At 38.6% G+C, this 143,669-nt stretch overlaps 1 protein-coding gene, 1 non-coding gene and 2 pseudogenes across 4 annotated transcripts; 1 reads left to right on the top strand and 3 right to left on the bottom strand.

Annotated features, from left to right (window-relative positions):
- Nucleotides 1-10,036: 10,036 nt before the first annotated feature.
- CLINT1 (clathrin interactor 1) lies at nucleotides 10,037-66,571 on the bottom strand. Of its 3 annotated transcripts, XM_035013294.1 has the most exons (13): nucleotides 66,336-66,417; nucleotides 44,175-44,234; nucleotides 38,583-38,687; nucleotides 37,945-38,041; nucleotides 36,409-36,517; nucleotides 35,294-35,458; nucleotides 32,288-32,465; nucleotides 28,146-28,392; nucleotides 26,090-26,159; nucleotides 18,400-18,474; nucleotides 14,790-15,064; nucleotides 12,970-13,174; nucleotides 10,398-11,788 (listed from the first exon to the last, which is right to left on the bottom strand). In XM_035013294.1, the coding sequence occupies exons 3-13, from the start codon at nucleotides 38,672-38,674 to the stop codon at nucleotides 11,442-11,444; spliced, it is 1,860 nt and encodes a 619-aa protein (XP_034869185.1). In that variant the 5' UTR covers nucleotides 38,675-38,687; nucleotides 44,175-44,234; nucleotides 66,336-66,417; the 3' UTR covers nucleotides 10,398-11,441. The 3 variants fall into 3 exon arrangements, with proteins under 3 accessions (XP_034869177.1, XP_034869185.1, XP_034869193.1); XM_035013286.1 differs by lacking the exon at nucleotides 44,175-44,234 and having other exon boundaries at nucleotides 10,037-11,788; nucleotides 66,336-66,571; XM_035013302.1 differs by lacking the exon at nucleotides 44,175-44,234 and having other exon boundaries at nucleotides 12,970-13,120; nucleotides 66,336-66,571.
- On the top strand, nucleotides 31,750-31,856 carry LOC118017671. The gene has a single exon (XR_004681206.1). It is a non-coding gene; the product is annotated as a U6 spliceosomal RNA (small nuclear RNA).
- A 44,762-nt stretch (nucleotides 66,572-111,333) lies between the features above and the next one.
- On the bottom strand, nucleotides 111,334-124,064 carry LOC118015375 (annotated as a pseudogene).
- A 12,122-nt stretch (nucleotides 124,065-136,186) lies between these two features.
- LOC118015386 overlaps nucleotides 136,187-143,669 on the bottom strand; it is a 66,656-nt pseudogene continuing 59,173 nt past the window's right edge.

The following is a 143,669-nucleotide window of genomic DNA, read 5'->3' on the forward strand; positions in this document are numbered from 1 at the left end:
CTCCACGCCGTCAGCAGGTCGGTCGGCAGCAGGCAGTTAGAGGGACCTGATGCAATTGCGGGGGCCGCCGGGACCTCGAGCCGGTCCCTTCCCCCGCGCCGAGCCCCTGTTTGCTCCTACACGGTGGATTGCTGTGTCATTTCAGTAGCGGCTGAAAATCATGTAGGCGCTGCTGTGGCCCCTTCTTCATGTTCATCTGGCCCCGAGGAGATGATGGGCGGCCCGAGTCTGCGGTTTCCTCCAGCGGTTCAATTCCATCGGCGTCTCACAATGTGACCTTGGCGCGCGTCCCAGTGTTTACAGCCTCAGTGCCACACGGTTATACTGCACGCAGATCTATTTTATTGTATGTTGTGCATAACGCTGTGTGTTTATGCATATATATTGTTGCGTAGGTTTCTGTACATAACACCTTGTGCAATTTAGAAGATTTTCAAGAGCGATTCTGACCTTACCCAGTATCTGCCATCTTCCTGCTTCTACAATCAAACCCCCAGGGAAGCTGTAACTTCACTGTAATATCAGCTCACAGGCCATCATGAGAATACACCGGGAGCATGGATGTAAACCTCTCAGCCTAGTGCAGGGTGAGGTGCCAGTAATGAAAGTTAACATAACTATGATCATTAGGTTCCTATTGTTTTCCATCCAGGGAGGGAACTATCAGCTATAAGCACCTAGTCTATGGTTATTATGAATATAATCATCCAAGGAAAGAGACAGAGGGAGATCACTCTCTCCTAGCATTGCTCACTCTTCTAGAGAAGAATGGGTATGTCCGCTGCCAGACCCTGGGTCTGGGTGAAGGCCTCCAGGGTCCTGGGGCTGGGACTGGCCTGTACCAGAGTCAGGGGAGGAGAAACAGGCACATGGGACAGGAGCCAGGCATGAAAGTCTGAAAAGGTGGCCCGTGGGTAGACCGCCCCGGATGTCTGCACTTGATTGGACTGGGAATGGGGAGCCATCCGTGGTGTATGAGCTGAGGAGACATGAACAAGACACTGGAAGTGAAGGAGGGGCTAGAAACACAGAAACCAAGGAGGAGGCTGTTACATTTGTGAGAAGTCATTCTGAGCTTAAGAGTGGTGGCCAGGGAATGGAAAAGATACTAGCTGATTTAGAGCAGTGTTAATCGTGTATATTTTTGGAGCAGATCTCAGATACTTTTTTGCTCTTTTTTGCTATAAAGAGTTATTTATTCCATCTTCTTAAAGGTTTTTACCTTTTCAAGTATAAAATATGGAATTCTGAGGCTACAACTTACGGATTTGAATGAAGACTGAACATTATTGAAGGATTTTATGAACCACAGCATTGATGGCTGAGTCCTGAGAATGCTATTGTTATGGGAAGCCCATGGAAAAATCCCCAGTGTGGGGTCTGGGACTCACCTACACATGTTTTAGAACAATAAAAATATAACATACAACCTTGACAGAGAAAAATACCATCACCCCAGTCCCAACTGAAAGGAACTGAACCTATCATCTGCTCCAAATAGCTTTGAAATGTGGTGAGGTAAAGGGAAAGAAGAAGAACTGAATAATAAAAGGAAGTTGTCTTGCAAATAGGTCATGAGGGGTGAATAAATAATATTATTTACATCTCCTGAGTTTAAGCCATTTATTGGCTGGCATCTAAGATAGGCACGTCTATGTATGTACAGGAGGCACCACGAGTTTTTAAAGGAATTTTTTTTCTTAAAAAAGAAAAATTTATTTTTTCATCATACTTGGACCGAAAATGATACAGTATTGTATCTGCCTGAGTATGGCACTGGGATTCCCTCAAATGTCTCCTCACCTGCTCGGGGTTAGAGACTATTATTGCATATCCAGAAATGACTTCCTACTGGATTGTGGTAGAGAATATTGTCATATTTACATGAACAGTACAAACTGTCCTTCCCTACCAAACCACTTTCCTGTCACTGAGGAACCCATCATGTGAAGTTTGGGATGTTTGGCTTTGCACTTGTAATATGAGCATATTAGATGAGTGGTAGTTATGGTGGTAACTTTTATATAGTTTTTGGGGGAAGTGGATCTTACATCCCCATGAATAAGGTGATCATCTCTGGGTAGGAATTCAGGATGATGCTTTGTTTGATAAGGAGCCACTCCCACAACTGAGAGATTACACGGGTTTACATATGTATTTGATGCTATGGGGTTTTTCAAAAACAATCATAATTCTCAGCTTTTAATAGAACATCAGTCTGTGGTGTTGTAGGGAGTGGGTGGGCCTTAATTCCTCCCTGCCCCTTATTAAAAAACTTATTCCCCATGGTGTGCATTTTCATTTATTTTCCAGGCATGAAATTAGAACATAAATAAATAAATAAATAAATAAACTCTGAGGTTGTATTGGGTTTTTCCTCAAAGGGACCAAGGAGGAGAAAATGAAATCTGATCAAAGGCCCTATGTCAAGGAAAAAACTGAAATCCAAAATGAGCCAAATGACACTTCTCAAAAATTAAACATAGGATTACCTCACAATCCAGCAATGCCACTTCCAGATATATGCCCCAAAGAATTGAAAGCAGGGATTTGAATTCATAACAGCATTATACATAATGACCAAAAGGCAGAAACAATGTAGGCGTCCAACAGATGAGTGGATAAACCAAATGTGGTATGGACATACAATGGAATATTTTTCAGCCTTAAAAGGAATGAAATTCTGACGTATTCTATGATATGAATGAACCTGAAACATACTAACTGGAAAAAGCCAGACACAAAAGGACAAATACCGTGTGATTGCACTTTATGAGGTATTGAGAGTAATCAAACTCAATGGACAGAAGAAGAATTGTTGCAGCCAGGGGCTGAGGGGAGTGGGGGTGGGGGGGTTAGTGCTTACTGGGTCCCAGAGGTTCAGATGGGGAAGATGAAAAGTTCTAGAAATAGGTGGTGGTGATGGTTGCACAACAATGTGAAGGTACCTAATACCACTGAACAATACACTTAAAATGGTTAAAATGGTAAATTTTATGTTATTTACCACAATTGTACACATAAATTTACATTATACACATAAAATAGGTGTATTTTACCACAACTTAAAGAGATCATCAAAATGAAATAGAAAAGCTAGTTGGATTTACAAGAAACGTCCAGCTTTCCTCCTTGCCCTTAATAGTCCTCCAAAACATATTATCTGAGCACTTGGATGAGACTAGAGTGATGGGTACATTTTAGCTAAGAAAATGTAAGCTCTTCTAGGTATAATCTTTGTTTAACCAGGATAATAATCTCAAGCAAGGCTTCTATGAATATGGCCCTCAAGAAGTCTCAGCCAATAAAAGGGGCAGGGGTCGTCCTAATCACACGACTATTAGGTGGGGTCTCACTGAGACCAGTTATCAAGGTCTGAATTGCTACCTGCACAAGGGGTGAGGGCTTCCCTCAGGAGGACCCGGCAGTTCCCAGGTTACCTGCAGACACATAGAAGTTTTGTTCTAAATATTTTCCAATTCACCGGAAGCCCATCGATGGCCGTACCAATTTGATCCTGATATTTCCTGCCTTTCTGATCCGGAAATGACTTCTTTGTTTTAAAGTGTCTTGGCAAATGTGTGGTTTAGTGGAACAAAATGGAAGGGATTTTTGAAACACAGACGTCATAAGCCTCAAATCAGGCAATCGGGAGCAAGAAGTCGTACATCCGAAACGTGGCCACCAGTTTGGGAAGGGTGTTAGCGCCAGCATGGAGCTACAAAGACACGATTGTTAACCTCCCAAACTCGATTCAATGTGACAGTGACACTTCACAGCACATTGCATCCAATCTCATTTGAAGCTGACAAAGATTGTTTCTGCTTTACATCTATTGGTTTATTAATGGTCTACAGCCTCTTAAGCAGATGCATATTCATTAGGTAGCCAGCTGTTAGGAGGTTCCCAGATGTCGAATGTAACTCTGTCTTGGAACACTTTTTTTTTTCCTTATCATGAAACAAAGTAATTGAGGACTTATTAAAGAACCAGTTAATTACTAAAGCAGTACCTTATGGCACCCTTTTTATCATTCAAATCTGTGAACTCTTGGGACATCTAAAAAATTTGGTGAAGAGACAGCATTTAAGAGCCAACCTTTATTATATATTTATATAGAGAGACAGATACTGTTATGTGTGGAGACTTACACACACACATTTCCATGTTGGAGGGATTAAAAAGTACGTGAAAAGTTCTTAATGACTGAAAAAATTTCAGCTACAGTATCTTTTCCTTGGTTCATTATAGGCATTAGGTCCAAAAGACAACACTGATAAAGCTAGTATATTAACTAAGATTAAAGGTAGTTTAACATTTCTTTTACTTAATCTTATCACTTTCCTGTAAAAGATGACTTGAAAAATGGTTTTTCAACCATTCAATCATCTCAACTTTGTGTACCTTATGTCTCACACTTCATTTGATATTTTCCATTAAAGTTAGTATTATTTCTATATAAAAAATAATTCAACTATCGGCAATCAAACTAGTTTCCAAATTGCCACACATTTCTAAATGCCCTTAAAAAAATGTCACGTTTCTAAATGCCCTTTAAAACATATTAAAAACAAATAAATAAAAACTTACTCTAAAGATGTCAATTCAAATATTCCCTTAAGAACACCTTAAATCTAGAAATCCCATTTCTACTTTCATTTGGTAGCTGGGCATCTCAATTCTATTTCTCAAATGCAAGAATCACAGGAGCAAATAAAAAATTGCCAAGAGCACACAATCTTTAAAAAACATTGCTGTGCACTTTTTGAAATGGATTCCTTAAACAAGCAATCCAAGGCCATCCACCTTTCCTGCAGCTTGCCCTTAACATACTTTCTGATCCCTTGAGGGACCTTTGTGTTATACCACTCCAAACCTGCTGGAATTTTCTGCGCCTGATTTGGCTAATGTCTTATGCTAAGTTATATCACCATTTCTACAAAACAAACAAAAGGTTTACTCTTCAGAGGAGATCAGTTTTTATTTGCTCTGTGGCTCATCTCCTGCTGGTGACCTTTAGAAAATGCAAATAGATTTCATAAACATTCAGTGCTTACTTAAAAAAACGTATCATTTAACAACCATTTCCTAGCTGTCTACCCTATGTGGAGCTTTACATGGCACCTGGGACAACATAGAGATCAATGATATGCAAGAAAAACCTGACAATCTGAATGGCAGGTACAATCTTTAAATTAAGAGGTCTGATATATTCATAGAGGAGTAAAAATAAGGATAGTGGAATAACTGGATTTGGATTCCAAAGACCTGTCCTAGGAGACCTGGCTTCACTAACTACTCTGCTTTCCTGGGGCCAGTTTCCTCAACAACACAGGGCTAATGACCATCTTACCTTCTTAGCTTAGGGTGATTGTGAAAATCAGGGAGGAAATGAGTGTGACTCCACTCTGTAAACTATAATATGCAAATGCATGTCATTACTACTCGAAATAGTCAATTCGTATTTATAAATGGCCCCTTTGTATCGTTCACATATATATCAACCATTGATGTATTTCAGGTTGGACAGTAAACATCAAACTATTGCCATACAATTTTCCACTCGGGTTTTTCAAAGTGAGCCCTGTGACAACCATGGATATGAAAGCACCTGGGGCCTTCAGAATATACCATCTTTGATGGGCATAATCCCCCTGAGGAACTTTTGAGGAGCGTGAAGTAATTACTTACCTCCGCATCCTAAACACCGACGATTCCCATGTCCTTGCCTATATCCTCAATTTTTCTTTTATATCGACCTCCAGCCACGCCCACTAGGCTTCTGATGGTTCTTTTTCCACTCGGAGTCTTCACATGTGCGGTTCAAGCTCTGCTGATCTCTGTGTAAAAGCTCCCTTCTCAGAGAGGCCTTCCTGAGCTACCCTCCCTAAGTTAGGCCTCTCTCTTTTTGTGTAAGAGCCACTAGAGGGTCTCCTTCAGGACGCTCACACATGCACACACTTCTGTGGTGACCTGATGGGCAGGTTTCTGTAGCGGAGAACTTGAGGCAGTGCTGGCAGCAGGTGCCTGAGGGGTATGAGCCGGGGCGCCTGGGGCGCTCAGTCAGTTAAGCGTCTGACTCTTGGTTTCGGCTCAGGCCCTGATCTCAGGGACCCAGGCTACTGCCTAATATTTTAGAAAACGGTTTAATAAAACCGGTTTATGACTCACCAGACACAAAAGATCACATTTTCAACACTTCATTAACAGAAGTTGATTCTGTGCCCATTTTATACTAATCTCCAAAATGAAGCTCTTCCAAGAGGGAGTTCTGCCTAGGATTTCCTTCCTCTTTGTGTGACAAAAACTCTGCCAAACCTACTGAAGGCTGACTTTGCTGATCAGTTACTGAAAATTGACAGTCTCCATTTTGGGCACTCTGCATAACAATCTTTTCAAAGCTACTTTTGACTAGTTCTGGACATCCCTGTTCTGTATCGATCAGAGGGAGGTCATTGTTCTATAGGTTATGAGAGTGAAGGGAGTTGATGTATATAAGGCGAAGGTAACCAGTACAGAGCTTGCTCTTACCATTGCATGAATGGATGAAAACCTCACTAGATTCCTTCAGTTTGGGGGATCAGATTTATCTAGGTTCATAAGGAACACTGTCACTGTGGATGCGCTATTTCTATAGTCTTATGCTTGTGTGAAATATTTGGCAGAGAACACAGTATACAAAGTTGCCAGGTCCCCTTGCAAACAAGCCAGAGGTCTTCAGGTTTGACCCATCTTACTCCTTCTCAGAGGACAGAAAGGGAAACGTGAAAGGTTTACAACTCACCAAGCACTCAACACCCAGTCGCTCAGTCTAAGCTTTTCTAAAAAACCCCAAATGGGTAAGAAATTTACTTCTTCATATTATAAAGACTAGGAAATATGCACTGTGTATAAGAAGAAATAATCTCGAAAACTGAGCACTGATGTCACAAAGTTCTAGTATTCAGTATCCAGAGAGCAATTTCATGTGACAGTCATTCTGCCTGTGACTGAAGTGAAAAGCAAAACTGAATTCTTTGTACCTCAAGCAGATCACCTTAGAATAAATCAAGCAAATGGATAGTTACTATGAAATAATCTTACCTATTAATTCTCAATAGATAGCAATGTGGTCTGAGGACCACTGGGGAGCCCTGAGCAAGTTCCCACCCTTTCCAACCTCACATCCTGAGGCCAGACTTCTTTCATGTATTTCCACCAAAACAACATAGCACAGTGGACTGAATGCAGAAGCAGATAAGAGACTTCAGCTGTATTCTATTAAGCCAGGTAATAAAAAGATTTTCAAAAATGTAAAAAAAAAAAAATGCCACTCTTCTCACAAATTTTTATTTTGGGCGTTTTTTATAAAATTGTAATTTGACAGGGCTGCCTGGGTGGCTCAGTCTTAGGTTAAGCATCTCTTGATTTCAACTCAGGTCATGATCTCAGGGTCATGGGATCCAGCCCTGCATAGGCGTGCTGCACTTGGGAGCCTGCTTCAGATTCTCTCTCTCAGTCTCCCTCAACGTGCCCCCCCCACCACCCCTGCTCATACTCTCTTAAAAAAAATTATAATTTGATGGGTAATGGGGTTACTGTAAAATCAGTATTTTTAAAGTTGCTCAGTTTTTATTTCAAATATAGTAAATATCGATATGACCCACATAAACATAAAAGTTCTCTGGGGCTATCAATTTTTAGGGTGTAAAGGGGGTTCTGAGACCAAACTGCTACATATACCAACTCTAAGCACTCATAATAGAATGGCAGAGTGTTTGGAGCACTGAAAGAACACAGCTCCAAGATGTACAGTTAAAAAAAATCAAATGGAAAAAAAAATGCAGGGTTTTACAGTCCAGGACTCAGTTATTTACAGTAATGACATTTATTTTAAAGAGTAACAAATAAAACCCATGTTTGCCCATCAGGACTTTCAAATCCCTCCCAAATCCCTGGGAAGCTAAGCGTCTGAACTGGCTGGATGCTGATTCCTCACCCGTTGGGCTAAGCAAGTGCAGTGTGAAGGGGCGCCGGGGCCTACTTACTATGCCTGCGAGGAACAATGCATTAGCAAGGCTGCCGTTATTAAGCAGAAACACACATACACACACCCACACACAGAAGAAGACACGCAAGAATTAAAGTCATAATGAGTAAAAGTAAAAAACCAACGAACACTCTTTCATGGATAGATTTTTTTTTTTTCTCCAGTCTTTATATCTGATTGCTTATCTGGATATAAGAATAGGAAGATCTTAGTCAACCAAACTCCAGAAGTCAATAGAAAAATTGAGATCTCTACTGCTTCTAAAAGCTGGGAACATTCTAATGAGGGTTATTTGTGTGGCAAATCCCATACCACTTTCATAGTTTTCTGCCTCACATCTGCACTAATGTGGTTAAGTAGAAGTGAGTCAATACGTTCACAAAATAGCTCATTTACAATTTCCTTGTCTGTTACAAGAAATTGGAATTAAACTCAGGCAGATAGGAAAATCCTCAGAAATCAACTTAGTATCAGTCTCTAAGGCTTTCTTAACTACACACGGCTTTTGAGAATACAACCGGAGCGGGTTTGTTGCATAAATGGCGTGCATGTGACGTGTTGAGCAGTGACTGATGCTGAGTCTTGGTATGTAAGCACGTTTACCAAAAATAAAAATGGGAGGCAGAGAAATAGTGTGCTATGTCCATGCCAGGAGGTCTGACACATCATTATGTATCCACTACTTCCAGATTTTAAGTTCATTTTAGGAAAGATGTATTCGGGCCCAGAGAAGTCAGGTAAATTGATCAGTGTCACATAGTGTGCATGGTTGAAATGGGCGTAGATCTGCTTCCAAGTCCATGCTCGTTCCACTATGCAATGCTGTCTCCCAGGAAAGTTGACACACAAAGCCAATTTACTTCATAAACCTACTTACTGGGTGTGCTCTGTGCTTAGGACAATTAGCTTTATTTTACTAATGTGCTTCATAAATATTTGAGAAAGTAACTATAGGCCTCAACTTATTGACTACCCCAAACCCAACATAATGGCTATCGTTCAATTTATTATAAACAAAAAAGGGAAACACCCGAAGTTCCATACGAGAACATTTGTGGTTCCTGAAGATTTTATCGGAGAGGTTAAAAAAAAAAATACAGTAGGCAGAAGCTGGTGAAAAGGTGAAGGGGTACAGGACCGGCAGAAGGGAGCCCAGCAGACTATTTAGAGTATTTCTTGCCAACTCCAAAATATTTGGGGGTATTTAGACCTTTCTTTGAAGTATCCCTTAGTAACCCTTTCAGAAATAAATCATTACATTGGATGGATTTCTTACTGAGGCAATTCTTTCCTTTCAGGGGCTCTGAAACAAAAATACTGACAAGATAGCAAACTGTAGGTTGAGGTGCCATCATACATGAGCTGGGGCTGGCTCCCTTCTGCCTTCAGAGACATAATATAGGAAGGAGGCATAGTACGGAAAATGCTTTACAGATAAATCTTATTAGAAAAGAATTTTTAAACACAAAAGTTTAGAAAGAAAATATTTATTTCCTCTGAGAATCGTATGTATTTGAAAAGGTGATGCTATACCTCTCAGTTTAATGAAAAAATTCACTTAAGATTATGCGTTTCAAGTATCAGTGAAGATCTTCTCCACGCTGCCACCGGAGCCTGGCTTGATTGCTCTGAAGTAACAACACTTGAAAGCTCCTATTCTTTGAAACTAATTTAAACACATTGAATTGTTGAAAGATTAAAAACCACAGTCAGCTAATTACACTCTCTCTCATCTCTTATTCAGCAAATGAATCACTTTTCATTACCACTTAGCTGAAGTACATGAATTTCTGCCTAATTAGAAATGTTGTAGATGGAACATTAGCAAGAATGGAGCGGGTCAGGATATCTTTGCTGCTTCATTTTTAATTCCTAATAGTAGAGTCTGAGAGGAAAGAATAGAGAAGTCATTAAATAATTTTAAATTATTTATAAAAATTACTTTGCCCAAATTATAATTATTTTTTCCCCAAACGGTCTCAAATGTCTAACAGAATGAAAGAAAAAGCAGTTCAACATTGATTTTAATGAACATTTTAATGTTATGTATAACAGAACATTATGAATACAATGGAAACAAAGTTTTGTCAATTTAATAAAAAAAATTTCAACACAAAGTGGGAAAGTAATAATTTGATACCTATATTATAGTATTTATTTTTAAAAATATTCCCAGCTTGAGGGTGAAACAATTTTGCATTCCAAACTCTAGAATCATGATTTTCATGTGAGCTTAATGCAGAATTACAGCAGGAAAATGAAAACATTTTAATTAATTTCCTTTATTTGCCATTAAATCAATAAAATCTCTGACTGCTACAGGTCTCCTTTAATAATATATATTTAACTCCTCTCTATTGGAACCATATTGCTAATGCCATATTATATACACTCAAAACCAAAACAAAACGAATACTGTATAAAATCTAAAAGCCAACATTGTTGAGTTCTAACATTTATATTTAACTTAAAATTTTAATGAATTTTTACCTTTTCAATTTTTTGAAAAGACACCAAAAAAATAAAAATAAATATTTTTCTCTTTTGACTGTTCCTGACTGGTTAAGTGGTGGCTACAGGGATAAACACAGAAGGAAGCCTTGCCAAGTTAACCACTGCAAATTGTAAATAATGACTGCTAAAAACAAACAAAAATACTGGAGGGTTTTTTTTTTTTTTTCTTTTAAAGGAAACCATAGAGCAGTCCTGAAAAAAAATATTTTTCCTAGTTCTGCAAAGGATAATTATAGCAGAAGATATGGGAAAAGTACCATAGCTATCATCAATTGCTTGAAGAGGTTTCGTTACAATAAAAATTTGGATAGTATAATAGTAATAGCAGTGTTGCTGGAACATTAGCAAAAGTATATACATTCCAGTTACCTTTGATTTAGCCATAATCACATATGTATGCCTTTTTTGGACAAAAATATATATTTTTATAAAAAACTGATCATCCAACTTTAATGATTTCATTTATGGACTCAAGAGTGGTAGTAAAAGGAACAGACCCAATTATGACAAGGCGATTCAGGGACAGAAAAATCAAGTTCCTCAGGAAAAGAAAAGTATAAAATTAGAGATTCAAACACATTTATTCAGCCCTATTCCAGTCTTCCCACAAATCATGATGTTAAAATGGGCTCTTCAATCTATAAAGGCTTTCAAGGTCTCACTACCCCACTTGTGGTCTATTCTCACTGGGAAAAATGATTTTGACTGCCTCATCTGAAGTGCCCTTGCCTGGCCATCTGAAATACTAGATACTTCACTTTTATAAAACAGCCTTTTTGGTTCTTTATGTAGGTTTATTTTAATTAATTGATAAAAGGGGAGTTGATTAGCATTTTCCATCCCAACATCACCTATCTTCATTAAAAATCCTTCATTCAATCTGCTCCTTTACAATCTCTCATTTGCTAAAGTTGGCGAAATTTGCAAAGGCATCTTGCTTGGGTTGTACAGTTCCAGAAGTCATGGCTAAGTTAGGCATGCCCATTCCCATTGTGCCTGTGAGGCCCATCCCAGCAGTGGACATCCCCATGTTCATGTTCATGCCCATCATGCTCTGGTTCATCATTGGAGTACTTCCAAGAGGGGCCATTCCCATGGTGCCAGTCATCACACTGGGCATGCTCATAGGCATGGGTCCCCCCATCAAAGGGTTAGTTTGGGGCCGGACAGGAATTATATTTGATGGAGAACTGAGGTTCACAGCTCCAAAACTTTGGGTCATCACATTCATAGGCTGTTGCATACCTACCAGAAGAGACAAACAACTTTACATTAGATTCAACAAGCAGAATAATAATACAATCTTCTGACCATCAACACTTGTAAGCCCTAATAAAATTCTTTACAGTGGTTTTACAAGAAAAGTCAATTAACTCGCATTATTTGCTCTAGAACAATACTCTGTGGTTGTTAACTCTGGTTTCCCAAAGATGTAGAAACAGTTAAGAGTGGGCTGGGGGAAAACATGAGGCACTTTACTTCATTTTTTTTAAAGATTTTATTTATTCATTTGAGAGAGACTGAGAGAGTGAGCGAGAGCATGAGCAGGGGAGGGGTCAGAGGGAGAGGGAGAAGCAGACTCCCTGCTGTGCATGGTGACCAACGTGGGGCTCCATCCCAGGACCCCGGGATCATGACCTGAGCCGAAGTCAGATGCTTAACTGACTGAGCCACCCAGGCACTCATTTTTTTTTTCATGAGGCACTTTAAAATCATTCTGACGAACTTTATTGTTGAATTCAACCTAACGAGTTGTCAGGAGCTACTATGTATCAAAAGCCTTGAAAAGCTTTATACTCTTTGATTCACTCTATTTTTAGAACATTACATTAAGGAAAAAAATCACAAGTACAAATATTTATATAAAATCATGGAGTTATTTATAATAGCAAAGAGCTGGAAACAACGGAAATAACCAACGATAAACTGTACACTGATATAATGGATAACTATAAATATCTAAAAAATCATTTTTTCCCTAAGAATATTAAATACAGGAAAAATGCTAATTTAATGCAGAATGACAACTGCAAGAAACAAAACAATATAAACAGAATAATGTCAAGTATTAAAAACATGGTTAGAAAAGACAGAAAGAAATATTAATGGTAATTATCCCTGGATTATGGAGTTAAGATGATCCTTGTTTCCTGGTCATATTTACCTAGATATAAAACATTTTCTACAACAAATATTTTCATTTTAGTGATTAGATTCCCCAAACTCACCAAAATACAATCAATGTTATCACGCCAAGAGCAGAATGAATACAAAGTAACCCAATAGGAAAAAAATCCTAAGCAATCACACAGTTGCCTTCAGTACGGTCTGCATCATGTATTCTTATTTCATGGCTTGAACTAGTCCTGGCATAAGGGTAAAGATTACAAGTGCACAAAGAAGCAAGATGTCTTGGGGCAACTTACTCTGCTGTTGAATCATTGTATTGAGCGATGGCTGCTGGGGTTTGGAAGGCTGCATTCCAGGTAGTAAGTTGTCTAGGCTGATGTTTACACTGGGGTCAGACCAAGTAGAGGGCAGGGTTTTGCTGACTGGTTTCTGGACCATATCTGTATTCTGATTATAGAGAGGATTAGGCTTCTGCAGCACTGTGCTAACACTTTGCAAAGGCTGGAAAATAGAAAAATGCTCTAAAAATTAAGCATTTGCTCTATAAAGGTTATCAAATGGCAATTTAATCACAATAACTCCAGATATACACTAGACTTAGTAACAAACTCCTGAAACCAAAAAGAACCACAAAAGTTCTAGGCTAAGTTCTTTAAGCTGAATCACTAGCTTCCCCAAAAGGTTCCTCTGAATCCCAACTCATGTTTGGGGTTAAAAAAAAAAACAACCCAACATATTTATATGAACAATTACCCTCCCATCACCCAAAGTCTAGTAGAAGCCACCATCCCATGGCAACTACCAACTTCAGGTTAGGATAGCTTTAAGGAAATATACAAGTGGAAATCTATTATTACAAGATGGGTTGTATTCAGGATATGATTTCTCATGTTATAAAAAGCAAAACTATCAAAGCACCAAATTATACTGCACAAATTCTGACATTTTCCTGCTCTGTGTACACTTCTATTGCCTAAAGTGAGCAGCAACATTTGTGGAACTTGATATATGTGGACCAATTCAGGAGATAGGAGAAATTCAGGAGAAAGAAGCAGGGATGCCTCATAGTTACTAAGGATAACTATGAAAAGGACAGAAAAAAGGAAAAGGAATAGAAACAGGAAAAGTAATTAAAAATGTACCAATGTAAATAATTACAACACAGCTGCAATTAAGACTGCAAGTAAGTAGACTGGCTTTATGTTTAGACCACATGAAAGAAACTCAAAAGAATAAAGTGGTTTGGGCTTGTTTAGTGGTGCACAGTTCAATTTAATGGTACTGGTGTGCCTTTCATGTCCTTTTTCTTAATGTTAGGTCCAACTTCTGTTATATAGAACATCACCTTTCTGCTTCTTTCTTCTCTTCCTCCATCCTAATACCCAAAAGAGGAGAATCTACATATTAAAATGAGTAATTAGCATCATAAAAAATATTCTGAATTGCTTGAATCGAAAACAGCAAGTTCCTGGTACAACTCAGACAGATATACTCTAACTCTGTGCTTGTGTGAATTTTTTTTTTTTTTTTAGCTTGTGTGAATTCTTAGTATTAGGTAATTTAGATTTAACTGTAAAAAAGTGAACTAAAAAACTCCCATTTAGTTGTTTTTCTTTATGAAAATGAGAGTTGACAAAAGAGCCTATATAAAAATTACATAATGTAGAACAGGCCTAAAACAGGGAAGAGTATTCATCATTTTAGAGAATGATTTTCTATATTGGTAACGACTCCTTGCAACCAATGGCATTTTTTTGAGGATCAGAGATTTTACTAAGTGAATATAGGCCAGGGTGAAGCAATTATCTCTATTCCTTATTAAAAATAGACTTTTTAAACTACTAAATACCAAATTGTTCATGAATTCAATAAATCTTTAGCAAGTGCCTCCTCTGTGCAAGGCATCATGCTTGGCTTTGCATGGACTACAAGATGGGTGAGAAGGCCTTGCTCTCTAGAACCCAAAGGCCTACCAGGGGAAAGAGTCTAAGATAAATGCAATGTGCAAAAACTGTGTATGGCTTTTTTTTTCTGTCTCACGATAGTCTACCATTACATTAATTACAGAATCTCAAAGACTAGGAATCGAAGTTTCCAAGGGAGGCAGACAACTTACCTGTGATCTTGACATGGGCAACCCCAGGCCTACAGTATTAGTGCTCATCATAGAGAAATTCATACTCTGGGAAGATGTCATGGTTGCCTGGGACGAGCCCATAAGATCAAATAGGTCCGAAGAATTTGAGGCAGCTGGCTGTGAGCCACTGACAAGTTCTACAGATGGCTGTGAGGCACTGCCAAAGAGCTCACCACTGGAGGCACCAGGGCCTGATGGGGCTTGGTTGAAGGCACTCCAGTCACCAAAGTCTCCATTCCCACTTGTTGCTGTAACTAAGAAGGAACAGTGAGGGTAAGAAACTTTCTGAAATGTGCAGAACAAAATAACAATGAATGAAATGAAACAAATTAGAGCTGATCTGTGTCCATCCAGATTAACATCTGCAGGTACCATCTCCATCTGGACATTATTTTTCTCATGAATATTCCACAAATGTTAAGTAGGTGGCAAAGGAAAAAAAAATTCACATATAAAGTAAAATCCACCTCTTAGCAGGTCTGAGGTGATACACAGAAATTACAATCAAAACTTTCCTTCATCCTAAGTTTGCATATCATCAAATATACTGCCAGCTAAACAAATATGAATTAGCCTAAGACCCTGAAGAGCAAGAAAACTTAACTGGTTAAACTTTTTGTTGGGAGATCGAGAATCCTCAAGTGAGGAGACACTCAATAAAATCAGAAAATTCAATTCATTTCACCCACTCATTATTTGGAAAGGTTTAAAAAGAAATCAAACTATGATTTATATGGTCTCATGTAAATAAAATCCCAAATTCATGAGATAAAATTCATAAAGAAAACAGAAAAGCATGGAAAAGAAAAATTCAGTAAAATTAAGAGTAGGCTTAGTAAATTTCTGTAAGAAGTTCTTACCCTTTTGGCCATGCTTTCATTGACAACACAAGGGCTGTAGATAGCCATGGTATATATAACCTTAGTATAGTGCTTGCTTCAAATTGGACTGTTCAATTTTTTTATTTAAATAAAAAGCGGGGTATAGAAGGGAACTCAATGCTAATATTAAAAAAAAGGGGGGAACACTTATCATTACATTCAAAGATAATTATAACAAGTTTAAGATTTAATGCATTATATAAAAATTGATAATAGGTTAATTAATGGACTATAGTGTTTAAGAGCATGGTTTTTGTACCTTACTAGATGAGTGACCCTGGGAAAACTACATAACCCTCTCTGTGTCTCACTTTTTAAAAAATCTAAGTTGTGAAGATTAAATATTTTTTTGTGTGAGGATTAATTTAATATGTAAGTGCATTTAGGGTTTATTCTTGTTACTATGGATTAATTGTGAAAACGCAGGGGAGAACCAAACACATCACATTCTCTTTCCTTTAGGTAGGCCATAAAACTATGTAGGTCAAGCTTCTAAAATTCTGTGTACATACTATTTGGAACACAATAAATATAAAGGCAATTGATAATAAAAAAAATTATTTAAATAGATTATGCATGACTCTAATAAACCTTTCTTTGAGAAAGGGACAAATAGATAAATATGAATTAATGGAAGTTGAAAAAGCAAAGGTGAATAAAGAGCTACACATAAACTGTCATCTGAAAGAGAACAGTATATATTTCTAAGTTAATTAACACCATCTCTTTGTACTTCATGTTCACTTACAACTTGGAAATACATTTTGTCTATCCTAAAAGGTAACCAACCACTCCAATACTATGTCTCATTATGCTAAATATTTAAAGGAACAATAACATTAAGTCTTTAAAATCATATTTCTCTATTACCATATTAAAATGTGAGCCTCTTCGAAAGAAAATAATTCACTTAGAAAACCCACGCTCTACCAACAATTTAATACAAGAACTGAGCTAATATTTATTACCTCAGGGTTTTACTAAAATATGTCTTTTATCTTTACAAAAAAGACTGATTTAAGAGTTTTACAATTAGTTCTATATATTAAACAATTTAAACTAATTTAAGAAAGACCTGAAGGATAAAGGTAAACTTTATGCTGATTTCCTATATGCTTGATCTATAAAACAGAGTAAGAATGGAAACTGGGGCAATATGTGTTGCCCCATCTGAAAACTTTATCTGAGCTGATTCATCATAGGAGGAAGAGATTTCTAGTGGGGCATATATTGTTCAGAAATGATTAATCATAGTTGCAACAGTTTCAGCCCCTTGTGTAATGGTGATCAGGTTATATTAATCACATGCATACAGATGAAGAGATGTATCACTTAGCAACATTAAGATATTCGAATTATTTATAGTAGGCAACTTTATATACATAAAAACTCAGAATTACACAGGCAGTCTGTAAAATTAGGGCAATGTTTATCTGCCACTTGATCTCCCTAAAGGAAGGTATTAACCCTTAGAAGACATAACCACACTTCTAAGATGAAGCTAATCACTCCACAATTTTGGTTTTTGGGAAATACTCAGAATTTATACAAGCAGGTTATCAAAATAACCCCAGATGATTAAAGCCTATGTATCTTTCTTCCTAAATCCTCACAAAACTAAATCAGACATTACTAAATATAAATTTTAATTCAATTAGTCTAATGGCAATAATTCTACTTGAAATGAGTAAGATTAATTCAGCTAAATTATACCTTTTCTCCCTGCCTCACCTCATGTTTGAAATTTGTAACTAAATTTTCATATTATCTCTCAAACTTCAGAGTGACAAGATTTATACCAAAAAATACTACAGCCAACTCCTTTACAACTTAAAGAAAGGACACTTAATAACAAACCTAGTCCCTATTCTATACACTTCTATAGACATTACTTTATATCCTTATAAAGAACCATGTCAAATGGTGTTCCTGATTTTAGAAAGTTGGATGTCACCAGCTTTCCCAAAGTTAAACAGCTACCATACTAGATGGCAAAGGCAGTAAGGTAAAAATATTCATAAAGAAAGGGAAAAAAAGACAAATGCTTCACCTCAATCCTTGATGTTTAAACCTATATTGTTAGTTCCAAGTACATAACATAAAGATTTGGTATCTATAATATACTGCAAAATGATCACCATAATAAATCGAGGGCATTTTAAAATTTCTAATCTAACATGGAGGCAAGTTTTGCCTTAAGTTCAACTGCTCACTATTTAAGGATGTGTCAAAATGAAGTTCAGTAATCTTTTATAGAAATGCTCTTAATATATATCTAAATTACAAAGAAATGAATTTTATTAAGATAGTCTGCCCAATCCCAATGTCCTTGGGATCATATAAGCTAAACATAAACCATAATATTCTTCCTGTTAAATTGAAATTATACTTATTCACACTACCCACCATGCTGTTCCCCCCCTCCCCACCCCCCCAAAAAAAGCTAAACAAGAGTCACTTATAAAAAGGGCAATTTTATTTAGGTGTGCCTGCCTGAGCAGTTTGCAACTAAATTAATTTATTTGGCATATTTAAGACACTGACCCAATAAAATACCTTTGTGAATAAATTCTTTAGGATTTAGGAATTATAAATACTACAAGGAGTAAAACACCAAAAAGAAGCTTATTTGGTAGAGAAGGGAATTGTTTGGTCTTGATAACCTTTTCACTGCCCCTAGATTTCTGGCCAATCAAATTGTATCATACCTTGGGAAGGGAAATTGCCTGATGCAGCAGCTGAGCCAAAGTCAGCAAATCCTCCAAATAAATCAGCTGATCCTCCTAGAAATTAAGCATGAAGAAAAGTTAAACTGTTAAAACCACAGAACAACAGATAGCAATTTCAGGAAGCCATTTTAGCACCACACTTAAAAATTACCTAATATCAGAGACTCCAGACCCATCACAGAAGCTAGTTTGTTGATCTAGGTTTTCATGTCCCATGTTCCTTTTAAGCTACCACAAACTCTTACATTCCTCAGTGCTTTATCTTGTAAGTAATTGACACTACACTTGTGGTTAAGTTATCCCTCACTTACACTGCCTGAACACAGTGTGGACCTGTGGTTTTTATCCAGTCGATTATGCTCTTTATAAGAATCTTCGGTGGATGCTAAAACCTGGGTCAAAGGTTGCTAGGGAGTAAGATATTCACATAATCACCAAACATCACCCCACAGATTACTTAGTAAATACAAAGGAATGAAGCTACTTTTACAATGGAGAAACTGAATGGATATCAACCTAAACAACTGATCAAATTTAATGCCACTAATAATCAGACAAAACAGTATTCGTGGGCCCTTTAATGGCAAGGGACTGAAAAGGAAATCATCACCCGTGTTAAGAATTCCAGCCAAAAATATTTAACCTGAATGTAATCATGAGGAATGAATCAGACAAATTACAAATTGAGGGACATTTTGCAAAACAACTCTCAAGACTCTTCAGAAAATGTCAACATCATAAAAGACAAAGAAGACTGGAACTGCTACAGATTAAAGGAGCCTAAAGAAACATGACAAGTAAATGAAATGCATGATCCTTGATTGGATTCTGGATTTTTTTAAAAAGTGCTATTCTGAAATGACGTAATTGAGACATCAGGGAAATCTGAAAACGGTCTATATATTAGACAATACTGTTTAAGTGTTAAATATACCCGGTATGATAATTATATTGTGATTATAAAGGAGAATGTCCCTGTTTTAAGAAGATACATGCTTAAGTATTTTGTGGGCAAAATGTCCTGGTATTTCCAATTTTCTCTCAAATGGTACACAATAAACAAATGGTACACAGTAAACGAACAACAAAAACGATCTAGAGAGAGAGAGATGAAGAAAATGTGGCAAGGGCGCCTGGGTGGCTCAGTTGGTTAAGTGACTGCCTTCGGCTCAGGTCATGATCCTGGAGTCCCGGGATCGAGTCCCGCATCGGGCTCCCAGCTCGGCAGGGAGTCTGCTTCTCCCTCTCCTGCTCTCTGTCTCTCATTCTCTCTCTCTCAAATAAATAAGTAAAATCTTAAAAAAAAAAAAAAAAAAGAAAGAAAGAAAATGTGGCAAATTTTCTGGGGTGCCTGGGTGGCTGTCGTTAAGCGTCTGCCTTCGGCTCAGGTCATGATCACAGGGTCCTGGGATCGAGCCCCACATCGGGCTCCCTGCTCTGTGGGAAGCCTGCTTCTCCCTCTCCCACTACCTCTGCTTGTGTTCCCCTCTCTCGCTATGTCTCTGTCAAATAAATAAATAAAATCTTTAAAAAAAATTAAAAAAAAATATGGCAAATTTTCTATAGGTTTGAAGTTTTTTTTAAATAAAAGGGAAAAATTTTTGAGGTTGATTTGCATAAACATCAGTTTTAATAGCTACATAGGGAAAAAATGAATGCAATGATTTTGGTGGACTACTTGTTTTCTATTGTCTACTCCATGAAACAGGCAGATACTTACATTTTTAATACATGAAAAAATAACAGGTTTTTGCTACTTCTAGATTGGTGTTTTTAAAGAGGTGAGATCCAAAGGCTGCAAATCAATCTCTGTGCGCTTTTGTAAAAGCACATTCTCATACAAATTTTTATTTGTAAACACTACATGGATGAGAATATTTACTTTTACCTACAATTTGAACAATATTATACTAAATTTTAATATTCCATTTCTGTCCAATTCAGTTATCAACAATACAGCAATAGCCAAAGGATCTAAAACCTTAAATAGCTGTCCTTATTTTTCTTTGTCCTTAAGGATTTCACCTCTTAAGAGTCACAACCTTAGAAGTTTAGAGCAGCAGTTCAATTATGGTGCTTTTAGTGTTATGCGAACATTATATAGGTTACATCACAGCTGCTTAGCCTGCAGTGCTTAGAAACTAGCCAGGTGGGACTGGAACATCTGGGCTGCACTCAAATACCACCAGGGACAGATTCCAACATCTGGTGCCATTTCTGAATTGTCTTATCGCTGCAAGACATTCTGCCCCATCTGCTACACTCAACTGGGTTAATTAAACTAGAACCATCTTCCCTTCTTAATAAATGGCCAGCAGTAATAAAAGGAACAAATCAGTTTCTGATACATGTGTACTTGGTATTTCTTTTTAATGCACATTTACTATAGTCAACTATCAGCAAGCATAACAAATTTCTCATTTCTTTACCTCATTACAGATGCATATATTCACATATATCCTCACTCACCATGAACTAACTCCCACCAAGGCCAAGGTTCTCAATTCCTACCAACACTACAGTTCATCTGGCTACTTTCACTTTATCCAAAGAATAACATCACAGTGATTTATTTTTCTCTTCTTTAAAGATACAAAATCATGAAAAAATGTGGTGAGGGGCATAAGAGATCAATGAGCTATATTTTTAAACTATATAAACAGGCACATATATTAATAAAAACTAGCAGGGACATGAATGTTGCAAACAGTTGCTGCTTTATATTCATAAATTTGTCTTCTGTATTTTTCCTTCATGTTAAAAATATTGATCAAAGTATACTGTTAGGTAACAGAATGACAGTTAATCATTTGCTAGAACATTAAGGGATTTGGAAATTGGGGATTATTTTAATTTGCTTCATCCAGCAGTGAATAGACATCGATATGTAATTTATTATGCTAAACAAGTTAGGGGTTTTCAAATCATATCCAGTCTGGGCTACAAAGAAAGTGCATGATGTAGAAAAAGGCACTTGAATACTACAGGATCATAACTTCAAACAGGATAAGATATTTTACTTTTGTCATATCCTGATTTAGTATTTCGGATAATTACCTACTTTGTTACTCCATTGCTTTACCTTCTCACATCTGAACTGAAGTTATATTGTATTCATAACTTATCTACAGCAAATATTATACCTCTCCACCCATACTATAGGGAGTTTGATTTCAACATAACCAATTTAAGAATATTGCAAGTAAAGAATGGAAACACACATGATATTTTACAAATAGAAGCCACCTTTTCTTGAAAAGGACTTAAGTTTTCTCTAATCTTTTGAGGTGCCACAGATTATGCTTCTCCTTGGGTTTTATACAATATGATCTTTGAAAACGGTCTCAAACTATCTCAGTAATTTAAAATCTCTTTATTTCTTTTAGGAAAAGTTTCTCTCTCCTAGGAGGAGAGATATATGTGTGATGTTACTCATCCCAATGCCTTAAATTCAACAGAAATTTTCTATACTGAAGCATTTTCCCAGATAACTTCAATCTAAGGGAATTTAAATAAAAGAGTGTACCAAAAATTGCTGCATGTGGAAGATTGCTAAATTTCACAAGAGCTATCCTTCAAGATTCCCACATGAGAACTGTCATTATAAATGAACCATTTCCATCTGCCTTTTCAGAATAGCAAGGAGGTTATTTACAATCACCAGCTGGGAACATGTATTTTCCAAAGCAATACTGTGAACAGGAAAAATATAGCTGAACTGACAGTGCTTAAACTTCAAATGAAAATTTTCTTCAACAAAGAATTTAATCTAGATTACCTTATAAAAAACTTGTGCAATAATTCTAGTAAATATAAAAGAACTGACAATGCAAAAAAAATAAACGTATGACAAAGATTAATATATAATACATACATACGTGAAGTTTATATATAAAACACTAAGGATAAAAATTTTCCCCCACTAAAAGAAATGGACAAAGGAACATGAAAAGATAAGTTACAATTGGCCTATAAGAACATGAAAAGTATTCAAACTCAGGCATCAAACGAATGCAAAATAAAATGAAATACTATTTTCTCCTTACCAAACTGGATGGTTTTGAAAGATGCTACTCCACTACTGTAATAGAGAAAAATTCGGAAAAAAACAAAACAAAACCTAATACCCCCCAAATAAGAGACTATTTGGTTAAAGAAATTACAGCATATCCTACAATGTTAAGATATAAAGCAATTACAAGTCTGTAAAAGAATACCAACGATCATAGGGAAACGGTCATGAGAACTTGGGTGAAAAGCAGTTCACAGAAAAATAAAAGCCTTATCAAAAGCCTGAAAAAGATCTGCCATGTAATAAATGTTTAATATATTGACTGAATATATAGAAAGTGTACTTAAAAAAAGAGTATTCACTCAAATTATTGTGCATCCAAGTCATGGTGAATCACTTGTTTTCCGTCAAATTTCTAAAATGAGCATGCATGACTTTAGTGAAGAGAATATGTTAAAAAATTTTATTTTTAGTAAACTTGGCTTAAATTAGAGACAACCCCATGGAAATTCTAACATAGAAGTCAGTATACTGAATATGTAAGAATGTGGTTCATATTCATGTAAATATCCTCAACTAATTTTTGTGATTACTGGGTACAAGGCAACAGGTTCAAATACAAATGTAATCAACATTTTGGATTTGACATACCTTAATCTTTAAAACAATTTTTAAACTAAAAAAAAAAAGAATTCAAAACATATTGCAAGTCACGTAATGGCCCTCTATTTGTACTGACTAAAGTGTATTTTCTCTTCAACCTCATTTATTGTACTAGAGATAACTTATGGAATAGTATGTCAGTCAAGACCTAAATTCCTTAATTAGAAAGGGACAAAGGAGACAATGTGGCCTTTTACAAAGGTGAGATACGGTAAAGAAATGAAATGGGATGTTTTTGGCATTCTAGTTTTAACTGGCCTCTTTTCCAAATACTGTAAAATTAATTCTTTTTAAGAATATTTACTTAGAAATGTACTATATGTAAAAGCTACCAAAATATCCTTATAGTGCAGATTTTAAAAGAACATCACCATAGTGGTGATGGATTCTTGATGAATGGGTTTCACATGTATATTTTAAAACTTGGTAGATATTCTCCAATGATTTTGCCACACATACTTTTGAAGATGTTAACAAAAGGATGTTGTAACATATTAAAAAAAAAAAAAAAAAAGAAAATCTGAGCATATTCTCAGAGGAGGTATTTATCTGGTGAGAGTTACAGAGGCTGCCTTATCTGCTTAGGTTTACAGTTTATGCCCATATTACTTGCATGATGGTGATATTTTAAGTATAGGCACATCTGGTAAATGACACCCAAATGGTATGCCAAATAGCAATGCTTAATATGGTAGATTCTTAGACTTTTTCATGTGTAGATGCTGGAGATTTAATATCCAATAGTTTTTCCACTGCTCAAGTCAATTTAAAATACCTTACTAAAGTATTTAAATAGAGATTTGGGGTAACAAATTTATGTCATGACTAGAGGGGATTTTACACAAACTGGGTAAGCATACTGTTTCAAACAGAAGAGAACTTTAAAAAATAATTCTGATGTAGACCCATATTCAGTTTGTTTTTAGAGAATATGATAAAACAAATATTAAGGCAAGAAACTTCTCAGATTTCATTCAGACTTTGTCTCAATTACTGTATTAATATTAATTGCTATTTCTATTTAATTAGTCAATCTAACTGTCTGCACTGAAGAAAAAGCACTCAACGGTTTCTTGCCAAGCAAAGGAAGCATGTTGGTTATTTAATAATTCTCTCTGTTCAAAGCAATCTTGGCATCACTGAAGAAAAAAGTTACATCACTCATCTGACCTTCCTAGTTAATTCTTCTCTGATTGCTCCATTAAAACTTTTCCACAGATGCATGAAAGGGGCTCCTTAATATTTCATGCCAGGAAGTCCAAAATAGTTGAAATTCTGTGACACTATGTCTGTATTATATGACTACACACTAACTGTTAATACTACAGTTAAGATTTTATTTTTATTTATTTATTTTTTAAAGATTTATTTGACAGAGAGAGAGAGAGAGCACAACCAGGGAGAGCAGCAGTAGAGGGAGAGGGAGAAGCGGGCTCCCTGCTCCGCAGGGATTGATGTGGGGCTTAATCCCAGGACCCACAGAGCATGACCTGAGCCGAAGGCAGATGCTTAACCACCGACTGGGCCATCCAGATGCCTCTACAGCTAAGATTTTATTTTATTTATTTTTATTTTTTTATTTTTAAAAGATTTTATTTATTTATTTGACAGAGAGAGACAATGAGAGAGGGAACACAAGCAGGGGGAGTGGGAGAGGGAGAAGCAGGCTTCCCACGGAGCAGGGAGCCTGATGCGGGGCTCGATCCCTGGACCCTGGGATCATGACCTGAGCCAAAGGCAGACGCTTAACGACTGAGCCACCCAGGCGCTCCTACAGCTAAGATTTTAAACATACAAAAAGACACCACCATAAATTGTTAAACTAATGTAGTTGTTTGTAACCTTGGGCATGACAGTTCAATAGAGTTTACAGAATAATTTTAGGAACAGTTAAGAGTTATAGAAAAAAGGGAACAAGAACTGAAGAAGCTCAGAAACTGGTTGAACCAGATGCCCCATGAAGTTCAATCCCAGTCCAAGAATTTTATGATAGTGGGCAAGGAGAAGAAGAAAATAACAGAAGACTTTCTATTAATTACATGTACTAAACTATCAATGAAAATCACAGGCTTCCATTTAAGCACTAACATAAATTTTAAAACAATTCACTTTTGAAAAATCACTATACACATTGAGGAACAATAGATTTACTTTGTACATTACTTATACACCAGTCTTATCATCTACGTTTTAATGTGAAATAAACTTTAAACAGGTTGGGAAAGGTCATCTTTAAACAGAAGTTGTATTTCTTAAGCTGTTTTGACTTGTAGCACAGGACTTTATTAGAACTCCATAATCATCAAATGCAACCTCAAATGCCAATTTTCTTGAAAACAATATATAGGGAATTACTCAATTAAATCTGGCATATACTGAAAATCTAACTGAAGAAATAATTAATCCTATCTCTATGAGAATCTTGGTAAAGAGACTACTGTTTTGCTATGGCCTCCTTAAAATATGTCAGATAGGTGGTTACGTACTTTCATATGTGACTCTTTGATTAAAGATTACTTCTTCCACCTGACCGACCTTCCCATGAGGGCAAGAACTTTGTTTCACTAAGCATTATACCTCAAGCACGCAGACCAGTGTCTGGTTCAATAAACACTTGTTAAATAATTGAGTAAAAAGTTTAAATGAATTCTACTATAGCTGATGTTGAGAGCCAGAATTAAGACTTAAGGAAAGACAGTAAAATGGGCAGAGCAGTACATTTTGTTTATAGAGAAAGCAAGGGACCCCATTCAGCACTAAGAAATTAAGGAGAGACAGAGATACTATTGAATTATTGGTCAAATATTTAAGCACTCTTCTTTACTTTAGGCAATTAAACAATTTTTCCCAAATAATGCTCAAGGGTCACTTAATTTCACATTAAAAATAAATCCAATGCAAAAAAATTTTTCATTCTATCCTTTATTTGGCATTTTGAAAAATTAATCTGAAATCAAGGTTACTGAAAAGAAAAAAGCCAATGTGGAAGCTTACCTGTCGATTGGCTGGTGCTATCAAACAGATCAACAAGGTCACCAGATGACTTGCTGCTAGGCACTGAAGTCTGAAAACACACACAGAACCTTAAATAAGCTTAGAAAACAAATTTCTACTATTTTCTTAAACCTGCTCTAGTCATCTCTGATTCTCAACTTAGACACAAATACCCGTAACATCTTAATAAGGGTACATTTAGTTTTCTGAAGAAAGAGCAGTGACCTTGAAGTCTTATGCAGAGATAGTTATTTTTAAGTAATTCTATCCCTAGCACTATAAAATCCCTAACATCATCTACACTGTTTTCCCTAACTCATTTCTTTTCCTACTGCATTTCACTCTGGAAAACATACCTTCCAGTTCCCACTCAAATCTTAATGCTGTATATCAGAATCATTTGAGAAGAACTAAAAAATACTTATGCCCCAGCCCATCACAACACTGAGTCACACCTGCCCAGGGTGGGATCTTGGCCTATATAGGCTGACAAAGCTCCCTTGAGAATTCCAAAGCATAAGAAGGTCTGAGATCCACTGGATTAGAGACCAAGATCCTAACCAGCTCTAAAATTCTATGATTTTATGATTTGAGGATTCTTTGATTACTATTTGTATACCACACAAGTCATTCTATGTTGTATGATATAACTTCACATCTAACTGCTTCACATTTAGTTCCCAAACTAAAATGTGGGCTGGAGCTTATGATTTTTCTCTTCCCTATAGTCCTAAGTACCTTGATGCAAATGTCCTATATGTTCAATACATATATGATAATTAGAACGAATTGCTAGGCAACAGGGAAACACTGTAAGTTCCTAGGCATGTTAATTTGAGCCTTGAAGATTAAAATACTATATGCTGGTTCAAAAAGGCTTTGCGATTGAAAGAGATCCAAGCAGTTGAGGAACTTTCCAAAAACTCTGGCCTTCTAGACATTATTTTTGTAGTTTAAAAAAAAAAAAATCACAAAGCTTACACTATCAATGTAAAATATTTATGGCAGAGTGACATGTATTTAGGCTGTATTTCAAACTGCTATTTAAAATCTTTTAACATACAAAAATTTTAACTTATTGTTAAAAAAAGTTACACAGTTTGGATGATTTTCCTTGTGCAACCTGACACGAATTCTCCTTTTAACAGCCATATGTATTCAGGTTTTAATGATGACTATCTACCAGATCCTGCACAGCCGTCAGTAAGCTCACTATATGTATAGCAGGGGAAATCGAAGACCACAAAGAACTAACAAAGCCATTTCCCCTCTTTAACTACAATTAAAGTTGAGTTTTAATTGAGGTTTTCATCAAAACTAACAAGATGGGTGCAATTATACACAGAAGATATTTGGCAAAACTTGACAGAGAACCTGTTCTTGCCACTAAGTATGACTAGCTTTATTTTTAGGGTTAACTACAATCTGCAGGATACATTAGAAAAATGTTTTCCCTAGCTTTTTGCTACTTCTGATGCAAAGACACAAGCTGGGTAAACACTAGTAGGGGAGACTGACAAAACACTAGCTTGTGGCCAGGTATCTAGTAGGTGGATTTCATTTCTGTGGGTGAATAAAAAACAAATGAAGAAGGCAGTGCTGCTACTGATCAGTAGTGAGGCAAATAAGCCTCCCTTCATAGGCAACATCTCTATATAAAAATGAGACTGTTTCCCCTATGTATCTAGTTGGTCCTCTTCTGTCAATTCTTACAACTTCTAAATAATCTTGTTTTCCTTAGTGAATCTCACTGTGTTTGACAACCAGTGATGGTGTCCAGAAAGAAACAAATGCACTACACTCTGATCCGCCACTGTTCCTAAACGAACCCCAAGTGTCACTTCTACTTTCATAGAAAGCGCATACACAACCATGCAGCAATTGCAGGTTTCCTCCCCCAAAGAGATTCCTTATTATCAATGACTCTGAGTAATACGGGTCAGACGATCTATAATTAACATGACTGCCTAGGAAAGCCCAAGCCTCCTGCAGTAATTCTAGAAGTGATCTGTAAGAATAAAACCGCGCGTGGTGTGTAGACTCATGCCTCCCCCACCTTAAGTGCAGACTGAGGTGCAGGAGTGGAAGCACCCTGATCTGGACTTGCTTTGTCCCCTGTGTAATGTGCTGCTGCCCCAAGATCGATGGCTTTGGAAGGGTTTGCGGTGCGCTTGTGTCTGGTTGTGGTGGTCTCTGTGGCCTGTGTGATGTGGATGTGCTTTGTCGTCACGGTCTCCTCTTCATCTTTGAATTCACCTTTGGGAGATCTGCCTCTTCTTGCCTTCTTCTCCTCATCACTGTCGCTAAAAGATATTAAAAATGAAGCAAAATAATAAGACTAAAATGGAGCCCTCAGTGATTTGAGCTGAAGAATTTCAAATGCAGTAACTCCAAAATTCCATACTCCGACTATTTGACAGGGATCAAGAGAATGTGATCTAAGCTATCTGAATAATGATACGTAGGTGCTGGGGAGGGGAAATGGGAACCTGCTCAATTCCCTAGGTAAGTCTAAAACACTGCTACAAAAACATATTTACATAAATGTGTACAAATAAAAAGAGTCTGAAGCAATTCAAGTGTTTATGTATTATAGATTTAAAGCTTAATTAAAAAATAAAATATCAGAATCAACTGATGAGATCCCGTGAGCTCAAACATCTGCATATGATGACCATTTTCTTGAAATGGGCTATGTGCAAACTATAGTCCCATTTAAATAACAATTCTGTCACTGACTCATATACTCATAAAAATACATAATAAAATATTACAATTTCAGTGGACACTAAAAAATTTTTTTTTTAAAGATTTTATTTATTTATTTGAGAGAGAGAGAATGAGAGAGAGCAAGCACATGAGAGGGGGGAGGGTCAGAGGGAGAAGCAGGCTCCCCGCCGAGCAGGGAGCCCGATGCGGGACTCGATCCAGGCACTCCAGAATCATGACCTGAGCCGAAGGCAGTCGCTTAACCAACTGGGCCACCCAGGCGCCCGACACTAAAATTTCAACACCATCCTAACTAAATTCAAATGACTAAATGCTCACCTGTAAATGCAAAAAAATATGAAGTATTGCACTTTACAACAACAGTGCTCTATTTTACTATAGTATGAGGAGATCAAACTTACACCTTACTAATTGCTTTACAGGAAAAAGCATATTTAAAATAATTCCTTTTTCAGCATACTCAAAATTTTTTCTTTTTTTTTTTTTTTTAAAGATTTTATTTATTTGACAGAGGCATAGCGAGAGAGGGGAACACAAGCAGAGGTAGTGGGAGAGAGAGAAGCAGGCTTCCCGCCGAGCAGGGAGCCCGATGTGGGACTCGATCCCAGGACTCTGGGATCATGACCCGAGCCGAAGGCAGACGCTTAACGACTGAGTCACCCAGGCGCCCTTTTCCCTTTTTTAACAGGGCAAAAGAAAAACATATATAATAATAATAAAACTGGATTCTTCATATGCCATGAATTTAAAACATCAGCACTAATTTGTTCTTCAGTAATAAAGCATTGAGGTTTTTTTCTGGTGCAAGCAGGACAGAGAGAAATTACCTGAAATATGTTCCATTGCTTGTGTTACTTAATTTTAGAGTAGATGGTTTAATTTATAAATATTCTGCAATAAAACAATTAAAATTCTCCTTAAAACTATACTAGTTTATCTCAGACAAATCTACAGCAATTTCTACTTAAATATAAATCAATTTGGAACCTCTATAAATCAAGGATCAAGAAGAGCGTCTCACATAGAGCAAAAGGGTTAAATGTATTTTTATCTATAAGCATTTTAGGGAATCTACAAGTTCCGATTAAGTGTTCAGAAGCCCTTGTCTCTTACCAATTTCTCAGCAACAGATGACCTAAAGATTCCCACCATCAGCCCTATAAGTAAAACTAAAATTTCTTACCTTTCTGATGTCCAATTTGATTTCAGTGCAAGGTAATTTCTTTATACGTTGAGAATATAAAACTGACTAGCATACAACGAAATGGAAGCTTCATATCTGATCAGTGTTCAAGAATTCTGAATCTAACAATGAACTAATAATAAGTCTGACAGTTTGGTAAGATGCCAGAGGTCACATGCAACTTTGTCTAAAAGTCTACTCTTTTTTCACAAATACTCAAAGATGTAAATTCCCTGATGTGTTCTTCAGTTACTATGATGAATAATACACACTATATTTTTACTCTTTTAAACCCAAATACTCTATATAAAAGATTTAGGAACTCTAGCAGAACCTGTTGTAGAGGTAACATTAAAAAAAAAAAAAAACAAAACAAAAAAACAAAGGAGAAATGGGGAAAAAAAAAAAAGACAAAGCAAAGAAAGAAAAACTGAGGGTGGTAGGGCAAAGGAACAACACAAGAATGTACATAGATCTCTAACCAGCCTACCTACCTGATCTCCAAATCTCTTCAGGAAATAGCAACAGATTATATGGCCACTATGTTTTCTAAACCAAACTAAAAACATAAATACACAGGCCATGAGAACAATAATGAGAGAAAAAAATAGAATATTCACAGAATATTTGAGTAGGCACAGTTTCCCAGTTTAGTGTTTATTATTATAACATACATACTCTTTAGTATAAAAGAGCTAAAAATGTAGTAAAATATCTATTTTACAACTACATTTTTAGCTCTTTTATACTAAAGAATGAAAAGTAAATTCTGGTTCTTCAAAGATCATATTCCAGAAAGTCTTGAAAAAGACAGGCATTTGAGAAATTTAATAAATACAGAAACATATCGAAGACACTAAACAAGTAGTTTAAAATTGTTTCAAAATTATATTTTTATTTTTACTTCTTTTTAGTGACCCCTAAATCTGAACTACTAAGATTTTTTAAGGAAAAAAAAAAGAGAGAGATGGTACTTATTACAAGAACTCACTTGAAGGAACAGCTCCATCACTATTACTTTAGGAAAGTTCCACATAGCCTGATTAGGCATCAGGTTTTACTTCTAAAAGTAAGGGTAAAATCCTTGATCTAGCCTATCTAAGAGAAATACTCTGAGGCACAAATGACAAAGAACTTGTAAAACTTGCCTTTCAAATGAAGTACCGTATATATATATGTGTGTGTGTGTATATATATATATATATATAAATACATATAAATACCCTTTTAACTTTTTAGTTTATAGCTATATTGGTAGGTAAGAACAAAAAGTGAATGCTGAGAAGTTCTAAGTATTGTTCTACATAAAACAAAACACAATGCCCTAACATTAAAAAATACAGTTTATGAAAACATAGATCTACACTTAAAAACATTTTAGCTTAAAAATTCATTTGGATTATTTTTTCCTGTTAACACTGGCATGAAATCATAATGAAATGTCACAGAAAGAGTTAAATTTCAAACCCTTTAACTTTTGTTTAAACTTATTTAATTAAGTTTATTATTAATAAAGTTCATTATCCCTCAGCAATAACTCAGATGGCTGGGTAATCTGATGCCCAAATGCAAAATGAGCCATGAAAGTTCTTACTGGAAAAAAAATTTTTTTTCAATAAATAGCCTGAATAAAAACATATAGAAAATGTGATCAACTTTAGAAATAAATGGACATAGACAACATGGAAAGTGTATCAATACTAAGTACAAATAATGTTTGACCTAGCATCTTAAAAACAGCTGCAGAGTGCTCACATCAGCAGCAAATGCACTAAAGCTGGAACAATACAGAGAAGATCAGCATGGTCCCTGTGCAGGGATGACATGCAAATTCATGAATCATTCCATATTTTTACACAGGGCATTTTTAGGGCAGTGCAACTATCCTGTATGGTTCTATAATGGCGGATATTATGCATTTCTCAACTGCACAACACAGTGAACCCTAATGCAAACAACAGATTTTAGCGAAGAACAGTATATCAATATTGGCTTTCAATTGTTAATAAATGTACTACACTAATGCAAGATGTTAGTAACAGGAGAAATTGTGTGTGTGTGTGTGTGTGTGTGTGTCTGTGTATGTGTGCACACGCCCATGCACAAATTGGGGAGTTAACAGGGCAACTCTGTTACTTTATGTACGATTTTTCTGTGAACCTAAAACTGCTCTATAAAAGAAAATCTATTAAGAAAAAAGAAAAGCTGAACTTCAGATAGACAAAAGCCCAGCTGCATAAATTTAGCACCCTTTCCAAGACACCCAGGAGACAAAGTGTTAATACCTGCATCTTTCTGGAGAGTCTTCTCTATCTTTCCTCCGGAACTTGCTGATGGTGTCATCAATTGTGCTTCCAATTTTATCACTCAGTTCACCTAATTTATCACTGAATGGAAAAGCACTCTTGTTTTTATCCCACTCTTCATCCCATTTTGATTTGGGTTCAGGATCATATCTTTCACCTATATAAAGCATTAAAAAGAAAAGCAACTCTAAGGACATTAAATTCAAAAGGTGTCTACAGTCCTTATTTCTGAAGCTTTTCCTCATAATAAAATAGTTTTCAAAGGAAAACAGAAAGCTCCCACAGTGCTGAATCAACACAATTACAGCAAGGCACAGCATGTAGTGCCAGTCATTAAGTGGCAGGAATGCAGATTCAAAAGCTTTTGTTTATGAAAACTTACACAACCTTAATGCACAGTACAGCATATAAGGAAGTTCTTAAAAGAGTAGAGGAAAACACAAAAACCAACACAGGCTATATAAGCCAAAGAGAAATGGAAATCTTTTTGTTTTTACAAAAGTCACATAATGTATTATATTTCATTCCTATCTCTTAATGGTTCTTCACTTATTAGAGAAGTATTGGATAGCAATAGTCTCTTTAAAAACACCTACTAAAGGAGACAGCACTCTGAATGCTACATGTCCCGATATGCTGTAAATATGCTGAAAATAACTGTCATTCTTTAAGTGTCAAACTAGAAAAATAACTCAATGGATTTCACGGCATGGGAAAGCATCCTTTAATTATTATAAAAAGAGAAGAATATTCTAATCACCCGACACACCAAACTACACAGACTAGAATCATGAAATATGCTCAAGCAGTTCAGAATAGTGATGATCTACTCAAACACCAAGTCTAAACATATGCTGGGATGGCAAAACCTAGGGAGACTCTGTGTGAATCTGAGAATGAAAAGAATAGATCATGGCAGTAAACAAAACCCCCCAAATGTCAAAATTTGTTTTACACCTTGACCGTGGCGGCCTAAAGGAGAGAGAGGCATTCTAAGCACTAAATAGAACCTCTCCATTTCCACATCCAAACTCAATCAAAAAGACAAGAGTAGAAGGTACAGAGAGAAATCAGATGAGATTAAAAAGAAGAAAACAATGAAAACTAAGGCAGGCTGGAGAGAAAAGGGAAAGTGCAATGAGAAATAACAAAATAATCAAAAGGTGGCTGAGCCTTTGTGTTGAACTTTTGTGAACAAGTTCTGGTGGCTAACAAGCCCTTTGGAGATCGAATAAAACCATTTTGCAGAACTGCCTGCTAAAACCGCAAAGCCAAAATTTTTGTAAGAGGATTTTAAAATATGTCCACTAGATCTGAAAGTGACCATCAACTTAAAGAGAATATGACAAAATTTTAACCAGATGGTTTTATAAAAATGAGTGGTTTTCCAATAATATGAATGTACATTTCAATGAAAATGTGATAAACTAGACTTTGAAAAGACAAATTTATAGGAAAAATGAAAGCAGATGAAAACAAAACTGATTAGTGTGATGGATATCCTACTAAATGAGTGTCAAAGATACTGGATTACTGGCAAGACACCATCTAAGGTCAAAATGAAAAGACATAAAATAGCTAAAGTTGATTAGTTAAGCCTTTGAACAATATATATAATATCACAAATAATTTAAAAGCATGTGATGCAAATACATAAGATGTTCAACTCTCCCTCTAAGGCAGATGTAATTAGTTCACAGTGACTGAGTCTGAGAACTTACTCATTTTATAAATTTATCTAATTACATATTGTGCTGGTAAAAAGAGGGTTACAAGCAAGTAGAATGAGGAAATGAGTTGCAAATAGCAATTTCTCCTCAAAAATACATTAAATTGCTCTACTTTGAAAAAGCTGAAGAATAAAATAACTACTTAGGCAAATAATCCAAAAACTTGTTACTCCCCTAAACAAATAAAAACTCCAAAACATATTTACATGATTTAAGAGAAATATTTTTGCCCAATTCAAGAACTGACTTTTTGTGATGCTTAGTCATAAAAGAAAGGAATTTTCCTGTTAAAAACATCTTTTAATAATTAAGTACAGTATTTTTTCTTCGAGAGCAAAGAAGCAAAGGAGCAAAGATACTATTTTGTAGATAATCACAAGATAAGAAATAGAAAATTTTTACACGGTTCCAGTGCAGGAGTTCTGAGATCCCAGTGTAATCTAAATATAAAAAAACTCAGATATGGGTGTGGGGAGCTGGGAAGTCCCAATCTGTGGCTAAGTATACACAGCACTAGCCTGTCTATGGATACACAAAATGACCAGGGGATGGTCAGAGCTTATAGAAGACAGAATGAGTCCAAAGGGACATGCTGTTAACAGCGAGTTCTTATTTTCTGTGCCTGTTTCAAGTACCTAGTGATCTATTTTGGGGAAACTATATTAGTACATTAAAAATAAACATAGCGATCAATGTTCTAGCTGCTCTTAAATGTGTTAGGAACAATAAAGTGATAGGCCTACGTGAAAAGCTGATGGTACTCTCACCTTTTTCTATGTCAAATTAAAGTATCGCTTAATTAAGGGAAGAGAGGCAGAACTAACTTATAGGAAGCTTAACTATTTTTGGCTCAAAATAGAGCTAATTTGTTTCAAATGGGGAAGATGAAGCTCTTCAAACTTTGTATTTTTATGCTCTAAATGGTGAGGTAGAGAAATCCTTTTTTCTTTTTAAAAATGGTAATTCCAAGAGGGAAGGGTATATACCTGTTTTATTCTCTGTGTCAATTTAAAGTTTAGAGTCATTTAATTAACGACCAATGGTTAAAATCATATTCTTGAACCCACAAAAGTAAAAAATAGAGAAGAAGACTCCTAATATCCATATAATAGGAGCCAAAATGAGTACTTCATATCCTTTAGTATTATATTTCGGGGAGGGGGGAGGTATTTTGGTCTTTCATATTTCAGTGATTCTTAAAATACACCCGGAAGCTAATTGAATGCTAAGGTGTCAGTTTGTCTTTGATACTCACTATATCTGAATCCTCCAACACTGTCTGAGGAAACCCCAACATATTTGTCTTTGTTCTTCTTTGCTTTCTTTCGCTCCTCACGAAGCCTGTCGTCATCTTGGGCAAATTCAACCAATTCTTTCACCTTCTGGCGAATGTTTATACCTTGATCCTTGCCATGTTCATCTGTGAGGATGGTAAGGGAGAAACAAAACCTTAAATATTCAATTAGTAAGTATCAAACCCTTTAACACAAAAAACAGACATGAAAATTTCAACATTAAAAAACCAACTTCAATAATTAAAATTAACAAAAAGAGGCAAATAGTGCTATTGAATTTTGTCATTTTCTCATAAGCAAATTCTAAGTCTTGGGATGCAATTCTGGCTTGTAAGATGAATTAACAAGGACTACAGATATTGGTGCTATGCAAGATCAATGAAGGATCTCCTAAAAAGCATTACTAATGATGACCACAGGAAAAAGACTTATATCCATAAATGTTTTCTTTCCCTACATTATTTTAACAACAACAACAAAAGATCCACTTTAACATTTTAATTACTAAAATATACTCAAATGCTTTGGTTTCCCCCATACAAGTTTGGAAATACTAATTACCAGAATTTAGTGTAGCTGAAAAACTGAATTTTTAAAGTGCTTTCAACTGGGGTACACTACAAAATGAAATGTGGTTTATTCTGTATCCTCGTTCACATTCAAAACACACTCTGGTCTTGCTGCCTTTGCACAGTAAATATTATTTGGTGGGAGGAAAAAAAAAAAAAACCCAGCTTCAAACAGATGTGTGTGTTTTGGAGCTCTAACCTTTTCTTCCCATATGATTAAAGCTATTCCTTTATGGACACCACAGGGGACCAGTCTCCAGTGCATATTTTAATATAAACCCGAACACTCATGTTGTGTTGGTTCTGTTGTTATTAGCCAGTCTTTTCTGCAAGTTCTTGTCTTCACTAATTAATACTCTAGGGCCCCACGTCTTGGATTCTGCACTCGTCACACAACCAGCAATAGTCACATTCTAATTAGAGTGGAGAAGCTTCTAAGCTGGTTCAGGTGACTGACAACTCCAACTACTGTTTTAATTTGCTTATAAGGTTTTTCTATTGCTCACCTACAAAGTGGTAATTTTCCAGGGATCGCAAATCATAAATGTGTTCTCTGGCACTTGTAACAACACGCTCTGATCCATTCCTTATGAGGTAAGCTAGAAGCAGCAATGACTGTAAAAATACAAAGCACCAATGATTTAACAAAATAAATTCTGGTAGAGCTTTGGTAAATGGTTTAAAAAATAATTCCAACATTAGCAAATAATCTTTCTGGGGGTAAGTGAGAGGCAGGGAGAGTTTCTTTCCTGACACTGGACTTTAAATACATGGTCTAAAACTTGTATTATCAATTTGAAATTCCTCTTCTAACCACAGTAAATAATTATGAGCTGTCCACTGGACACCATGTGGCAAAGGATTAAAAAAAAATAGTTCTCTAATGTTAAGAAATACCTGAATGTATGATACAAATGAACACTAAGCTTTTAGAAAGTGGCTCAATTTTTACTTTTCATCGGGGCAATACAGAACTGTGAACTGAATTGTTCAAAATATCAGTTTAAAGAGAACAATTATTTGGTAATTTTATGATCCCATAGCATTTTCCCCAGATCAAATTAAATCTGGAAGTTAATGATGTAACTTTTGTTTCAAAAACTGGCTGCCAACAAATAAAGAGAAAAAAATTTTATGGGGTTTCTTTTTGGGATGAAAATATTCTGATATTAGGTAGTAGTAACTGCTGCGCAACTTTGTGGATACACTAAAAACCACTGAATTATGCATTGTGACCTTAACTTTGCTTGGAATAAACCTCACATAAAGAAGTATCAACTATTTCATCACAAATACACAAGCTAAGGGAATGACCGTGAATGTTTTCAGAAACAAGTAACATCAAAAACATGGAACTAAATAAAGCACTGCTCTTCAATCCCAAAAGTCAAAATATTGCTTTCAAAGTTTCAAATATAAATATTATATGCCATTTTGAAAACACAGAGAAACTTATTCTGAGTAGCAAGAAAATATGGTGGGTTTGGAAAACAGATGATGATCTTTAGAATTCTACATTATATGATGAAATCAGAACTAAATGAAAGGAATCTGATAAAAAGTACCCATTTGGAAATTTAAAATGTTAGAATTTTAATATGTTTTGGGATTTCTAATTATATTTTAAACTAACATATTTCTGGTGCAGAATACTGTGTTAATATTATTATAAATTAGGCAAATTTTTATATAGAGATGAGAAACTATATTAGACTGTGGTTTTCATCTTAATTGCTCATCCACTAAATATACATCCATCTGTAGATTCATTACTTTTGATACGCACAAATATATTTCCAGTAGGAAAAAGTTTAATAAAATGAAAATATTTGTAAGTATTATTAATTTTAAACATTTTACTTTCAGAACAGTTGTTTATGGTGACTAGAAAACAACACACGTAGCAAATCTACTTTTTACTGTTTAAGAATATTCTGTTCTAGGATTTAATGTCCTTCATAATCACTTATGTATGTATACCTTAAAATTTCAAGCATTTGTTTTCAACATGTCAAATAATAAAAACAAACTGATGTCCATACCTTGTAAACTCTTCTCCAATTTTTTTTGTTGTCTTTTAACATTCGTGACCAAAGCATGTTCATAAGTTCTGGAAATTGTTCATACATAAATGTAGCCCTGAAAAAGAATTTTCAAGACTTTGCAATATATTAATTTTGACAGTAGATGGCAGGCTTGTTCTAAATTACGGTGTTTTCCCAAAGCTTAAAAAATTTAATAAGCAATTTAATTTAAAAAATTTAGATATGCTTCCATAAAAATATTTTTCTCATAGTTTGTAAAATATGTAGCACACGTATAAACCCCACTAATATCATCTTGTACAAACCCTTTACTTACCAGGACAGTGGTCAAGATGCTCATCAAAAAAAAAAAAAAAATTCCTAACTTTATTTCAAGTTATTTTATATACATTTATCAAAATTTTATGAAAAGCTACAGTAAGTCTCTAAACCTCATTGAAAAATTTTGTTTTACTTTTTTGAGCTCATTTTTAAGGGGAAATGGACTCTGCATAAAACTTCCTCCATTAGTATCTGAATGATTATGCAAAATTTCTATCTGGCAGCTAAACTGTTTAAAACTGAAAGCAAATTTCATATTTCTATGTAAAGATAGTTGGATTCTTTCTGCACTGCTGAGTCAAATTATCACTTACTTGGCAATCTCTCCCATGAGTTGCCCAGAAGGTCCCCAAGGATCGTCATTCGTTGCTTCTCGAACCTTAGACTCGATCTCTGAATAATTCATAACCACATTGGTGCTGCAGAGAAAAAAATGCACGTACATACACACAAAGATTAGCATCAAAACTGAGAAACACATGAAAACTTAATAATGACACTACTGGGTGTCCTAATGAGATACCTCTACATGGTGGGAAAGAAAACATCTTTTGTGCATAAGCTACTTCGAGGACACTATATAACACATTTAAGTTGTATTTAAGAAAATTTGACTATTCCATTAGCTTTCCAGAATACAGTAAGAGATTACATTAGAGCTGGCATAAGTCCAGCAAAAAATGGCTTTGGGTCAAATTAAAAAGGAAATTGAACATGCTAGAGTCTATTATAAAACTAAGTTGTCAGTTTTCTGACCAGATCTGGTTTATATGCACTCTTGTTTCCTTACAGAATTTCTGTAAATTAATTAGCAAAATTATATAAGAGCAGAACATTATTTATATTGCATTAAAAAAAAAAGCAATGACAAACCAAAGATAACACTAAAAATATTTAGAATTGCTATGAACATTTAACTGTAATCCCTTGGTCTTTTTTCACTTGTATGTTTTCTATGTCACTAGCCACCATAAGCCTCACTTTTGATGGCTACATAATATTCCATCAGGAAATTGTATGACAACTTATTTAACTTTCACTTAAGACTTCAGCAGTGTCAAGAACATGGGTTCTAGGAGTCAGAAAGATCTGACTCCAATTACTTTGTGACTTTTGGCAAAATTATTATAATTGTCTTAATTTCAGTTTCCTCAAGTGCAAAACAGGAGTAAGTAAGAAGAACACTACCTCAAAGGGTAGCATCTCAAATGGTATCTATTAGCACAGAGTCTGACACACAGAAATTGCTCAATACAGGTTAGCTGCTATTATTATCATCACAGATAATAATCACCTAGTAAGAGGATTTAAAAATATTAAGTAATATTTTTATAAGGAAGTATTAACTTTGAAAAGAGTACCTTAAAATTAAGATACAAGATGGCAAAAAGTTCAGTTATTCAAACAGAATTTCCATACTCAAATGGATTTAAGAATTCAGACATTCTGAGGAATAAAATACTGTGAAACTATGACTTGTAGTATCCATTTGACATCTAAAGCTCCAATTATTATTGAGCACTTGTTCTAATAGATGCCTATGGATACGGTCATTCAAATCTTCCACTTAAAATTAAGCCTTAGAAACAGTCGGGATTTGTTAATTATTACTTCCATATACCCCACTCTTGCTGTATGGTTTTTCAGTTATCAAAAGCTTCTGTTTTTTCAAGTAAGGAAGATTTGACTATAAGTGATATTCAAACCTGTTTCCCAAATATAAAGAAATATAAATTTTAAATTCACTGTGAACATTTCTCTTTCTTTACCTTTTTTAAAGAAAGAGACTAATAAATGGTTTTGGGTCAAATTTGAAAGGAGCCATTACACATATAAATATGACTTGCCAAATCACAGAATAAATCTAGCTTCCAGATTTACATTCAGAAGACTGTTCTACTAAGGAAGAAAAGTGAAATCCTATTACTTTCTTTCAAATTTTGGAGAAAGCTGCCCCTAAAATATCAACTAGTTTGAGAACATAAATAGAAATTGTTTCCCTGTGACATAATTTCCACTGCCTTCTTTAAAAATTAAGGCTATTAATGAATGAATTTTCATAAAAACCCAGTAATGATTCTATTGACAATAATTTTATGTATAAATACAAAGGAGTAACATTTTTTTCTAATTTCTTCAACAATGGAAACAAAATAAAATCAAGGCAGCCAATGACAGATTTGCAATTTAAGATGCCACAAAATGATGGATTTCAAAATGCTTTTGTTTATCCTAGTGGCTGAAGAATGCGTGGCTTAGGCAGTTATAAGTGTCAACATGCAGCTGTGGGAAGGAACAATAGCAATTAGGATTATAATTCACCCAAACATTTCATTACCAAGAATGCACTTAAAATCTGTTTGCATTGTTTAATTTGCTAGAGAACAAGATGAAAGGAGTTAATCTCTAGTCCATGCACATGAAATATTTTTACTAGAGCCTTCATAAATGCTGTAGCTTTCAGAACACTACTTTCCTTGTTCAAGCTACAAAAGCCCATGGGTCAAATGAGAAAGGTCCTGTTTCTCTAACCCTTCACAAGATTCTTAGCTGAAGGCCTGTGTGTTTGAGTGCTGTGTGTTTACAGGGAGAGGTGGCAGAGAGCCAATGATTTAAGAATCGCCTTATTTCCTTGGTTGAAAAACAATGGAAACTATGTAAAATGACAACTTAGCATTAGAACACCTACAATGTAGTTACAAAGTATATCCACAAAAAGATATGGCAATGATAATAACAAAAAGTAATAAAGTCACACAACTTCCATGAAGAAAACCAGGCTCTATTTTAAAGCCATTTTCTAGTGAAACTGTTGCTTTCAGAAACTGCAAAGAACTCTAAGATGAGATCTGATGGCCACAGAGAATTCCAAAACAAAGTATTTTTAAGCTGCACCTAATTCAGAAACAAATGTAAACTAAAACAAAACAAAACATGACACTGTATAGTTTGGCCTTATTCCAGCTCACTTAAAAATAACTATTTCTAAAAAGGTAAAAATGGCATTTTGATCCTTCCTTTCCCATGTCTTCCACTGCCCTTAATCCACACCCTACCCATAATTCCAGTGACCTTTTTAAAAAAGGAAAATAACCCCTTCCCTCCCCCCTAAAAAGAAATTATGTCCAGATGTGAAAGGAAAAATAGCTAGTTTAATTCCTAAAACTTCTATGAGTGACAAAAATGTTTTAAAAATGGATACTTCAGACACTAGAGGGGGCTCTCCCAACAGTTTTTTAACACACACACAAAACTCAGACAAAGGTCTAGGATGTGTTCTGCAAACAAAATCATAGGAAATTACCAGGAAATAACCAAAGACTGAAGAATATAAGAAACTGCTTATGTTCTGAAGATTTTACCTTAAAGCAATACTGAACCATTGCTTTTTACTATAAGGATAAAATCCACAATTACAATCATTATTGTTTGTATTGGTAAGACTTCATTGAGTCTATAGTGCTTTTCCATTTGCTCCTCACAACACCCCAATAGGTCGGACAGGACTAAGAGAGTCCCCAGTGAGAGTACTTAACCCTGAACAACCCAGCACCACTCCTTCACTGGATCTTTAATGCCAAATGCTGAAAGTTACTGCCTGCAAATTCCGTACCCATGCTTCTATGGCTGTGTCCACATAGCCAATGTTCAATTATTCAAGGGTTGATTATTCACTTTGTCAATTATTAGTGTTCATTTTGGCTCTCCTCTTTATTCCTCATTTTCTGTTTATTTCACCACTCACTACGATAAAATACCACGGTTATTTTATTAAGTTTGGGTCATTTTAGAGACAAGACTGGTTGAAAGTAAAAGCTAAAATGGGGCTTTTACTTATAGATGGTCAATGCTTCTTCTAATCTGCATTACTGATTGACAAGAAAAAATTTGAATAATCCTTAATGATAATTTTTTCCTGTCAAAAAGTTCAAGAATATGCTTTCCCTTTTTTTTTTTTAAAGATTTTATTTATTTATTTGACAGAGAGAGACAGCGAGAGAGGGAACACAAGGAGGAGGAGTGGGAGAGGAAGAAGCAGGCTTCCCACTGAGCAGGGAGCCCGATGCGGGGCTCGATCCCAAAACCCTGGGATCATGACCTGAACAGAAAGCAGACGTGTTAACAGCTGAGCCACCTAGGCACCCCGAACATGCTTTGTTAAAACAAAACCATACACCAAGAGAAAAGGTAAAGCTTAGGTATAATTCAGTTCTACCTGTTAACAAAGGAATAAGGAAACTGAAACAGACTGATGTAGTTAGTAAGAAGTATTTTTCCCAGCTTGCCTTAATTTTACTTCCTTTTTTTAAAAAAAATAGTTATATTTTTCATGTTTTCTTCTTTTTGTTTTAAACTTATTATAAAGACTTCATTCACTCTGAGATCAGGAAAATATTTAGCAGTATTTTCTTTTAGATCTTTAAATCTGTGTTTTATTGGTTGCATGCATATTTACATCCACACTTACAGACACAGAGTCCAAGTAACAGGAAAATAGGCAACAAAGACAGAGACACAGCTTTCAAAGTAATGGTTTTAAATAATAGTATTTTTTTCTTTATACTTTCCTATATTTTCTGAATTTCCTCCTATGAATTTTATACTGTAACCAAGGAAAAAGTATTAAATGCCATTAAAAATAGAAAGTACTATATATCATCAGTACATGTAACATCATTAGCAACATTTTAACTCTTTTTAGGCAAATAAGCATCATGGTAGACCATGTTAAGTATTATTTGTACTTCCAAAGTCTTGTTTTATCAGGCTAGTAAGTGCAGCGAACTAGTAACTAAAGTATATGTATATACACTACAATATGTATACCAAGTGCTATGACGTGTAAAACTACAGGGAACAATTTAAGTACCAACTATTAAAATTAACATGTTTTTAAGAAACTCTTTTAGGAAAGAATGATTCCTGAACTTACACTTAAAAGTTACCTCTTTTTCTCAATGCCACAAAGATTTCAGAAGATACTTTTACGATACAGGGAAAACTATTACATGCTCCCTGTAAAGTTTCAATCTTTCAATAACTTAAAAATAATAAAACATCCATAAAATGAACACCAAAAAAAAAGTTTTCTCAGGTAACAAGTTCCTTTTTTTAATGCTTGTTCCCCACCCCCCCCTTTTTTTTAAAGCTTCTGGCCAAAACATCAGGACAATAGTTTTAAGAATACTTGCTCTACCATGAGAGACTATGGATTCTGAAAAACAAACTGAGGGTTCTAGAGGGGAGGGGGGTGGGGGGATGGGTTAGCCTGGTGATGGGTATTAAAGAGGGCATGTTCTGCATGGAGCACTGGGTGTTATACACACACAATGAATCATGGAACACTACATCAAAAACTAATGATGTATGGTGATTAACATAATAAAATAAAAAGAATACTTGCTCTAAAAGTTTGGTAACAGATCATGTGATATTCATTTTTCATCAGGGGATGGCCTTTACCACATTACCCTTATTTGCAAGCTGAACATTTTATAGGTTCAATAGTCATATTTTAAAATCAAGTTAACATGTTATTACAGTCCTGTGAACAGAATCAAATTTGTGATCAAGAACCAAGAAGTCTAGTACTCCTAAATTCAACAAATCCATAACTTTCATTGTTAGCAAAAATCTGAGGTTGCATAGAAATGGTGTAGGGAGGTGGAAAAGTCTTTCTTGATCTGAAAATAAAACACAAAGCAATGAAAAATGTCTTAACACAAGCAATGGTTCAGTAGAATTCATGTTGCTTAACCAAATATTATCATATCTGATTATATAGTATTTTAGATACAAAATAGCTAAAGTGCTAATACAAGGAATAAACTACAGTGCTCCCTCCACACCAGAAGAAAACTAATAAAATAAATATTGGGAAGTACAGAAGAAAAAATATAACAAACCTAGTGCTGGCCAGTTTCTCTCTAGTGCTGCCAAGCTGTCGTTACCAGCAGCAGCCCATTCTACCAAAAAAAAAAAAAAAATGAGTGAACTGAGAGGAAAAATATATTTAATAGCAACTCCCTGGTAGAGAAGTTAAATAAACTCACTCAGTATCACATAATTAGTAAACAATGGATGTTCAAACTCTGCTAGGTTTTCTAATTCCAAAGCCCATGTTCTATTATGCCTCAATGTCCTAACAATTTGAGAATTAGTAATATCATATAACCTAAAAGAAAAAGCTTGCTAGTTAATATATTAAGATGACATCTGGGCATCTGGGTGGCTCAGTTGGTTGAGAGTCCAACTCTTGATTTCAGCTCAGGTCATGATCTCAGGGTGGTGGAATGGAGCCCTACATCAGGCTCCATGCCCAAGAACTAAATGCTGAATTAATCTTTAAAGAAATGTATTCTCAGTCATGGAAGTTACATTTTCTTTGGTTTTACTAAGTCTTAAATACAAAGTAACCAATTGGAAAGGAGGAAACTAATGTGCCCCCACCCAAACACAAATACTCTTAAAAGCAAGGTAAAAAAAAAAGTCTGAATAGGGAAAAACTGAAATTGAAGACATCAAAAATCTGAGGCTCTCCTATCCATCCTTCTGCAGTCACAAGATTTCAGGAGAGTAACCTGGTTACTTAAAAAACATATGCTCTATTTCAATCCACTTACATCACAAATATGTGGGATGCTCATGTGCGTATTACTTATGACTTCATCTAGTTAAAATACACAGAGGACTATGCTGGATTATGCACCTTCTGTTTTCCTCTTTACTTTTCAGGAGGGAACATTAAAATACTAAATGCTGAAACATAAAACTCTGCTTTTTAAAATAACCATGAAGAATTTGCACTGAAATACTACAGCTCATCCTTTAGCTAGCATAGTAAAAAAAATTAACACCAAATAAATATTAAAGAACAGTTTACTGACAGGTTTTAATGAGTAGAGGAGTCCCATAGTTCTTTTTAAAGCTTCAACTTTTTAAAGTTCTTTTTAAGGTAATTCTGGATACTCAAAGATCAAGTTAGATACTGTAACTGGACACCTAAAACATTTTAAAAACAGTACAGACAGAAAAACTGCTTAAATCCAAACTCAAGCTGCCTGCCTAAGACATGAAAACCACAGAAAATGTATTAATGTTCAAAAACACCATTTCAAGTGTTTCTTCCTCACATGATATGACAATAGAAAAGTACCTCTAGCTGATGTAATTCTAACTGAAATTCTAACTGTTTTAAGTTGTAAGAAAATTAAGAGCTATACATACTCTTTTCTAAGCCAAATGCTATTCTTCCATCATTCTACTACCAAATTCTTTGATCCATTCTGATTGATGTTGACCTTCAATTTCAGTAATAGTTCAGTTCAGTACTATCATGGAGATGGGGAACTGGGAGTACAAAATTTAATGTTTTAAATTGATGTTTTCCTATTACTGAACATTGTTGATTGATACGGCTCAATATTCTTGTAATCTTAACTCAAATTTTTAGACTGTACTATTTACAGATAAAGCAGAAAGATAAATCCTATAAAAATATATTTTCAGTTTTTTGTGGGGGGACAATGGGGAGCAAATTAAACACTAAACATACTCTGCAGGTAGAAAAGACTAAGAACAAACATGAAACATGAGACTTTGTGAACGATTAACTGAAGACCTTTGTTTACCATCAAAAGTACGTGTTTGTACAGATTCCTGACAGTCTTCCAGATTTGATCAAGAGTTTAAAGTATTCTGTACATTCTGTATACTTACGCAACACAAGGTAACCAATAGATTCATCAAGAGTTCTTCCTTAGGTAGGAAACTTATGCATGGCAGAATACTTTTTATAATTTTTTTTATTGTTTCCATATAGATTTGTCATCAATCCAAGGTACTATCAAACCCAATGTGTTCCTCTCTAAATACACTTTGTAATGCTACTGTTTTCTGTCTGTTAATCATCACTTTCTTAGGCTCTGCCACATTCACTACCAGTACTGGAGGCTGGCTTTCTTGAGTGGTTTTTCACAAAGAAATTAAGTTACAACAGCCCCAGAGCTGTAGCATAACAAAACCGAGCTGCCCTGTGGATGCCAGTGACTGACTTAGCTAAGTGACTTGTTCCCACAGATGTAAATCAGATTTGGATCATAACAAAATTATATATCATTTCCTGTTAACAAGTCTAAATCTATTTTAAAAAGTCAAAACTCAACAGAGAAATCAAGAATCTGCTACATTTTAAGGGTGCCTGGGTGGCTCGGTCAATTGGGCATCTGACTCTTGGTTTCGGTTCAGGTCACAGTCTTGGGGTCCTGGGATTGAGTTCCCCATCAGCTCTGTGCTCAGTTCAAGTCTGCTGGAGATTCTCTCTGTCTTCTTCCCCCCCCCCCCGCCCCCAACCGCCACTCTCATGCGCGCTCTAAAATAAATCTTAAAAAAAAAAAGAATCCACTACATTTTAGAAAGGAGAGCAGTTACATGGTAGGAAATGTAATGCAAAAAATATTAAAGAACTTTTATCAGTAACTGACATTAGCTGACTTATGACATATTTGCTCTTCTAATCTGTAAATATACCCATTACAGATCATTAGTACTCCAAATGAGATCTTTATCTAAAGATTTCAAGCTTAAAAACTAGCATTCCAAATCCATACAATTTCAAATCATACATTAAGTAAATACTTGGTCCCTTGCTCATGGAAGTTTACCTAACATTCCAGGAGAATTTCCAGTATTGATTCAATATCAGTTTACATAAGCCAAAACGAACCACTTAATCTAAAGTTTCTGAGATTTTAACAATTGGATATGTTCATCACTTAAGTGTAAAGCTGTCCTAAATGAAACTAGCAGAACTAATGTCTTATGAATTTTTCCCCAAAAAACACCACAGAAAATCATTATTTTATGGTTTATGTAGAATTCAAGGTCAGGAAAGGTTACATAAAATCAGTAAGTCTTAAAGAGGTCAATACTCCAAATTTAGTTTTCACATGGCAAACTATGTACCAGATTAGAATGTATACATAAATTGATCACTTGAAGATAAAAACTTACGGAAGCAGTGACTAAAATACCTTTTTATGTTAAAAAGTCATTAATTGTTTATAGTTCAACATAAAGTCTTTTGGGAAACACTAGAAGCCACACATAATTATTCCAATGTCTCAAAGAATTTAGGAACTGATCCAAAACAAAAAATACTTAAACCAGGATGGTAGCTGGATTTCCGCCCCTCAATGTCTGTCATTTAATTCTCTTTTCCAACAGTTACCGACCTCTTGATCACTATTAAGTGTGACTTAAACTGGCAATTTTTCAAGGAAATAGTTTAGTAATTTATGTAACAGATGTGCAAGAAAAACTACATGAATGAGATAAGCCAAGAAAAACATCCTGATGTCCACAACTGAATTATGACCTGTGGGAGGAAGAAACTATAAAACTATTTCCCTTTCCTTACAACTTCAGTGGTTAGCAATACCAAATAAAATAACCCGTTTGATAGCAACCCATTTTCAAACATTAAAATGGGCCCTGATTCCAGGAACTGTTCCAAAACACAAGGCCACCCTAAAGGAAAATACTGCACATTTATGTATTCTCATAATCTGCTTCATCTTCTATGGTTATTTTGTAGAAAAGCAAAATAATATGTACATTAACTGACCAATAATTTATTAGAAGTTAATAGGGCCTGAATTCTGTCTCGGATCCCTGGACAAATCAACCACTTTGTGTCTCAAGGTTCCTCATCTCAGAGATAGTTCCTACATACAAAAGAGATGAAATGAAATGGTAAGTGTACCTACCATTCAGCACACGTGGTTATTTTTCTGCCAGTATGTATTATTTTTAGTTTGAAGATATTCTTTAAATGGCCCCTTAAAGTAAACTATCATAAGTCTATTACTTACCCACATCTCATTCACTGTTGCAGAACTTTATAGTCATGGTAACTAGCAGCCTATCTGACCCACAGTGCAGCATTGAAATGAAGATTTTAAGGACGTAAGTATATAGCAAGGCAAAAACAGTTCTATTAATAAGTGGCCAAAGACCTGGAAATGAGTATGACTAAGAGATAAGACAAGTACCTATTAATACAAGCCCCAGCACAGAACTGCTTATTTTACACTCAAGAGAATTTATATTTTGAAGTTCACACTCCTTATTAATCTTGGCATACCACCAACTGTGAGCTATGGTTTTATTTTACATAAAGCAGCAATTTCTCCTTTAGTGGTAATCTGACATCAGCTGATAAAATAAAGTCTCTAACTTTTTGGGGATTCACTAAACTCATTCATATCTACTACTGGAGTTGCATATCCCAAAGTAAATTATACCAAAAACAAAGACTTTTAAGCTATTATAATAAGAGAAATTATCTAGCATGAGGTTTTATGTCTACAATTCAGTAATATCAGAAACTGCAGAATTCTGAGCTTTCAAAATGCCAAAAATAAGGCTGTATAATTCGCTCCATGAGGTGGCTGGCTGAACAAAGCATTTAAGGGCCACAATACCTGGTTTCTGTATCCTGTTTCTTCTGCAAGAACACAAATCAGTAAACTAGGAAATGTCTGGATGTTCATGGGTCTTGATGACTTATACAGAAGCCCTTCTACTCTTCCTCTAGCACAGGTGCTGCTGCTACCATGAGTTGGGCAGCAGATGACAGGCCTACAAAAAAGCTGCCCCAACCGTTCACTAGTCAGTCCCATTATGGTCAAGAGTTATTTTCCAGAGAGGCACTCTGGTGGCAGTAAGATTTGGGGAGGGGATGTTCTATGGCTGGCAGAAGAAAAGAAGGCTTTAAGTGGTTCAGGAAAGCAGGATAAAAAGTTGCCTCCAAAATGTGGCAGCAATGGTGCTTGGAACAATATAGCAATGGAACAGGCAGAGGCTGCCATACTAGAAAATACTTTTCCTTTCACTGCCGTAGAAAAGAGAGCTCTCACAACACAAAACTGATGGAACACTAACCATATCAACTATATAAAAACAAATGTGCATGTGGACAAAACCTAGAAGAAAAAAACCCCATGAAAAACAGTGTGTGAAGGGACACATTTGTTTAAAATTTACATAGTGAAAAAATTACAATCTCTTTTAAGGAAAAGAAAAACAGCGTTTGTATATAAAACCTCTCTTCACTTGCTAGGGCAGTGTCCCATGGCTGAGCTGATTTAATTCTGCTGAGGATCAGTTTCCACTCCTCTGGCTCAGCAGCCTGTATGCTGTATCAGTGCCCTGTCTGCACAGATAAAAGCTTTGTGAAGACAGCTTTGGATGGAGGACCAGAAGGTAAGGGTGTCATGTTGCTGCCTTCTGGCTATAGCTGCAGAGCAGGGCTGGAGACTATTCCCTAAGGATGCCAGCCCCAACCCAAATCTATTTTCTAATTCCAGCTGATTTTTTTTTTATTTAAAGTCTATCTCTGTAACTTTTAAGATTTCCATCTTTATTTTCTTCTAAAATAGTACTCTAGTATCTTGTAAAACATGGTAAGGTTTGGGAGATATTATGTAAAACAAAGGCAATTTTATTACTACCGCACTTCTCAGAGACTATATTCTAAACTGCACTGAGAGTCTCCAAGAGGGGACTCTATTAAACATTTCTAAAACTTTGGGTATAACATACCTTCTTCCTGGAACATTTTCTAAGTGTCCCCAAAAACCCACTTTGGTATGCACTATTTTTAAAAACTGCCTTTTATGTTAGACTTCCAAAATTATCTATACCTTTCCTCTTACCACTCATTTTTAGTATCTGTTATTTCTTATTTTTTCTTAATGGATAGCTTTTCCTTTAACCTTTTATTTTTATGTTCTTAAATTCTTATCTGATGGCTGACTTTCAGCCTTTTATCTTGCTTTACATCTCACTTATTTTTACCATATTAAAAAAACCTCTTGACTGATCTTTACTGTTGATTTCAGTTTCTTATCTTTGTTTATTTTAAGTCTCATCAGTTTTACTTTTTGTGCCCTTTTTTACCACTGGGTTTTAAAAAACTTTTAAACTTTATTCCAATCTCCTCAAAGTTCTCCATTTTTAGCTTTAAGTGTTAATTTCTTAATACTCTTTTAATAACCCTGTATTAAACATCTTTCCTTTTTTCCTGCATGTTTGGCTTATTTTATAATATTTTATAATGCACTGTTGAATGAACACAAACAGGGCAAAGAGCTAAAGAAAAGAGAGGGACTGTCTCTTCTCACAGCCCCTTACCCTCACACTGATTGCTGCTTTTCTGGGCCCCCTGATGCAGGAGTAACATTTTTCACAAGGACTGATGAAATACATATATGAGGTACTCAAAAAGAAATTAGCTTTATCAAGTCCCATGGGGGAAAAAATTATTCTTCTTAGGATTAGAACTGCTTTTTAACAATAAAATATTAGTTTCCATGTATTTGAGAAGGAGCAACATGAAGGCAGCTTCATTATTTCTCATCCTGAAAAATGATCTGGGGGCACATCATAAAGCTGGGTAGGCTGCATGCAGTTGTTGGGATGTTTGGAGTCATCTTTGGGGGCTTTTCCCTCAATGCTTACTTCCCATTAATTTCCAAGACCTGCTCGAGCTGCATTAAAAATACAGGCAATCAGGGGGCACTACGGGGCTCAGTCGGTTAAGCATCTGCCTTCGGCTCAGGTCATGATCTTGGGGTTCTGGGATCTAGCCCTACGTCAGGCTCCCTGCTCAGCAGGGGAATCTGCTTCTCCCTCTCCCCCCCACTGCTTGTGCGCATGCTGTTTCTCTCTCTCTCAAATAAATAAAATCATTAAAAAAAAAAAAAATACAGGCATTCATCTCTAGCCTAGACTTTGACAAGAGCCATTTCACAATCCCTCCATTTTGGGTATATTTTCTCTTTATTCATCCTTCAAACTGTGACTAGATTCAGTTTCCTAATATTTAGTGTTGGTCATGTTGGTCCACCACTAATTCACTACCACCTTCCCCCCAAATTTTCCTTTTCATGCATCAGTGGACAGTACCATCCACAGTTATGGCTTCAACATTATAATTGATTACTTCCCTCCCCTCTTCCCATCCAGCAGCAAATCCATTCCCTGGCCTTTTCTCCTGTAGGTTTTAAGTATCTCTAATATGTCCATCTACTTCTCCCTACCTACACTGCCACTACCTGAGACCAAAGCCACGACCATTTCTCACCCAGATTACTACCAACAATCTTGTAACTAATGTCTCTGCTTCTCCTCTATCTCCCCCCAGGCTAGGGCCAAAGCGAACTCTTCCTGAAATACCAATCCTATCTGAGCCCCCATTTAAAATCCTACAAAGTCTTCCTTATTACCTTCAAGATGAAGTCCAAATTCCTTAATATGACCAAAAAAGGTCCCTTGTGTGAGGTATCAGTTTACTTTCTTAGTCCCATCACTGTCATTCTTACCTCTAGGCCTTTGTACAAGCTGTTCCCTCTGTCTGAAGTCCTCTGCCTACCCATCCCTGCCCCTGTCCTCACTTCACCTCACCATCAGGTTTTAGTTTAAATGTCACTTCCTCCAAGAAATCTTCCTTTAACTCTGGGGATCTACCTATATGCACTTTATAGCACCCTGTTCTTTATCTTGACCTAAAACTAAAATTAAGTGTACTGTAAGAGACATGTTTGTTTTCTTATCTTTCTCCCACTCTGGACTGAAAACATCCAGAGGACACAAACTGTCTTTCTCACTTAAAGATCCCCAGTGCCTGTAAAAGGCTTGGTGATAGCAGATGTTCAATAAATACTGAGTAACTGAACAAATAGCTTAAATAGCTTCTTTCCTCTGACTAAAAAAGTCCTGGTGATCAAGACCTGCTTGATCTGGCCTCAAACTACCTGTCTAGCTTTTCCTCCCATTACTTCTGTTTCATTTCCTTTATGGAATAATTATACTGTATTACCAACTGAAATTTAAACATGCCCTTTCTTACCTCAGTAACTGTTCCCTCCTGAAATCATCTTTCAGTTGAATTTGAACCTAGTTTTTAACAAAGAAACAAAAATGAAGCTTACCTGATTCCTTCTAACCCATAACCTCCCCTTCCTCTGATGAAATAAACATTACATTTATAACTCTTATGAATGATAGTGCCCTGTACAATAGCTACGTATGAACTTAATCTTAATTCCCCCTTAAAACATTCTTAAATTTTTTAGAAACAAGTACAGTTGATCCTTATTTGAGGATTCTGTATTTGAGTTTGCTCACTAAAATGTTTTTGTTAACACTAAAATCAATATTCACAGCACTTTCATGGTCATTTGTGAACATGAGCAGAGCAGTGAAAAATTTGAGTCATCTGTTGTGCACATTTCCAGGTGAGGTCAAAAAGGTTATGCTCTGCCTGTTTTAGTTCTCATACTGTAAACAAGTATCCTTTTCCCGGTCTATGCAATGACATGATTTTTCACATCTTTGTGCTTTTTGTTGGTGATTTCACTGTTTAAATGATCTTCAAGCCTGGTGCTAAGGTGCTGTCTATAGAGTTCCTAAATGTAAGAAGGCTGTAATGTGCCTTACAGAGAAAATACCTGTGTCAGGTAAGCTTTGTTCAGGCATGAGGTATAGTGTGGTTGGCCCTGAGCTCAGCGTCACTAAATCAACAATATATGTAATAAATGTGTTCATATAGAAATAGACACAAAACATGGTTATGCATTGATTGGATGATGAAAATGTGAACAGAGGCGCACAGGAGCCTAACCCGGGAACAATGGTTCAGTATTTGCTAATTCAGTGTTTGTGGTGACTCTGTAGAACCTGTGCACCTCAAATAACAAGAAATGACTGTACCGTATATTATGCATTTTTATTTCCCTCTCAGTATCTAACCATGAATGCCTCACATAAAATAGGTATTTAATAACTGACCAGTGAATATATAAATGGAATCCACAATCTCTTGGTAACAGAGAGGGGAATGTAGGACAAACTGAGATTAAGATATAAATAGAGGGGGCTAAAATAAATATCCCCTGACCAACAAATATACAGAGAATGACATGGGAAATATTACCTTCATGAAATTTTTTTCAAAAGGCTATTATGGCAGGGAGCGGGGGGTAAACCTGGCTGGCTCAGTCAGTAGAACATGTGACTCTTGATCTCAGATTCTTGAGTTCAAGCCCCACATTGGGCATGGAGCCTACTTAAAATAAAAGGGGAAAAAGGCTCTCCTGTTTCAATCTGAGGTCTTTTGAAGGCACGGCCAGAAAGACTTGTTAATTTGCTATATCCCCTAAAATTAGCTTACTGACCCCTAACAAAAACTTAAAAAGTTAAGACACATGTTGGCACAAGAATTCTATGTCCACAGAAACATGTGAAGAGTTAAAACACCGAAATCTAAGGTTAAAAAATACTTCAAAAACTTTAAACCCCCTACCCGTGCTCAGTGTCAACTATGGATTAGGGAGCCATCAAAGGTTTCCCCTCTACAGATGCTGTTAATTCTTACACAAGCAGCCCTGCTTGCATGGCACCTTGTTAACCGAAACTTGTACATACTAGTACCATGCCTTCACTTTGCACAATCTGTTACCGCAGAAGAGCTGTGCAAACGACTCTGCACAGCAGTAATTCTCATGTATTCTTTCCCAAGTAGGCAAACAGAACAGACTGAGCACATTTTATTGCCCACTTCACATTTTATTCCATAAGATGGCCTTATTTATTGGTTTTTAAACACTTAACTTACCTAACTCTATGGGCCAGGCAATGTTCTAAGCCCTTTACAAACAATTCATCTAATCAACTTTATGAGGCAAGTACTACTATTATTCCCATTTTACAGATGAGGAAACTGAGGCACAAAGAGGTTAAATATCTTGCTCAAGGCCATACAATTATTAAGTGGTATGCTTAGGATTTCAACTTAGGTAGTCTGAATCCAGAGATAAAGGTTCCGGGCTTTTGCTCCTAACCACTTATGTTATAATCACAATTTTAACCACTGCCCCTTTCTACTTGTCCCCTCTCTGATCCATTATCCAACTGAGCACCAAGAATAGCTACATCAGTGGAATCATTTCACTCCCTTGCTTATTGAAATTCCTCACCAGCTTCTTACTACACTTAGAATAAATCCAAACTCCATGCAGTGGCCAAACATTCCCTGAGGAAACATCAGCTAACCTTAAATTGAGGAATAACCTTAGCACAGAAATAAAATAACTGGCCTATAATCTTCAAAAATGCCAAAGTTATGAAAGACAAAGAAAGGTTAAGGAACACTTCCTTAAAGGAGACTAAAGAGTCATTACAATTAAATACATGATCCTTGACAGAAGCCTACACTGGAATGAGACGACTAACACAACTGGAATATGGACTACAGAGAGATAAAATTATTGTTTCAATGTTAAATTTCCTGAATCTGATACCCATATTATGGTCATGTAGGAGAATCATCTCTGTTCTTAGGAAATGTACACTAAAGTTTTGAGGCAAAGGTGGTATGTAATCTACTTTTAAACATACCAGAAAAGTATGTGAGAGTGTGTGTGTATGTAGACAAAATGGAAGAGGAAGAAAAGAGAGAATTTAAAGCAAATACGGCAAAATCTTAAAAATTGGTGAATCAGGGGGCGCCTGGGTGGCTCAGCTGGTTAAGCGACTGCCTTCGACCCAGGTCATGATCCTGGAGTCCCGGGATCGAGTCCTCATCGGGCTCCCTGCTTGGCAGGGAGTCTGCTTCTCCCTCTGACCCTCTCCACTCTCATGTGCTCTCTCTCGTTCTCTCTCTCTCAAATAAATAAATAAAATCTTAAAAAAAAAAATTGGTGAATCAGGATAAAGGATATACAGGTGTTTCCCTTACTATTCTTAGAATTTTAATTTCAGAATAAAAAGTTATTTAAAAATTTGCCTAACTGCACAATATTGTGAATGTATTAAATGCCACTGAATTCAGCACTTTAAAATGGTTAATGTTATATGATTCTTACCTCAATATATATATTGTTTTAATTTATCTCTCTAGGTAACATACATAACTTGGAACAAAGTTAAACTTCATGAAAATGGTTGGGTTTATTACCTTTTCATTTTGAGCTATCATTTTCTTGATTCTACAATTTGGAGAACAATTTATTTCAGTCCTGACCTAGACAATGACTAGCTTTTTCAAGTGCAATCATTCTTCCATTAAAGCACTGAAGAGTTTAGATGCAGAGTGAACATTATGCTTTCAGATACAGAATGCGTAAGTTAAATGTTAAAGTTTATCGGAGTTAAAACACATAATGAAACAGGCTAACCTGATTTTTATAATTAATGTCATTTTATATTTAACTTACAGTAAAAGGAAAAATTAGTAATATAAAGTATGCATATTTTATCCTTTTGGTACACCAAACACCACATCTCCTTTTCCAAACCATGTTAGCATGTCAAGCAGTCTTAAGTACTTATACGAGTGAAAAATCCTAATGGTTAAACATTTTACTCAACTAATAAACAGGCCAAAAACACCCTCAATGAAGCTCTTTGGACTGTTCTAGTTCCAAAGTTTCCATGTAACACAGTAACCTATTACCATATTTAATGACAATAAAAGCTAGCAAAATGTTATATTTAGATACAATAGTGATAGACTATTTATGACTCTAAGTAACTAGGACACCCATTCCCACTTGCTAGAAAAACTTTTCGTAAAATATTTAGCATAAAATATTTATTTGAAAGTTGTTTTGGAAATACCAGTCATTACAAATTCAACCGTATATCCTGTGGTACACATCATCAATTCAAGTACAAGTTCTTCAAGTGCAATTTCTAATAAATTTTAAAAGCCTAAGCTCCCAAGGTAATAAATTTTAAGTCTAGGCGTTCAAAGTCCCGTTTTTTTTTTAAGTATGGAATATTATTCCTATTCAACAACCAAAACCACTCCTACTCTGTACTTAAAAGCAGCTTTAGACAATCTTTCGCTACTGATGGCAGTTGTTTAAGGCTTCTTGCACAGGTTAGTTAGTAAATCAAATTTTTGTTTCATAAAGAAAGGACAGTGTGATGTTTTTCTTGTCAGGAGGTATCATATGTTAAACTGGTTTCACAAAAAGATCAAATATCCATGGTATTAAAAAAATAAGTATAGTGTTAATTTTATTTGCACTACAGACCCCAATTCTAGTTTGTACAGGTATGGATAAAATAGCCACTAAAATAATTTTAATAGTAAAAATTTTACTGTTAAGGGGCTTTAAAAGTTTATTTAAAAATTTCTGCCAACTTTTAAATTTCTATTAATTAGAACTAATCTAAGGAATAAAAGTCTTTGTTCAACTCTATCTTTTAATTTTGGGTTACTGCTTCTTAAAGCTGTCTCACAATGACGAAACTAAATAAACAAAACAAAAGCAATGAAGAAGAATTTATTGAGAACATGGTGATAACATTTCCATAATATATTAACTCATTTAATTCTCTTAACAGTCCTGGAAGGTAGACTTTATCCCATTTTATACAGCAAAAATGGACAGAATCTTAATTTATCAAGTCTCCCTTCTAATTACCCCTTCCACCTCTCATTTAAAGATTTTATTTGAGAGAGAGAGGGAAAGAGAGAATCTCAAGCAGACTCCCCACTGAGCGTGGAGCTCAAAGGAGAGGTGTTCTCAGGTGCCCTACCACCCTCATTTAAAAATAAAATTGAAATCCAAAGAAATTTGCTCAGCTTGAACATACTCATGACCAGTACCTTTTTAAATATGTGGTACCCTATTTAAAATACCCTATTAAGGTAATTTTATTAAATGTATTACCTGACTCCTCAGGAAAAAATCTAAAAGGAAGTTCTGAAATTAGTTAACCTTAGAAAAATAGTTTCATACTCTTCTAAGAGAATAATAAACTGATGAAAAATTCTGCACTGGGACATGTGAAAATTACATCTTTGTAGACACAAATGCTTGATATTGTACAGTGTGATTACAAGACTGATTCTTTTCATTTCTATCTGATTAAGTTCAGAAACATTACTAAATATCAAACACTAACCAAAGTATGTAACTAAAAATCCTATCAACAAAGCTAAAATGAGAAATTCTGCACCTACTTCAATAGTGATAAGTTTGTAAAACTACCTCTATATGAAGTTGAATATTTGATATTTTGTTTAAAGTTTTTCATTTTTCACCCTTGATTGATTAAACTTAGATTTATCCAAATGTATTTCCAAATCCTAAAAACTAGACTCAACTTTTCTGACATGTAAGAAATTACTTCCAGAACCCCACCACCAAAATTTTCAAACCTCTATAATTATTTCCCCTCAAAACTATAAAAAACCCCAAATATCTATACTTCAAGTTATTTAATTTGTACTATTTGATTGGAGTAGGAAGGACACTTCCTTTTGCAATGGAACATCTTCTCAGACAGTATTCACTGATGCCATCCTATGCTTGGAACCATTTGGGAGCAGGTTCTTATCAGTGAGTCTACATTGTTATTTGACCGGTTTCAGATTTTGCACTTCATGTTTGATATCTTATTCAGCCTCATCTTCCTTTCAGGCAAATATACTTAAAAAAAAAAAAAAAAGTATCTCAGGATGTATCTCTTTCATGAAGCTTTTGCTATCTTGTTCTTTTTATTCTCTAAATTCCAACAGTATTTATACATCCTGTACCCCAAATTCAGATATCATACCATCTTGTATTATTCTCTATTTCTTTTTCATATGCTTTTCATGTATATCTGCCTGATAGATCATATGCTGCCACTGGAACCATAAGGTCTCTCTCTCATCCTATAGTACTCCACAGGGCTCTTGGCAGATATTTAATGACCACTCAGTGAAGGATCTTTATAAAGGACGGCCAAATTAATAAGGGTATCAGTAATGTATTTTCAGTTACTGCATAACATTTAAATACAACCTATGCCAAAAACATAGTACTTGGATAAGTATATAATGGACTACGGAATATATTCCTAAACGCTCAATCTAAAGAAAAATTGCGAAAAGGTGGGCATAAATCACAGATTAATACAACATAGTACTACAGACACAGCAAAGACCACAATCTAAAGATCAAAGGATTATGTGAAACTTATTAAAGCTGTGGAAGCTGGTTAGACTACTAATTCTGAAGCGCATAATATAGTTCAAAAATGTTAACACTTTCTAGGATTAAGTAGTGAGCACCTTCACTACAATAGCTAAGATTTTCTTTTGCACCTACACCTACATCTGTTTGCTTCCCTTCTGTTGAGGGGCATCCAACTTACAGACATTATTCAAAGGACTGCAAGAGTCCAGAAAGTTTTTCTTTTATGACAGGTACATACAGGGGAAAAAACTCACTGATTTTGGTTCAGAAACTTAAGAATTGTATATTTCTTTCAAAGTAATTTTTAATTAGTATAAGGTATACACTGGTAACTCACCCTTATTATAGTAAAATAAAGCATTTTTAAAAAATAATGTCTTGTTAAAGTTAGCAAAAAATGTTAAATATATGTCCTGAAAACAGACATCTAGATTTAAATATAGACTCTATTTTCTAGATGTGTTTCTTTGGGCAAGTGCCTGGACTTCTCTGTGGCCCATTTCCTCAGCAATAAATTGAAGATGATAATAATGTTGTTACAATTGTTCTTGGCATATGGCAAATGTTAAATAACTATCAGCTTTTATTAAAAATATCTGGACTTAGAAGATTTCCTCAGTAATATTTACTGGCTTATTAAATTTAATATATTCAAAAATATTTATTGAGCACCTACTCTATGTCATACACTGTTCTAAGAATTAGTAATACAGCAGTAAACAAGACAAAGTCCCTCCCTTTAAGGAGTTTAATCCTAGAGGTAGCAGAAGAATACATGTAAATAAAGGAAGTAGAGGGGAAAAGAGATGTAGGTGAATGCATGCTATTTTATATAGGGAGGAAACAGTGGTGGAAGATGAGGTCATAGGGGGCAGCAGAGAGGCAGATCAAGTTCAGGCTGGGAGCCAGTGAGATGAGAAGTGACTGAGGAGAGCTCTGAGCCAGATCTGATTTAGTATTTTTAAAGAATCACTAGGGCTATGTGGAAAGCAGGGTATAGGGTTAAAATTTTTATTTGGCTTCACAGGAAGTGAGCCACACTTCAAAAGCCCATTCAATACCAAACTTATAAATATAAGCCAAACACATTAAACTAAGTATTATTTAACCATTGTGGTTTAATTACAAATAAAAACAGTTTTAATCATACAACCTTAAGATGAATATGAGAAAAATCAATAGAAAAAAACCCTCAGCATATTTATTTGCACTGTTCTTTAATGATTTGCTAAAAATACATGAAAACAAATAGCAAGACAAACAAGAAATTGAATTTTCAGTGCCATGTATTTTTTCTATTTAAAAAATTTAAGGCTGGGCGCCTGGGTGGCTCAGATGGTTAAGCGTCTACCTTCGGCTCAGGTCATGATCCCAGGGTTCTGGGATCGAGTCCCACATCGGGCTCCCGGCTCAGCAGGGAGCCTGCTTCTCCCTCTGACCCTCTCCCCTCTCATGCTGTTTCGCTCTCGCTCGCTCTCTAAAAAATAAATAAAATCTTTAAAAAAAAAAAAAAATTTAAGGCTATCTAGATGAGAATTTTTTTTTAAAGATTTTTATTCATTTGAGAGAGAGAGTGCACACGCATGAGCCAGGGGAGGGTAGAGGGAGAGGGAGAAGCAGACTCCCCACTGAGCAGGGAGGCCAACGAAGCTTGATCCCAGGACCCTGAGATCATTACCTGAGCTGAAGGCAGACACATAACCGGAATAAGCCACCCAGGTGTGCCTAGGTGAGAATTTTTGAGTGAAACATTTCAAAAGCATACATACACATTTACCATGTAGTGGTGAATTTATGTGGAAGCTAAAATTATTTACATTTGAATTATGTAGAACCTATTCTCCTAAGAATTTAGAAACTAAACAAAATTCACATGTCAAAAGACATTCTAATTGGCAAACTGTACTCTCCTTAAGTACAAATCATGCCTCTTGTTGCACATTAACAAAATTACTCATATCTAATAGTTCATTAGCTAAATCTATCCATGAGTTATAAATAGCTATAAATTGGTTCAACATGGGAATACATTATGTTCTTTTACCTGTATTTAATTTTCAGGCCAAAGAGCTCTGGTAAGCCAAAAAAATTTCTTGCCAACTTAGGAGCATGGACTGAATAATTGGAAAGCCCTTTCTGCGATGTGCTTTCCTTGTATATATTGCTCATCTATTGTCAGAGATCACAAATTTGATATATTTTAGAGGTTTCTTTTTCTTGATACTATTCGGTTTCTTTAAGAATAAACCATCAACTTCAATTTCCCTTCAAAAAATAAATCATTTTACATTTTAGGAGGAAAGTTTACATTAGCCCTATCTTTAAAACCTTGAGAAAATACAAAACAAACTGAAGAAAAACTAGCAGATGGAAATTACAATATGTCTTCCCAAAGACTCTCTTCCCCAACATGTCTTTTTAAAGAATTACTTCTGTAATATGCTTCACAATATTAAAATAAAAGCATTTATAACTTGGTGCAAACAACACACGGCACATGTAGTACAGATACTTATATGAGTTTTCCTTTATGTAGGTTAAGCTGTCCGTTCAGATGAAGAGCTTTATGAAAGAGTGCCCACTGAAAATAATGATTCATGGATTAAGATACAGTTCTTACATACTTGTAAATAATGTAGTCTGATAACAATATTTCCTTTATTCTTTTAAACACTATATTCTTTTGATTTTTTCTGTTATAAATTATTTTCTGTATTAAAGACTACATAATAACAATAGGCATTTCAAGAGTTTATTTTATGTCAGATAATACGCTAAGTGTTTCACATTAATTTAATCCTCACAAGAACCCTGTAAAATAAATATCATCTCCACTTCCTAGGTAGAAAAATGTAGAGATACTGTTCCAATGCCCAAGACCACTGCTTCTTAGTAGTGGACCCAGGATTTTAATCCAGTTCTGATCTCTAAACCAAACTGCTTCACAGATCCATTAAATATCACCTGGAGGTATAGTAGGATTATGTGTTTTGCTAGCAAATTACTATAAAAACAGATGGATGGACAAACACACATAAGTAGACAAAACAAGGAAAGCTTATGAAATGACACCTTAAAAAAGCATAAAAGAATAAACAGTTAAATATGTTGTCCCAGAATATTAAGTAATGTCAGCTGAGGCTAAAAGGAGTTAACTCATTGTATATAAGAGCTATTACAAATACTAAAAAAATGTACTTTTTAATAGCTAGATATATCTTAATATGAAAGATAAAACAGTAAAATTTCTTTAAGATTAAGATGTTATTTAAGCTGCCTATACTCTTTCTTTCTTCTTAAAAGAAATATTAAGTAAACATTAGAAATAAGTAAGAAAATAATACGAGAGCACAGAAAAAGTTTCAACTGTGGAGCCATACTGTAAAAACGAGGAGTACTAGTAAGTGGTATTTAAAATTTTAAAAAAGCCAAGTACTTTTAGTGGATATATCAGTAAACAGATGAAAAACTACTTGTAAACTAACACCAGGGCACAGAAAGACGTAAGAGGCAACTAAGTGATTTTTAAAAGCATTCTGACACTAGTACTAAATAGGCTAATTTAAACTACAGAAATGCTGGCAGAAGATAAATTAAACTCTTCTTTGGAATTAAATTCTTAGTATCCTCTTATAACAACTTACTAGAAGAGAAGGAGGATAATTAATTATTTCAGGAATAACAATTATCTGTAATTGGTTCCCAAAAAGATGATATGGGAAGACTAAAAAGCTGACAATCATGTTTGCTTTCAAATTCTAAGAAGCACACGGAACAGAGATTTATTGGTAGGATAGGGAAAATAAGGGGGAAACCATCTGCAGACTAAAAGGCAAAACTGATGATGAGTTCAAATTGTAGCATATTTGTAATGTCAAGTTTCTTGAAGGCAGGTATTATACTTTTCAAATTCAGAAAATACAGTACTACGCCAAAAAAATAATAAATGTATTATCTGTTGAAATAACAGAATGAACTATTTTCTATAAAAGCCAAAAGTTCTCCCTCTGGGGTCAAGACTAGAACAGTAGTTTCTGTAGCTCTATTACATGAGCTAAACATGTAGGAGCTAAAAATGCATGTAACACCAACAAAAATTAACTTATGGGGGAAAATGCAAGCTATGCTTAAGAAAATAACCTAAAACGGACTATCTACAGCAGTTACCTTTCTATAGGAGTTAGCCAGCACTATATGAATCACTATCATAAAAAGAGTAAGGACCACTAATGAAATAGATTTACCATTACTACTACTCCCTGAGATCAAAGAGAAGGATTAGCTGGGCTTGAATAATAAGCAGCAGTTGCGATCTACTACTATCATGTCACTTTCACTACATTTCCAAAATTTGGAGGAAAAAAAGACCAGAACTGCAGCAACTTTCAATTTATACCATGTATGGGATGACAAAATATAAAAGTACCCAATTTTATTACAAGAAGACAGGTCACACAATAGTGGTCAAGCTAGTCCTAGTTGGTAAGAGTGGTGCCACTTATCCTTTCCTGCCACCGCTGTCTTTTATGCAACTTGAGCACAAGTGGGAGGAAACTGGTCCTCTAAGCTCTGGCTGGCCTATGACTTTATCTGCTTTTCCTCAGTGTTCTGCAAAACAAGCCATTTAATACTACCAGTAGGTGCAACAACTGTGGAAAATACCTCCTCACTCTCCGGGTCTTCAAATTCTCAAAAGCCAATATTTGAAATACATCATTATACTTCAGAATTGCCACCATACTTGATCTAACTGTAGCTCCAGGGAACACATTCTGAAAAAGTACATTTTTCTTTCTGAAGTAAACCTCATTGGGCAGGGATATACGCTAAATAAAGTCCTAGTTCTCCTAAGTCATAGGTTGCACTTATTTACTGCATAAAGCATTTAAATATAACATTTATTGATTACCACTTAAAAAAAAATTCCCTTTTCAGCCGAAACTGTCTCTGGAGGACAATGACGTTCCAAAATTTATCTGCTGTTGTGAAATACTAGTTCCATTTCTTTCCCGCTGATGGAAATTCATGTCTCCAAAGAGCCAGTGAAGTTGGAAACAGTCTTTCTCTACCCCAGCCCCTCATTTTACAGATAAGTAATCTATAATCTGGACATTTATATGATTCTCTCTAAAATTAGACACCTGGCTAGCTTAAAAGGCAGTATCAGAATCTGAACCGTCTCCAAAACCCCTAACTAGTGCACTTAACCCAAATTCTGTGAGGAATCCTTAATCACTTTGTCATTTCTTCAAGTTCCCTCAATACCTTATCCCCCTAATAATCAAAGTGTCCATTCTATGGATCTATTTTTCCTCCATTATGGCATTTTAAGGTGAAGAGTCTAACTGAACAGTGATACAGGTACTGGTTCTTATATATATATATTTTTTAAAGATTTTATTTATTTATTTGAGAGAGCGAGAATGAGAGAGAGTACATGAGATGGGGAAGGGTCAGAGGGAGAAGCAGACTCCCCGCCGAGCAGGGAGCCCGATGCGGGACTCGATCCCGGGACTCCAGGATCATGACCTGAGCCGAAGGCAGTCGCTTAACCAACTGAGCCACCCAGGCGCCCTGGTTCTTATATTTTGAGGGAAGAATTTCTTCTCTCCTGCCAGTGAAAGATGAAAATTAAATCCTGAGTATTCATCAGTAAAATAACCTCACATCTTAATGTCATGTGTCAGACACCCACAAAAGCTTTAAAAAGTCCTTGGTGGCAACATTCTTACATGTTCCTGAATAACTTGGTTCAAGTCTGCATTCTAAAGTGGGTAGTAAAAAGGAAGACAGAAGTTCTTTTTCAACAACAGTTGTTCCATTATGACTTGATAACTACTTCCGTGGCAAATTTAACCTGAACATTTGAAGATTAGAAACATAGGTGATAAAGGCAAACAATATGAACTGTACAAGAGCAGGAACATTGTCTTGATTTCCATCTCCTGAAAAATGTAGACAGCCGCTGCAAATTTGTATCACAAACTTAGTCCTCTAAGATAACAAGATGTTTCTTAGTGGTTTTCTCCTGCTGTTCTCTGACTTAGAAATAGTTTTGTAGAGACTTTTAGACTTTTAAAAACTATTTAAGCTGGTATCTAAGTCTCTGTATCATATATTAACAAAAACAACCAATGATCCAGTAGGGCATGCATGACACCCATGGAAAAAAAAAATAAAAAAAATAAAAAACAACTAATGAACCTGGATCTGGAAAAGAAGGATGATTTTATCTTCAAAAAGCAAAGGCCGGGGTGCCTGGGTGGCTCAGTTGGTTAAGAGACTGCCTTGGGCTCAGGTCATGATCCTGGAGTCCCTGGATCGAGTCCCGCATCGGGCTCCCTGCTCGGCGGGGAGCCTGCTTCTCCCTCTGACCCTCCCCCCTCTCATGTGCTCTCTCTCTCTCTCTCTCATTCTCTCTGGCTCAAATAAATAAATAAAATCTTTAAAAAAAAAAAAAAGCAAAGGCCGTATAAACAGCAAAATAAGCCCAAAATAAATGTCTGAGGGCTTAATCATCAAATGAATAATTGATAAAGGAAAATTATTAAAGCAAATCACTTTTCAAACATGGTGCTTCTCTTTTAATGTTTATCTCACTCTGATTGCAGAACATCTGCTACAGTTATCAAAAGTATTCTGATTTAAACATATCATGTTAAGGGCTTCATATGTAAAGCCTTTAGCCCTTAATCCTTACAACACTGTAAGGTAGGTATCTATTATTATTTTCACACTGCACTAAGAAAACTAGGGCACTTAAAGATTAAGTAACTTGCCAAGGTTAAACAGCTCGAACCCAGCTCTGCAGGTTCTGAAACCTATGTTTTTTAGACACTCTACTCCTTGGTAGCACAGAAAATTTGAAAATATGGTCAAACTCTTAAGTTCTATCTGATGCATTATCCAAGCCACTATAAATTGTGTGTGTGGTGTGTTTGTTTGTTTGGGTTTTTTTTTTTGGTGTCAAGAAAGACTCAATAGTTTGCCATCTACACTTCCTCATTTTAGGTTGGGTTGTTGTCACAAACGTTTTTGTTCACCACATATATTGCCTAATCACTAGAACCCAAAAGGAGTAAGACTGGTTAAATTCTTAAACTTTATTTCCTGCTGGCCTAGAAGAACTTACTTAACCACTGTTACGTCTGTTAAGTATTAAGGTTTTCTTAATGTAGTGAAACACTAAAGTTATCACTTAAGTCTTAAAGGGAATCATCTATGTTATTAGTCATTTTACCTGTCAGTGAAGTTAAGAGCAGATCAACAGGATATAAACCTGGGTTGTTTCCTTCTTTAGGGGAAATTTCTTAATGACTTGTTAATTAAACCAAATGGAACAACTGGCCCTCCCAAAATGAAGTGTAGTGGAAAAGGAAACAGAGGAAAAGAAGATTCACAGTAAGTTACGTGGTGATCTACTTTCACTAGTGTTAGGAAAGCAAAGGATGAATCTCCTCTTGAGTAACTTCAGTCTGACCACAATGGCCACTTGTTACACCTACCACCCACTCCAACACTTCGGGTTCATTAGGAATTAAAAGAAACCCAGTAAAGTACACAACCCGACCAGGCCTAAGGTCTCCGTACCACACCCTCAGGAACACAGAGGGTCAGTGCACTGCGTCCCTCACCCCCAAGTCTTCGCTGCTACCCTGGAAGCAAAGCCCACAGCCTGGGGCCAAGACAGTCCTTCGGCCAGGGCACTGACCCAGCTCCAGACAACCCCGCCCCCTCCCCTGACCAAAGGATCTATGCCTAGAGGAATGGAGGTAGGGGCAAGGTGAGAAAGGCCTGTACAGGAGAGGAAGGGGCTAACAGGATGTTCTGAAACGAGGAAGGGTCCCTTCTCAGCCTCGCCGGGCTGGACGAGCTCCGGGCCGGGGAGAGAGCCGGCCGCCGCCATGATGGGGTTGGCCGAGCCGGGGGGGGCGTGACGCGGGCGGCCCTGGGCGCGGGGCCAGCTCCCCTTCCCCCTTCCTCCCCTCCCTGCGTGGCCTCGGCCACAACTGACCCCCCGATACTCACGCTTTGTCCACCAGCTCCCGCACCTTCCACATGTTCAACATCGTTTCCGCGCGGGCCGAGACGCCGCCTCCCTCCCCTATTCCCCACGGACCCCGCGACACTTCCGCGCCGGGGCAGATCCAGGCCGGGATCGCCGCCGCCGCTGCCCGCCGCCACGAACTCCCCCAGTTAGGTCCTTCTCTGGCCACAGCCGAGGCGCCGCCGGTGACACGTCGAGACGCGGGGGCAGAGGCGCTGCGTGGAGCGGAAGTGCCCGACTTTCCGCCCGCTGCGCGCGCGGGGCACACCGGGACTTGTAGTTCTTTGCGCGCCTAGCGGACCAGTTAAACTGAGAGAGTTGGTGTGGTAAGTTTGTTACCATTTCTGTCAGATTTTCCCAGTTCTACGCACGCTTCCCCATGCCTCTGACCTTCGGAACCAGAAACTCTGGGTGATGGGGCCCAGCAATCTGTGCTTTAACGAATCCTCCGTGCCCAAGTATCAGAAGTACTAGTATAGGAGCTGGCTTCACTCAGACAAACTTTTCGAACGTAAAGTATTGCTTCTCCCCAGAAACAGTCCACAGCGTGCTAGGATTTTGAACCTTCAAATTGAAAGGATTTTCTTGTAAAATAAGTCTTGTTAAAGTACTACCCGAGAAAGTACAGAATAAATCATGTGGGAACAGTCCAGTAAAAAAGAGAAATAGAAAGTATTGCTATGTTATTAATAATGATTATACAGAAATGTTATTGCTATATGTATTTGCATTCCACATTGACAGAAGCATCACTGTGTTTGGTTCCAAATATATTTCCTTCTTAGGCCTGAATTTCCATACTGTAAATTGAAGAGGTTGTATTCTTAAACTTATTCCACTCTTATTCTATGAAACAGTGGTTTTATATTTAGACAGCTCTCTAATATCCTCCTTAGATACTTCATCGTAAAGCTCAGAAACTTAGTTCACACTCTATAGGAAACTAGAAAGACAACACTAGGACATGTCCAAGAACTTGGCAGGTTTATATTCTTAAGCATAGATATACACACACTGCATTCAGTGTTTTATTGTAATGTCTGCTGTCACTTCATTTTTCACTTACTCATTTTTAAGTTTGTTCATGTTAAAGCTGCAAGAAACCTTAAAATTCATTTGATCCAACTGCTTAAATTTTACAGTGCTTTTCATTCTGTAACTACTTAATGAGAATTATCTGTGTGCCAGGAGTAGGGAATACAGCTGGGAAAAAGAACGACACGGCCTCAGCTCTCTAGGATCTTAAAGGTCTTTGGAGCAAATATAATAGTCAAGGAAACATTTAAGATAATTGCAGATAGATAGTGGTTGAAGAAAACAGAAGATAATGTTATAGAGAATGATGTTAGAGGAAAATAACATTAGGGAGTATTTAGGGCCTCTTTGAGGACACTATATTTAAGTTAAATCTTGAATGATGAAAAGGAGATGGCCATAAAAAAAAAAAAGATCTGCAAGAAAAGAATATCTGGTGAAGAGGAAGACTGATTCACAAGGGAGAAGTGAGATTGATTGCTGTTAGTTGTGATGCCTGTTAACAATGATCCTAAATCAAGAACCCAGAACTTCTGACCCCCTAATTCCTCAGGTTAAGTCACCTTCACATTGCATCCACTTAATTACTGGAAGCATTTTTGAAAGTGTTTCAATACAGCTTTGGGATTAAGGCCTGAGAGAAGCAAGTTGAAAGAATTGCCAGAGAGAAAAGTATAAAAAGCAGAAATTGGGACAAAGCTCTCTCAAAGCTTTGTCAAGATAGGAGTGCTTGGGCAGACATAAAGTGAATTGGATTGGTGGGTGGGGAGAGGCAGGGAAAGATGAGAAGAGGTAGGTAGGGAAATGGGGCTTTCAAATGAGAAGTTTGTTTCCTGTAGAAAGGACTGTCCAGCCCGAGATTCAAAGGATGGACTGCGGCCAGAGGAGTTAAGAAAGAGAAACTACCTTGCATAAATAATAGCTCAGCAAGTTAACTTTCAAACAAGCAAGTCCAGGGTACACCTCAGAATGGGCCTGGCATAAAAATAACGACCTTCCCTGCCCTGGGCCTGTCTGTACATTCATAGCAATTCACAATCAGCATCAGCAGAATTACCTAGAGAGTACAATGTCACTATCTACTTTGCTTGTTTCAACACCAAGTTTGGAAGTGTCTAGACTTATTCCGGAGTTGTCACGCTGGGGACTTCTAGAATGTAACACCAAAAAACCTGCCCGTCTACCTTTGATTCAAGAGAGTCCCTAATGGACTCAGAAGAACCAGACAAGGAGAGTTTGTTAAAAAGTGGTCTCCAAAGACTAACCATTTGCATGTCAACAAACTGTTCCATTTTTACCTTTTATCTTGCAAGTTTGGGAGGAGTTTCCATAGTAACTTCTTTGTGGCAATTTAAATGTGTCCATTGTAGAAAAATAAATGAGAAAATGTCCCAATCACCCCTCTTCAGGAAAACACATTTTTCACTAAATGAGCTGACACTTTGAGTAAGGCCAAACCAACACAAGGTTTGAAAGCAAATGTACTCAGATGTGTGAGGCGCTGTTGTAGACTCTGGCTGCATATCTTCTGTGGTTGGTTCCCTGATGTTTCCATGGGAGGATTTAATTCATGGTACACAGGTGTGGCAACCATGGGGAGGCACAGCCCAAATCTCTCTTTAAGAGAACCAGTTACAAGGAATGTGAATGGCTGACAGCTTCCAGTAGCCACTCCTCAGGGATCCACCACAGCATTGACATCAAGTCCACGCTCTCACTCCTAGGCAGTGAGTGAGCATGTTGGAGCCAGGCCATTTCTCCTCAGTGCAAGACTTCTGTACTAGGCAAGCATTGCCCTGGGCTCCCCATCTGCCTCTCCCAGAATTCCTCTGAGTTTCCTTGCAATCAGGGTGTCTTCCTACCCAATCTTCCTCCCTTCTCTCTCCCTTAACAGGTGTCAGAACTTCCTTGGAGTCTGAGGCTGTCCCCACTTACTCTTGTTCCCTCTTCCCTTTATTCTTCATAGGTGTTTCCCCCAGTTAATCTCTTACACTTCTAATTCCATCTTGGCTTCTGCTTCCTGCAGTAACCAAATTGACAGGACAGGCAAACAGTTCTACCTTGGTTTCAGTATTTGGTCCAATGAGTCCTGTTTCTGATCACACCTGACTGTTCCTCTCTAGAAGTTGAGATACTTTTCTAATCATATTATAAGAGTTGCCACAAAAGCCATACAGATTATATATTCCACAACCCCAGGGGCACCATTTCTATGGACTACCATGAACTGCCAGATAATTAGCCACAGAAAGGAAGTATAAAGTAGTGGTTAAAAAGAATAGATTCTGGAGACAAACCTAGGCTCAAACTCTGCATCTGCTGTTCAGTGGCTTGGGCATTTGGGATAAGTTAGTTAAACCAGTATAACACAGTGATTATGAACTGGACTCCAGAGCCAGATTGCCTAGGTTTGAATCTTAATTTTACCACTTACTAGCTGTGTGACCTTGGGGGAATTATTTGACACCTCTGTGATTCAGTTTTCTCATCATAATGGGGAATAATAGAAACCTATCATAAAGGCTTTTTCAGACAATTAAAAAAAGGTAATGTTTTAAAAAAAATCTAGAACAGTACCATATGCAATTGTCAACAAGTATTTAGTAAAATCCTATTATGTCCCGGGCATTGTGCTAGGTGGTGGATATACAATTGTAGATAAAATCAGCAGAGTATACAGCAAATAGATGTAGTAGACATAATAAACTCAAAGCAAAATGCTGAGGAACAAATGAAATAACATATACAACTTACTTTACACTGCGTCCTACATGTAGGAAGTGCTCACTAAATTCTACCTCATTATTATCAACTCGCTTTTCTTATGTGGATCTCAGCTTTTTCCTTATAAACTGAAAGGTTGTTCTATCAGAGTACCCTAAACCTAGCCATACATCAGAAATTCCCAGACATCTTTAAAAATTTCAGGGTTTTTTCGTCCTGCCCCAGGAGTTCCTGATTCACTGTTGTATTATTTTCTATTTTTTTGGTCACAAGTGACAGAAACTCAAAACTAGCTTAAGCAGGACACAGGAAACTGGGGAGTTCAGAGATAAAATTTGCCTCAGGAACTTAGCAAATACTGTCAGAATTCTCTTTCTGATGCTCATTTTCCTTTATTGCAAATAGGTTTCTCCTAGCTGGCAGGAAATAGGGCTACCACTCTGTGGAGAATGGGTTCCATTTTTTCAATTAGGCAACCAAGGGGGAAGAGACACTTTTGTCTTTCATCCACCGAGTCTAATAACACAGGGAAGGACTCTGACTGGCCCAGTTTGGATCACGTACCTATCATGGGACCAATCCTCTAGAGAGGTGTATATTATAGAATTGGTAGACCTAGGAGAACCACACGGAGTGGGGGCAAAAAAAGAGTGCTCTGAAGAAAGCCATGCCTTGGCAGACAAAAACAACAGTTATTTACAACCATAGGTCTAAGACATCTTTATTTTTAAAAAAATTTCTTAAATGATTTTGCCAGGGTTTGAGATGCCCTGAATTAGATGACACCACATCGTTTCTAAGTCTGACACCTTTTTTTTCTCTTTTTTTTTAATGTCTAAATTACACAAAGTTGAGTTGGGGAACAGCAAAAGAGAAAAAAAATACCACGGGCAATAATAGGAGAAAGAAGCAATGAAGAAAGAAGGGGTTAAGCAGATTGCAGCACTGTGTATCAGGTAAGCTGGTAGCAGGACACACCCTTGCTAACTCTCTGTTCTGCTCATAGCTGGGCTCTTCTTGCCTGAAATTCTGTCTCCTTTCAGGGCCGTCAGCAGGGCTCAGGTAGGCCTATTCAGAAAGCCTGGTAGGTGCTCCAAAGGGCTAACATATTTGCAGTCTTTCTGCAAGAACGTGCAGGTACTGGCAGGAGGTGTGATGGAGGTAGAAGTGCTCTTGGAATCACTTCCCTCCCCCCTGGGATTCTCTGTCTCTCTCTGTCTCTTGACCAGAGGTGAGCCCAGAATGGATGTACTGTTCTAGTGCCTAGGTCTCTGACAACTCTATGCACAGGAAGCCAAGGTATAGTCATTGAAGCAATGAAGCAGCTTGCGACTGTGGGAACTGATCCTGCATTGTCAAGTCACATTCAGGAGTGAGCGGTGTGGATATCAGAAAGGTTGTGCTGGCGGGTTTCTGAGGCAGAGTCTTTCTGGATAAGGTCAAGTGTCTTGGGAAGGTCCACAGGTGTCCAGAATTCACACAGAGGCTCTGCTGGTCCTTGAACTTCATCAGTTCATCAAAAGAATTGTGCTCTAGAGGAAGAGCTCACTGCAATAGACATCAAAGGAGTATGATGGACAGACCACTGCTTTTTTTTTTTTAAGATTTTATTTATTTATTTATTTGTTTGTTTATTTATTTATTTGTTTGTTTATTTATTTATTTATTTGAGAGAGGGAGAGGGAGCACACATGCATGCGAGCACAAGTAGGGGGAGGGGCAGAAAGGGAGGGAGAAGGACAAGGAAACGTCACTCTGAGCGTGGAGCCCTACATGGGGCTCAACCCCAGGGCCCCGAGACCATGACCTGAGCCAAAAACAGGAGTTGAACACTCAACTGACTGAGCCATCCAGGAGCCCTGACCACTGCTTTTTAATAAGCAAAATGAATGTGGCTATAAACTTGGGGGATCTGTTAGAACAAGGCATGTTTTCCTGGTGAGAAAGAGTCAGCATTCAACATTTGTTGGCCACCTGAGATGTGCAGTGGGGTTAAACAGATGACTAAAACCTGTTGTTACCCATACACCTTCTAGTCTAACATGGAAGATAGACATATAAACAAACAAAAACCATAACAAGATATTTAAGGAGGCAGTATAATGTGGGGTAGAGGTCAGAGCACTGGCTGTGATATCAGCAGGATCTTGGTTCACATCATGTAGCTCTGGGACCTTGGCTAAATTACTTGACTTCTCAGGTCTTGGCTCCCTCATTGGGAAAATGGGGCTGATATGAGCCCCTGACTCATAGCACTGTTGTGAGGAATGTATGAGATGACACACTAAATTGCTTGACATGTAACAAGGACTCATTAAATAAGATCTATTATCATTGTTAAACTGTTTATATCCACAGATCATGGGTGATGTGACAGAGGGTGTTAGAACAGGTTCATTGAATCTTTCAATAAACTTATATTTGGACACTTGCCCCATTGCCAAGAATTATACTGTGATAAACAGACACAATCCTATTCTCGTGAATTTTGCAGTCTGAGGGAGGAGGTGGGTATAGAGCAAATAAACCTTCTCCAAATCTATCATTTCAAACTATGATGAAAGCTACAAGAAGAAAAGAATGGGCTACTATGAGACAATGTGGCAGTGGTATTTCATTCATATTTCATTCCCAAGAAAGTCCTCTCTGGAAAGTGACATTTAAGGTGAAGGTGGAAAGATAATTCTGAGTTAATGAGGTAGAGAGAGGAAGAGTATTCCAGATAGAAAGAACAGTGTGCACCAAGGCCCAAGGTAGGATAGAGCTTGGTATGTTCCAGGACATGAAAGAAGGCCCAGTGAGACTGGACGGTGATGGGAAGAATGATCAGAGATGAGCAGGGGAGGTGAGCAAGGACATACTACTTCTTTGCCTGCTCAATCCATTCTCCATCCTGCTCTGCCTTGTTGTGTGCCTCCTGACCTACCTCTGTGGACTCCATTACCTACATTCTCATGGCTTCTGGCTTCCAGTTGGGTTCCACCAGTGTTGTGAGGGTGGATCAGAAAATGGTGGAGAGATTGGTCCTGATACTTCTTTCTTTTTCCTTCTTGCTTCAGCAGCATAGTTCTGGGTGTAGCCTAGTCCCTCTTTGGCCACTGTAGGTGTCACTGGGAGACTTGTATGTCAGGTTAAGGACCTGGTCTTTTATATTTTTATTTGAAGTGCAGTGAGAAGCTACAAACATGCTATAGTTACTTTCTCATCACATCACTCTGTTACAGTTACAACCCATTTCTCATCTCCTCTTAGCAGGAAGGCTGTCTTCTTCACAAACACACTCCTCTTCATTACTTCTCAAGCCACAGTTGACCAATTCTTCCTTCTCAAAAATCCCTGCTCTCTTAGCTTTCAAGATCCCACAGTCTTCTTGTCTTTTCTATATTTCAGGCTCATCAGAAATCTTTTGTTCCTCTCCCCAGCTTGTAGATGGTGAGGGGCTCTCTAGAACTTACTTCTCTCTTTCTCCACTGCCAGTGTCAGCCATAATCATTTCTTATATGAACTAAATGTTTCCTAATTTGTTCCTCCATGATCTTTTCAAATCATAAATTGAATGTTTATGTTACTATTTGCACAAAATACTTCAATGGCTTTTCATGGCATTTAGAATCTAAACTTAACCTATCAGAGGTTCATCCCTGGTCCAAACTGCTATTATCCTGGAGGAAGTCTGATACTTTCACCCTCATGTGGGTTACAACTCAAGGTCAGTTCTGGGAAAAAAGGGTGGTGGTGGCCATGGGCCCAGCAAGTACCCCTAAAGTCTGTCATTGGCAGCGTGGCAGTACTTTTTTTTAACATTTAAAAATATATGTATATTCTAGCCAGTGCTTCCCAAGGATAGGTCTTTGTGGTATTGAGTGGATTATTATAGCATCTTGGACTTTCCGTTTAGATCTGGAAGTTACTATGGTTTGGTTCACAGTTTGTTTATAAACCCTTCCTTGCGGTGAGGTTACTTCTACTCTTATTCTTGATGTGTTGATTTGACTAGTTTCAGAACATACTCTTTTCTTTTTCTTCTTTTTAATGCTAAAAATATCTATTCTGCTGACACCTCATTATAGAAAAGAAGTGTCGTGAGTGGTCTCCAACTGTGGAAGCTGATTTCCTGTGTGTTAGCAGTTTTTATGGTTTATGGTGAGTGGTATCTAAACACAGTTCTTATTGGACAGGTATAACATTAGAATTTCCCCATCTTTGATAATGCACCCTGAAGAGTGGTGGAGCACTGACCTGGCCTGGGAAGCCTAAGACCTGACAGACCCAAACACCTACTGTGAGGGGAGGGAGTGGAAAAAAGATAGCAAGTATTATTATCTTTTTAAGATACAGAATCACTGGGGCGCCTGGGTGGCTCATTTGGTTAAACATCTGCCTTCAGCTCAGGTCATGATCCCAGGGTCCTGGGATCAAGTCGGACCCTGGGATCAAGTCCTCTATCGTCCACCCTGCTCAGTGTGGAGTTGGCTTCTCCCTCTGTCTCCTCTACCCCCACCCCCCCGGCTTGTGCTCTCTTCTCTTACTCACTCTCTTTCTCTAATAAATAAATAAAATCTTAAAAAAAAAAAGGATACAGATTCATTTTCTTTCTTCCAATTTTTTTCTTTGAAATTTTTTATTAGTTTTTTTAAAATACAAAAGTAAAATATGGGGCGCCTGGGTGGCTCAGTTGGTTAAACGATTGCCTTCGGCTCAGGTAATGATCCTGGAGTCCCTGGATCAAGTCCCGCATTGGGCTCTCTGCTCGGCAGGGAGCCTGCTTCTCCCTCTGACCCTCCCCCCTCTCATGTGCTCTCTCTCTCTCTCTCATTCTCTCTGTCTCAAATAAATAAATAAAATCTTTAAAAAAAAAAAAAGAAGTAAAATATGTTCATACATCCTCATGTATCTATCCCTCGACCTAGCAATTCAACTCCTAAGTAATTATCCAAGAGAAATGGAAATTATGTCAAAATTCTCATATAGAAATGTTCATAGCTGCTTTATTCACAATAACCAAACTCTAGAAACAATCCAAGTGCCCCTTGATAGGATATGGACAAACAAGTTGTGATGCATCATTTGAATGGAACAAAATTTAGTGATAGAAGGGAATGAACTGTGAATGTATACAGCAACCTGGACAAATCTCACAGACATGATAGCAAATGAAAGAAGCCAGACACAAAAAGTTATGACTCCATTTATATAAAATTCTAGAACAGGAAGAATTAATCAAAGGTGAAATAAATGAGAGCTATTGTTGTTTGAGGTGGAAGGAGGGGTGGGACCAGGAGAATTAAAAATAAAATTATAAGCACTCATTTCAACAAGTGAAACAATCCAAAAATGTATAAGGAAAAGTTAATCCTTTCCCATTTAGTTTCACCCCATGATGCTAATCCTGTTAAAAGCTTGATATGTACTTTTTCACACTCTCTCCATGTTTATAAATACAAACAGAAATACATGTGCATGTGCAGGTTTTGCTTTAGGATCATGCTATACACGGTGCTTGCTTTTTAAAATACCTACTTGAGGGGTGCCTGAGTGGCTCAGTAAGTTGGGCATCCAACTCCTGGTTTCCACTCAGGTCATGATCTTGGGGTCATGGGATTGAGCCCCATGTCGGGCTCTGCACTCAGCGGAGTGATGGAGAGTCTGCTTGAGATTCTCTCTCCCCCTCCTCCCCTCTCCCTGCTCTCTCTCTCTCAAATAAATAAATAAATCTTTAAAAAAATAAAGTAAAATAAAATACTTGCTTGATAATACATCATAGATATCCCTCCAGCTCAAAAAATATAGATGTAACTCATTCTTTTAAATACCGGCGTAATTCCTTAATATGAAGGCACCATAATTTATTGAGTCATTTGCTTAGTGATGCGTAGTTAGGTTGTTTCTATTTTTTGTTTTTGCCACTGTAAACAATGTTATAATAAAGTATATCTTTGTACATCTATCTTTACATATGGTGTTTAGATCTCAAAAATGGGAACAGGGAAGGATAAGTGTTTTTTATTTAATTGGATATTGGCAGATTGCATACCAAAGAGATTACAGCAGTTCTCACTCTCACAAGCAACATATTGAAAAGCCTATTTTGTCACGTCCTCACTACCACTAGATGTTATTGTTTGAATTTTTGCCAATTGGATTGATAAAAATATGTTGCCTCTGTTGCCTTAATTTCAAAGTAGTTCTAACCAAGGTAAACCTATGCTTTCATACCTTGTATAAAAGAGTCTTTTAACATCTCTCCCATTTTTCAGTCCTGTTCTTGGTCAGTATGGTTCACATACCTCAAAATGGCACTTTCAAGTATATTGGGAGATAGAAGGCAGGCTTGGCCAAAGAGGGAGCTAGTCCCATTGTTAGTTTGTTTTTCAACTTAAAATATTCAGCCTAATGGGAAGAATTTCCTTATTCTGTCATCCTTTGTCACAGCATCCTGCTTATTTTCATCCTGGTACCAACAAGAATCTGTGATTGTCTATTTACTTATTCTCTTGTATTAGGCAGGGTCACAGAACTTAGAACAGAAAACAGAACTCAACTCAAAAGGGTTTAATTGAAGAGAGTGAAGCAAATAGACTATTTATGGATGCAAGGTCAGGGTTAGGGGTATTAATAAGGATGTCGAAGCACTTGGAAGTAGCACTGTGAGGAGCCATTACCATCAGTTTCAATTATTTATTGCTGTGTAACAAACTGCCCCACAACTTAGTGTCTAAAAAAACAACCACCATTTGTTTGCTCACAATTCTTCAGTTTGAGCAGGGCTTGGTGGAAATGGCTTATCCATAACCACTCTGCACTTGGTGGAGTTCTCTAGAGCAACTCAACTGGTGCTGGGTGAGGATCCAGGATGGGTTTACTTACATATCTGGTGCCACTGCTGGGGTGGTTGGAATGGCAAGGGGAGAGCTAGGCTTGTCTCTCTTTCCATGTGGTCTCTCATTTAATAAGTTAGCCTGAGCTGTTAATAGGTGGCTGGATCCCAAGAAAGTCAAAGTGAAAGCTGCCAGGCCTTTTAAACACTTGTCACAGAACGGACCAAGCATTCCATTTACCACATTCTACTGGTCAAAGCAAGTCATAAGGCAAATCCAGCTTCAAGGGGAGGTGAAATAGATATCACCTTTTAAGGGGAGGAGCATCATGTTCATATAGAGTTGAGATGAATCTTTAGTAGCCATCTTTTTTTTTTTTTTAAAAAGATTTATTTATTTATTTGATAGAGAGAGAGGGAGAGCTTGTATTCATGAATGGGGGGAGGGGCAGAGGAGAGAGGGAGAGAGAGAATCCCAAGCAGTATCCCTCACCACCCTGAGATCATGACCTGAGATGAAATCAAGAATTGGATGCTTCACCAACTAAGCCAACCGGGCGTCCCTATAGCCATCTTTGCAGATAATCTACTGCATATGCTTCAGTACAAAAAGACAAAAGGAAATATAGAGTTTCCAATGAGATCTGGCACTGTGGAGGAAGGTCTGTCCTACAGGAGATGTAGTGATTGAAATCTATTGCCAGAACTGTGGGGCTGAGGCAGAGGGAGAAGGGCAGAAGCAGTACCCTGATCTTTTTCTTCCTGCTTCTGATTTCCTTCCAGTATAAGGCAGCCTGGTTGATATAATTCAGGGATCAACCCCACCTCTCCAGAAGGCAAAGCAGCTCAGATAAGGCCACTGAATGGATTGGGAATGGATTGGGAATGGATTGGGCCATTGAAGAAGAACAAGCATATTTTTTTATTATCTGTTTCTCACATTAGTTAAGTTTCATCAAGGGAGGGGAGCATCCATCCTGATCATAGTTGATTCCCTGGAGCTAACAAGTATCTGTCACTTCCTAGAGACTCAATGAAATGTTTTGAAATGACTTGAGTTTAGTTATCTGAGGAGGAGTCATAACCTTGACCTTCCTTCTTTCTGATACTGCAGAAGAAACACCTAAATGATGGCAAGATGGAGATTAAATGACAAATGAGACCAGCTTGATCCTAAGGCCACAGTTTCACTCTGGGGCTAGTCATGGTATAAAATGTGAATGCCAGTTCACTGTAAATATATAAATGTGAATATATAAAATGTGAATGCCAGTTCACTGTAAATATATAAAATGTGAATGCCAGTTCAACTGTAAAATAACTGTAAAGCCCTAAAGTCTGACATGGAGTGCTACTAGAATATATTTAGAGTTATAACACCCAATCTGATCTCCCTGGTGATTGTCTGAGCATTGTGCTTTTCTCCTTTGGCTCCCCGTGATGGACTTAAGTGCCCTAAACTAAGTGATTTGTTTTCTTTAATGTAGTACTATGAGAAGCCACAGTTATGCTTTTAAAAAAATTGACATGTAATTCACATACTATGTATCCATTCTTTTAAAATGTGAATTCAAATTCAGTGATTTTTCGTATATTCACAAGGTATGCAACCATTCCACTTATCTAATTTCAGAATGTTATCATCAGTGCCATCCCCCCCACCCCAAACTCATATTCATTAGCACTTACTTACCTTCCCCCCTTCCTTCCAGCCCCTGGCAACCACTAATGTACTTTTTGTCTCATTATGTATCCATAATGTATGGATTTGCCTATGGTGGACATTTAATATAAATGGAATCCTACGATATGTGATCTTTCATTTCTGGCTTCTTATGCTAAGCATAATGTTTTCAAGGTTCATCCATTTGTAGCATATATCAGTCCTTCATTTCCCTCTCTCTATTTTTTAAGATTTATTTATTTATTTTAGAGGGAGAGAGTGTGTGTTCAGGGGAGGGGCAGAGAAAGAAGGAGAGAATTTCAAGCAGACTCCCTGCTGAGTGTGGAGCCGGCTGCAGGGCTTAATCTCATGATCCAGAGATCATAACCTGAGCCAAAACCAAGAGTTGGATGCTTAACCGACTGAGCCACCTAGGCTCCCCCATTTCTCTTTTATGGCTGAATATTATTCCATTGTATGGATATACCATATTTTGTTTATCCATGCATCAATTGATGTACTTTCTTTCTACCTTTTGGCTACTTTGAGTAATGTTGCTATGAACATTTGTGTACAAACTTCTGTGTGGACATATGTTTTTAATTCTCTTGAGTATATACTTAGGAGTGGAATTATGGGGTCATATGGCAAGGCTATGTTTAACTTTTAGAGGAACTGCCAGAGTGCTTTCCAAAGTGGTTGCACCATTTTACACGCCTCCCAGCAATGTATGAGGGTTCAAATTTCTTCATATCCTTGTTAGCACTTGATTACAGCCATTCTAGTATGTGTGTAGTAGTATCTCATTGTGGTTTTGATTTGTGTTTCCCTGATGGCTACTGATGTTGAGCATCTTTTTATGTGCTTATATGCCATTTGTATATCTTCTTTGGAGAATTATCTATTGAGGTCATTTGTCCATATTTTAACTGAATTGTCTTTTTATTGTTGAGTTGTAAGAGTTCTTTATATATTCTGGATATAAGTCCCTTATCAGGTAAGTGATTTCCAAGTATTTTCTCTATTCTGTGGGTTATCTTTCACTTTTTTGATAGTGTCCTTTGAAGCACAGAAAATTTTTAATTTGATGCAGTCCAATTTATCAATTTTTTCTTCAGTTACTTGTGGTTTTGGTGTTATATCTAAGTTAATAATAATGACTAGAATTACTGCTGCCTCCTGGCTTACATGAAGAACTTTTGTCTCCTTCTGTTTGAGCACTTTTGTTTCAGAGATCATTCCAGGATCTCAAACTTGTATTCTTGATTAACAGAACACTGAGCCCACCAAGTGAGGTGGCAGAGGGAGGGTGATGGTGTAAATCCCAATTGAAGAGTTCAAGTCCAAAGGCCTGAAATCCTTGAGTACAGATGGCCAAGGGCAGGATAAAACAGATATCACAACTCACAAGGAGATTAAATTTGCTCTTCCTCTACCTTTTTATTTTTGGGGGCCCTCAATGGATTGGATAGTGCCCACTCACATTGAGAAGGGCCATCTGTTTTACTTAGTTCACCAATTCAAATGCTAATCTCTCCTAGAAACACCCTCACAGACATACCCAGAAATAGTGTTTTACCAGCTATCTAGGCATCCCTTAGCCCAGTCTGGTTGACACATAAAATTAACTATCACAGGGATTAAATGAGTTTTAAAAGATGCCTGTAAAAATGTACGTTAGGGGGAATAACTGTAAAATACAGATAAAAAGAAGGCAAACGTCAATGCTTTGGCAAGAGTTGGACGAGGTTGTCAGAAAACAAGCTTTGCTCTGTGATTAGCTGGGTGACCTTGCTCAATCACTTAAACTTACAAGTCTCAATTTCCTGGTATATTGAATGTAGGTAATCTTGCCAAATCTAAAGACCTTTCTGTGTTATTATGAGATTGAAATGATGTAGTAGGTATAAAAGTGCTTTGGAGAACTTAACTTGTTATTCTGGGCATTGGGAATAATTCATAGAGACTTGCTTGCTTTCATTCTAAAAACTGACTTTGAATTGTTTAGAGTACCGATTTATCCCTTTGCTTGGGGCCAGCCTCAAGTAATGTTTACCAAAATGAAACATTAACATGAGATTTCTCACCACTTAACTGGGTGAGGGCCAGGCCCTGGTACTTGGCTCAAAGAAAGTAGTTATATACGGTGCTTAATAAGAGCCAGACCCTCAGGGAACTCTGTGAATGCTTTTGGTGCTAGGGTGAAATGTGACCAAAGACTATCAACCACCGTCTTTTATTGGTTACTTAGAACGTAGAGGAATTGTGTTTAAAAAAATAAAAAATAAAAAAGACAGCCTTATTGACATTGTGGTGGAGCTGGAAGACCTAAGCTTTTGGACCCTTGCCCGCTCACCTCCCATCTATCTCAGGCATTTATGCAGAGGAAGTTGGTTTGCCCAGAGGTGTCCAATTTGAAGGGACGGGACAGTGAAACAAACAAACCACAGTAACGTAAAGCACTGACTTCATTGTTGAGAAAGACACATTTACAAATTATGAAGTATTTAGGGATGATATTGTCTATCCCTATGGGTTGTTTTAGACTTAATTGCTTCTGACAGTTAATCTTTGGAAGATACAAGTGGATACAACAGTTATTGACAGGTTAAGATAGAATAAGATCTTTAATTGTCACCTATTATGTCACAGAGACACCAAAGAGGACAAGACACCTGGAATACCAACAATTCCCTCCTCCACCACCCCACCCCTGACAAATTTCTGAGTGTTATTCTAGACTGACTGAGTAATTCAGACTTTGAGATATTTCACCTCTGGTGAACACATCACCTGGTTGGGGAAGAGGGATGGCCCTGGGGCAGGAGCAGTCCCAATGAAGAAAGGTGAAAGTTTCCAGAGTGAGGTAGAGAGGAAGGGGATGCTCCCATATGAGAATATGAAGATCCAGAAATAAGATTAGGATCTGGGGGCTTCCAAAAAGTAATCTCTCTTTATGAAGGGTTTAACCTCTTAGGTGCTTTTTCCTTTAACTACAAAAAGTCATACTTAGTATCTATAGTTTTATACAATTTCTCTCATACTCTCTAATTTCCTTTTGCTTCTTCTAACCCTTTAGTAAAGTTTGATACACAGCTACGTATCAACTGTGCCTCAATTTTCTTTCTTTCTTTTTTTTTTAAAGATTTTATTTATTCATTTGAGAGAGAAAGAGTGAGTGAGAGAGCACGAGCGGTGGGGGGGTGTGGGGGCAGGGGAAGAGGGAGAGGGAGAAGCAGGCTCCGCATTGAGCAGGGAACCCAAAGCAGGGCTCAATCCCAGGACCCCGGGATCATGATCTGAGCTGAAGGCAGACGCTTAACCAACTGAACCACCCAGGAGTCCCTCAATTTTCTTATTGTAAAATAATCCTCACCACATAAGTGAGGATTAAATGAATCAGTACATGTTAATTAATGTGCTAATTAATGTGAGTTAGATTAGGACACCTGGCAGTGCCTAGCGCATAAAAGTGCTCAGTATATGATCACTGTTGTTGTGACTGTTATTGCCACACCTTCTCCTCCTCTTCCTCTTCTCAAGGCCTTTCAAACATCAAGGGGGGCCAGGGCCACTTTCATTTTTTGAGGCAACTAGTAATATTAAAAGATAAGGAAATTACAAAATATGATTGCAAAATACTGTGGTATGCTTTAAACATTTACATATAACAAATTAATGCTTTGCAACACACACAAAAATACAAGCAATAAAACTATGCCCTTCACGGGGTAATTACATAGTACATAAATTGCACACTCTGGACACTACACTATAGCTCAGGAATTAGGATGCAAGCCTCAAGCTGCAAGGCGAGCGTCAATATCTTCCAGTCCTGCCAGCCTATCTTCCTATCTTTATATATAACCTCATTTGGAAATAACTTTAAAGGCAAATTTTAGTCCCTTCCTGAATGGGAGACCAGACCAAAAGACTTTTTTCATCCCTCTATCCCAATCCTCTGGGCTCTAGGTAGATTCATAAAGGGAAGTAAGGGCCCTTCTCCCCAGACCTCATCCCACCACCTTTGCAGAGAGAGGAGTGGCCAGGGAACAAACGGCTTGAAGGAGCAGTGTCAGGAAGGTGATTCCAAAAGGGACAAATCACTATTGCCTACCTCAGCTCTTTTACTAATATTCGGAGGGAGGTAAAAATCTCGGGGGAGAGAGAAGCTGACATTCCAGTGCCCGAGTAATACCTGGTAGTATACTATGGCAGGCAAGCCAGGCTTCAGCTTCATGCGCTGAGCTTTTTTAGTTTTTATTTAAATTCTAGTTAGTTAACATACAATGTAGTATTAGTTTCGGTGTACAATAGAGTGATTCAGCACTTCCATACATCACCTGGTGCTCATCACAACAAGTGCCCTCCTTAATCCCCATTAGCCTATTTTACCCCCCACCTCCCATTTTATTTTTATTTATTTATTATTTTTTAAAAGATTTTATTTATTTCTTGGACAGAGAGAGACATAGTGAGAGCAGGAACACAAGCGGGGGGAGTGGTAGAGGGAGAAGCAGGCTTCCCGTGGAGCAGGGAGCCCGATGCGGGGCTCGATCCCAGGACCCTGGGACCATGACCTGAGCCAAAGGCAGATGCTTAACAACTGAGCCACCCAGGTGCCCCGATCCCACCTCCCATTTTAATCAGTCACTATAGTTACTATTCTTTTTGATGTTCAGATTATCCCAACTTTGGCCAGGGGGAGCTTTTTCCTCTATGGTTCCTGAGTCCATTTGACTTCATACTAGGCTTTTTTTGTGTGTGTGCTGCTTCCTTGCTTTTTATTATGACAAGATATCCAGGCTGCCTTTTATATTTCCTGCCCCAACCTAGAGGCAGCCATTTCTCCAAGGAAATGATATTTAGAGGCCACAATCTGAAGATGAGAAGTGCTCATTACTATTGGGTTTATTGTTTCTAGGCCTTTGTAATGGAAAGAGCTTGGAAATACTTTTTGTTTATTTTAAAGAAAAAAGGTATTATGAGTTCATAATAATTCAAAATTTATTACTACAGGGTATTACTTCTTTTTTTTTTTTTTTTTAAGATTTTATTATTTATTTATTTGAGGGAGGGAGGGAGAGAGAGAGAGAGAGAAAGCACAGTACGGGGAACAGCTGAGGGAGAGGAAGAAGCAGACTTCCCGCTGAGCAGGGAGCCCTAAGTGGGGCTCAATCCCAGGACCCTGAGATCATGACCTGAGCTGAAGGCAGACACTTAACTGACTGAGCCACCCAGGCGCCCCTAACTTCTTTGGTTTATATATTTGATTTTCTTTTCTCCTATTCTGAAAATCTTGGTTCCTATCAACATTAACAGTTACATATTTGCTTTATTCTACCATGACCATAATAGTTTCAGAATAATAATTGCAATAATATTGCTAAAGAATATGATTACTAAAAATAGTTTAAGGTATTTTTTTGTAGTTCTTTTTCCCTACTAGGTATATATAGTCAAATTACTCTGTTTTAAAGTCATGTGAAATAATTTTTTTCAAAATACTGTTAGCTTGGGCGCCTGGGTGGCTCAGTCGTTAAGCGTCTGCCTTCGGCTCAGGTCATGATCCCAGGGTCCTGGGATCGAGTCCCGCATCGGGCTCCCTGCTTGGCAGGAAGCCTGCTTCTCCCTCTCCCACTCCCCCTGCTTGTGTTCCTGCTCTCGCTATCTCTCTGTTAAATAAATAAATAAAATCTTTAAAAAAAAACAAAAACAAAATACTGTTAGCTTTTGTTTTATTTTGTTTCCGTTTCTTTGGGAGTATTTTATTTTTGTTAGTTAATCATTTGAATATTTATGTGGTTCAAAGTCAAATCTACAAAACAAATTATGTTCAGAGGTCTAATTTCTCACTTTATCCCCTCTACCCTGTTCTTCCCTCCCCGATAGGTAACAATCTATTTGAAATGTATATAAGCATTCCATATAGATATAATTTATGTGTAAGTGTGTATGTGTTTAAACAGGAGTTTACTAAATAACTTTTCTCTGCTTTCTTACTTGTTGTTATACCTTGGAGATCACTTCATAGCGTTTTCGCAGCTTAGAGAACTCCACTGCAGGCACGTACCAGTATTTATGCAGCCAGATCCTTACTGCTGAACATTCAGGTTGTTTCCAGTTTTTTGCTATTCCAAATAATGCCAGTTTATACTTGGCAAAGTATGGATACAACTTTTCATATTTTGTATGTGTTATTTTGAGATAGATACTTGAAAGTGGGATTTCTGGGTCAAAAAGAAAATGAAAACTTTCAAGATGTTGCTAATTCTCCTCTATACAGATTGTACCATTTTGCCTTCCCATTATCAAGGAATGAAAGGATCTGTTTCCCCAAATTATCATTACAGAATACGTAGTCAATCTTTTGGATTATTTTTGCCAAATAGGTGGCAAAAGGTGAGAAACTGTATCTCAGCATTGTTTTAATTCACATTTCTCTCACTCTCAGCAAGATGGAACATCTTTTTGTAATGTTTGAGTCATCTGCGTTTCTTTTTTTTATAAAAGGACAGTTCTTTCTGGCTCCTCCCTTTCCATGATCTCCAGTCCTTTCCGGGTCCCCGGTGCTTCCTGGTTTGGTCTTCAGGCCTTTAGGTACAACACTCAGCGCTGGACTTCCTGCAGCTGCACCCATGTCAGGGGCCATGTAGTGGGAGGACAGTGAGAGAGAAAGGAAGCGATAGGTATTCTCCCCACTTCCTTGGGACCACAGCCCCTCTGATCAGAGAGGAAGGCTCCCCTCCTCAGAATGTTAGGCCTCTGCAGGCCCTGGCTGCTTTTACTGCCACGGTTGTTTTTGTTGTTGCCACCATGGGATGACCTGGGGGCTGGCGCAGGAGAGGACAGAGAAGAGAACAACTCCAGACAATTTTTCCATCTCCTTTTGCCTTAGGAGCTCCCCTTCCCTCTCCTGAGGACAGAGCTACAGGGCTTCTTCTGGACCTCTATTTTTCTGTGCCTAGTGCCCAGCTCCAGATAGCACAATGTCTCGAAACCAGGTTGGGACACCAGGAAAGAAAAAAGGAAATTCATAGCTGGCTTGGTGGTACCTCACCTTCTGGTCTTCTTCAATTCGGCTTCTGTTTAAATTAAGAAAACACCGTGCTTTCTAGCCACGTTGAGTGGGAGGGTGAGATAGGATGGAATGCACTTACTCCATCTTACCTGAAACTGGAACCCCTGCCTCAGGGATTTTGCACTTATTTCCTTCTCCGCATGACATGCCGTTCATCTAGATCTTTAGTTGACTAACACCTACTTGTATTTCAGGTTATACCACGAATGTCACCTGCTCAGAGAAGCCTTTGCTGACCACTCTCTCTCATGTAGCCTCTACCAATCCCAGACACTCTTTGCCACATTAATCTATTATATCATCTTCATAACATTTATTACAACCTGAAATTCTCTTCTTTATATGTTTATTTGCTTCTTGTCTGTTTCTTTCCTTACTCTGGGAATGCTTGACCTATCTTGCTAATTTCTCACGTGCCTTTAGGACACTGACATGTAGAAAATACTCGAATAGGTGTTGAACAAAGGAATGCAAAGGAATTAAACAGCATTTGGGTAAAATGATATTTGTTGGCTGATGGTCTGAAGGAAGTAATATCATTAGGCTAAGACCACAGACACGGGGCAGTGGCCATGTGGTGTAGGAGTGGGAATCAGGATTGTGGCCCTCGTCCTGGCTCTACTATGGACTTGCTCTGCCATTCTGGAAAAGTCACTTCATCCCTTTAGGCCTTAATTTTCTCATCTGAGAAATATTAGGATGAGATCTGTTGAACACAAAAGTCCTTCCAACTTTAGCATTTAAGGATTCTCATTTACATCAACAGTATGCCCTTGAAGTTGCATGATCAGGGTACCTGTGTGGCTCAGTTGGTTGGGCATTTGCCTTCAGCTCAGGTTGTGATCACAGGGTCTTGGGATTGAATCCCGTATCCTGCTCCCTGCTCAGCGGGGAGTCTGCTTCCTCCTCTACCCCTCGCCCCTGCTCATGATCTCTCTCTCTCTCTTTGTAATAAATACATTTTTAAAAATCTTAAAAAAAATAAAGTTACATTGATCAAATAAATAAAGTTACGTGATCCAAGAGGATCAGTTATACTGGAAGAGCCCATCTCTCTGCAATACAAACTCTTCCTTTGGCAGGAAAGTGAATGAGATAATTATAGGGAAAAAAGTCTCCTTAAGTTCTGACACTGTAATGACCTGCTTGCTTCTGGCAGTATATATCTCTTTTAACAATGACTTTTTTTTCAGGTGCCTGGGTAGCTCAGTCACTGGGAGTCTGCCTTCAGCTCAGGTCATGATCCCAGGGTCCTGGGATCAAGCCCTGCATAGGGCTGCCTGCTCCCTGCTCCGCAGGAAGCCTGCTTCTCCCTCTCCTACCCGCCCCCCTGCTTGTGTTCCCTCTCTCACTGCATCTTTCTCTGTCAAAAAATAAATAAAATCTTTTTTTTTTAAAAAAAGATGGCTTTTTTCCCTACAATTTCATGTATAATACCTAGTCTTTTTTTTTATTAAAGATTTTATTTATTTATTAGAGAGAGAGAATGAGAATGAGTGGGGGAGGGAGGGGCAGAGGGAAAGGGAGAAGCAGACTCCCTACTGAGCAGGGAGCCCAATTCGGGCCTGGATCCTAGGACCCTGGGATCATGACCTGAGTGAAAGACATGACCCAACTGAAGGCAGATGCTTAACTGACTGAACCACCCAGGTGCCCTCACGTATCATATCTATTCTTAATAGAGGCCCCACTCCTCTACTACAGTGTCGTTTTGACTTTGGGATTGCTGGGTGTTTCATTATCCAGATTCCTACCCTCCCCCCACTCCCTCCCCACACAGCAGACAAAAAAAGAGGGGGTTTCCTGAAACTTTTGACACTATCAACTTGTCTCCTCCCTAAACATTTCCCCAGCACTGACCCTCAAGTCTGGGGAATCATGTTAAATCTTAGTAGAATCATGCCTCTCCCTCCTACTGTAATTAAGTGTGGACACAGAGATCGTATTATTTTTAGCTTTCAGCAGACATCATGGGCCTTTCCAATTTGGCTTAAGTATTTTGGTTTTCCTCAAGTTCCTTGGGAGAAGGGCTTTGAGAGACCTCAGGCCAGACCCAAACATGCTGAGGCCCTAGAAGTCCGTACCAGGAATGTGGTTGTATGTAAACGACATGCTTTGCTTTTTATATTTCTCTGTAGTGTTGGTTTGTGAATCATATTCAAGTTATCTGCCACAATGGAATGAATAGCTTTTTCAGAGAAGTCAGGAAAGAGGGCCTATGTTCTTCCCATCTCTAGTTTCCCTTATGTTTTCATCTGTTTACCAGGCCTTAATATTCATGCAGCTACAAAACATTTGCTATGTTCTAGATACTATCTTACCCAAAGGATGAATCTACATGCAAGGAGAGATTTTATTTTCCTTCACAAATATTTTGACCTTTGACTTCTATTCAGTTCTTCCATCACTGCATCTCTGAATCTCTGATGACCTGTGGTTTCCTTAACATAAAGCTAATAAAATTGTCATTCATAGTATTTTTAAATGACCTGTATAATTATCAGATAGTCTAGTTGCTGGGCTGTGGGGTATAATTCAATTTTGCTGTTATGAAGTTTTAAAGTAAGAACATTTATGGACTGTATGTACTGTTTGGAGAGAGTTATTTTTCATTATTTGTGTGAGCCCACATTGGAGAGTTATGCAGAAATTCAAAAATGAAGTGCATAATCATTACATTTTAAGTTCAGAGATGTTCATTACTGTGTTATGTATCATACAAAATATTGGATACGATTTTTTTGTCTGCCACTAGAGAGTTGATTACATAAAGAAGAAGAGAATTAAGTGCAGCATTACAATTGTTTTAGAATTGTAATAATATTGGAATGTGTTTATGATATATTATTAAATAAAGTAATTAGGTTATAGCAGCATGTGACCTGATTTTATTTTTTAAATTGTAATACTTATATAAAAAGTACAAAAAATATGTTGAAAATGTAAAAACTATGTTAAAATTATTTACATGTAAATAAATTGTAAGTAAATATATTTACCAATATAGTATATATACATGTATGTATGCACAAATGTGTATATAAATATGTATATATATATACACACATACACACATATATTTACTAAGCTGAAGGAAAATACTAAATTCTACATAATTATTAATAATTGGTGATGATCTCTCAATTATGGGTGATTTATAATATAGCATAGTGGTTGATCTCATGGACCCTGGAGCCAGTCTTCATGAATACAAATCCTGGATCTACCAGCCATGTGACCTTTGGCAAGTTGTATAACCTCTACATTATGTTTCAATTTCCTCTCTATAAAATGGGGATGATAAAAACTGTACCTGTCTCATGAGATTGTTTTGAGTAATAAGATAGTTAAGATAGGAAAAGTGTTTGGAATAGTGCCTGGTACATAGTAAGTTCTATATAAGTGTCACTACAATTTTCAGTTTTATCCTTATTATTAGCAATGATTATGTAGTCTTCTATACTTAGAAAACAATTCAGTAGATGTTATTTTTAACCAAAAATGTATTGCATTATTGATGTAATCTTTCCAGAAATGTTTCCCCCTTGTATCATAAGTGTGTCAAGTTAGTAGGAAATGACAATGAAAGTAATGTGCGTTAGGTTTCTAGAATAAATTATTTAAAAGCTATAAATAAATTCACCTTTTTCTGTCCACTTATTCTCAAACATAGGCAGATAATGAAGAGTTTCTCCTCCAGCAATGGTTGTCAAACTTTGGCATGCATCAGAACCACCTGGAGGTCTTGTTCAAACCCAGATTGCTGGGCCCCACCCCCAGAGTTTCTGATTCAGCAAGTCTGAGATGGAGCCTGAGAATTTGCATTTCTCAGAAGTTTCCAAATGATGCTGATGCTGCTGATTCTCAGGACCACACTTTGAAAACCACTGACCTACATCACCCAATGCCATGATCAAGTGGAAAAATCTATGACTAGAGAATCAGCACTCTGGAGCTTTCAGTCACTCTAGTTGTATGATATTCCTCCTTTCCTCCTTCCCTTTCTTCCTTCCAGGAACATTCATGGAGCACCTACCATAGGCGAGGCACTGTGATAGATGCTGGGGATAAAAAAACCAAAAACACAAAAAACTTTTGCTGTCAGTGAGCTTGCAGTCTAGGGAGAATCTTAGGCAAGTTACTTAATCTAATTTCTGATATCTCAACGAGGAAATGAAGAGGTTTTTTTTTGTTTTTTTTTTTTAAGATTTTATTTATTTGTTTGACAGAGAGAGACACAGCAAGAGAGAGAACACAAGCAGGAGGAGTGGGAGAGGGAGAAGCAGGCTTCCCTCTGAGTAGGGAGCCCGATGCGGGGCTTGATCCCAGGACCCTGGGATCATGACCTCAGCCGAAGGCAGATGCTTAACGACTGAGCCACCCAGGCGCCTCCAGGAAATGAAGAGTTTAAGTATTAATTCATTTTAATGGCAATTATTGAACATTTACTATGCCCCAGATTCTGTGAAAGACAAAAATAAAACAAAAAACATTTGATTATATGTTTTTAGTAAGCAAAGTGTATCCATAAATATTATTTCAATTGATCCTCATATCAACGATTTGTGCCTGATAAGATATTCCACAGATAAGCCAACCAAAATGTAGATAGGTCGCAAGTTTGTCTGAGCTGGAAAGTAGCTAAGAGAGACTTGAACTCAGTTCCTTGCTCCCCATTTCAGTCTTCCTTTTATATACCATTTGGAGGTCCAAGGTCCCTTCATGTTCTTTTAGTAAGTGATTTTGTGATAAATATTGGTTGAATTAGAAGGTGATCATTTTTAACCTATTGTTCTAAAGCTGTGGGTATTGCTTTTAGGTAAGCATTGGAAACTCACTGAACATTGTTGGTAGTGGAACTCAGCAAATGTTTATTGAGTATCTGATCACAATAGAGAATATATTAAGTGTTGGAGATTAAAAATATGTATAAAGAATGAATATATAAAATATATGTAAACATTTTATATATAATAGGATATATAATATGTTATATATAATAATAAGCATATATGATATATAACAGGATATATATGTGTGTATGTATGTGTGTGTCTAGTAGGACAGATGAACAGGAAATATAATACTATAGTACAGTGTGGGAAGGACAGTGACAGAAGAATGCCTAGGGTGCTAGGGGACAGCAGAGTGAGGATACAAACTCAGCCTGGGGTAAGGATTGGGGAAGTTTTCTAGGGAACTTGTGTCTCAGCTGATTTTTGTGAGATGAATGATCAAAAGGGGTGAGAAGCAAGTGATCCTAGCAGAGGGACCCAGATGAACTAAGGCTCCAGTGTGTAAAACAGCAGAGTGTGTTCAAGGAGTTGTGTGTTCTTTAATGGACCTGAAATGTGATGTGTGGCTGTGCATGTCTGGAAAGGTAGACAGGAGCTTCCTGAGTCACTCTTGGACATATCCTGTATGTGGTAGGAAGACTACATATCACAGAGGTTCAAAGCTTGGGCTCTCAAGTCAGACCATGTGTCCTTGACCCTAGTTCTTATATGTATTAGCTAGTGATCATGGGCAAGGTAATCTTCCTGAGCTTTAATTTTCACAGCTGAAAAATGGGAATAATAAGCCTACTTCTATGGTTTGTTCTGAGGATAAAATGAGTTAATGCATGTATGGCTCTTGGTGTAGTGTTTATCACAAAATAAGCTCTCCCAATAAATGGTAATATCTGACAATAATGATGATGACGATTATTATTAGAAGGGTTCATCATAAATAACTGCCTAGTTGTGCCTCATGTTGTAATTATATTGAAAAGTAAACATTTGGTGATGACTTCCAGGGAATTTACTGTCTTAGAGACCATGCTAGCTTGGACAAAGAAAACATGAGCGAGTTGTGTAAGCACCTTTTCATTTCTGGGCTTATCAATAAAAGTTTACTATTATTTACCCAAAGTGGGAGGATAGAGCAATTACCCTCGTTTGGCATCAGGCAACCTGTCATTAATATTTAGCTTATGCTTTGTTTTATTCATTGTGGTAAACTCAGAGGCAAAGAATGAGAGGGTAAATTTTCCATTCACATCTGAGGAGGGGCAGGCAGCCTTAAATTTTGGGTTCCCTGATCCAAAGGTGCATTGACTACCTTCTTCATTTTCCAGCTGAGAGGGCTGTGCTCATGTTCTGCCCTGGAGATTGGGAGGGATAGGGATCGTAAACTTCTGCATAGGGCATCTGAATTCTAGGCCACCCCTTGTACAAAGCCCTTCAAATATTGCAGGCCTTTGGCCAGCAGGTGATTGTGGGGATGCTGTGCTCTTGGGAAGTATCTCAGCCCCTGTGGCCTGGGGACCTAGGGAGAGGAAGAATGAAGGAATAGGCAGAGCAGCTAGCACCAACCAATGGAGGGAGCAGCTCTCAACCATGTGCATACCTTAGAGGGCTTAGTGGTGATAATAGTGACTGATGGGGACTGAACCAGAGCTCTTACCTCCGTTTGTCCCCATATTCTGATACAGACCAAGGCAGAGAGAGGAAGCCACAAAAATGACAGATACCAGTCTTCTCACTGACCTCATTGCATAGGGCAGGAAGGTGGATTTTGTGTGGTTTAGAAAAATAAAAATATATGACATTGCTGAAAAATGGAGTATTGAGTCACAGTTTCTCCTCATTAAAATAACTTTCATACAGACTTCAATTCACTGCAAGTATTGGCAAGCATCAACTCACATGCCAAAGAAAACTGGCATAAATGTAGCCTTCCCCACCCTACCGCCCCAACAAACACCTCATTGTGGGAGTTATTGATCGTCCACTTCCCTCCTTCTCCACGATCAGTCCCTGGTGCCCACGGAACCCTGTGTACTGGGAACAGCATGCATCAGAGGGCTGGGTGGGTGCTTTGGAAGACTGCTGACCCTGGTTTTATTTTAACATTTCCTGATGGTGGTCAGGATGTTTTAGTAGGCACTGTATCTTTTTCTCTTCACGGCTTTTCAGTTTTTAGACTGTTATCAGCCCTGCTGCTGCCCTCACACACACAGGTCTTGGCAAGAAGCTGTCAGACCACCCTCTCCACTGCCCCCGTCCACTTACCTCACCCCTTTCTCCTTGTAAACCTCAGAGGACTCCAAGGAAGGAGCAAGTTGCCACCCTGCTGCACTGCCCTCCACCAGTTTGACTGGTTTTTCCTGCTACAGCGGCTCAGTCTCTCTGCTTCTGAGGTCTTTGTGACCCATGGGGACCTACATGGTTAGCAGCCATAGGACAAAAACTCGGGTTTGGCAGGCAAACAGTAAAATTGGTCTTTTCAAGTGATTCTGAGAACCTGAAGTGTGACTTTGTTGTAAAGCCTGTGATTTTCCTTTCTGCTTCCAATGAGTTGGATTTTTGAACTATACTTAGTATTCAGAACTCAAAGTACTCTTTGTCCTCATTGCTTGAGAACATATTACAAAGTGAACCCTTTCTCTCAGCAAGGGGCAAAGGGTTTTTGAAGAGCCCTGCTGCTGTCCTTCAGATGGTAATCATATTTGACATACCAACTGGCCATCATCACACCAGGTCCTTGGTACATTTCTGAGCAAGGAAGAGAGAAAAACTATTCTCCTACTCTTAAAAAAGAAAGGTGTAAAAATTACTAATTTAATTCAAGTCTTACCTGGATAGAAACTGATTACTATAGAAAATGAGGTGAGAAACTCACATCTACTGTAACACCGAGGATGTGCTAGGGACTCAGTACGTATACTCTTGTTTAATCGCCTAGCAAGCCAGCTTGGCAGGCTATCTGGCAGGCTCTCATTAATTAACATGGCACCAGCTCCAAGAGAGCCACACCGGAAGCTGCAAGGCCTGTTGAGTTGCCCACTGTTGCATATGCCATTCTGTTGGTTCAGGGAAGTGATGAAGCCAAACCAGATTCAAGAGGCGGGGACAGAGACTGCAACTTTTGGTGGGAATTGCTGCAAAAGGGTGTGCAATCTAAGGGATGGGCAGGAGTATTGAGGCCATCTTGGCTGCACTCAGCTATCACACTGGACCTGGGGTGGAGAAAAGGAGTAATGACGGCTGACTTGAACCTAACTCCAAAAATGTACTATTAAATGAAACAACATTCACAAAATGTTTTGAGCCCCTTGGCAGAAAAGTACAGTGTACAGTCCAAGCAGAGGGGCAAGTATCCCTTATAAATAGAGGTAGTTTCTGTTATCGCTGTGACTGTAAAGTCAATCAGATAGACTTAAATCAGATTTGGAGGGTATGTTTGCAATGATTAGACAAAATATAGGCAATATGTATTTGGCATACATGTGATTCACTGAGGAGCTCTGGAGAGGTCATTCACTAGTGCAGTTGACATTAAACTGAGGCCTGCAGACTGCTGGCTGGGAGAGACATGCCAAAGGATTAAGATGGTGTAGGCAGAGAAAACAAACTGGTTTCAAATATGAGCCCTACATTGAAAGTCAGAAGGTTAGATGCATGGCAGGTGTTGGTTTGCAACTGAGCTGTTTCTCACATAAGCAACTCTGAGAAGCATGCTTCTGGGTAAGCAACAGCCATGATTTATTTATCTAAGGATGGTTAATGATTCTCTAAGCCACACCCCGTAGACAGGCTAGTTATTAGGGTCTGTTGTTATTTCCCTATCTCTAAAAGCTTTCTGTTACTGACAGTTAGTGCGATAAGCAGGGCTTCACATCTCAATGAGGTTTACTTCTTAGAACGGCCTTTGTGTGCCTGTGTTCTGAAGATTAATTCAGAAAGAAGCCAAGGAATCACTGTACCTGGTAGGGGAGTGATGGAAAATTCTCTGAACTTGGAATATTGTACCTAGGGGAAGAAGGGCCCTAACGTCAGATTGGGATGTAGACGACCTGGCTTTAATTTTAGCTCTGCCACTCACCAGCTATGTAACTTTAGATGCTTCTCTTTTTTTAACCCCCACAACAGGTTAGTATCTATAGTTATCTCTTGAATCTAACCACTACGCAGTACATCTTTCCTGCCATGATCTAGTCCTTCCTCAACTATCTTTTGGACTAAAGCAACCCTTTTTTAGAGTTTGTATCTGAACATGTCTATTGTCTCTCGAAGCACCTGAGTTTGGAAAACAAGTCTTTTTATGTTCTTTGCAGGTTTATTTCTTGCGACTGTTCTCCCTCTGTGGTAGATTGATTTTAAGAAATGGCCTAAATTCTTTCTCCCTGTATCTTTATGCTTTGCAAAAGGACTGTGTAGCTTCTCCCATCAAGAGGTAGAGTCTGATTCCTCACCTCTTGATTCGCTTTGGCTTACCGAGTGCACTGAAGTGGCACTGAGTCAATTCTGAGCCTGGCCATCAGAGGCTTAGAGTGCTTCTGCCCTTTCTTGTGGAACCTTGCCATTGCCATGTGGACAAGGCCAGGCTAGCCTGCTGGGAGATGAGAGACTACTTGGAGGAGAGCCCAGCTGTGACAGCCAGGGCTACTGGAAACCAGGCTACAGCTAGCTAATGCCCAGACATTAGCTGAATAAGCCTAGCTGAGACTAGAAGAACTGCTCAGCTGACCCGTAGACTCATGAGCAATAATAATGCTGTTATTATTGTAAGTCACTGAGTTTTGGGGTGGTTTGTTACACAGCAATGATTAATGGATACACTCTTAATTCCTTCTCTCTGCGCTGTGGACTCCAGTAAGGATAAATTTCTTTCAGGCAGGATAAATGCCATCTTCATTTTTACCTTTTGGTCTTTTGCACAGGCTGGTTCTTATCCTTCAGCTTCGCCCTTTGCTTGCCTAAAGTCTGTTCCTTTTTCGTGACTAGCATAGATGGCTCTTCCTCCAGCAGGATTCCCCTAAACCTCATCAAGAGTAGGTTAGTTGTGACTGCCCTGTTCTCCCATAGCATCCTGCCCTTACCTTCTTCATGGCACTTGTCATACTGTATTATAATTACCCATCTTCTCATCTGACTTCCCACTCGCCTCTAAGTTCCTGAAGGCAGGCCTGCGTCTTGTTTGAAGAAATATTGTCTATGCTTAGCATAATGTCTAGTATATAGTAGGGACAAAACATAATTTTGTCAATGAATAAATGAAGTCATTCTGCTTTCCTGTGTTTTAGTTTCCTTGTTTATAAAATGTGAGGGTGGAAAGAATCAGGGATGAAAATAGGTTTTGTTTTGTATGTCAACTCTGATCCCTTGGTCTTGAACATCTGCAGTTCTAAACGGAGAAAGATTGTGTGGCTATGACTGGAGTTATAGGAAAGAAAGTCATGATTAATTAGCCTCGTCTGCCATGGTCAGGAAATAGGAAGTGACAGCAAACCTGCCAAAGATGTGCCCATCTAGGGAAAGATGATTTGTTTCTCTGATTCAGCTACTGCAACTTTGAATCTTGCTCAGCCCAGTCATATCTGCATTATATATTGTGTTAACAAAATGTTAAACTGACTAGATACTAAAATTAGTGTCCACTTGCTATGGTAGAGACTAAGTACTCACCAGTCCATGTTATCTTCTGCCTGGGCACATACTAGACTGTTTCTCCAGCCCCTTGCATTAAGTCTGGGGCATATGACTGGTTCCCACAAATGTGATATAAGCTGAAATGATGTAAGTTGCCTCTGGGTTGAGCTGGGTAAGGACAAGGAAGCCTTCTTTGCGCTCTCTCCTTCTCCCATCTTGACCCACTCCAAAGAGAGAATCCACTGGAAGGATCTGGGGATCCTCTGCATCCCACATTGGACTGTGATGGGAATGAAAAATAAAACTTTATCTATCAAATCGCTGAGATTTTGTGGGGAGAGTAGTTATCCTAATACATCTGCCTGTTTTTTTTTTCTCTGTAAATTTTTATTTTTTTATTTTTAGGTGTGTAGGCATGAAAGAATTAGATGCCAAATGTTAATGGCATATATGCAAGTTAATAAAAATTACATTTGATACTTCAGGGGCTCCAGGTAACCCAAAGTAACAACTTTATAAATTGAGATACTTTAGAACTCTGTGCTGTTCTGGTCTGCATTTATTATTGCTCTTTCTACCCTTAGATCCTTTTCTCATATCAAGTGACCCACCACAGGGACATGATAAAAGCCCACATGGAGCACCCTTCCCCCGCTGGTCCCCCTTTTTTTTGATATCTTGCAGGTGAAAATGTTTATTGCTCTTAAAGCTCAAAAAGGTAATGATCTCTCCCCTCAAACTTCCTGCCTTCCACAATGTGATTACAAAAGTTTCCACACTCATGACAGAAACAGAAAATGTAGATTTAAGATATTCATGTCTTTCTGTCTGCAGCAACATGGGGCCGTGAATATGCATACCCAGCCAGACAGCGTTGCCTTCTGGTTCAGGGAGACAGGACACAGCTACAAAAAGCCAAGTGGGAGAAGGTGACCTTTCCTCTATCTCTGCCCTACAGTCTTGGGCATCTTACCCTCTAAGTTCCTGGATATGAAAGCCTTATTTTTCCCCTGGTAATTATGGTCCCCAGAGCCGCCTGCTTTTCTTGCAGTAAAATGTTTTCTCCCTAAGATTCTGTCAAAACTTCCTCATCCTGTGGGCCAGCTCTCACCCTGGCTCTCTTTTCAGCACATTAGTCCCCTCAATTCTTGTGAACCAAGGTGTTACTGAGTACCTAGTTAGGGAAGTGGCTTTCTCCTCATGTGATAAATGATCATCTCTGCAGTAGTCCATGGCTTGGCATTGCCGAAACTGGAGGTTTCACACTGGACATTTTGGGCCAGTGGGGACAAAAGGAAGGCTCTGCAGTGGACCAGTTCGGGGAGGCTCTCGGGCAAGCATGGCCTCCTGGCACTCCTCAGGTCACCCCTTGAAGGGAGTGGTTTGATTTGCCAGTGCACAAGCCGCACCGGGGGGTATGCTGTGATAGGGGAGACCAGAGCGTCGGAGACAGTGGGAGCTTTGATGTCATGGACAGCAGGATTTTAACGTGTGCCAGCGTGTGTGTGAGAGGGCCGTCTGCGTAAAAGTCAGTGCGTGGTGGAGATTTCTGGTAAAAACAGGGCAGGAGGAGGGCACTGGGATGGGTTGGGGCTGGAGAGAGGTTTTAGAATGCAACAGGCAAACAAAAAAATGGAACTTGGCGTTTTTTTTCTCCCCCTTCATGATTCATTCTTTCTTTCTGTTTTTCTTTTCTTTCATTTCTGTGGGTGTTATAGAGTGGGCCTGAAGGCTTGAATTTGCCCATGCCTTTGATTGACTGGGGAAGCCCAAACTACCACCACCACTTCTGCTACGACCAGCAGATAAGGTCATATTTATTGAGCCCTTACCAAGTGCTGGTGGTTCATTTTTTGCTTCCTACAGCTCTTTGCAATCTCAGTATCGTTATCCTACATTTATAGGTGAGAAAAATGTAGTTAAAAAATAACTGGTGTAAGATTACAAAGCTAGTAAAATGCGAAGCACTGTTCTTAAGCACGACACCTCATGTTACAAGCACCCATGAGAGGTAAAGGGGGGAGAAACCTTTGTAGGACCAGGCCTCCTGTTATCAGCCCTACCTTTTTCATGAAAGGTTAGTGGAAAGCCAAAAGGCTGAGGAGGCCAATGCTAAGATGTTCAGTCGGGAGTCAGTCTTGCCAGCAAGGACTGCACCAGCATCTTTGGCTGGCCACATTCTCCCTGGGCACAACTTTGCAGCCAGTGTCCTTTGGCCGATTTGAGAAAGCGGGCTGCCAGCTTGCATAAGGTGAAGGCTCATCAGTGCCAGAGGCAGAGAAACATCAAGGTGAAAGCCCTAGAGAATCTGGGGTTGTCATATACCTTGTCAGTCAGTCAGGGTTGCCCAGTGGAAGATTCCCCAGCCATTAAGTGGCCCTGGAGGAAGCTGACATGTTGCCCTTGAGAGGCCAAGGTGATAACAAAAAGACATGCAGGCATAACTGTACATTTGTGAGCAGAAAATCCATCGTGACAACAGGCTGCATATGAGTCACCAAATGGATGCGGCCACCTGGCTGGATCTCGACTGCCACAGCACGTCTGGAGAAGTCAGCCGTGGCTCCAGCCCTGGCCGCCAGGGTGAGGGAAGTGGTTCAGTAATCAGATCTTTCAAAATCAATTTAGCTCATGCTCCAAAGTCCTGGCTGTAATTGACAACAACTTCCTCCCTGGTTTCGTTAACTATCAGATAAAAATGTTGAACTGTTTTAAACCTTTTTGTGGCCAGGACTCACCTTCAAGTGGCACTTTAAGAGACATCTGCAAAGAGATTTGACTTAATTTCAGGCCTTTCCTTTCCTCGACTGTGAATAATTAGCTAAGCAATCCCAGTACCCAGAGTTTATGTAGTGATCGAAGTGGGAAATATTAAAGAAGCCTGTGTCTAGTGGTGGTGGAGTAAAAAGATTTCTATCCACCTTCTGTGTTCTATGAAATGGGGATAACAGTAATGAACTCTGCTGGGTGGATGCGAGCCAATTAGTCCAAGTTCGTGAAGCTCAGAGTCTTATTACAGCTTTACTGCTCCTGGAGAGTAACCAGGACCTTCCTGTGACTTTGCATGTGAAACTAATTGCCCTGGAAATGTCGGGAATTTGATCTTCCATCAAATCCTCCAGCCCTTCAGATCCCTTGACATTCTTTGGCTATTTGCATCTCAAGGTTAAGGGAAGCTATTGCTTTCTGGATGCTAATCAGTTGTGAAAACTTTTGATCTCCTCTTGAAAACTAAAGCCCTTTGCAATTGCCCTATTCTGAACATGGTGAGAGCTGAGGAGAGGTGCAGATAGGCTGGCTTTATTTCGATGAGCAATGTGTTTAGCAGTTTTGAGTTTTAATTCTATTTTTCCTTGGGCTCTCTGGGATCCTGGAAAATCACTTATTGTTTCTGAGTACTTTTTCCCCCAAATGTGATCTGAATTTTGTCATATCTCCCTGGGGAGAAATTACCATTATGAAGCTCTAGGTTATCATAGCTTGTAGATTTAAAAGAAAGAAACTTTGCAAATAGTTTTTCTGCGGGGAAAATAATATATGCTTATACATACACATATGTACTGTTTTCCTACTGTGCTATTTTAGCCATATTAGGTACTTTTTAGAGATAAAAATTATCCAAGACTTCTCAACAGTAGTGCTATTGACATTTTGGACCACATCATTCTTTGCAGTGGGGGATCCCATCGCGGGTTATCCTGGGTATTACAAAATGTTTATAGAATGTTTAGCAGCATCCTTGGCCTCTACCCTACTAGATGCCAGTAGCACCCTGTTAAATTGATTAAACAAGGAGGCCATTAGACTGAAGTGGTACTAAAACCTTAGCAGACTTAAGTAAAGCCTAAACCTATAAATGCCTCAAGGGGAAAAAATCAAAACCTAAGGACAACCAATCACAAACATCCAACTAGGTTTTCCCAAATAAGGCAACGGCTCAAGCTATAGCCAATCAATCCTTGCACTGCCTCCACGTATTCTCTATAAAAGTCTTGTTGGAGGAATGCTTCTAGCTACTTATGATTTGGTGCTGCGATTTGAGTAGATTTTTGCTTAAATAAACTCTTAAAAATTTTAATATATCTTAGTTTATCTTTTAACAACCCCCAAGTCATGACAATCAAAAATGCCTCTAGACATTGTTACATGTCCCCTGGGATAGGATTGCTAGATTTAGCAAATAAAAATACAGGATGCTCAGTTAAATTTGAATTTCAGAGAAACAATGAGTAAATTTTAGAATGTGTAAATTTAACTGGGTGTACTATATTTAATCTGGCACCTACCTGGGGGACAGAGTTTCCCTCAAGTTAAGAACCAGTGTTCTAGATAAGATTTGCATTTATCAGCAAACTCACATTATCCTCATCTTTCTCTTATTCCTGTCCCACTTTTCTTTCTTCCCCACCTTTCTCTCTAATTCTGGCCTGCATGATAGAGGATAAAATAAATTACATTGTGGGCCTCACCACAAATTGTTGCTAGCCTTGGGCATGAGAGCAAATAGAAACAAATTGCTACTGGGATGCATGGGTAGCTCAGTTGGTTTAGCGTCTGCCTTTGGCTCAGGTCATGATCCCAGGGTCCTGGGATGGAGTTCCATATCGCATTGGGCTCCTTGCTCAGTGGGGAGCCTGCTTCTCCCTCTGCTTGCTGCTCCCCCTGCTTGTGCTCTCACACTCTCTCTCTGACAGATAAATAAAATCTTAGAAAAAAAGAAACAAATTGCTACTCTATGTGTAATACTATGATAAAATAAGTCAGTCACAAAAAAAGAAAGAAAGAAGACAAGAAACAGCTTAGGGAAATTAAAATCATGCTTCTCCAAGCAGAATCCTTGCATGACTGGCACAGGACCCAGTCAGATAGGCCTTTGAGGAGAAGAAACTCCATATGCTACCAAGATCTCCATGGACCTTTTGAAAGTCAAGTCCAGAAGTGAATATGAGTTTTTCTTTTTTGCCATTTAATCACCAGATACTTTTTGAGCAATGGCAGCATCAACTAGGTGCTATATGGCCTACATATAAGGAAAAGGCACAGTTCGTGCCTGGTGGAGAAGAAGTTTGTCCTTCCATAGAGAGATACTTGCTAATAACAGGTGGTATATTTGCCTAATTAAGATGCAGATGATACTCAAAAGGAGAAACTAGTAACCATGGGCAGTGTGGAAGTTAGGGAAGCCTTTAGAGAGCAGGTAAGAAGGAAGGATGGGTAGAGTTAGGGGTTGATGGGGTGGGGGGAGGATGAGGAACAGAGCTGGCTGGAGACATATGACTGCACCCTGAGGATCAATGATTTGGTGCTCAGAGCAGACCAAAAATATAGTGATCCCTTAGATTGATAGTCAGATATTTGCTCAATATTAGTGTAGAGGAGCATGCCTGGGGGAAGTACCGAGAAGGCAGCTAGCTTTTGTCAGTCTTTATTCTTTTCTTTATCATCCCCAAGGATTTGTAGTTGCTCCACTCTGCAAAATAAAAGTTAATCAGACCAGCAGCTTAGAGACCATCTAAGTATCCAAGTATCTAAGTACCAAGTATCTGTTGGTACTGAGACTGCTCCTTGAGGGGACCCTTGCCCCCCACTCCCACCACAAACAACTTATTTCATACTTCATCCAATTCCAAAGAAAGTCTTAACTGAGTCAAATTCTCCACTTTCTTACATTTACAACTGTTTTTCAGTGCCCCTTAATAGATTGTTGATTGCCCAAGTAGTCCCCCTCTTAATCCAGCTCTGAGCCTATCAGGACATTATTGACACGGATGTGATCAAACCATTTACATGTATTATTTATGTAGAAAGGTCTTCACCAGATGCTCCATGGTGGTGGCAGAAGAGGCAGGACGCAATGGTGCTTTGGAAGGAGCATTCGGCTGGGAGGCAGAAAGCTAGTTTTAAGTTCTGGCTTTACAACTAACTTGCTGAATGTTTTTGTGGATGTCACATCCCCATCCTGGGTCTTTTTTTCTTTTTCTAAAAATAGAAGGTTGGACTGGAACCAGAGTGGCAAAACAAGTTTTATCATAAACACCAGTTCTGATTGATTGGTAGAAGCCTTCTGGAATGCTGCATAGAGAAAGCCTTTTAAATTTTATTTTATTTTAAAGATTTTATTTTATTTTTAAAAGATTTTATTTATTTATTTGAGAGAGAGAGTGAGAGAGAGCATGAGAGGAGAGAGGGTCAGAGGGAGAAGCAGACTCCCTGCTGAGCAGGGAGCCCAATGCGGGACTCGATCCAGGGACTCCGGGATCATGACCTGAGCCGAAGGCAGTCGCTTAACCAACTGAGCCACCCAGGCTCCCTAAAGATTTTATTTTTAAGTAATTTCTATACCCAACATGGGGCTCTAACTCTCAACCCCAAGATCGAGAGTCACATGTTCTACCGACTGAGCCAGCCAGGTGCTCCTAGAGAGTTTCTGTATTCAGAATTAGAATTCTGCGGATTTCCCCAAAACTGTAGTTAGGTCATTCAGAGCAGAATGGCTATATAGTTGACCCTTGAATAACATTGTTTGAATAGGGTTTGAACTGTGTGGATTCACTTATATACAGGTTTTTTTTTTTTTTTATAAATACAATATGGTGCTGTAAATGTATTTTCCTTATCATTTTCTTTTTTTTTTTTTAAAGATTTTATTTATTTATTTGAGAGAGAGAGAATGAGAGAGAGCAAGCACATGAGAGGGGGGCGGTCAGAGGGAGAAGCAGACTCCCCGCTGAGCAGGGAGCCCAATGCAGGACTCGATCCTGGGACTCCAGGATCATGACCTGAGCCAAAGGCAGTCGCCCAACCAACTGAGCCACCCAGGCGCCCCCTTATCATTTTCTTAATAACATTTTCTTTTCTCTAGCTTACTTTACCATAAGGGTACAGTATATAATATATATAATACATATACAAAATACATGTTAATCAACTGTTTATGTTATTGGTAAGGATTTAGGTCAACAGTACGCTATTAGTAGTTAAGTGTTCGGGGAGTCCAGGGCGCCTGGGTGGCTCAGTTGGTTCAGCGACTGCCTTCGGCTCAGGTCATGATCCTGGAGTCCCTGGATCGAGTCCCGCATCGGGCTCCCTGCTCAGCAGGAAGTCTGCTTCTCCCTCTGACCCTCCCCCCTCTCATGCTCTCTCTATCTCATTCTCTCTCTCAAATAAATAAATAAAATCTTAAAAAAAAAAAAATAAGTGTTTGGGGAGTCCAAAGTTATATGTGGATTTTTGACTGCAAGGGGGAGTTGCTTTCCCTAACCCTGTGTTTTTCAAGGGTCAAGTGTAATTCTTTTTAGGACAGCTTTGATTCTGACCTACCACCAATAGAACCTATACATCTGTGTTTTTTTCTAGGAGTGGGGACTCCTTATACTGATAGAGCCACAGTTAAATGAAATGACTTAGTCCTTTAGCACATACTGAGTTTTTTTTTAATTATAAAATAAATTGATGTGACCCTAACCAAAACAATATAAAGCAAAAGCCAAACCCTATAAGCTAAATTATAAAGTAAACCACAGGCTGAATAAAAATACTTGCAAATATTTACCTAAAATGTACTTAAAAGGTAGAGAACAGCAAGAAAACAGGAAAATGACAATTCTATTAAAAAAACAACAGAGAATATAAACAGGCAACTCAAAGAAGAAGTATAAGCCTACTAGACATATGAAATATGAAAGATTCAATCATTTTTAATAATCTAAGCAATGCAAAATGAAGCAGGATGCTATTTTCCTTTACCATATTGCTAAGTAATATCCCAGTGTTGACAAGGAAGCAAGGCAGAAGAGGGTGTAAATTGGCACAATCATTTTGGAGGGCAATTTGGACTTATCTATAAATACTTTAAGTGCACGTATCCTTTTTTTTTTTTAAGATTTTATTTATTTATTTGAGAGAGAGAGAATGAGAGCGAGAGAAAGCACATGAGAGGGGGGAGGGTCAGAGGGAGAAGCAGACTCCCTGACAAGCAGGGCGCCTGATGCGGAACTCGATCCAGGGACTCCAAGATCATGACCTGAGCTGAAGGCAGTCGCTTAACCAACTGAGCCACCCAGGCGCCCCATGTATCCTTTCACCTAGCAATTTTACATCTAGGAATTTATCTTACAAAAAATACTGATACAAAGATATATATACTCAAGGGCATTCATTGTAGCAATTTTACTTTATTTTTTTAAAGTTAGTTTATGTATGCATGTATGTTTGTATGTATGTATGTATGTATGTATGTAAGTAAGTAAGTAATCTCTACACCCAATGTGAGGCTGGAACTCACGACCCTGAGATCAACAGCTGCATGCTCTTCTTACTGAGCCAGCCAGGTGCCCTCGTAGCAATTTTAAACAGCAAAAACATAGAATCAACTTAAATACATACAATTAATAAAGGGATCAAGAAATAAAGCATGATATACTACATTATATGTGTTAGATTATGCTGGGTCAGCTTGGTTCAGCTGGGAACTGTTTCCCAGAGTTCCCTTCTCTATATGAGTCTGTTAAAGTTGGCCAAAAGAGGAGCTTTTGTGAGATTGGGAAGGTTGAAGTGAAAAGTGACCATTACTCACTACCACCGTCAAATCCCACTCCCAAATTAGCACACACACACACACACAACAATTTTTTTCAGTTTATTCGTGGAAAAAGGCCTGGAAAGCCCCACACCAGATTGTTAGTTGTGGTTAATTTGGTTTTGGGATTTGATAGTGGTAGTGAGTGTAGTGAGTAGATTTTCCCTTTTAAGCTTCTTTGTTGTTTAAATTTGTTAAAAGGAGCAAATATAAAGGTATGTTTGAGAAAAAATAAAAACACTTAAAAATAAATACTACAGTTTTGGAAAATACAAATAGAGCAAAGGAAATTTATATAAAATATATGACATCTATACTTCAATGATCAAATATAATTTCTTAAACATTTTAGTATATTTAAATTTCTAGTCTTTTCTCATGCTTAAAAAAACTGCTTTGTTCAATATAAATGCCATAAAAATAAACTGCACATATGTAAGGTGTTCAATTTGATGAGTTTACACATGTCTGTAACTTGTGAACCATCACCAAAATCAATGTAGTGAACACATTCATACCTCTCAAAAGTTTCTTTATGTTCCATTATAATCCCCTCTCTCCCATACCATATTCCCCAGCAGCCACTGATCTGTTTTCTTTTACTATAGAATATTTTTGCATTTTCTGGAATTACATATAAATGGAACCGAACATGTATACAGTCTTTTGTGTCTAATTTCTTTATTCAATGTAATTATTTTGAGGTTCATCCATGTTGTGTGTATTAACAGTTTGTTCATTTCTATAGTTGAGTAGTATTCCATTTATGGATTTCTGATTTGTTTATCCAAGGACCTACTGACGGACGTTTGAGTTGTTTCCAGTTTGGGGCTGTTGCAATTAAACTGCTATGAACATTCACATACAAGTCTTTGTATGCATATATCTTTTTTTTCCTTTGGGTATATACCTAGGAGAGGGATGCCTGAATGGTATAGTAGGCGGATATTTGAGTTTTAAGAAATTGCCAAATTGTTCGAAGTGGTTGTACCATTATGCATGTCCACTAGCAGTGTATGGAAGTTTCAGTTATGTGTTTATCAACACTTGATATAGACAATCTTTTTATTTAACCATTTTAAGGATTATAATGATATCTCATTGTGGTTTAATTTGCATTTCCCTAATTACTTTTTGTGTGCTTATTTGCCATCTGTTTTTTTTTTTTTTGTCAAGTGGTGGTTCAGATATTTTGTCTAGGTTATAATTGGTTTTCTTATTAATAATACTGAGCTGTGGAGTGCCTGGGTGGCACAGTCAGTTAAGTGTCAACTCTCGGTTTTGGCTCAGGTCGTGATCTTAGAGTGGTGAGATTGAGCCCCACGTCGGGCTCTGCATTTAGGATGGAGTCTGCTTGAGATTCCCTCTCCCTCTTCCTCTGCCCTTCCTGCTTGTGCTCTCTCTCTCTCTCCCTCTCTCTAAAATAAAGAAATAAATCTTTAAAAAAATAATTACTGAGTTGTAAATGTTCTTAATATATGTGTATAGTCTTTCATCAGGTATCTATTTTGCTCATATTTTCTCCTAGTCTTGGGCTTGCTTGGTTTTTAGTTTTCTTTTTTTTTTTTAAAGATTTTATTTATTTATTTGACAGAGACAGTGAGAAAGGGAACACAAGCAGGGGGAATGGGACGGGGAGGAGGAGCAGGCTTCCCGCCGAGCAGGGAGCCCGATGTGGGGCTCGATCCCAGGACTCTGGGACCATGACTTGAGCCAAAGCAGATGCTTAACAACTGAGCCACCCAGGCACCCCAGTTTTTAATTTTCTTAATAGTGGTTTTTGTAGAGCAAAAATTTTTAATTTTGATGAAGTCCAACTTATTGAATTAATGTGTCTGATTTAAGAATGTTTGCCTCCTCCAAAGTTTTATTGTTTTGGTTCTTACATTTAGCCCTATGATGCATTTTGAGTTGTTTTTGTGTTTGTAGTATAAAGTAAGGGTGAGGTTTATTTTGGTGCACCATTTGTTGAAAAGATTATCCTCTCTCATTTAACTGCCTTGACATCTTTGTTATGGGCCCTCTATTTTGTTCCACTGATCTACAAATATGTCTTTTCACCAATATCAAATTTTTTGGTTTATGATAACTTTATAATAACTCCTGAAATCAGGCAGCGTGAGTTCTCTTATTTTGTTCCTTAAGAAAAATTATTTGGCCTGTTCTTTGCGTTTTTGTACAAATTTTAAAGTCAGCTTGTCAATTTCTGTAATTGAATAGAAATTTAGATTATAATTTCTTTTACCGGATTTTAGATTGGGATAATATTGAATCTATAGATTAACTTGGGGGGAGTTGACATCTTAATATCGACAGTGCATTTCATTTTGATTTGTTTTTTACATAACTGAATAAAATATATTTATAAGTTAATCTATGACTTTTTCAAGTGATGAAATCAGGAATTGCTCAAGAGAGCAAAGTTAACTAGCCCACAGAGACTGAACCCATGGCTTTGTCCTGAGCAATAATGGAATGTTAGCAGCTGTTCCTTAGCTTGATTCAAATAAAATGTATTTGGTCAAATTAAATCCACATTTTTATGTAGTACAAAAATAAAATGTTGATGTTTGTTGACTATGATTAGTAGAATAAATCTAAAAATTGCCTGACCATTTGGGATGGCAAATATGTGGGATAATCCTGTCACTCCTCATCATGGCCGAAGTCATTCATCAATCATGACGTTCTTTCTCCAAGAATGTGTATACAGATGCTATTTATTTATTATTTATTAGCAGTGGTCCTATTTATTTAATACTATTTATTAGCAGTGGTCCTCAATGGACTCAGTTTATCTTTTCTGCAATAGAGGGAATTCCTCCAGCAGTGATCAAGGGGTGAGTTGACTAGCAAGGATTTTTCTTATGCTAAAGTCTGTCCATTTCTCATTCCTTATACTTGAATCTGCTAGGCCAAGGATTTTCCATTTGTTTTGTAACTCAAATTCCAGGACCGCTTTTGAATTTGTTGTACTAGAAAAGTTTATTTGCTTAAAAATTTTCCCTGTTGACTCTAGCCCATCCCTGAATGGGGGTTAAAGTGGAATCAGTGTAATAGGGGCTTTAAGTAGTGTATCATGATTTAATTGCAAGGATTTTAACATTCTTGTAAGATCCCCTATTCCTAATTCCTACCTTGAAGCCTAAGACCTTTGCTGATCCTATGGTACAGCTGAGAATGTGTCCATTGTACTGACAGCCCTGATTTCTAGTCCACTCTACCCCTCTCCCAATCTGTATGTCACCTGGTGAGGCCAGTTCTCTTGCTACTAGTTTGCTATTTTAGCCATTTCAGACCACAGGACTGACCTAGTGCATTAAGGATACTCCTCCTTAATACTGAACCATAGAAAACTTATTTATTTATTTTTTGGTTGTCATGACATTTGGAGAGGTAGAGGACAGGGTTCGAGACCTGGTAGGGAGCAGATGCTTCTATTGTTGATTATAAACCTAATTGGAGCTAAAAATTATTGGGTCTCTTTGGTTTCTCCCTTGTGACCTCTCTGAGGGAATAGATGCCAGGAATTCAGGCTAGTTTGGTAAGACAGGGTACCGGATGGATTCCATTTGTGGGTTGCTGAATTGAGAAGAGGTGATGATGGGATGTTTTGGTAGAACAGAGATGCAGATTTGGAGTTTAGGAGAAAGGTTTGCATTGGAGATTATTGATTTAGAAGTCATTTGCATATAGGTGACTACTTAAGAGGCAATCGTAGATTGAAGTCGCCATTTCAGGTGAGAATGTACACAGAAAGAAGCCTACAGCTGGACCTTGGGATACTCACATTTGAGAGACTGAGGAAAACTGGGGACCAGTGAGTGGAAAAAGTTGAAAACAAATGATGGGGAGAAAAACAGCATTGTTGTATTAGGCCTCTTCCCAATTTCTGCTTGGCCAGAACTTTGCACCCTCAGCTCTTATAATAGTGATTGGCATGTAGTCAGTGCTTAACAAACTTTTGTTAAATGACTGACTGAATGGAATCCAAAAAGAGATTTTCTAGGAGGAACCCAGGGTCAACAGTCTCCAGTGTGGAAACAAGGCTGGAATGAATGAGGAAAGGTTTCTTCAAGAAAAGGGTTTTGGATCTGGGGGATTAGGAAATCACTAGTGAATTTACAATATGCAGATTATAAACACTTACCACATTATGCTTAGATTATTAAAACATGTAAAATGCAGATGTAAGACTTGATTCCTTGGATGAATGTGATGATTCAGAGATATAACTTGTAAATGGTGTTAAGTACTTAGTCCAGCCTCTGGTTCATTCATTAAAATAATAGTTAACGAGTGTTTACTATGGGCTGGGTGTGGTTGCAATATCTGCAGATAGAACAGTAAATAAAATAGGTAAGGTTTGTGCATTCATGGACTTTATAGTCAACCTGGGATATTGACAGGTAATAACAAAGACATCTGAGAGTGACAGATGGTGTGCAGAAATCAAAGGATGATTGTCTGATAGCGTGATGGGAAGGCTACGTTAGGTAGATTGGACTGATAAGGCCTCTCTGAGGAAGTCATAGAAGCTAAGAGCAGAATGAAAAAAAGAGCCAATATTAACTATTACTATTCTTCCCTTCTTCCTCTTTTTATTTCTGGTTCTTCCTCTTTCCTCTTCAACTGTCCCTCTGCCTTATACACCGGCTCATTTCATCAGATGACTTTTCGGTTCAAAACCCTTCCATGCCTCCATGAGTGACTTTGCAAGTTGTTATATGGACTCAGCCCGCAGAGGAAAGTGCTGCTCTGGTCTTACCAGCTGGCTGTCAGCTGTAGAAAAGGCATCCTTGCCCCAGGCAAAGGCATTTACACCTTCCAGGGAAACGTATGATTAGAGACAGCTGAGGGGCAGAGGTGGTACAGATGCAGACACAGAGGAGGGGTTGGACAGAAAGCTAACGGGGACTTGATCTATTAGAAGAGGAAAGGCCTTTGAAAAGTGAATTAATGATATTCATAGCTGCATCAGGTAAGTAGCTGGCCAGAGTTCACTGATAATGAGGCCAGGGTTGAATTCCCATATGGACCAGAGAGCTTCATGTGGAGAAACTATGCTGTGTACTCCCTGGCTGTGAGACTTAGGCAAACACATACCTCTCTCAACCTCTGTTTCCATCTGAAATGGGGACATGTACCCCACCTGCCTGCCCATATCATAAGGAACAAATGAAAATGGATAGTAATGTGCTTTTTTAAATTATAATTTTTAAATATGATCTTTTACTGTACAGTAATCTTATTACTGATTACATTATTAATTTCATGGTCTAGGCACCTTCCTTCCCTACTTGTTCTGCAGTGTATATCAGCTGGCTATCTCTCCAGTGGATATTCAACCACACTTGAATGTTCCTTATAAATCAATCAGTAGCCCTTCAATAGGCCCATTAGACTGACCCTGAGTTAGGAAGATTATTTTCATAAAATGAATACAACCTACATTCTCAAGTGCTGGTGCTTGGGCTTATTCTACTCATTCCTGGCTAAATCTTTGTCTTACTTATTTTAATGTTTGTTATACTTGATTGCAGTGCTTCTAACCACTAACCACTAGTGTGGATTTCTGTCTCCTCCTCATGAGTGAGTCCTAGGCTGAGTCCCCTCTGACCTTTGTCCTTTTGCCTGATCTCTAGAGAACTAGAAATCAGGTCATTTGGTGTTCACTACCCAGTGATGACAACTAGAGGTCACGTGTGCCTCCCCCCCAAACTCCTGCTCATCATGGACACTGCTAATGGATTATTGCACTACCTCCTATTGATGTGGTTTAACAGCTCTGACTAATATGGATAATCACTGGCTACATGTGGCTATAGAGCAAAACAATGAATCATGGAACACTACATCAAAAACTAATAATGTAATGTATGGTGATTAACATAACAATAAAAAATTAAAAAAAATTGAATGTTGTACAAGTAAAATATAAGCAAGACCATGAAGACCTCACAAAAGAAAAAAATGTAAAATAGCTCAGTAATTTTTACATCTATTACAAGTTGAAACGGATAATATTTTGCATATATTGGGTTCAATAAAATATGCTATTAAACTTAATTTTACCTGTTTCTTTTAACTTTTTTTAAAGATTTTATTTATTTATTTTAGAGAGAGAGAGTGAGAGAGAAAACACAGGTGGGGAGAGAGTCAGAGGGAGAAGCAGACTCCCCACTGAGCAGGGAGCCCGATGTGGGGCTTGATCCCAGGACCTTGGGATCATGACCTGAGCCGAAGGCAGAGACAACCAACTGAGCCACCCAGGTGCCCCTCTTTTTACTTTTTTTTTTAAGTGGCTACTAGAAAATGTAAAATTAAAATGTGGCTCACATTTGTGGCTCATGTTCTATTTCTGCTGTATTTCTGCCTTCAAATCATAAGACAGTTCTCTAAGCATTTGATGAACAATAAACCAGAAATAAAAGGAGTTATATTTTATGGGAGCAGGAGAGGGGTTGACACATTTCGAGTTTACATCTCAGAAGGAAAAAAAAAAGAACCCTGAATTTATCTAATTTAGTGGCTCCCCAAGATGTCTCTGTATTAGAAAGTCCTGGGCTTAAATTGGCAAGTTATAGATTTCCAGGTTACACCCCTGGAGATTCTGGGAGATTAATAGGTCTAGGATGGGGCCCTGGATTGTGTGTTTTCTCCTCCTCCTTCTTCTTTTTTTTGGTTTAGTTCTTGTTTTATATGATGAACTTAACTCTGAAATCCCGCTAGAGTTGGAGGGGATAAGCAAAATATGAAACCCACAGAACTGCAACGAGAACACAAAGATTATAGGATATTTTGAGCAGGTGAGGGTGAAGAAGTGCTCATCTAAGCTACAGAAGGAATGGTCTGATGGTTAAAACACAAATCAGATTTATTAGATTTGTTCATAGTCAGCAATGGTGACCTTGCTGGTCTTGCTGTTCCTAGACCCAAAGTGCTCCATGGCTTCCACAATATTCATGCCTTTTTTTATCTTGACAAAGACCAGGCTTGCCATCCAAGCCCTCCATCTTGGCAGTGCAGAGGAAAAACTGGGAACCATTTGTGTTGGGTCCAGCATTTGCCATGGACAAGATGGAAGGACCCATATGCTTTAGGATGAAATTCTCGTCATTAAATTTCTCCGTATAGATGGACTTGCCACCAGTGCCAGTATGGCGTGCGAAGTCGCCATCCTGGCACAGAAATCCCAGAATAATCCTGTGAAAGCAGGAACCTTTAGAACCAAATCCTTTTTCCCAGTGCTCAGAGCATGAAAGTTTTCTGCTGTCTTTAGAACTTTGTTTGCAAACAGCAAGAAGGAGTGGCGGCCCAAGGGCTCGCCTTGCATGGCCATGTCTAAGAACACAGTGGGGTTGACCGTGGCTGGGCCGTGCTGGTATCTGCCTGGATTGCGTATGTTCAGTAAACAGCCTGGGAGATTCTGATGTGCAGCCAGGTTTGAGAACCCCTGAGGTAGGACATTTTTTACATTTCTATGAAGCGACTTTCTTGGAGTGACAGGTTGTTACTGGCAGAGCGAGGACCAGAGCACATATTCCTCAAGGATTATATTTTGTACCACCGATTCCAAGAGTATTTTGCACTACTGTGACCCAAGAGGATTCCCAGAACTCAGGATGGAATGAGGAACTCAGGCTGCATCTCAGCAGGCAGGCACGCTTCTCTTCTTTATTTGGAGAAAGCCCAGTTTGGCTTGGCAGCCCCCTCTGTTGTCAAAAATCCCCAGCACAGCCTGGCACAGCTGCTGGCTTTGGGGAAGGGAGCAGGGGGAGGGAACACAGAAAGATGAGGCATGAAGGATAGTCTATGGCGGAAGCTACTTGCAGCCTAAGCCCTTTGGAGCCAGAAGGGCCTGTGGAGGTTGTTTACCTGACTGCCTCTTGGTCTGGAGGAGGAAATTTGGATAAATCATTTCACTTCTCTGTGCCTCAGTTTCCACATCTGAACAAGGGGGATCATGACATGCTCTGTACCCCTCCCTCATTAGAGACTATCATAATAGTCATAGCATAATGCGAATTTTTTTTTTTTTTTTTTTTTTTTTTTTTTACCAGTATCTTAGTCCGAAGACACAGCTAATTAGAGATAGAGGCCAGACTTTGAACTCTGGTCTCCAAGTTGAGGCATCCCATGTAATTTCAGCTAACAAAGACAGATGTATTCAGCTGTTTCCAGAGGGACAGGGCCAGGAAAAGCTTACAAGCGAAGTTGAGCCTGCCCTCATGCCTAGGTGAATTAAAGTCAGGTAGCTGCCCTCTTATTTATACATTCATTCATCACCAATTTATTCGGCTTATATTTATTGAGTACCTCTTATAGAATTGAAGCTGCAAGATGTGGTGTTACTAAGTCAAATTAGATGGGTTTTTTGTTATATCTATGGTTTTTGCTGTGTCTCCCTGAATATTTCTTTTGTCAGAAATATTCTCAATTAGCTGTCACTGTGCACAAATAACATGACTGGGTGAAATAATAATAGCTGTCATTTATTTAGCATTAGTTATGTGCCAGGCACAGTGCTAGGCACTTTCCAGAATAATACCTTGGAGCACAGAAGAAGAAATAGATCTAGGGAGACTTAGTACATTTCCTAAGGAAACAGGTTAGTAGGTGGTGGAGCCAGATGTATTTCCACCCTTTAAGCCACAGTGTTATATTGCTTTGAAAAGTATTTCCTTTTGGTAACAGTGTTAGGTAGCTATAAGGCCCTAGGCAAAATATCTACTTACTTGTGCATGTTCATCAAACTTATTTATAGCAGTGAAAAATAACCTAAAATATCCAAAATAAATTTAAATAAATTATAATACAATATTTTTGAAGAATAATTGGGAAAGTGCCATTCATAAAATGCTACTTCATAATAGGAAGATTTATACCTGTTTGGTACTAATTTTGTAAAACACCTCCCCTTACCCATAAATATTAAAAAAAGGATGGAAAGCAATTCACTGTTGTTTTCAATATTGTTGTTGGGTATTAGTGCTTTGGAAGAGTCTTATTTTCTTTGAACATCTTGAGTTTCCCATACTTTCTACTTTTTTTCCCTACGTTCCCCCCTGTATTATGACAATTCTCAAACATACAGAAAATATGAAAGAATTTTATAGTGAATACCCATATACCCACCATCTAGATTCTACAATGAACATTTTACTATGCTCCATCACTTAACTACCCATTTCTCTATTTATCCATTTTATTTTTTGATACATTTCAAAATAAGTTGTTGGCCTCAATGTTCCTGTGCCCAAATACTTCATTATGCTTACTGTTAAAATTCAGTGTTTGTTGTGTACCTTTTTTTTCTTATAAGGTAAGATTTACTTGCGATGAAGTGCACAAATTCTATGTACCATTCAGTGGGTTCTGACAAATGCATCCACCTGACAAATCCTTAGCAAGATACAGAACATTGTCATCACCTTGGAAAGTTCCTTCATTCCCGGTCAGTCCCTTTCCACAAAGCAACTTCTGTGCTCATTTTTTTCCAGGACGGGTTAGTTTTGCCTGTCACAGAAGTTCATGTAAATGGAATCATATAGTATGTAGGCTTTTATATAAAGTTATTTTATTCAACAATGTTTTAAAAAAATTTTTTTTAAAGATTTTATTTATTTATTTGACAGAGAGAGACACCACGAGAGAGGGAACACAAGCAGAGGGAGAGGGAGAAGCAGGCTTCCCGCAGAGCAGGGAGCCCTATGCGGGGCTCGATCCCAAGACCCCAGGATCATGACCTGAGTGGAAGGCAGATGCTCAATGACTGAGCCACCCAGGTACCCCTTTTTAAAAAAATTTTTTTAAGATTTTATCTTTTCATTTGAGAGAGAGAGAGCACAAGCAGGGGGAGAGGCAGAGGGAGAGGGAGAAGCAGACTCCCCGCTGAGCTGGGAAGCCGACATGGGGCTTGATCCCAGGACCTGGAGATCATGACCTGAGCCAAAGGCAGATGCTTAACCATCTGAGCCACCCAGGTATCCCTTCAACATAATGTTTTCGAGATTTGACCATGCAGAGTTCCTCTCTGGACCATGAGGTCCAGACCATGCAGGAACCAACAGAGTTCCTCTCTGTTGCTGGGGTGGGACAAATGTACCACTGTTGGTATTTCCATTCTCCTATTGATGGACATCTAAGCTATTTCCAGTTTTTGGCTATTATAAATAAAGCTGTTATGAACATTCTTATACAGTCTTTTTGTGGACATATGTTTTTGTCTTGGGTAAATACCTGGGTGTAGTTCTGGGTCATAGAGTAAGTATATATTTTGTTTTGTAAGAAACCACCAAGCCCATTCCCAAAGTGGTTGAGCCATTTTATACTCTTGCCAACAATGTAAGCAAGTTCTGGTTGCTCCATATCCTTGCCAGTATTTGATGGTGTGAATCTTTTAAATTTTAGTCATTCTGATGGGTGTGCAGTGGTATCTCTTTGTAGACCACATGTTATTTTTATAATCAGAAAAAAAGTTTTATAAGAAAAACCTGAAATGATGCCAAGGAAAAGAAAGAGAAAGAAAAAAGTACTGGAAATAAATTTGGTAAAATTAATAGTGTTCTTCTTTGAGTGATTTACAAATGGATTTCTTTCTTGTCCTACTTTGCTTTAGTTTCCAAATAGTCAAAAATAAACACGTATTCCTTTTATTATGGAAGAAAATGTATCTTATTTGTAAAAAATATTACCTATGAGAATTAATTCATTAATCAGAGATAATTCAGTGATATTTTTAGCAGTCATGACTGTGTGACAGCTTAAAGCTTAAAAAAGCCTAAAAGGTGATAGCTGGGTTTGATGGGTTATATTTGGGTCTTATGTGTAAATACTCTGTATGAGCAAAACGCTTCCTGTCTGGGCTTCAGTTTCTTCCTCTTTTTTTTTTTTTTTTTCTAGAGAGAGAGAGAGAGCGTGCACATGTGAGCAGGGGATAGGCAGAGGGAGAGGGAGAGAGAGAATCTTAAGCAGGCCCCATACTCAGTGTGGAAGCCGATGCAGGGCTGAATCTCACAACCCTGAGATCATGACCTGAGCCAAAACCAGGAGTAGGATACTTTATGGACTGAGCCGCCAAGGTGCCCCTCTTCCTCTTTTTTATAAATGGGTTAGAATAGGTTATTAGAATAGGTTATCCTCTCCCAGTTATAAAGAAAATGTGTGCAAAACTGATAGGCATTTGAGGAAATCAGAGATAGGACAAATAGGCTTTGATGGGGAACAGAGGTTTGTTCCTTAGGAGTTTCAAGCTGAGAGAAAAAGAGCCATTTGCCCTGGGACTCATAGGAAAGGTCCAGAGCCACAGAGAGAGACTGTAAGATATAGCAAGGAGAATGTGAACTTCAGAGTTAGATGGTCCTGGATTCAAATTCTGATATAACACTCTTCTTGAACTTTGATCTTGGGCAAATGCTTTAATCTCTCTAAGTCTCAGCTTTTGCATGTGCAAAACAAAGATCATAAAACATTTATCCTTTTGGCTGTGTGTGTGTGTGTGTGTGTATTTTGAATCAAATAACATTTACAGACATTAACGTGGGTCAGTCTTCTGCCTTGAAATGTAGTAGGCAAGTGACAAAACTGGGGGAGAAGGACTTGGAATAGAGGGAAATAAAAGGGGCCAGAGATGAATTTAGAAATCTAGATTGTGAAGGCCTAAAGGAATGCTAGAGACAATCTAATCAAAACGCTCATTTTGCAGAAGAGATTAAAAATAAGGTCTAGCATTGATTCCGCATGGAGATGGCGGCCAGGCCAGTATGGGAACCCAGGTGTTTTATTTTCCAGTTATATCACAAGGCTTCCGCTAACTTCACAATTTAACTCTAACTTAATGTCAGTCAGATGAAGTGGAATTTTCCTTGCACATTCCACTAGGACCACTTTGCTTGGGGTTCTCAAATGCCATAACCAGCAAGAGAACAGAAAGCTCTCCAGGAGACTTGTCAGTGGAAGATTTAATTCTTCTCTTCAACTCTTTAAATTTTACAAGTTCAAGTGATAGGCATAAAAACCATGTTGTTGGTCAGCTTAGCTCTGTCCCAGAACTGTCTGTTGCATTTGACTCTGATTCTTCCTAAGCTCAGGCGCAAACTTCCCTGGAAAGTACCTGCTGCCCACTGAGGGATTTTCTGTGTATTAATTTCATCCATGAGAAGTTTCCTGCATTGTCCTGGCTTGCAGGCTAGACACTTACTGTCTGACAATTGTATGATTTTCCGGCACTTTCAAAGGAGACCAAATATCCCTGCCACACTGATTTGTCCTGATTAGTTTCTGTCAAAGTTGTTTACCACTGGTTTGGTGGTGTAAGCTTGCTTCTGTGCTTAATTTCAGAGAAAAAGATTTCTTTTCACAAAGCCAAGAAGTAAGTGCTTAGAATCCCTCCTTTCAAACCTTCAGTTTTTTTTTTTTGGTCTGTAGAAGCAATTTCTTGGGTGGTTTCATTGGCTTAGTAAGAGAAAAGAGAAGAAAAGAAAGAAAAGAAAAGAAGAGAAAAGAAAAATCAAGATCCAGCTTGAATCTTCTCTTGCTCCAAATCTCTATGAAAAGTCTTTTTTCCTTGCATACCACACCCCTTACCGACTTTGCAAAGGAGTGCTCAAGGGTGAGCACTCTCAGCCCTGGAGATCTTGAGACAGGAAATAACATTTAGTTATCCAAGGGGTAGCACCCCCTCCCTCCGTTTCACAGGGGGATTTTTACTCCAGCCTGATTCAAAGAATAATGACCCTCTTGTGAGCAAATCTCTTAGGAAACGTCTGATCTAGTTTTCTAAGATGTTCGTCAGAGGAGTGAGAGGACTTTGGGACTATGAAGACTGACTCTGGATCCATCTTATCTTATTTATCTGCTAGAATCAGGGTTAGCTTCCTGCTGGAAGGAACAATTTCTGCCACGCTCCTTCAACCCAAGACAGAAAACACAGAAGAAATATTGATACATTCTTGTGCTTTCCAACACAAATGTATTTCATAGAGTCCTTGCTGCTATAAAGAAATTCTTTGATAGCAAAATGTAAGAGAGCTTTGTTCATAGAAAAGTCCTTTCTTCCCTTGGCTAAGGGCTCCTTGTTCTTTTGCCATCTCTACTCTCTCCCTTGCCTGCTTTGTTTATATGACAAAGTCAATATTGTACTCCACTTACTGTGGTTAGGAAGATGGAGTTGTATGTTTTGGCCCTAAGGGCAATGTGGTGGAATAGAAAGGCCTGGAACTCAGTCTGGTGTCATAAATTCAGGCTCTGGTTTTGCTGGTGATTTCTCAGACTTCAGCGTCACCAATCATATCTAAGAATAAGACTTTACAAAATATTTTTCATAACACATGTGAGACATTTAACACAGGTCCAGGCACAGAGTAAGCACACAGTTAGTTCTAGCTGTAGTTGACTTAAAAGTTCGTTTCACCAACTGCTTTATTCCTTAACGGGTGTGTGTGGCAGCGGACTGGACTCCTGTGAGAGTATGAGAAGGAGGGCTGCTGAAAGGGGGCCAGGATAGGAAGAACTGAACAATATTTGTGGAGGGCAGGCATTGGTTTGTTCTTTTTCTGAGGGCTGACTCTTCAGTAGTGGGTTAGTGTGTGATGTAGTAGGAATGTAATAGACTTTGAGTAAGACAGATTTGGGCCCCAGGTTCTGTTCTGCTGACTTTAGTTGTGCAATGTTGTGTAAGTTCCTTAAAATACCTCTTTTATAGGTTGAGTAGAGTGACCCAAGTTTTCTGTGCTCTTCCCTGCCTTCCACACCTGAAGCTGAGAGAACTAGACTAGAGCACTGGAAATGACTCCATTCTCTGTGTGAAACCAGCCCTGAAGAAGCAATTAAGGCAGCCTAAAGGTGTTGGCAGAAGCCTAATAAACCTTATGGGCATGTTATTTGGGGTTGCTAACCTTTCTCACAATTGGACACTTCTATTCACAGATTAGCACCAATAATAAGCCCCATTGAAGAGAATGGCTCTAATTGGTTCCTAGTTGTTGCTCTGGGATAAAAGTTGACCATCTATTCTGAGAATGGTCTTTCCGAGGCTGTGTCTGCAGTTTGCTCAAATGAACTGATAAATCAATGAAAAATTCACTTCACAGAGTTGTTGGGTCTGAGCAAAGCTCTGACTTCTTGCAGGTTTGTGCGTGAGTGTGTACGTGTGTATGAGTTTGTAGGTGTGTTAGAGAGAGGGAGTGTGTGTATGTGTATGAGTTTAAAATGATGATGTAGACAAATGAAAATACTTAGAAAAATAAACTAACCAAAGGCCCAAATAAAAATCCGCTTGCTTGATTCATCTCTCCTATATTAGTGTAACTCAAAAAGCAAAAGGAAAACATTTTTTCATAGTGAACATGACCTGTCACAAATTCTAATGCTTTCGGAGAAAAACAAAATGATGAGAAGAAGATTCAGCCCCAGGATTGAGGATTTTCCACACCTTTCTCTCCAGGAAATTATTCTAGGAGGGATATCCAGGTCAGGTATTGTTTTGGTAAAGGCCCATTGTTTAATTTTTTTCTTGACTTGACTTCTTCATATTCTTTTATTGTGGTAAAATATACATAACATTGACCATTTTAGCCATTTTAAAGTGTACAGTTCAGTGGCATTAAATACATTCATCCTGTTGTGCAACCTTCACCAACATCAGTCTCCAAAACTTTTTCTTTCATCTTCCCAAACTGGCACTCAGTACCCATTCAGTCCTTCAGATTTTTAAGAGACAGCAAATTACAGATTTTGGAACCATCTATTCCTTATTCACAAGAGGAGTTAGTGCAGGAAATAGCACATCATTTATCTTTCCTTATTTATTTATTCAGTTACTCAGCTGGTGTATGCTGATTACTGATGATGAGCCAGGTACTGTGTTGGGGATGATGTTGAACAAACCCGACAGAATCTTGCCCTCTCTGACTTTACAGATTCTTCTCTTCTTGTTGTGGTGGGCAGAATAATGGCCTTCCAAAGATATCCATGTCCTAACCCCTGGAACCTGTGACAGTGCCGCTTTACATGGCAGAAGGGATGGTGAGATATGATTAAATTAAGGATTTCCCCGCCTTTTTACATTTATATTGAGGTAAAAGAAAAAAAGAAGAACATTATGGATGTAGGGTAAGGATCCTGAAACAGGGAAATTATCCTGGATTATCTGGGTGGGCCCAGTGTAATTATAAGGATTCTTTTTTTTTTTAAATAAAGACTTATTTGTTTGAGAGAGATAAAGAGGGAGAGAGAACATGAGTGGGAGGGGCAGAGGGAGAGGGAGAGAGGAAGAATCCCAAGTGGACTCCTCACTGAGCATGGAGCCTGATGTGGGGCTCCATCTAACAACCGTGAGATCATGACCTGAGCTGACACCAAGAGTTGGGTGTTTAACCAACTGCACCACCCAGAAACCCCTATAAGGAATCTTATAAGGGAGAGATGGAAGGTCAGAAAAGGAGATGAGACAACAGGACTGAGTGATGGGAAGGGGTCCATGAGCCAAGGAATTGGGAAAGCCTCCAGAAACAGGAAAAGGAGAGGAATGGGTCTTCTAAAACCTCCAGAAGGAACACAGCTTTCTTGACACCTTGGCTTTGGCCCGTAAGACTCATTTTAGACTTCTAATCTCTAGAACTGTAAATATAAGGTAATTTGTGTTGTTTTAAGCCGCTAATTTGTGGTGGTTTATTATAGCAGCAATAGAGAACTAATACTAATCCTTGTCTTTTTGCTTAGTGTTAAGGGGTTTCTTTATTATGAGTTTTCCCTGGTTGGTTCAGGAAACTGGCAAGGGTAAAGATTTTGCTCTTGAAGCCCTGCCTGCCCCATGTCATAAGCCTATGTCTGGACTTTCGATGGACTATGACTTGCATTTAATTCATCTCTTATTTTTCTCACTCCCTAGTACCATGCTAGGTGCGTTAAATGTCTAGCACTCAATCTAGGAAGCATCCTACACTTGAGTAAGGCTCTTTCTGCAAAGAGGTCAACAGCATTCAGGGGAGGAGGTCATTCCATTACTTGGTAAATTTACAGATGTGTAATCACTTTGCCTGTAGTAAAAATGGTTGCTACCAAGTGCTGGTAGTGTATTCACATGTGTTGTATAGTAAACTAGTAAACTACAAGATACATGATTTTTCCAAGACCCAGATAAAAGGAATAAATGTTCTGTGCAGGAGTCTTTCTCATGCTGAAAATAAAATCTTTGACAATTCTAAACTCTCAATATTTACTTAGTCTTGTGCTTTTCTGAAACAGTAATCCTTATCCTTTTTGCTGCATGATTCCCTCTTAAGAACAAAAAATGATATTTTCGAAGCTTTTAGACTTCATTCTGTGGCCTCCCTCTCCAATCTGCTGGGCAGAGAGAGGTCAGGGCTGAGTGCGAAAAGGAGTAAACTGCTACCGGTCTTGGGAAGACAAAAATGTGAGCATGAGAATGGCAACTCCATGTTCTCTGCTGTCTTGACCTAAGGCCAGAGAAGAACTGATTCTTCCATTTACCTGATTTTTAGAGATCCTCATAAAATTGAATATCTTTCTATTTTTTTTTAAGATTTTTTATTTATTTATTTGCGAGAGAGAGAATGAGAGACAGAGAGCATGAGAGGGGGGAGGGTCAGAGGGAGAAGCAGGCTCCCCGCCGAGCAGGGAGCCCGATGCGGGACTCGATCCCGGGACTCCAGGATCATGACCTGAGCCGAAGGCAGTCGCTTAACCAACTGAGCCACCCAGGCGCCCAAATTGAATATCTTTCTAAAGAACAAATCTGAGGTGCTAGCTAAACTCCTCTTTTTCATGTTAGAAATGAAATCTAAGGCACAGAAAGTCGAACCTCTTTAAAATGGCTTACAAGGTCCTTCATGACCCAGCTGGCCTTCTCCCTATTTGTCCAGCCTCTTCTCACACTATTTTGCCTCCTCATCTTCCAACCATTCTGAATTTTTTTTTTAGTTCCTCTAACAATTTGAGTCTTTCTAGTGTCCTAGCTTGTACCTGACTCAGCCTGAACCAGGCTTTCTTCTCCCCTTTCCCGCACACCGTGGCCTAGCTGACTCCTACACAGCCTTCAGCTTAGAGGCTGCTTCCTCAGGGTAGCGTCCCGTCATCCCACGCCACGCTGAACTGCTCCTTTGCAACACAGCTCTTACACACTGTCTTACTGATGTCATTTACTGGTCTTTCTCCCCGACTAGACTGTAAGCTCCAAGAGGGTATGTTGCATGGGGGCCTGTGTGTCTTTTGTGTTCGTTGTTTTCCCTACCGTGCTTGGCACTTCCTTCTAACAGACTGGCTCTCTGCCCACTGGCCAAATCTACCTCAGTCAGCCTTTTATGTGCCACCATTTGTTTTAATTGCACAGTTGTACATGACCGAGCAAACGGCAGATAAGTACCTGTAATCAAACAGTCGGAAGAATTTAAGCACTTTTGTTCATTCCTGGAACAGTCACTGAGCCTTGGCAATAGGCAATTTAAATTCTGGACGACGAGTTTTCAAGCCGCTTCAATGGCTACATTTTGAGAATAGCGGAAAAACTCCAACCCTTTGATAATTAGACTGAATCAGTTTTCATAATTCTACTTTATGCACTAGAATGGTTAGCAAACTTCATTATCAGTGGCCTGATGAGAAAGCTTTTAGCTTCTAATATGGACCTTGTACGTAATTTCGATTTGCAACCAACCTATGGCCACTCTGCACGGCAGTGTTTCTTAGACAAGATGATCTTACAGTTTCATCATTATAAGTAATTTCAAAGTAGGCTCAGGAAAGAGCATACAATTAGCATCTTGTTTATGTATGTTTGATTCAGAGGAAGGACAGCTGATGGCCACAGTTGAAAGTAGCTACCATACACCTCTATAGCACAGGTAGCCTGCATTTGCTGAAGTTGTAAATTGCCATCTTTTCTTTTGCTCTGTATATCCAGAACATTGCCAGATTCTAAAGGACTCTTACTAATCAAGAGGAACACATCTTTAAGAAATTTCTATAAAAGGGGCGCCTGGGTGGCTCAGTCGTTCAGCGTCTGCCTTCGGCTCAGGTCATGGTCCCAGGGTCCTGGGATCGAGCCCCACATCGGGCTCCCTGCTCGACGGGAAGCCTGCTTCTCCCTCTCCCACTCCTCCTGCTTGTGTCCCTCTCTCGCTGTCTCTCTCTGTCAATTAAATAAATAAAATCTTAAAAAAAAAAAAAGAAATTTCTAGAAAAGACATGTGACTTATTATCTGACAGAGCATCCCAGGCTTCCCCTTTTGTAACACTCATAAATTACTCCTTCAATGTCTCTTTAATCCACAGTAATCTAAAGCATGAGACTCCATCAAGGCAGAGATCATTCTGTCTTTGCCACTGAATCCGTAGCACACAGACAGTTCATGTATATTTGTTGGTTGGATAGATGAGTGACACAGATGAATGAACTTCCATAGTGATGTGTTGGTATATAGGCAGTTCTATCTTTGGCAGCTCTACTTTACTCTAAGTTAGAACTCTATAGCTTATTTGGAAAATTGCTTTGCATCCTGTTTCAGTATGGCTCCATAATAAACCACCCCCAAACTTATGACTTTTGTCATAACATTTCTTTTGCTCACACAGCTGCATTTTGAAGAGCGCTCAGTGGAGAACTCATTTCTGCTCTCCTTGGTGTGGGCGGGGGCAGCTTGGCAGCTGGAGAGGGGAGTCATTTGAAAGCTGCTCCTTGCCTAGGCTGGGAATCTTGAACAGCTGAGGGCTGGATCAACCAGGGCTCCTCCAATATCTCTCTCTATCTCTGCAAGGTCTATGTAATCTCTCTAGCATGGCGGCTTCAGGGTAATTGGAATTCCTACATGATAGCTCACGGTTCCAGAGGCACATATTCTAAAGAGAGAGAAAAAGCCAAGTAGACGTTGTATTGCTTTTTGTCATCTAGCCTCCTAGGTCTCATGGCATCTCTTGTGCTGCATTCTATCCCTTTGAAGAAGGCACTGTGGTCAGCCTGTAATCAAGCGGAGGTTGAATTACATCCCACCTTTTGTGGGAGAACTCGAAAACATGTTTCAAAACCATCACTTATCCATTCACTGTTCTGGAAGTTTTGTAAAATCAATAAAGTCACAATCAACTAAGTTGAGACTTGAAGGCTTATTCTGCTTGAGACAAGAACTCCTGCAGAGAAGTAAAACTAGAATACCATTGTCACTTCTTACATACAGGCATGAAAATGAGGAGGTTGAATGAGCACCCTTTGTAAGCCAAAGCATCATAATTCCTCCAAAAGGTAGAATTTGGGGGTTCATTTCTGTTCTTTGAATGGGTGCAAGTGGGACTCTTACAAAGGGAGAAGAGATATAACAGGCAATGTCGATGTTGGCATTAGTAGGCGTATGCTTTACAGTACCCTCATTGCTTCCGACCATTCTGGCTCATCCCCCCAGTGTAGGCTCCAGGAATGCTGGTTAGTGACTTCTCTGATCCTCCAGTTGCCCTTTTCAGACCATTTCTTCCCCAGCAACTCCCACAGTTCATTTCTATCCTAAATACATTTTCTATTTTATAATGCTGAGAGGGTTCTGTTATCTGATAGAGAAGAAACCGACATCATATTATTCTATTAAAAAAATTCTTTTTTTTTACTAAATACAGCTTGAATAGCTTTTATTTGCAATCTTCATATAGATGGCAGCTATAAACCATGTATACGGACCTTTTAAAAATCTAATGGAGTTCCCCAGAACATTGTGCATTGATTTCTATTAAAGCATTACCCAAAGATGGGTAAAGATGGATTGCTGCTGAGGTTCTTGAGGCCATGCCTCATAGGCCCGAGGTGTGAGGAGGATCAACTCTTATTCCCCCACCCACTGGCCTGAGGAATCTTACCTCAGATTACCCTCAAAGCACCAAAGGACCGAGTGACTGACCACTCCTCTCCACTCTGGAATAACCTAGTTAGGTGCAGATTAGTTGCTCCTAGAATGCCTTGCCCAAATCCCCTCTGGGCTGCTGGCTGAGTATTTACAGCCCTATTAGAAAGAGCCCATCTCTCCTGACCCTGGACAAAGCCTTCAGGACTTATAGTGTGATTTGGGGTTGTAATCAGAGCCCTCCTATTTCCACCCCTGTCAAGCAGCTTTCCTTTTTGGCCCTGGAACAAAGGCACTTTGGGGAGGGGTAAATACCATTCATTTTTTTCCTGATAGAGAAGAGATGGACACAGAGAAATATCTCACTAGATTATCATTCTGCAGTAAATCTCAATAAACCATCATGCTACATAGGTAAAATACCTTTTGCTATTAAAAGAAGCTTATGAATGTCAGATGAAACAGTGTATGGGAAATTTTCTTTTCTTTTCTTTTTTCACTGTGTTTATAGGGTATAGATGTGAAAAAATTTCCTGGATGGAAGTGATGTTCACAAGTTAAGACAAGGACAGAGCAAAAGTGTTTTCAGGATGAAAGCAATTACAGAGGGAGTAGTACCTCTCTTTTGCAGATCTGTGTTTGCTGACTTTTTTTTTCTTCTCTCAGAACTTCTAAATATGGTGAGTTTCTGCTGAGTCCCTGAAAATGGGCCGTTTACAGAGTATTTAAAGAACTCAAGGCAGTGTTTCTAAGCTCTGAGGATCTCTTCCAAAAGGGAGGTGGGGAGGATTAAGGAGCTGCCAAGTTTATTCCACAGATGTGTGATTCACTGACCCTCGTTCTTAAAATACCTGACAAAGTAAAGTCTACAAGAGTTCAGATTACGTGACTGGACAAGACTCTGCTGCAATCTGCGCTTTCTCCAAATGTAGGGGTCTAGAATAAGATTACGTTGAAGAATGTAGGTGTTAGTGGAAGTTTTCCTGCTAGCTCTTCCCTTTATTAACTGTGTGAACTTTGTGCCAGGGACTCACTGTCCTTAAGCCTCAGGTCCTTGTCCCTAAAATAGAGGTAATAACAGCATCTAATTTACCTCATAGACTTGATGGTGGTATGGGATAGTGGTTAGGAGTGTGGATGCAGAAGCGGAGTGTCCAGGTCCCACTGCAGGCTCTACTGTGTATTAGCTCTGTGAGAGCTTGGGCAAGCTCCTTACCTCCCCAGCCTGTTTCCCCATATGGAGAATGGAGCTAACAACAGGACCTAGCTCCTAGAGTTGCTATAATAATTTCATCAATTAAGAGAAGTAAAGTAGTTAGGAAAGTGCTAGGGCCTAGGAGATCTCAGGAAAGGGAAGTTCTTCATGTAGTTTTAGAAGCAGGAATGAGATTGGGGGAGCCAATGTCAAAAAGCCTAAGTAGGCTTACGGTGGATACCCACATCATGGGGGGTACGAGGGAGATACAAGGTGCAGCACTATCTTACATGGCATGAATTCTTTGCCTAGAAAGGTTCTTTGGACAGTTATCTATACTTCACTTACAGACTGATGCTCAGAATGCAATTAAAGAATAAATTTATTAGCCTAAGACAGTGTGTTTTGGTGACTTAAAATAACAAGAACCATTTATTATTCTCACAGTTCTTTCAGTTGACTGGGCAATTTTGTTTCACATGGTGTTAGGGGAGGTTGCAGTCTTTCGGGGTGCTCAATTGGGTGGGATGTCCAAGACGGTTTACTCACGTGGTACACAGGCAGTGCTGACTGTTGGCTGTGAGCTCAACTGGGGATGCCAGACCAAGCACCTTGGTTCTCCTCCACATGTCCTTTCCTCGTGGCTTTGGTGGCTCACAGCATGTGTCTGTGTTCCAAGGGTTAGGAAACCGAAGCTGCTAGTCCTCTTAAGATGTGGGTCCAGATATTTCAGAATGTCACTTCTGCAGCCTACTATTGCTCAAATCAGTCCTAGGGCCAACCCAAATTTCAGTGGAGAAAAAATTAAACTTCACCCCTTGATGTGAGGAGCAGTAATCAGGGAGAGGAAGGGCACACAGGACGGAGACTAGCTATTGGTATTAATAGTCTATTGCTGTGTAACAAATTGCCCCAAAACACAGCAGCTCAAAACAATGGACATTTATTATCTCTCACAGTTTCTGAGGGTCAGGGATCTGGGAATGACTGAGCTGAATGGTTCTGATTTCAGAGTCTCTCATGATGTTGCCGTCAAGCTGTCAGCTGGTGGGGCAGTTTCTGAAGGAGCTGGAGTACCCACCTCTAAGCTCATTCATGCGGCTGTTGGCAGGAGGCTTTCAGTTTCTCGCCGCATGCTTCTCTCCCTAGGGCTGCTCATCATATGGTTTACGCAGGAGAGTGGTCTGAGGAAAGATAGAGGGAGGGAGAGGGAAAAGGAGAAGGAGCAAGAAAGAGAGAGTATGAGAGAGAGACAGAGAGAGACAGAGAGAGAGAGAGATCCATCAAGCCTAGAACTGAAATCTTTTTATAACCTAATCTTGGAATGACATACTGTTACTCCTGCTATTGGTCATATAGACCAAACCTGGTACAATGTTGGGGGGGTGGCGGCTACAAGATGGTATGGCTTGAGGATTACTGGGGATCATTTTAGAGGCTGCCTACCCTACTACTACATAGTGATGCTGTGCACAAGAAGCTTGTCGGGAGCTTGTTAAATTTGCAGATTTCTAGTTTGAGATTCTGATGTGGACCACACTTTGGGGATTGTTAGTCATATAAAGACTTTAATCTTATTCACAGTCTGAGGGCCAAAGGGCAGCCAATTGTCTGCTGCAAGTGCACATTTACACACCAGTGTGAGTAGATACGGGTTTCTCCTTTGCCTCCCACAGGATTTGATGCATACTAAATGTGAAGACCACAGACCTCTGGGTTGTTTGGAGCAGATGACACTGACAGGTTATGGCTTTTTTGGTTTTGGGTTCTTCAGTGAACTCATTTTTTTTTTTAAAGATTTTATTTATTTATTTACTTGAGAGAGAGAGAGGGAGAGAGAGAGAGAGAGAGAGCATGAGCAGGGGGAGGAGCAGAGGGAGAAGGAGACTCCTCACTGAGCAGGGAGCCCGATGCAGGGCTCGATCCCAGGACCCTGGGATCATGACCTGAGCCGAAGTCAGACGCTTAACCAGCTGAACCACCCAGGTTCCCCTTCATTGAACTCTTTGCCTATTTTTTATTTTCCTAAGCTATAGATCTCTGCTTTTGATTGGCACACATGTTGTCAAATGTAAGAGTACCTGTCAGTGGCCGCTTACTTGCAGATACTCATCACTTGCATGTGGACATCGATGATGTCACTACCAGTGGATTTCATTGTTTCTCTAGTAAGACACTAAATTCCTAACCTTCCGGTTTGACTCAGATCACTATAGGGAAGCCCTCCAAATATATTTGGATTTGTCTCTCCCTCCTTCTGCCCCTCCCTCACTCACTCCTTCTTTTCCTCTCTGCCTTCTATTCAACAAAACACCTGTGTAGGAGTTACCTTTTGGGCTGTCTGCTTAGCTCACAATGATTTTTTCTTCTCTTTGGCCCCGTTTCCATTGTCCTCAATAACTGTGTTTGAATCATGTAGCCCTGACCAACTGACCTTAGTAAATTGGACCGCTGTGGATACCTGACTCAAACTAGGCATTCTGATTCCTTCCCTGGAATTTGGAATTGGGACCAAAGAGGAGACAACAAGGCATTCTTTTTGCATGGCTGGATTCCTGCCCTGTAGGTGCAAAAATTGTGGTGGAACTGAGTCCCGTCACCACCATCCTCCCCTTTTGCTGTGTAATCTGATAGTAGAATAGTCAGTCTGTAGTGCAAAGCAGTTGTAGGAGTGAATTGGTGATGGAATATGGGAGAGTGTGACTTTTGGATTCCAGATGGCTTTCCATTTCTTGTATCTGTCTCTTCTAGGATCTTGGCTTGGATTTTGTATGCTTTCCATGTATGCTTATAATTTGTACCTCACCTTTCCACCCTTTTAAATTTAAGCTAGCTCCCATAGATTTCTATTACTCAGTTTTTTTTTTTTTACGATTTTATTTTTAAGTAATCTCTACACCCAAAGTGGGGCTTGAATTCACAATCCCGAGATCAAGAGTCTCATGCTTTACTGACTGAACCAGCCAGGTACCCCTTTGTTACTCGATTATTAATACAATCCATTTATATGGGCACTGTGGCTATACCCATAACCTGGTGAGTTCAGATGTTAAAGGGGAAGATTCTTGCTGAAGGCCACCTCTAGAATAATAGATGCATGGACATAAGGTGATGAGAGCACTGAGGAGGGATTCCTTACTCCATCTGAGAGCGCTGGCAAAGGTTTCATGGGGCAGGGGAGGTTTGAATTGGGCTTTAAAAGATGGTAGGAGTTGATGAGAAATGACAAGATTCTAAGTCCAGTGTGGTCAGACTGGTGTGTAAAGGCATAAGGGAGAGCGACTATAGAAATTGGAGGTGGGATTTGATGCCAGAAAAGTCAAGCGTTTCTTATGTTATGCTAAAAATAACAAGACATATTTTCAAAAGAGAAATGAAGATAATCTAAAGCATAATTTGGAACAATTGGTCTGGAATATCTCCTCATTGTGTATTCATTTGCTATGCACTGTAATGGAGCTGGTCCTTATAAGTGCATTTGGAATTCAAATGACTTTCATATATACCTTCTGTAAGGTTTGGCCTCTACTTTAGAGGAAGCTATTGAAAAACATCCATAAGCTTCCATTCTGGTTGTAATATTTCTGTGGCATGGGAAAGGCATTAAAAAGAAGACTTTCACACATCACATTTGGCCAGGCAGATGTTAATTAGAAACAAAAGCAATTTGTGTTTAATTTAATGGTAGTGGCAGATTCATTATACTGTTCTTTGGTCAGACACAGTGCAATGAAGGTAGATTTCTATGTTGTTTTTCTCTCTCTTTTTCATTCTCTTTGTCTTTCACAGTCATGGTTTAATGTATTTCCTGGGGATCCTGACTTTTAATTTTCTCTCCCATTTGATTTTTTTTTCTATATCGTCACTATTATATTTGAAATTTAATTCTTTTTTGCTTCTAAGCTTTCATTTGTTTATTTTTGCAACCTATAACTACACATTTCTAATTTTCTTTATGGTGGGCAAAGTCAAATTGTGGGTTATTCAGGAGTTGGCCACCCAATTACTACATCACGTGACTCTTATTTTTTCCTTCTTCTCCCTATTGCTGATTTTATAATCTTTTCCTGCTCACTAACATACTTATTAACAACTACCCTGGGATAAAGGAGGAAAAAGAACTCAACAATTAATATTTGGTGAGTTTTGAACAAATTCGATAAAAGGTTGGTTGGGAAGGATTTGAAACTCCTGGGTAGAAGCAAGAACTTTGATTATCAGGAGAGCTGGGTTTCTTTTCTGAAGTCTTAGCAAGCTGTAAGAAAACATCTTCTTTTAAGAAGACTGGCTTAAAGGAGACCTCTAGACTACCTCTTCAAGGAATAGCTTACTTCTCATTTGAGAAAGCAGAACAGAACTCCCACTCTCTTTATTGAAAGATGCAGATAGGTAATATGGCTTTCAGGCCCATGGATGTGTGTTCTAGTCCTCACTTTGCCATTCCCTAGCTATGTGATAACAACAGAAACAATATAAATAATAAAAACACACTGATGGCTTATGGTGCTATTGTTATACTCCTGGCATTTTACTTGTCTTATCATATTTCGTTCTTACAAAAAGACCTTATGAAATAGGAAAAACTATCTATTATATATAGGGAAACTGCGTCAGAGAGCACTTACGTAGTTTGTCCAAGGTTACTTGGTTGGTAACTGGCAGGAGTCTAACTCCAGAGCCCTTTTTCTTAATCCACATATCACACTTTCTCCCAACACTCAATTGCCTGGTCTCTTTGGACCTCAGTTTGTCTTTACAAAAGGGAAACTCTGATTGTTCTGATCTCGTCTCCCTATTGGAGAGGATCAAGTGAAAGGGAAGATGTTTTGAAGACTATAAAGTAGCAGAAAAATCCCAACAATTATTAAGGTAGACAAGCTGAAAGAGAGAAAGAGAGCGGAGGAAGGCTCCCTGGAGTGAGAATTAGAGTTTGACCTTCAGTAAAAGGGCTGCCATCATTGTGCTGACAGCCCAAACTGGGGACCTGGGTCACTTCTTCCAGGGCTGTCAGAATGGCAGGGGCAGGGGATGGATCGCATCCAGGCGTGAGAGGTACTAGAGTCTCTGGGCAGATTCACTCAGAACTTGACCTTTTGAATGTAAAACACTTGTCAGGTTGCCAAGTGCCAACTAGCCAGGGGGTGGATTCAGCCAGGAGAATAATATTCCTGTCACTTTTCCAGGGATGCTGTCTCTCTAACTGGACCCTATGACCACAGGGTCTCTTTTGGAAGAGAAATGGCTTCTACTGAACTCAGGGAATACCTAGAAACTGGGATCTCTCTATCATCTGGTTGGCATTTCTCAAGTTTTAAAACCCATTTCTCCATTTTATCAATGTGATAAATTCTGTAATTTGTATTATAAAAATAATTATATATATTTCATTTCCTAACTATAAAATTGTGCAGTTTGAGTGTTTTCACATTATGTGCCCCTACCTCATGTCTGGTAAGTCTCTGTGGGTGGGGTTTTGGTGTGTGTGTGGGGTGCTTGTTCTCTTGGGAATCACTGATATAAATAGTATATTTATAGAAATGTCTCAGTCAACCCATTTGGACAGGAGATTTGCACAAGAGAGCTCTGTGAAAAGCAAAAACATGGGTCATTCTATAAACTTGGTGGAAAAGCTTTCCTTTAGGAATCAAATCACAGAGGATGAGGATGAGAGGGTAGTAATTTAAGTCATCTACTTAGTCACTGACTACTTAGAATATGAATCCACATCCTTGTTGTTTAAATGTTTACAGTTAGGTAGGTTGTAAAATGGCTGCAAATTCTTCTCATCCCAGATGGTTCTCCTCTTTGCCACATGGTTTTTCTTGTCCTTCCATCAAGATATGGAGTCTTTTTTTTTTTTCTACCTCGTAAATCTGGGCATTAAGAAATGTGATGCAAGCAGAAGCTTGAAAAATAAAAACACTGGGCTTGCCCTCGCTTGCTGCTAGGACCTCTTTTGTCACTAAATGAAGAAGCCCAGATCAGCCTGCTGGAAATGGGAAGACATGGGGAGCAAAGAGAGGGAGCCTAGAGGAGGCCGCTATGCCATCAGTTCTGCCAACCACCTGGCATATGAGTGAAACCACCCTGTCTTTGTTCGGGTTGCTATAATGAAATACTAGAGAGTGGGTAGCTTAGAAATAGCAGGAATTTCTCACAGTCTTAAAGGCTGGGAAGTCTAAGATCAAGAAGCCAACAGATTCAATGTCTGGTAAGAGGCTCGTTAATTGACAGCTGTCTTTTTGCTCTGTCCTCACATGGTGGAATGGGTGAGGGAGCTCTCTGGGGTCTTGTGATGTTGTGATTTATAATAACTATATATTTGATGTTCCTCTATTCCTGGCTCAGAGCTTCTAAGATCCTTGGAATTTCCTAAGTAATGTGAGCAATAAATGTGTCTTTTGTTATTCCTAACAAGCCTCTTTCAACCACACCTGAGTTTATGTTAATGAGGCAGCTTTTGGACCACCCTTAAGGATGGGGGCTACTTGCTGTGGGAAACAATGTTATGATTAGAGGGTTCCAACACCCCTGGAGATCGAGTTCCATTACCAAAGGCCAATGATTTACTCAATCATGCCTATGTAATGAAGTCTCCATAAAACTCCAAAAGGGCAGGGTTCAGAAAGCTTCCAGGTTGGTGAACAAGAAAGTGCTGGAAGGGTGGTTTACCCCAAACTCCTGAGGAACCAAAGATACTGTGCTCAGATCCTTCCCAGATCTCACCTTTATCTCTTTATCTTTTTATCACCTGTATTCTTTATTTGGCTGTTCATTTGCATCCTTAATATCCTTTATAATAAACCAGTGATCTAGTAAGTAAACCTCTTTAGCAGATTAAAGAGGAGGTATTGGGAACCTCTGATTTATAGCCTGTCAGAAGTGTAGGTAACCACCTGGACTTGAGATTGGCATCTGAGGTGTAGTGGGAGGGGAGCAGTCATGTGGAACTGAGCTCTTATTCTGTGGGATTGGATGCTAACTCTACATCAGAATTGAGTTAAATTGTAGGACATCCAGCTAGGGTCTTACTTCACTTTCTTTAAGGTGTCTTTTGATGATAAACAATTTCTTAATTTTTTTTTCATAGTCAGTGCTTTTTACGTTGTTTAGAAATCATTCCCTAGCTCAAGGTAAAAAAAATATCCAGTTAATGCTTTTTTTTTTTTTTAAGATTTTATTTATTTGACAGAGAGAGAGAGACAGCGAGAGAGAGAGAGAGAGAGAGAGAGAATACAAGCAGGGGGAGGGGGAGAGGGAGAAGCAGGCCTCCCACTGAACGGGGAGCCCGATGCAGGGCTCTATCCCAGGACTCTGAGATCATGACCTGAGCCAAAGGTTGTTGCTTAACCGACTGAGCCACCCAGGCACCCCCAGTTAATGCTTTTTTGATTAAAAATACAAGTTTTGTTTTTTAAAAAGCACATGTTTTTAATACATCTGGAGTTGATTTTTGGATATAGAATGAGACAGGGATCTAATTTCTTTTTCTATATGGATTGTATTTTTTTTCACAGCTTTATTTATTGAACAGTTACTCCTTTTTCTACTGATGTCATATGCCACTTCTGTCATCTATCAGAACATCACATAAGTGTGTGGGTTTATTTCTGAGCTCTCTATTCCATCCTACTCCTATCCTATCCCGTCCTACCCTACCCTATCCCATTCCATTCTATTCTACTCGTCCATTTATCTGAGCTTGAACAAATATGACTGTTTTAATTATTGTAGATTCATAATATTCCTGATAGTTTGTAGGGCAAGTCCTCTGCCCTACTCTTCTATGGATGATCCTAGCCATTCTTGGTCTTTTCCTCTTCCATATACATATACATTTTAGAATCAACTTATCAAGTTCCATGTAAAACGCTGTTGAGATTTTACATTGAAATCTATAGATAAATTGGGAGAGAATGGATATCTCCACAATATTGTCTTTCTACCCATGGACATCCTAGATATTTCTTTTATTTAGGTCTTCTTAATATTTTAATAAGGTCTTATAATTTCCTATGTGGTTCTGACACACTGTGAGATTGTTTTAACTTGATGTTCTCTGAATTATGTAAATGGACTTAAAAAATTTTTAATTTTATTATATTATTAAAGATTTTATTTATTTTTTAAAAATTTTATTTGAGAGAGTGAGCACAAGCAGGAGGGAGAGGGAGAGAGAGAATCTGAAGCAGACTCTGCGCTGAGCTCAGAGCCCCATGCGGGGCCCGATCCCATGACCGTGAGATTATGACCTGGGCTGAAACCAAGAGTTGGATGCTTAACTGACTGAGCCACCAAGCACCCCTTATTTTTAAGTACTCTCTATACCAAATGTGGGACTCAAACCTACAACCCCAAGATTAAGAGTCACATGTTCTACCAGACTGAGGCCAGCCAGGTGCCCCTACAAATGGATTTTTTTTTTAAACTATATTTTCTAATTGTTTGTTGCTGAGCAAAGGCTTTGAAGTCCAAGAGACAATGCTGAAAGATGTCCACAGCTACAGAAAAAAGATGTACACATCACTTACCTTACAGCAGCAGCTCAGAAAGCAGCTCAAATATCATTAGAGTGCTGCTAGGAGAGAAGCTTGACCCCTATCTCATCAAGTTCCCCTGGCCACCCAGTCAGTCATGATGAAGATAGAAGATAGCAACACACTTATGTTCCTTGTGCATGTCAGGGACAATGAGCACCAGATCAGTGTGGCAATGAAGAAGTACCGTGACAGGAGCACCTGGGTGGCTCAGTCGGTTAAGTGTCTGCCTTTGGCTCGGTTTATGGTCCCAGGGTCTTGGGATCCTGGCTCCCTGCTCAGCGGGAAGCCTGCTTCTCCCTCTCCCACTCCCCCTGCTTGTGTTCCCTCTCTCGCTGTGTCTCTCTCTCGGTCGTGTAGATACATAAAATCTTAAAAAAAAAAAAAAAAGAAGTACCGTGACATTGACCTGGCCAAGGTCAACACTCTCATCAGGCTTGATGGAGAGAAAAGGCATAGTTTGACTCCTATGAGCTTTGTATATTGCCAACAAAATTAAGATCATCTAAACAGTCCAGTTAGCTAATTCTAAATATAAAATTTTTTTCACCATAAAAAAACCTGAGATTGCCATCTGAGATGTAGTGGGAGGGGGGCAGTAATGTGGGACCGAGCCCTTATTCTGTGGGATTGGATACTAACTCTACATCAGAATTGTTAGCCAGCCTACTTGCTAAACTTTATTTCTAATAATTTATCTAAATATATTTTCTGAGTTTTATTTTTAAATAATCTTATAATATGCAATGAACTATAGATTTATATTCTCTTCCAATTCTTAGAACTCCAGTTTGTTTTTATCATCCTGGCTCAAACCTTCACAATGTGAATAGAAGAGGTATTAGTGGGATCTATCCCATTGTTTAAAAAGAATGATTCTAGCATTTTCCATTTAGAATGATTGCTCTGTTTTATAGATACTTCTGTGTCTTTTTGTTATGCCCTCATCATTCTTTGAGCTCTTCCTTACTTTCTGGAGCAAAAAGATGTTGCAGGTTTATCTTGTGTTTTCCCTACCCAGCCCTGGAATTAGCCATTTCTCCAAAGACCCTTGGTTTACTTAAGTGGAGGGTAATATACAGGACCAAGATCTAGGGGGTACTCACTATTATTGGTATATTATGTTGTCCTGTCTTAGTGGACAGAATGGGCACATACACATATGTATCTATATTAAAACTGTTGCGTTCACACTAATACCTCCAATTCCAATCCCAAACTACAGGGTATATTTTTAATTTCATCTTTTCCGTATTTGTGACCCTCCTATTGCAGTGAAAACCCTGATTTCCATTATCCTTGATGTATTTATTTGCTCAATTCCCCCTGTATGTAACCAAACTCTTGTATAGGCCCAAAACACAAGCAGTGGGGGAGGAGCAGGGAAAGGAGGAAGGAGGAAGAGTTTTGTTTTTTGTCTTTATTTTATATTTTATAGAACCACTTCCCCTCTCTCACAAAGCCTGAAGAAAAGCCACAGAAGGATAGGGGAGGGGAGAAGTGCCCCAGGGGAAACAAACCAGTCCAGTCTCTGCCTTCAAGGTGAGGCTGAGAGAAGGCTAGCAGATGGAGCCAGCTGGCCCCTCCTCTTTTCTCCCAGGTGGTTCCTGGTAGCCTTTTTTTTTTTTTTTTGTAAAGATCATTTTTAAAAGAGCAGTTTTAGGTTCACAGAAAAATTGAGAGGAAGGTAGAGAGATTTCCAATAAATCCCCTACTCCTACACATGCACAGCCTTCTCCACTATTGACATCCCCCACCAAAGTGGTACATTTGTTACAACTGATGACCCTATGTGGGCATTTAATCATCACCCAAAGTCCTTAGTTGACATTAGGATTCACTCTTGGTGTTGCACATTCTGTGACTCTGGACAAATGTATAATGACACATATCCACTGTTACAGTATCATATAGTTTCACTGCTCTACAAATCTGGCAGTCTTTTAAAGCTTAACTGCATTGGTTATTTTGTTTTTGAGGGTCATGGAAGTGCTGGGTATGCATTTAAATGAACCCTGCTGAGAGACCACTGTGGGAGTTTGCATACCTCCATCTTCCACTGCGGGGAGCCTCCTTGGCCCTGGGGTGCCCTGCATGCACAGCATCACCATTTCTGGTTCAGCTTGTCCTGACAGCTATTTGTGTCAAGCACCTTGCTGAATTCTTGCATCATCTTGTTGGGCTCCATGGAACTTGCAATGGTCATATTCCACATTAAGTGCAGCGAGTGTGGCTTGGCCCCTCCAGGGTTGAACATCTCCACTTAGTTTTTGCTTTTTGGTTCATTCAGTTTCCATCCCAGCAAATCTCAAACAAAGATGTCTTCATATACACTTGAAGGAGAACCTGCTGAAGGAGCCCCTGTGGCCCAGGGCTGGCTGTGGCTGTTGCAAGAGGGAGAGGCTGGGGGCACACTGGGGCAAAATCTGCTGGTCCCACACCTGCTGGAGCTGCCCAGTGTATATGGAGTTTGGTTTGGATACACCCTGGGGGAAATTGGCATTATCTGGGATTCCAGCACTGCTGTTGATACTGAAGGATGAAGGGGAGGCCACAAGGACACCCTGGAGGGATGTGCTGGGCTGTAGCACTTTACAGTTACCCTCCATGGTGGGGAGGCCCAGAGACCTGGTTGGGCAACGCCCAAGCTGTCTTAGATGCTTGGCATTGGCAGGAAAAGTCCAAGGAGACTGCAGGGGAAGCAGAAGCCCTGGAGGCCCTGGGACCCTAACATGATTAGGCTGTCTTTGCCCTTCTGCATGGAGGCTAGCCAAGGCTGGCTCTCCCCCAAAGTGGGGAATTCCTGCTCTCATTTGGGCTGGTAGAGAGATTGCTGTTGCAGAGGGGCCAGGGGTGGTCTTCCTCTCTGGACAGGATAGGGGGCTGGTAGACATGATGGCTTTGCTGCTTGCTTTTTGCCTTGTCTCCTGACCCTCTCAAGATTTGCCAGGTTCCTCTGAGAATTCTTAGAAATTGTTATGAACTGAATTGTCTGTCCACTGCCCCCCCCACCCCATCCCACACCAAAGTCATATAATGAAGCTCTAACCCCCACTGTTGACTATATTGGGACATAGGACCTTTAAAGAGATGATAAAAGTTAAATTAGGTCATAAGGGTGGGGCCCTGATTTAATATGGCTGGTGTCCCAATACGAAGAGGAGACACTAGGGATATATCGGTGCAGAGGAAAAGGCCATGTGAGGACAGCAAGGAAGCCAGGAAGAGAGACCTCATTAGAAACCAGCCGTTACAGCACGTTGATCTTGAACTTTGAGGCTCCAGAATTGGGAGAAAATAAATTTCTGTTGTTAAAGGCACCCAGTCTGTGGCATTTTGTTACAGCCATTGTAGTTGACTAATACAGCAATTAAAGGTAGGAATGACAGGTTCACTGAAACTCAGTGCTTGGGGTTGGCAGAGACCTTGTGCTATACCTTGTAGGATGGGGAGGGAGTGCTGCTGTTGGTCAGATCTGCTGAAGGCTGGGGCTTCAGGGTGAGGGTGTAGACCCGCAGCTTGGATCTCTGGTGTTCCAGGAGCAGATAGCTGGCTACCACCTCCTTGTACCTTTGGCTCATCAGTGAGTCCTGGAAATTCTCCCATGAGTAAACCGTGGACACAATCAACTCAGTTTGTGGGGTCCTTCTACTCAAGAGACTGGCTCCATGTAAGGCTTTAGTTCTTCATCTTTATGACACACATTCATCCATGGATCCTTCATGATTTGCTCTTAAGTGCCTCTCTTGCTGGGACATTGAGAATGAGACATTTCTTGAGCAGGTTTTCACATTCCAAGCTCAAGTCAAAGAGAATATGGTATATTCAACTCACTTTTCCCTCCTGCAGCTCCCTGAAGTTTTGTGCATCAAAGGCAGGGATCCACTGACCAGCATATAGAAAATGACTCCCTGGCTCCACACAGCCAAGGTGGGTGCCTTATACTTTGGGCCCTGGCAGAGTTCCAGGGTAGCATAAACGGGGACTGCTCCAGAGGGTGTCTAACTTGTTGCCAATGGTGGATTAGTTGCTGAGCCAAAGTCTGCAGTCTTGATGTTCATGCCAGCATCCAAGAGCTAGTTTTCTGTCTTTAAGTCTCTATGGACAATGAACTTGTGATGCTGTATAGCAAACACTATTTACTATACTGTACTATAGCATGATGCTGTCTATTTGTGTAATGTATAGCAAACACTATTTGGTAGAATTTGGCTTGGATCGCTTATTCTTACATACTTTCATGAGCCACTAGGTACTCACCTCCACTAGTTTACTCCATGACAAGGAAGCTTGTCCTTAGTCTCCATCACTTCACATAATCTCACTATGTGGGGATGATCCAAAGCCTTCATGATTTTTACTTTTTGGGATAGTCTCTGGAGGCTGGAGGAATTCTGTTGAGTCTTGTTAGTGATCTTTATGGCTACCTCTTCCTAGTCAGGATGTGTCAGGCCAAGTTCACCATGGCAAAGTACCCTTGCTGATGGTCTTGAATAGCTGGTTGTTGTCAACATGGTCTCCTCAGCAGAGCTGGCTGAGAAGCCCTGCAACGTGTTGGATTAACAGCTGGGCTTGAAAGCAAGTTGTCTCAGGATCAGCTTAAGCTTGAGATAGGCTGGTGAGAAGCTTGGTCCAGGTCATCTCAAAAGAAAATCACTTCCAAAGACCACTCACTGAACTGATCTTTATAATGGAATCAAAACATAATGGCAGACTAAAAATGAACAAAGACAAATACTAACACACTGAGAAAAGAAGAAATGAGACAAAAGAATAAATTTTAAAAATAAAGAAAAAAGAAAACTGGTAAGAAGAAAAAAAGGAAAAATAAAGTGAGAAAAGAAAAGTAAGTGAGAAAAAAGAAAAAAATGGAAGAATGAGAAAAAGAGAAAAAAATTAGTAACAAACAAAATATACAAAAAGCCCACAATGCCAAGGAGAAAACAAGCTAACTTTAGTCAAATGTCCTTCAGGTCACTGAAAACCAGCTTCCTGAGCTGGAAGGACAGCAAACCTAGGCCCAACCATGGGCTTTTATAAGTGCTTGGAATTCCATAATAATGGCTCTTTATGAGGTCACAGCAAGAAAGGGACCTATTATGGCTGGTAATCATCCACAGTGTTTTTCTGGTTTTTTGTAGTCTTAAGAATCTGTTTGTCTTAAAAAAAAATTACCGAGAACCCCAAATAGCTTTTTGTTTATGTAGGTTATAGTTACTGATATTTACTTTATTAGGATTGAAAACGTGTATGATGCTTCAGTGGCTTTTTCATTTCTAGTTTGAAAAGCTGTAGCAACTTTTTTTGTCTTAGAGTATTTTTAAATGTCCAAATAGGTGGGAAATTTTAGTTTATCTTTTTATTAACTTTTTTCATTCTATTCATATTTCAGTTTGTATCTGTAAAATAAAATGACTCTATATAGTAAAATATAATTAAAATACCATTCTAAAAACACTGATTCATCTATTCAGTGCCAACATTTTTAATTCTCATATATTTTGAAATCTTTTGTTTCTCAGGTTGTATGCTTGAATCGGGATCCAAAAAAGGTCCACGTATTGTGATTGGTTGATATGTCTCTTAAGCCTCTTTTAATCAGTTTTTGCTCCATCTTTTTTCTTTCATAATTTATTTTGGAGGAATTCAGTTTTCTAATGTCCTTCCGTCTGGATTTGCTGATTGTATTCCTGTGGTGTAAATTAACAAGTTCTGTATTTCCTGCAAATTGATTGTTCAGTCTTGAGGTTTAATCAGACTTTATGTGATCTTTTTGGTGAGATGCTTTCGTGGGCTCTGTGTTTTTTAATCAAGAGGTACATGGTGTCTGATGGTCTCTGTCATGTTAGTGGACTTCCATTCTCATGCCGAGATCCATTAACTCATGACAAGTAGCAAAATACCATATCATCCTTTTAATTATTAGCTGGAATACTTTTACAACGAGAAAGGTCTATCTATTTTTATAAACTTTCTAACCCAATTACCTTTTGGTCAGAGATGACGATCTTTGATTCCTGTTCTTGAAATTTGTTGGAGGCTTTTTTAATGGTCTAATACACCTACTTTTTTTTTCCAGTTGTTTTTCATATAGGGCTTCTAGGTGAAATTTCACTTCAACAAATGTTCCTGTGACAAAAATGTATCTTGAAAGGTTCTGAGCTAAGTCAAGGGAATAAATGGCTAAGTGAGGAATTTGGGCATATGAAACATCTTGAATTTTTGAGGTCCTGAGAATATTTGAGATCTTTTTAGGGGTGAAAAGATATAAAGGCAGCCACCTACAGTGCTACCCACAGCCTTTAGAAGTGTGCCCAACATGCAGTGCATGTTCAATGTATTTTACCATTGTTATTAGTATATAATCTAGCGATCTCATTTTATATGTGGGAAACTGGGGCTCATTCATTTGTTTGTTCATTCATTAAATGTTTCCTGTGCCCATATGGTCTGAGAAGGCACTATTCCAGGTGCTGGGTAAACTGCAGAATAAAGTCCCTGAGTTGTGTTGTTTTGTTGTGGGGTGGGGGAAACAAATCAACAAATTAACAGGTAAGTTGAGAGGGTGATGAGTGATATGAAGGGAATAAACAAGGTGATGTGTTAGTGCTACTGGGTAGGGCATTACTTTAGACGGGGAGCTAACATTTCATAAGAGACTCCTGGACAGGGAGGAGCTCAATAAGGGAAGATCTAGGAAAAGGACTTTCTAAGCAGAGGGTTCCACAAGTTCAAAGGCTTTTTGGTGGAAACTGGCTTGGCGTGATCAAGTTGCAGAAAAGCCATAGGTGTGGCAAACAGGCCCAAGGGTGGTGGAAGGTGAGGGGTGGGGCGGGGGTGAAGGGGCAGAGATGAGAATCCAGTTTTTCTGGTGGATTCTACACTGGTAATTTTGTATCTCACTTTGCGTGATTCTGAGCCCTGGTATCTGTGTTTCTTCAGCAGAACATGTGCAGTTGCAAAATACAGTGTTTTAAAAAATCACTTCCCTAACCCTGTCTGCCCCTGCTCTGAAGTCTAGGCCTGGCACCTTAGGAGGGCAGTTCTGAAGGAAACATGTTTGCTTTGCCACAGTCTGGGTTTTCTTTCTGGCCTCTGCAGCCTGTGTGTGCCCACGGACCTTCAGCGTGAGTTGCTGATCGCAGCAGGGTTGAAGACTCAGCCCCAGGACGATTGCTGCTTTGCGCTCTGCCCCGACCTCTGGTGGACTCGGCTTGTTAAGACATAGATCAGGCTAGACACGGGAAGCCTTTGCCTCCTATCACCACCTGCCGGTATTTGGCTTGGAGTGTGCACTGCGTTGGGCCTCCAGGACCTGCGGAGAGGCACAATTTCAGACACTGCCATAGGGTGGCTGGATGGCTTTTGACCATCCAGCCGTCTTACTTTGGTACACGAACCATTCTTTAGAGTTTGGATGGCATTACTCCTGCCTGTACCTGGAGCACAATGGGTGGGCGTAGGATCCAGCCTGACCAATGGGAGCACGTCATTCCTTTGGCCTCAGGGATTGGTTCATAAAGAGCACATGACCCAAACTGGGCAAATCAAGTCTTTTCTCGGAGCTGGTACAGGAACCTTGGGAGAGAGGGCGCCTTCTTCTGGATTTAGAATTTTATAGGTCACGTGTATCTGGATTGCCAGTAGCCATGCCATTGGCCACATTGGAGAGAGGCTGCCTGAGAATTAAATCAACACTGAGGAGGAAGGCGGGGTCTGGAAGTTCAAAGGGAGTTATCATTTCAGCTTCTGCTTATTGCCTAGAGTAGGCCAGTATATTCCTTTTTATTCTTAAGCTAGTTTCAGTTGGGTTTCTGTCACTTGCAACTGGAAATCTTTTTTTTTTAATTTTTTAAAGATTTTATTTATTTATCAGAAAGAGAGAGACAGAGGCAGGCAGAGGGGGAAACAGACTCCTTGCTGAGCAAGGAGCCCGATGTGGGGCTCGAACCCAGGACCCTGGGATCATGACCTGAGCCGAAGGCAGACGCTTAACCGACTGAGCCACCCAGGCATCCCGCAACTGGAAATCTTCTAATTAATACAATAAATACTAGCGATTGTTATAATCAACATAGTAGTAGATAATCAAAGGTAAGTTTGAAGTAAATATGATGTGGCACTTTATGACTCTTGCCACATTTGGAATTATATTGTATAGTCATCGGTATGACTATTATAAAATGTCGGTCTCTCTATGAGCAGGATCATGTTTATTTTGCTTATCACTCTAGCTCACTGGTTGATAGTAAGTTCTCAATAAATATTTGTGGAATGAATAAATAGTTATGTGGCAATCTTTACTGGTGTGAGAATCTAATTGCCATTATCCAATACAGTGGTTATCTAGGGGAATGCCCTGTTCTTCAGCAAGTTATGCTGAAGTGAAGTGTTTATCTAGGGGAATGCCCTGGTTTTCAGCAAGTTATGCTGAAGTGAAGTGTTTAGGAGTAAAGTGGGATGATGCCTGCAACTTAACTGGCTCAGCAAAAAATAAGTACATAAATAAATAAATAAATGAAAAAAAAATATATCCGTGTTAGAGAAGAGAAGGCAAACATGGCAAAATGCTAATCATTAGTGAAATTAAGTGGTGGCTACAGAGGTGTTCATACTATTCTTTCAACTTTTATATGCTTAAAAATGATCAAAATTTAAGTTTGCAAAAGAAAAAAGATTACCATTATTTGGATGGGCACTTATGTTTGCCCTGCCTTTAAGAAACTTCCAGTCTCACAAATGCTGTGATCCGAAGGGGCACCTGCACCCCAATGTTTATAGCAGCAATGTCCACAATAGCCAAACTATGGAAAGAGCCCAGATGTCCATTGAGAGATGAATGCATAAAGAAGATGTGATATATATATATATATATATATATATACACACATATATATATACAATGGAATATTACTCAGGCATCAAAAAATTGAAATCTTGTCATTTGTAATGATGTGGATAAAACTAGAGAGTATTATGCTAAGCGAAATAAGTCAGAAAAAGACAATTATATGATTTCACTCATATGTGGAATTTAAGAAACAAAACAGGATCATAAGGGAAGGGAGGGAAAAATAAAACAAGACGAAATCAAAGAGGGAGACAAACCATAAGAGACTCTTAATCATAGGAAACAAACAGGGTTGCTGGAAGGGAGGGGGATGGGGGGATGGGGTAACTGGGTGATGGCCATTAAGGAGGGCACATGATGCAATAAGCACTGGGTGTTATATGCAACTGATAAATCACTGAACTCCACCTCTGAAACTAATAATACACTATATGTTAATTAATTGAATTTAAATAAACAAAATTTAAAAAAAAGAATCGTCCAATCTCCAAATTCTAGGACAAATACACCAGAGAAAGACCATTTGCATTACAAAAGATTTTTTCATTTTCCAGGAAAAAAACCCCTCAAGTCTT

This window comes from Mirounga leonina, unplaced genomic scaffold (genome assembly GCF_011800145.1).
Source record: "Mirounga leonina isolate KUSES-001 unplaced genomic scaffold, KU_Mleo_1.0 Mir_104, whole genome shotgun sequence".
In the NCBI taxonomy this organism is placed as follows: domain Eukaryota; kingdom Metazoa; phylum Chordata; class Mammalia; order Carnivora; family Phocidae; genus Mirounga; species Mirounga leonina.

Excerpts from the sequence above, each read along its gene's own strand:
- CLINT1 (XM_035013286.1), bottom strand. The coding sequence starts at position 66,376 with ATGTTGAACATGTGGAAGGTGCGGGAGCTGGTGGACAAAGC. Across the intron at positions 38,688-66,335 it reads CGGGAGCTGGTGGACAAAGC|CACCAATGTGGTTATGAATT; the intron begins GTGAGTATCGGG and ends TTTTCTCTGCAG. Across the intron at positions 13,175-14,789 it reads TGCCCATGTCAAGATCACAG|CCTTTGCAAAGTGTTAGCAC; the intron begins GTAAGTTGTCTG and ends TCTATTTTCCAG.